At 36.6% G+C, this 112951-nt stretch overlaps 5 protein-coding genes, 3 long non-coding RNA genes and 1 other non-coding gene across 14 annotated transcripts; 4 read left to right on the top strand and 5 right to left on the bottom strand.

The window, feature by feature from the left end:
* Window positions 1-23337: 23337 nt before the first annotated feature.
* Window positions 23338-27807, bottom strand: LOC18422138 (uncharacterized). Its single transcript, XM_006826966.3, has 2 exons — window positions 26281-27807; window positions 23338-24095 (listed from the first exon to the last, which is right to left on the bottom strand). Exons 1-2 carry the CDS (start codon window positions 26675-26677, stop codon window positions 23515-23517), a joined length of 978 nt encoding a protein of 325 aa, XP_006827029.1. The 5' UTR covers window positions 26678-27807; the 3' UTR covers window positions 23338-23514.
* On the top strand, window positions 23524-24901 carry LOC148782603 (uncharacterized). Its single transcript, XR_016054904.1, has 2 exons — window positions 23524-24080; window positions 24561-24901. It is a non-coding gene; the product is annotated as an uncharacterized LOC148782603 (long non-coding RNA).
* Window positions 27808-32199: 4392 nt separating the features above from the next.
* TRNAS-GCU (transfer RNA serine (anticodon GCU)) lies at window positions 32200-32281 on the bottom strand. The gene has a single exon. It is a non-coding gene; the product is annotated as a tRNA-Ser (tRNA).
* Window positions 32282-41082: 8801 nt separating this feature from the next.
* Window positions 41083-43707, bottom strand: LOC110007093 (uncharacterized). Its single transcript, XR_002280640.2, has 2 exons — window positions 43307-43707; window positions 41083-41470 (listed from the first exon to the last, which is right to left on the bottom strand). It is a non-coding gene; the product is annotated as an uncharacterized LOC110007093 (long non-coding RNA).
* Window positions 43708-52167: 8460 nt separating this feature from the next.
* LOC18422153 (putative LL-diaminopimelate aminotransferase, chloroplastic) lies at window positions 52168-66609 on the bottom strand. Of its 2 annotated transcripts, none has more exons than XM_088865785.1 (12): window positions 66089-66609; window positions 65760-65872; window positions 63509-63585; window positions 63227-63294; window positions 62968-63084; window positions 57660-57722; window positions 56066-56170; window positions 55594-55644; window positions 54949-55269; window positions 54184-54390; window positions 53581-53929; window positions 52168-52408 (listed from the first exon to the last, which is right to left on the bottom strand). In XM_088865785.1, exons 4-11 carry the CDS (start codon window positions 63281-63283, stop codon window positions 53636-53638), a joined length of 1215 nt encoding a protein of 404 aa, XP_088721911.1. In that variant the 5' UTR covers window positions 63284-63294; window positions 63509-63585; window positions 65760-65872; window positions 66089-66609; the 3' UTR covers window positions 52168-52408; window positions 53581-53635. The 2 variants fall into 2 exon arrangements, with proteins under 2 accessions (XP_088721911.1, XP_020519505.1); XM_020663846.2 differs by having other exon boundaries at window positions 63512-63585; window positions 66089-66608.
* An 8582-nt stretch (window positions 66610-75191) lies between these two features.
* On the top strand, window positions 75192-90421 carry LOC18422136 (S-adenosyl-L-methionine-dependent methyltransferases superfamily protein). 4 transcript variants are annotated; one of them, XM_020664981.2, is made up of 5 exons: window positions 75192-75308; window positions 77086-77289; window positions 77598-77718; window positions 77853-78876; window positions 89860-90421. In XM_020664981.2, exons 3-5 carry the CDS (start codon window positions 77643-77645, stop codon window positions 89942-89944), a joined length of 1185 nt encoding a protein of 394 aa, XP_020520640.1. In that variant the 5' UTR covers window positions 75192-75308; window positions 77086-77289; window positions 77598-77642; the 3' UTR covers window positions 89945-90421. The 4 variants fall into 4 exon arrangements, with proteins under 4 accessions (XP_020520640.1, XP_011621591.1, XP_088721910.1 ...); XM_011623289.3 differs by lacking the exon at window positions 77086-77289; XM_088865784.1 differs by lacking the exon at window positions 77598-77718.
* Window positions 90422-91944: 1523 nt separating this feature from the next.
* On the top strand, window positions 91945-95138 carry LOC18422133 (pentatricopeptide repeat-containing protein At2g22070). The gene has a single exon (XM_011624637.3). It carries the CDS (start codon window positions 92637-92639, stop codon window positions 95001-95003), a length of 2367 nt encoding a protein of 788 aa, XP_011622939.1. The 5' UTR covers window positions 91945-92636; the 3' UTR covers window positions 95004-95138.
* Window positions 95139-95785: 647 nt separating this feature from the next.
* On the bottom strand, window positions 95786-102423 carry LOC18422135 (electron carrier/ protein disulfide oxidoreductase). 2 transcript variants are annotated; one of them, XM_006826959.4, is made up of 7 exons: window positions 102309-102423; window positions 99381-100549; window positions 98494-98549; window positions 98032-98271; window positions 97455-97746; window positions 96572-96768; window positions 95786-96326 (listed from the first exon to the last, which is right to left on the bottom strand). In XM_006826959.4, exons 2-7 carry the CDS (start codon window positions 100542-100544, stop codon window positions 96173-96175), a joined length of 2103 nt encoding a protein of 700 aa, XP_006827022.1. In that variant the 5' UTR covers window positions 100545-100549; window positions 102309-102423; the 3' UTR covers window positions 95786-96172. The 2 variants fall into 2 exon arrangements, with proteins under 2 accessions (XP_006827022.1, XP_088721908.1); XM_088865782.1 differs by having other exon boundaries at window positions 102385-102423.
* Window positions 102424-106105: 3682 nt separating this feature from the next.
* LOC148782602 (uncharacterized) lies at window positions 106106-109759 on the top strand. Its single transcript, XR_016054902.1, has 2 exons — window positions 106106-106210; window positions 106283-109759. It is a non-coding gene; the product is annotated as an uncharacterized LOC148782602 (long non-coding RNA).
* Window positions 109760-112951: the final 3192 nt, after the last annotated feature.

Genomic DNA, 112951 nt, shown 5'->3' with positions numbered 1-112951 from the left:
TTTGGGTGAGCGTGGCATAAAATGAGGTGAAAATAGTTTAGCAGAAAAAGGAGAAGACTATAAACTCTTTTCTTTAATTGGAAATTAAACTGGGATATTTTCACACTGTGTTAATTTGAAGTCGATGAGATTCAAAATATTCAATTTTTGGCCTGAAATATCCGAAATGCTTCCTTTGGCCACTGGGGTCCAGTGAGCTGTTTTCCCTCTTTTTTTTCTTCACCGTTGTATTTTTGCTACGTGGCAAACATACCCATATTTATTAAGGATCACCATTAGCAAAAATATAATGTTTTAAAAATCGGACCAGTGAGATGGACCGTCTATCGTAAATCCCCACTTGGGTTGGCTGGATGATGATTCGGATGGTCCGGATCGCTGATTCAAAAAAATTAAAAATAAATGACATAAAATAAAAATTACAGGCATCAAATACAACATTTGATAAGCTTAAAGAATAAATGACAAAAAAAAATACGGAGATTTTAAAGGGGGAACATGTCCAGGACCCATACTATATTATAACTGATTTGGTTGTGCTGAATTTTTTGTTTGGATCAGCGATCCAGATCAGGAATCGTGGGGTCCTAAAACACTATATAAAATATAGTGAAACGTATATTTTTCAGGAAAATTATCATTAATATGCCTCTATATTTTTTAAATTAGAAAAATACTTCTATTTTATTATAATTTATGAGCATACCTATTTTCTTCTTTTTTTTCTTTTTTTTTTTTGATATATTTAAAATACCCAGCTTCCACTATAGTGTTAGAAAGCACTATAGGTCTAACAAATCCATGTCCCCCCACTACAAATGAATCGTGGGTCCTAAATATATAAAATATAGTGAAGCTTATATTCTTCATGAAAATTATCATTAATATGCCTCTACATTTTTTAAATTAGAAAAATGCTTCTATTTTATTATAATTTATAAGCATACCTATTTTCTTCTTCTTTTTTTTTTTTTTTTTCAATATATTTAAAATACCCAGCTTCCTCTATAGTGTTAGAAAGCACTATAGGTCTAACAAATCCATGACCCCCCACTACAAATGAACCTGGCACCGTTACAAACCTCACGGCTCCCATTACAGACCTGTTCCTTCTGAACTGCTAAGTATATGTTAGAACTACAGGAACCACAATGCATTCCACTGCATTGCAGTGCTACAGGTTTAACATGTTTGTAGCAAGGCATTTTAGGTGCATAATGGGGACGGGAAAGGGTATAAATTAGGAAACAAAGAGGTATATTTTCTGTAATTTTAAAAATTTAGAAATAGTTATTATTAATAAAATTAGAAATTAATATTCTTCAAAAAAATTTAAGGGAAGATGAATATTGGGAAGAAAAATTTTTCAATTTGATTTGAGATTGGAGTGGAAATTAACGTATGATTTGACTGTAGTGCCTATTGCCTCAAGATCTCTTATCATAATGGCTAGTCTAGCCATTTTGGGCTGAAAACTTCAAATTTTCCCGAGTGTAGCGGTTATGTTAGCTTCTTCCTTTGTTAATTTTGGGCTGTTCAGACTCATGAATCATATAAATTAGATAAAAGGAATCGAAATCGAACCAGCCAAAATTCCAGAGAATTGCAGTAACCTGAGTCTCCCAATTTGTCCATTTTTTTTTTTTCTGTTTCATTCACTATAGATGAGTCCGACTCGTGAATCGTCTTTCTTATCCTGGGTGAGAATTGATCAGGCCTGAACGTATTTTTTTTTTTTTTCACGTAATTCAATGGAGAAGACAGACCCAGCACACAAAAGGCAATTTCCTTACCATGACCATGCAAGTAAATAATGTCTAAGAATGGGGTATAATGCTTGGGTCGTAACTGTTAAACCATTTGTAGTTATAAACACTATTTACATCCATAATGATCCATATAACGTATCAAGTAAATAAAAAAATAGAAAAACCATTTATGGTACCATTCTGAAATGAGTTTATTGCCCATTAGTTATAAAATAAGTTAATTAACATATAGTTAGTAATTATAAAATAAGTTAATTAACATATAGTTAGTAATTATAAAATAAGTTAATTAACATATAGTTATCAGTAATCAGTACCTTTCGCTAGGTTAGTTGGGTATGGCCTTGCAACAGTCCGTACATTAATCGAGAGAAAAAGTCATCCGTCGAATTACCTATTGACCTATAAAAAAAAAAAGGGAAAAGTTTATATAAGGTTACAACCAATGGTTTAAAAAACGGATCGGTGATCCGGATCGGGCTTCCAAAAAATTGATCCGAATCAACGAATCGGCAATTCGGATCGGGAATCGAGTGAATTGGTCAGAATAAAGTTTAAAAAAAATTTGAAAAAATTATTAAAATTCATTATAAATATTGTTTTTTAGGAATTCAATAAAAAATGAGGGTACTCCATTAAGAATTTTCATGTTTTTGAATGAATATGCGAATATTGATATGTTCTTTCACTGCATGAACCGCCATTCAGCATTTAATTTATAGTATTTTGTGCTCATCCTTACACTGTTGCTGTTGGGACTCGATATGTGAATAATATGGCTGGGATAGGGTGGCCTCATAATCATCATCTCTCTCATTTTCTCTCTGAATAATATGGATTAAAAAAAAAAATAACAAATTTTCAAAAAAATCGATCATGGATTAAAAAAAAAAAATCACAAATTTTCAAAAAATTCTATCATGGATTACATAAAATTCGATCATGGATTACATAAAGTTCGATCATGGATTACATAAAATTCGATCATGGATTACAAAAAAAACAAACAAAAAAAACAAAAAATTCAATCGTGGATTACAAAAAAAGAAAAAAACAGTTCGATCATGGATTACAAAAAACTCTATCTTGGGTTACAAAAAAAGCAAAAAACAAAAAATTCAATCATGGATTACAAAAAAAAAAACAAACATTTCGATCATGGATTACAAAAAAAAAAACAAACATTTCGTTCATGTATTACAAAACATTCGATCATGGATTACAAAAAATTCTATCATGGGTTACAAAAGAAAAACAAAAAAACAAAAAAATCGATCATGGATTACAAGAAAAGAAAAAAAACGTTTTCGAGTCCTGAAAATAGTGCATCTTGCAACACATTATCTAGATTGTCCATTTTCAAAATTTTCATATATTTATAGATCTACTTGATTTTAACTATTTTTTAAGTTGAAAAATTTTCTAATTAGGCATGAAAATAGATTTTAAGATACTACTAAGAATTTTTTATAACAAAATTACATTTTATGATAAAATTGTAAGGTGCGCCTTGATTTGATTGTTTAAGGTTGCATTCTTATAAAAACCAGTGCCCATAAAAAAAAACGTTGCGGCTTCTATAAGGTTGCAACCTTAAACAATCCAATTAAGGTGCACCAACAAATTGTATCATAACATGTAATTTTGTTATAAAAAATTCTTAGGATTATCTTAAAATCTATTTTCATATCTAATTAGAAAATTGTAAACTCCGAAAATAGTTAAAATCAATGAGATCTATAAACATATGAAAATCTTGAAAATGGACGGCCTAGATAATGTGTTGCAAGATGCACTATTTTTGAGATTCAAAAAAATTTTGTTTTTTCTATTCATACATCTCGATGTCAAGATGATCAAATGGATTTTCAACATTAAAACAACCTTTTTGATAGATTTTTGAAGCGCATATGTAATTCTACATTTTAAGGTTGCAACCTTATATAAACTTTTCCCTAAAAAAATTAAAAAGGAAAATAACTTAAAAAGAGGATTAATGAGTTACACATAAATCCAGGGAACTAACGGACATGCTATTGGGTTATCACTTTGTAAACGCTAACCCCATGAAAATGACCATTAAGATAGCACCGTCCATGATTAACAAAGCACGATATAATGGCCAAAACGATTTGCTGCTCCCATTGGAGCACATTGTTCATTTGCTCCCTTGGGTTGGGTGAAACCTATAGAAGTATTTTTTGGGCCCAAAGTTTGGGGATGTAACCTCTAGAATCTAACAACCAAACTCAAAGATTTTCCTTTTTTACAAAATTCATCAAAATACACACGAGATATTCACGGTTTAACATTTTACCTATACTTTTGCTAAATTCATCAAAATACACACGAGATATTTACGGTTTAACATTTTACCTATATCTCTTTTACTGTAATTTAAAAATACCCATCAAAATACACATAAACATGAGTTGGAATAGTTGCAAAAGGAAAAATATTAAATTATTAAAACCTCACTCTCAATGTGCCTCAAAAAAATAATATCTCGCGATTGATCAGGAACCATCCAATATTTTGAGGGGGCAGGATTATGGTGTCCAAGAACCCATACTTTTTTTCTTTTTTCTTTTCTTTTTTAACAGTCATTTGGTGATATTTAGATAATTTCCAAAATTTTGGATGTGCCCTCCCAGGTAGTTACTTAAGGAGTTTTGCACATTATATGCTCCCAAGGGAGCATGCTATATACATCTCTGAAATTGTTGTTCAAGCTTGGGGGACTACACAAGCATCAAATCGGTCATTCCGACCTCATAAATCATGAATATAGAAAAAATTAATTTAGAATATCTATAGTATTTTGAAACACATTATGCAAAGTATCAATTTTTATGTTTTTATATCAGATCTACACAAATTTTGGAGCACCCAATTCCAAAATAAAAGGGTGGAATATATTTGTAGGTCTTCGTGGGGCTCTCAAGGTTACAAAAAACATATCGGTGGTGTATAACACACGTTTGAATTTTCGATCTGGTTTAGCAGATAAACGATCTGGTCTATCAAACCGGTCATTAAAAAAAATGAAAAAATAAAAAAAATAGAGCTGGTTTTGACCGTTTCTCTAACATATTTGATCGGTTTTATAAGAAAACCGATTAGAATTGATCATGTCATGGGGGAAACTAGCTGGTTCTCAATATCTCCCAAGAACCGATTAGACCCCTACGATCTCCATTGGCGAACGCCAATTTGCATTTTCTTGCGGTGTTCTTATTTGTGGCTTTACAATTTATCAACATTCGAGAATGCTAATGTAGATCAAGAATGTCAAATTGGGTTTAGTGTGGTTCATGAACTGGCTTTAGTATATATATAGTTTGTCTAGAGTTAACAACCCTTCAAAATACTAAAGTTCAAATTAGAAGGGATTATGATGGGTGCATTTATCAAAATAATCATTATTATTTTTATTAAAATTTTATTTAAATATGTAACTTTACCATTAAGCAAAAACAAATTTGAAATTTTTACAAAAGTACAATGGCATTTTGGAAGTTAGTATCCTGAAACTTTATTCGTAAAATGCTTTGTCTCTTAGTTAAAATTTCAATTTTACCCTTCATGGATATGACAAATATACTATTTGTCTTGTAGTAATATTTAGAAATTTGCCCCATAAAAGTATATTTTTTTAAAAAATAGACAACAAAATTAATAAATCCACCCTCCACAACTCTCTTTATATTTAACCTTTGTAATTTGAGGGGTTGTGAAGTTTAAAATATCCCATATATATATATATATATATATATATATATATATATATATATATATATATATATATATATATATGTGTGTGTGTGTGTGTGTGTATGTGTGTGGATAGGGGTTTATTTAGAGTTAACAACCCCTCAAAATACAAATGTTCAAGCTAGAAGGGGTTGTGATAGGTGTATTTATCAAAACAATAATTATTTTTTTATTAAAAGATTATTTAAATAGGTATATTTACCATTAAGCAATGGTAAATTTGAAATTTTCACAAAAATACAATAGCATTTTGGAAGTCAGTGCTCTGAAACTTTATTTATAGAGTGCTCTTGTCATTTAGTTAAAATTTCAACTTTACCCCTTATAGAGATGACAAAAATACCATTTGTCTTATAGTAATTGTTATAAAATTGCCCCACAAAAGTAATTTGTCTTAAAAAAATATGCTAGAAAATTAATAAATCCATTTTTCACAACTTTCTCTATCTTGAACTTTTGTAATTTGAAGGGTTGTAAAGTTTAGAATATATATATATATATAGAAGATGTTGCGGTACGCCTATTCGTGTACCGCTACAGTAAACACCGAATGGCTTAGATCGAATCTGGCCCATCTGACGATCACAGATGTCCAGTAGTTTTTTATTTTTCATTTTTTTTTCTACAAATTAGAATGATCTGAAATTGGGAGCATGCATTCATCAAAAATAGATGAATCTACAAAAAATATCAAAAACTATTTTACATGAAATAAATTGATCAAAATACTCATTAAAAGTTTTAGAGTTATTTTGGTCAATTTGTTTTACGAATTATTTTTTTTATATTTTTATTCGGTGCACCTTACTAATATATACTCACGCTTCAAATTTCAGATCCTTCCAATTTGTAGAAAAATAAAATAAAATTCAAACACTCTCGGACAACTGTGACCGTCAGATCGGCCCAGATTCGATTTGGACGATTAGGCTTCTACTGCAGCGATACGCACATGGGACTACATGAACTTTTTTCATATATATATATATATATATATATATATATATATATATATATATATATATATATATATATATATGGGAAAATATGATGTTAGCCCATTAGCTAACTGCTATAGTGTAGCCTAATGGCCCATATTGAATTTGGGTCGATCCAATGGTCAAAATTGTATTTCATGTTTGAAATTTAATTATTTTTTTACAAATCCAAATCACTTAAAAAATTTTGAGCATCTATTATTTAAAAATAAGAGAATCTAATAAAAATATATAAAAAATAATTCACAAAAAATAAAGTAACCAAAATATACTTGAAAATTTTAGAGGTATTTTGGTTAATAAAAATAATTTTTAAATATTTTTATTAGACACCTAAAATTTTATGTAATTTATATTTATAATATATATATATTAAATTATATTACGAGTGACCTTCATATCAACTCAAATTCAATCAAGACTATTGAGCTTACACTATATCAGCCAACTAGTGGACTAACCTCATATTCTATTTTTTTAAACCTATCTAACGTTTTATTTAGCCCCTTATAAATTCCTACACCATAAATCTATATTTTAATTTGTATTATTTATTTATTTTACAATATTTATGAGTTACTAATCCAAATTTAATTCAGAACCAAATCATCGATCCAACGATCCGAGACATATCTGGTGTGGTGAAGGATGTGCGCCACCCATCCGTGTTTTAAAACGCCAATTACAAGAAAATAAAATGAAATAAAAAAATAAAGTAGTTAATAAAAGAAGGGTGAAATCCATCATTAAGGTCATGCAAACAATTATTTAATGCATGGGTGGAAGTTGAGATGCATGCATGAAACAATTGGGATGGTGCACGGATATGGTTGCACGTGACATGTGACCATTAGAAGGTGCACTCAACCGGTGTGTCATGTGCGAGGGTTATAGACCTGACACGTGTTTGGGGCCTATTGGTTGATTCCTACCGCACTGGCTTGACTATTTCATAGTGAAGTGAGGCGAGGTGGGCATCAAAATGGGGTGGGTGGGTCTACAAAAGTAAGAGGGAAAAAACATTTAAAAAAAAGAAAAATAAGAGGGAAAAAATATTTATAAAAAAAAAAAAAAAAAAACATGGTGAGAGGGCGAGAGAGGGGAGGGAAGCACATGGCAAGTCGGATGTCAGGATTTCAAATCACTTAGTCCAGCATCTCTCTCTCTCTTGTTGCTTTTCAAGACCTCTCTCCATACTTTCTCTCTCTACTTTTTAAAGCGTGAGGTTTGTATAAGGTTGCCTCCTTATATTGTAGAAGTAAGATACACCTCTAAAATTATTTAGAGATGTAGTTTTGAACGTTGAAAATCTTGTAACTGACTTAAAATTTTATTTTCATCTTTAGTTATAAAATTTAAAATTATAAAAATGATACAGGTCTAGAAGATATAAAAACACTTAAAAATTATAAAAATAGACAGCTCTAGTAACTTTTTACAAAATGTACTATTTTTTGAACTCGAAAATCAATTTTTTCATCATCTCTAGATATCCAGAAGTTGAGATGATCATGATCATTTGGAAGGTACTCCAGTGTCAGAACACGCTCCTATAGGATTTTTAAGATGTACTTTACTTCAATAGTATAAAATTACAACTTTATATCAACTTTTGTTCTTTTAAAACAACCTTAGAGTCCTGGGATTGTTTTTTAAGATTTCTCTTTTTTTGCTCCAGAACGCCCCTGATCTTCTCTCTCTCGTGCTTAAAAAAACTCGACTGGATCTTAAAAAAATTCAAAAGTTTATAAAAAATAATAATTTATTTATAATATATTTTTCATATTTTCTATCATTTTGTCAAATATTGAAAAATGTTTTGGCTATGAATATTTTCTTTTGACAAGAGTACATAGGAATGGAAATTGAGTAAGTGGATTATGAAAACCTAACCGTTGACCCAAGCCCATTTCTTTTTGTATTTTTCCTTTTTTTTATTATTTATAAAATACTCCTATCATAAATTGATTTTTTGATTCACAATTTTTTCAACCTCATATAGATGTATTTTGTTTAATTATATTTTAAATCTTTTTTTTTTCTTTTCAAGATTTTTTGTATTTTTTCTGTTTTTTTTTAACACTTTTTTGGCTTGGCAGCACTTTGACCGACTCGGTCATCCATCTCCGAGTCGTGGTTTTATTCACTACTATTGAGTAGCTTTAAAAAACCTAGCCATGTGTGTCTGCCTGAATGTAAACAAATTGTTGTTTTTGTATTAGCATCTGTCCATTTCATTTGTTTCTATTTTGTCGCTTATCTACCTGTTTGTATATGCTTTTTCTCCGTTTTAGATGATGATAGCTAATAAAATGTTAAAATAAAAGAGATGAAGCGGCGCTGTTGTTCGAAATCTCGACAATAGCTCAATAATGTGACAAATAGTAAGAAAACGATTAAAAAGAAAAGAGCAAAAGTGATGTAGTCGAGAAGACCCTGCTCGATTATCATGCTGTATTTGTCGGGTGTTAGCTTTCAGTAATTTTTCAACTGCATCAAAAAAAAAAAAAAAATTGATACTTACCAAAGTGGTCACGTGTTACAAAATTGATCCTCAAAACTGTTACAATTTCCACATATAATTTCAATGAGGACTATACCAAAAAATAAAATTTGCGAATACAAAAGGCAACTTTACTGTAGACCTTAGCCAAACATGCCAAAAAGTATCCAAATATTTCAACGGGATAGTAGCTAGCACCACTATATTATTTTTGGGTGTAATTTTTATAATACAGAGAGCCTAAACAATCAAAATAAGACACCTTTAAATAGTGTTGAAAGCTGTTGTTTTAGTACTGTAATTCTTTGTGATGATTTGTACATTTATTTTCGTCTCTAATCATAAAATTTAAAGTTTAAACAATAGTATAGATTGAGCCGATCTATGAATGCTTGAAAATCTTGAAAATTGGCGGTCCAGAAAATACATTGTGAGATGGATTATTTCCTATAGTTGAAATTTATTTGAGGATTTTTGGGCATCGAAACCACGTGTTCTAGTGAATTTTTGAGGTGCGCCCTGATGTGATTGTTTAGGGCTTCACACTTATATAAACTTCTTTCATTATTTTTTAGGGATATTATCAAAAGAATAATATACAATGAGACCGTTTACCTTTGGTACAAGGTGGCCACAATTAATATTGAGTTTGGGAGCTTATTAAATCCCCCAAACAACATTTTTCAACTACATACGTGGTTTTTATAGGATCGATTGAATAAAAAAAAAATTGGGCGGAAATTTTATTTGTTGAAGTTCTTTGATTTGTTCATTTGTGGATACTTGGCGATGCACATGAAGACTCTCAAGATGACTTCTCTAATTAGTATTTGAAAAATCGAAATTTAGGATCTCACTCTTAAGATTTGAGAAATAACGATGATTGTATTGTATCTTCTTGAGCTTGACTTTAAAACTCTTTAATCTTCATGGACTTTGAGTTTCTAGTATTTTGTAACTTTAAAATTTGTGATTGCAAGTACGTGCTTATGGTTGCTGATTGTTGAATGTTTTATGAAGCTAGCTTCAAGTTTTTAGTTTTTTTCAGGAGATAGTGGATACATAGTCTCTGACAGTTAATACTATCGGATTTAATGAATAAACTAAATACCTATTATCACTTATATCCCATCCATATTTTTTTTCAATGCGTTAACCTATTTTTTTTTAATGTTTTTTTTATCTATTGACCGCATCACTGTGATGCACCTGCATCCGGACCGCATCGCTTTGATGCACCTGCATCTGGACCGCATCGAGTCGCATCGCCACATCGGCCCGCCAACGCTTTCGGCCGCTTCCCTCATTTTAAAACACTGATCTTGACTATTAGATGTGAAATTGGGTGGCTGCATTTATTCCATTGATCAAGTTCAGATCTTGACTATTAGATGTGAAATTGGGTGGCTGCATTTATTCCATTGATCAAGTTCAGATCTTGACTATTAGATGTGAAATTGGGTGGCTGCATTTATTCCATTGATCAAGTTCAAAGTTCAAAATATATTTTTTCAAACTTTGTGATACGTCTAAGCCATCAGATTTCACATCGGAGGATTATAAGTAATTGTGATCTCTTTGTATCAAAGGTAAATAGTTTGAACTATTTAACATTTTACCCTAGGTCTAGTTTGATAAATTTCAATCAGATTTGATGTGCCATTTGAAGTTTGATTGAAAGATTAATGGCCTATATGAATTTAGATCCAAAAATGTGGGCCAGATTTTAAGATTTTAACTCGTTCAAATCTTCTTTTTACAAACTCCCTTCTTCTTAATATTTTTTTCACAGGTAAATTTCTAATGTGGCTGTCACCTTTCATTGATTTAAAACAAGTAACAATGGAAACCGGTCCCCAACTAGTAACTTTTTCTTCTTCTTCTTTTTTTAACATGACCAAAGAAACAACTAATGATCTTTCTTTGTCCATTCATATCAGCCAGGAATTGGAGTCCACTCTCGTTAAGGAAAATTGTTTCATTCGGGCTGGATTGCATTTTGACTTATGCGGTCCAGAGGTATAAAGCATTCATCTTATTATTATTATTAGAATTATTAGTTTTAATTTTTTAAATTTTATTTACTTTTTCATTTTCATGATCTCAATGTTTGAGATTACATGTCCTTAAAAATAAAGTAAAAAATCCATCTCAAAAATAGATTTTTAAGAAGTGCCTCATTTCTATATTGACTCATGAAAACCGGGGTCCTTTGGTTAATATATTGGAACTCAGATTTCCCCAAGGTGTCCAAACATTAACTAGGCTTCATTCTGTCATATTTTGGATGATTAAGAACCTAGATTTCTATATAAAAAATATACAAAAAGGACTATTTATTTTTGGTATAAAGAGGCATCATTCATTCTTATTCGTCATATTTCAATTTTAATTTTGTAAGAGTGTCATTGACTAGACTCAAAGTTTTTTTTTCTTTTTAAGTTATATACATGCAGAATCAAAATGGGGTGACTAATTCCTAAATCGGACCGGCCAATTCCCTCCGACAGTGTTTTTTAAATCATTGCTTTCAAAAAAGGGTCGCTTGGTGGTGGTTGACCACCCATCTTTGCACCTCTATCTCTCTCTCTCTCAGTCACACACTTTCTCTCTCTAAAATCTACAAAAATAGGAATTGAAGTGTAGAAAGATTTCAATTGCTAATAATTTTATTAGAAATTGTACAAAATCAGGCAATATCCACCAAAAGTGGGCCGATTAATCCACTATAGGCAAATAATTATGACATGAGATTTTCAAGGTATGAATGATTACAATTAAACTTTCAAAAAAGGAAATGATTTCCAATCTTAGCTTTAAAAGCATGAATAATGAAGTACAAAACAAGGTCAACTGTGTTCATTGTAAATCATAGTGTAGACCCGAACTTGGGTATTATGGTAAAAAAAAAAAAAAAAAAAAAAAGGGGGTTAATATTTAACAAATAAAAAAAACAAGAATTTAAGACTGAACTCCAGATCCAGGTGTTTTTGGCAGATGAGATTTTTTAACCTCTCTAATAATTAGCAATGAAAGAACCCTAATTACAAGCAAAGCAAAACGAATGAAACCCATCATAGGGTCGTTGGCTGGTCCCGTTTTGAGGCGCATTAACTACGTAATCGTTCGCAACTAACTTCACTAAAGGTACATGTAGTTTTATATGTAGAAAGGCTAAAGGATTCTATGCTCCTGAGGGAGCATAGAATCTATTTACTCCCTTGGGCTAAATTTAATTTAAGAGCATTGTCACGCCACGTTTTAGGCATGTAACATCTTCAAACTATATCCTATACTCAATTTTTTTTTTTCCAATTTATATTCTTAATTAGGTTTTTAATTTAAGAGTATTTTCACGACGCCAAGTTTTAGGGATATAACATCTTCAAACTATATTCTATACTCAATATTTTATTTTATTTTATCCAAATTACATAAGAAAAATGCCTCGAGTAGAAACTATATAAATTGTTATAGGGCTTATTTGTTACGTGGTCCTAGGGGCGAATGTGGAATGCACATAGCGTATGAACTATAGAGTGAGAGAAAGACAAGCTAAGTGGAAAAAAAAATCTAGTGGTGTATGGAGAGAGGGAGAGAGAGAGAGAGGGCTCATATTTCTACTGGTTTCAGTACTGACAAAATCCCCAACAAAATGTGCTTAAGCACTTCAAAACTTTTTTAATTGAGAGAAACATCACCCGTGCTTTCTATTGGTGAGAATCCTGAGATAAACCCATTAATGGGGGTGGCAATGGGCGGGACGCCCCATCGCTGCTCGGCCCCAAGCAACTAGGGTTTGGGCCGTAAACTTGGTTCGAGGTCCTACGGTGGCAATGGGTTGGGTCGGGTCCGGGTCAGGGTCAGGCTGGAGCTGCACCCGGATTCAGATATGGACATGAAACTGTACTTGGATCTAGACCCAAAAATATAATGGGGGATCTGAAGTAGAACTAAAAAATAATCAAACTATTTATATTTTACATATATTCCATAAATATGTTATATATATATATATATATATATATATATATATATATGTCACACCCCAAGAATTTACAATACTGTTATTCTTGAGATGTGACAGGCAAAACATATATACATCTATTGATAGGACAAATTTACAGTGGCGAGGTCTTACAAAGTAAATAAAGAAAGCGAGCACAACAACAGTATCTTCCAAGGTTGATCTTGACTAGCACTCAAAATGAATCCGCAGTTATCCTGAAAAATGTTTACCATAGTTTGATGAGTTTGGCTACTTAGTAAGTGATCATCATAATCCCAAAAATAATCATGTTTGAAAGATATCAATATTTTCCAAAATGAGATCTATTAACAGAAATGCATCAACAGTTTCACTTTCAATAAATGCATAATTAAGTATAATCCGAGTAATTGAAATGCTTATAACACTTTTAACGGCAGTACATAATTCAAAGGATTTCACAAAATACCCTACTGACGTCCCAAGTAGGTCACCTATATACCCCATCAGCGTCCTGATGGGTCCACTTAATCCCTATCAGCGTCACAGATAGGTCCACTTAATCCCTGCAGGTCCACTTATACCTCACCGGCGTACCGGATGAGTCCACTTAATCCCTACCGGCGTCCCAGATAGGTCCACTTATACCTCACCGGCGAACCGGATGAGTCCACTTTCGTACTTAAATTATTTCTAAATCTCTTTAAACATTCGAAAGCAACAATATCATGTACTCAACATATCACTGAAATCATTAATATGAATTTCACTTAAACCATTAATAACAGTCACTCTCTATAACATTTCAAAAATAACCAATCAAATATTTTGGGCTCAAATTTAGAAAGGTAGCAGTTTGTAAAGGCATTCTAGCATAATTGCCAATTTAATATGTATAGAAAAACTCTTATAGAAATTCAAGAATACGGAATTATCACAATTTATGGGATATCAATCCACAAATAAACATTTCACAACAATACTATAATCAATTGCAAAAATGTCAATTTTTAAATAATAAGGCAGTCATTTGCACATGAATTTTACAATGTCTAAATACTCAAAACAGTAGAAAGAAATATCACAATTTTACTAAAAGCAGAAATATCACATTTATTTCTAACAATAGATAAGAAAAATAAATAAATTTATTTTTCTAATTTACAACATTCAAAATTTCTAACATAGATAAAATATCACAATTTTTATTAAAAAGATTATTTTTCAAGATAATGAGGTCGTGTGCGTATAAAATTTATCGTGCCTAAAATTCATGATAATAAGCAGAAATAATTATTTCATTTTATTTTTAAAAAGAATGGATTATTTTTCGAGACAATGAGGTCACTTACACATAAAACTAATAAAATAAAGATCTTAGACGGAAATATCACTATTTATTAAAAATAGACTAATTTTCGGGAAGACGATGTCACTTACCCACAAATATTTGAGAGAGAACTTCGATAAAATTCGGCTAGAGAGAGAGAGATCTCAAAATTTTCTAGGGTAGGAGTGCTCACCTCCCCTATTTAAATTCTTAGAACGTATTATTATAATATTTTATTACGCTCTACCTCATACCTGAGGTGTCGCGTTAAGCGTCTGCTTTTAACATACGAAAACCGCGTCCGCTAAGGGATGTGGCGAGCAGCAGGCAGCAAGAAGCAAAAGCAACAGGTAAAGGCAAAAGCAAAAGTTTAAACCAAAGTAAAAACTTTTGAAAATAGTGATGGTCCTCAAGGACCATCATACTCAAAACGACCATCACTTATTTAAAAGCATCTTTTCTCCTCTCTTTTTTTTTTTTTTTTTTTGAAATTTTAGGATTGTTACAATCTTTCCCCCTTAAAGAAATTTAGTCCTCTAAATTTGTGTGCCTGATTACTGGAAAAGATAGGGGTATTTTTCTCTGATTTCGTCTTCTCGTTCTCAAGTCGACTCTTCTCTTGAATGGTACTGCCATAATACACGGACCAAAGGAATCTCCTTGTTACGCAACACTTGCACCCTTCTATCCAGTATCAAAATTGGCTGCTCAATGAAGGATAGGTCATTCCTGATCGGTAAAGGTTCATATTTTAAGATATGGGACGGGTCGGGCTGATATTTTCGTAGTGAAGATACATGAAAGACATTATAGACATTTGCCAATTCGGGTAGTAAGGCAAGTCTATAAGAGACACCTCCGATTCTTTTCAGGATTTCAAGTGGTCCGATGTAACGTGGGCTCAACTTTTCTTTCTTGTCGAATCTCATAATACCCTTTATTGGTGAGATTTTTAGGAAAACTCGATCACCTTCCTCAAATTCAAGATCTCTCCTTCGGTTATCGGCATAACTCTTTTGCCGACACTGAGCTGTCTTGAGCCTTTCACGAATTAATGTTATTTTATCTGTGGTTATCTAGACAATTTCGGGCCCCAAAAGCTTTCTTTCACCAACCTCGTCCCAACATATGGGTGACCTGCATTTCCTTCCATACAGGGCTTCATATGGTGCCATCTGAATACTGGCTTGGAAGCTATTATTATAAGCAAACTCAATCAGGGGTAAATGGTTATCCCAGCTTCCTGTAAGGTCAATAACACAGGCCCTCAGCATATCTTCCAAGGTTTGGATGGTCCTCTCCGATTGTCCATCAGTTTGGAGGTGAAAGACAGTACTAAAGGTGAGTCACGTCCCCATGGCTGACTGTAGTCTAGCCCAAAATTTAGAAGTAAACCGAGTATCCCTGTCCGATACAATACTGACAGGAACTCCATGCAACTGCACTATTTCCTTAGTGTACAGCTGAGCCAGTCGATCCAAAGTGTACGTCGTGCGAATCGGTAGAAAGTGGGCAGCTTTGGTTAACCGGTCCACAATGACCCAAATGCTATCATGTTCTGAATTTGTTCTAGGCAAGCCAGAGACAAAATCCATAGAGATGTGCTCCCATTTCCATTCTGGCACCTTAAAGGCTGCAACAACCCAGCGGGCCTTTGATGTTCAGCTTTTACTTGCTGGCATGTTAGGCATTTAGACACAAATAGTGCTACCTCTTTTTTCATATTATTCCACCAAAAGGTTTTCTTCAGGTCCTGATACATTTTAATACTTTCGGGATGTATCGTATAACGAGAATGATGTGCTTCTTCTAAGATAGTTTTCTTTACACTCTCATCATTCGGGACACAAACCCGACTTTTGAATCTTAGCAAATCCTCACTACATATAGAGAATTCATCTCTCTTTCCTTGCTTCACTTCTTCTATAATTGTTATAAGCTGAGGGTCTTTCTTTTGTGCCAATCGAATCTGTTGGATTAATTGGGGTTCCGCCTTAATATTGGTTGGATGCCAATCCACTATTTCCTCTAACAATCGCATTTCTTGGATTATTAGATGAGCTAAGACTCTCGTAGATTTTCTACTTAGAGCGTCGGCCACAACGTTAGCTTTTCCTGAATGATAATGGATTGTACAATCATAATCTTTTAAGAAATCCATCCATCTTATCTGCCGCATATTTAAATCCTTCTGAGAGAAAAGGTATTTCAAACTCTTATGATCCGTGTATATTACGAATTGCTCACCATATAGATAATGCCTCCATATTTTCAAAGCGAATACTATTGCAGCTAGCTCCAAATCATGAATTGGATATTTTTTTCTCATATTCTTTTAACTGTCTGGATGCATATGCCACTACTTTCCCATATTGCATTAATACACAGCCCAAACCTTTATGTGAAGCATCACTATAAATCACAAATCCCCCACTCCCCTCAGGAATAGTTAATATAGGTGTTGAAGTTAATCGAACTTTTAGTTCTTGAAAACTCTGATCACATTCACTTGTCCACTCAAATTTGACATTTTTCTGTGTCAATCGAGTAAATGGGATTGCGATTTGAGAAAATCCTTCTACAAATTTTCTGTAATATCCTGCCAATCCCAAAAAGCTTCGAACTTCAGTCACATTACTTGGTTGTTTCCAATTAACAACGGCTTCAACCTTGGAAGGATCAACTGATAGACCTTCTTTTGATATGACATGTCCCAAAAATGTCACTTGTTCAAGCCAAAATTCACATTTACTAAGTTTGGCATACAATTTCTTTTCTCTTAATATTTGCAATACCATTCTTTTCTCTTAATATTTGCAATACCATTCTTACATGCTGCTCATGTTCCTTCTGATTCTTGGAATAAATTAAAATATCATCGATGAATACCACAATAAATTTATCCAAAAAGGGCCTAAAGATTCGATTCATCAAATCCATAAATGCAACCGGTGCATTAGTTAATACAAAAGGCATAACTAAAAATTCATAATGGCCATACCTTGTTCTGAAAGCTGTCTTGAGTATATCTTCACTTTTAATCTTAAGCTGATGGTATCCAGATCTAAGATCAATTTTTTAAAACACTTGTGATCCTTGTAATTGATCAAATAAATCATCAATTATAGGTAATAGATACTTATTTTTCACTGTCACTTGGTTCAACTGTCTATAATCAATACACAATCTCATAGTCCCATCTCTCTTTTTGATAAACAGTACTGGAGCACCCCAAGGTGACACACTGGGCCTGATAAAACCTTTATCTAATAATTCTTCCAATTGTTGTTTCAGTTCTTTAAGTTCTGCAGGAGCCATTCTGTAAGGTGCCTTAGAAATTGGTGCTACCCCTGGCAATAATTCAATGGAGAATTCAATTTCCCTGTCAGGCGGTAATCCTGGTAATTCTTCAGAAAAAACGTCGGGAAATTCTCGAATAACCGGAGTGGTATCCAAATTTATTTCTTCCTTCCTATCTTTTTTGATATAGGCAAGAAAGCCTTGACACCCTTTTCGAAGGAGGCGATTAGCTCGAATACAAGAGATTAAATATGATGGGGAGTCTTCTTTGACACCATTGAAGTAAAATACTAGTTGATTCGGAATACTAAAGGTAACAATTTTTTTATAACAATCAATCCTTGCATGGTATGCAGAAAGCCAATCCATGCCTAAGATTACATCAAAATCTTGAATTTTCAGGAGTATTAAATCAACCAACAGTTCCTTTTCTTCTATCTTTATTACACATGATTTGTATATTATATTGGTGTTAATTGAATCTCCCATCGGTGTGGCTACCTCTAGAATGTATTCTAATTGTTCTAATTCTACCTTTAAGTGGCATGCAAAGTGTTGTGACACAAATGAATGAGTAGATCCAGGATCAAACAAAACATGAGCTACTTTTTGGAAGATAGTAAGAGTACCTTGGATCACTGATTTTGAGGCCTGAGCGTCTTGCTCGGTAATCGTAAATGCTCTTCACTTCATCTGAGGCTTCAGAGCTATCTCTCCTGCTTTGGAAGCTGTTGTGTCTGTAAGCTAGGACATTGTTTCATCTGGTGTCCCAATTTTCCACATTTAAAACAGGCTCCGGTATTCCAATAACAAGGGCTTGATCCATGATTTTTCCCACATTTTCTACATGGTTCTATTGGGTTTTGAAATGGCGAGGGCCTTGGCTTCTTGTTTGGCCTTTCAAACTGTTGTCGATTAGATGATGTAGGTCTAACATGACTGTTCTGATTTTTCGTCTTTTGGTAATCTTCAAAATCTTTTTCGACAATTTGGGCACGATCCACTATTTCAGCATAAGTTCTTAATTTCAAGACTGATATTCTGCTTCTAATAGCTAGCATGAGACCCCTTTCAAATTTCTTCACCTTTCTTGCCTCATTGTTAATCATATGTGGTGCAAACCTGGCCAATTCAGTAAACTTGGCATCGTACTGTGCTGCTGTCCTATTTCCTTGGATTAATTCTAGAAATTCCATTTCTTTTTGGTCTCGAATAAAATCTGGGAAATATTTTTCATTAAATGCCTCTAGAAATACTTCCCAAGTCAAGGTTTTATTTTCTTTGACCAATACTCCTTTTGCCATTCGCCACCAGTATTGTGCCTCACCTTCTAACATAAAAACTGCCAAGGCCACCTTCCTATCATCAGGACATTCCATAACCTCGAATTTTTTTTCCAATTCCATAATCCATCCCTCGGCTTCCAGTGGGTTTACAGCACCCTTAAAAGAAGGTGGGTTTAATTTCTTAAATTGTTCGATATTGCTCCCACCATTTCCTGTAACTGACTGCTTGGGTGGAATGTTGTTTTCCATCTGATGTTGCATTAGAGCAACCATATTTTCCAAGGCTTTGTGAATTCCTTCCATATTGGCTTCAGCTATTCTGGATCCTGACTTTATCCCGGTCCGTACACACAATAAATGTGATTTTTAAGTACATTCTTTTTAAATTTCCTAAGGATCTTAAACCTATTGCTCTGATACCATAATTGTCACACCCCAAGAATTTACAATACTGTTATTCCTGAGATGTGACAGGCAAAACATATATACATCTATTGATAGGACAAATTTACAGTGGCGAGGTCTTACAAAGTAAATAAAGAAAGCGAGCACAACAACAGTATCTTCCAAGGTTGATCTTGACTAGCACTCAAAATGAATCCGCAGTTATCCTGAAAAATGTTTACCATAGTTTGATGAGTTTGGCTACTCAGTAAGTGATCATCATAATCCCAAAAATAATCATGTTTGAAAGATATCAATATTTTCCAAAATGAGATCTATTAACAGAAATGCATCAACAGTTTCACTTTCAATAAATGCATAATTAAGTATAATCCGAGTAATTGAAATGCTTATAACACTTTTAACGGCAGTACATAATTCAAAGGATTTCACAAAATACCCTACTGGCGTCCCAAGTAGGTCACCTATATACCCCATCAGCGTCCTGATGGGTCCACTTAATCCCTATCGGTGTCCCAGATAGGTCCACTTAATCCCTGCAGGTCCACTTATACCTCACCGGTGTACCGGATGAGTCCATTTAATCCTTACCGGCGTCCCAGATAGGTCCACTTATACCTCACCGGCGAACCGGATGAGTCCACTTGTATACTTAAATTATTTTTAAATCTCTTTAAACATTCGAAAGCAGCAATATCATGTACTCAACATATAACTGAAAACATTAATATGAATTTCACTTAAACCATTAATAACAGTCACTCTCTATAACATTTCAAAAATAACCAATCAAATATTTTGGGCTCAAATTTAGAAATGTAGCAGTTTGTAAAGGCATTCTAGCATAATTGCCAATTTAATATGTATAGAAAAACTCTTATAGAAATTCAAGAATACGGAATTATCACAATTTATGGGATATCAATCCACAAATAAACATTTCACAACAATACTATAATCAATTGCAAAAATGTCAATTTTTAAATAATAAGGCAGTCATTTGCACATGAATTTTACAATGTCTAAATATTCAAAACAGTAGAAAGAAATATCACAATTTTACTAAAAGCAGAAATATCACATTTATTTCTAACAATAGATAAGACAAATAAATAAATTTATTTTTCTAATTTACAACATTCAAAATTTCTAACATAGATAAAATATCACAATTTTTATTAAAAAGATTATTTTTTAAGATAATGAGGTCGTGTGCGCATAAAATTTATCGTGCCTAAAATTCATGATAATAAGCAGAAATAATTATTTCATTTTATTTTTAAAAAGAATGGATTATTTTTCGAGACAATGAGGTCACTTACACATAAAACTAATAAAATAAAGATCTTAGACGGAAATATCACTATTTATTAAAAATAGACTAGATTTCGGGAAGACGATGTCACTGACCCACAAATATTTGAGAGGGAACTTCGATAAAATTTGGCTAGAGAGAGAGAGAGAGATCTCAAAATTTTCTAGGGTAGGAGTGCTCACCTCCCCTATTTAAATTCTTAGAACGTATTATTATAATATTTTATTACGCTCTACCTCATACCTGAGGTGTCGCGTTAAGCGTCTGCTTTTAACATACGAAAACCACGTCCGCTAAAGGACGTGGCGAGCAGCAGGCAGCAAGAAGCAAAAGCAACAGGTAAAGGCAAAAGCAAAAGTTTAAACCAAAGTAAAAACTTTTGAAAATAGTGATGGTCCTCAAGGACCATCATACTCAAACAGACCATCACCTATTTAAAAGCATCTTTTCTCCTTTTTTTTTTTTTTTTTTGAAATTTTAGGATTGTTACAATATATATATTAAATATCATAATAATGGAGTCGGATTTACATAGACCCAAACCCGCACCCGCACCCAAATAGTGTTTGGGTCTAAGTTTTGGACCTGGACATGACCGGCTGGGTCCAAATGTTAGACACATATTATGAATTAGGTCTAGTCAACCTATCGGATCTGGATCCATTGCCACCCCTAGCCTATCCCCCACACAAGGGCCATAGGATCCATTGCCTAACACAATCCTAAGGGACCTTCTCTAGACTAGGCCAAAGGGGCCCTGGCCCAGTTTGGGCACTATATTTTGGATAGGTGGCCTAGCCCAACACTCTTAATGAGTCATTCAAGGCTAAACCAACAATCTAATTGGAGAGCCATCTCATATTTCTCAAATTAGGCACTAAACCCATCACTGTGTCGTAGGCCAGTCCGATTTGAGGCGTATCAAAAACGTAGTCATTCCAAGCTAACCTTCACTCAAGAAAATTTCAGAACTAGATATAGCGACCAGGGCCAGATCCTAGCCGGTCTGGGTAGGGCTTAGAATGGATTGGATTGGATTTGGATCCGTCGGATCCAGATTTGGAATCCAAAAAGTATATATAGGATTTGGATTCAAAAAGCATGAGATTAGGATCTAGATCCGGATCCAGTTGGATCCTGACTGATCGGATCCAAAATAAATTATTTTGGATATTATTTTAATATAAAACAAAAAATACTACGTAATATATATGTATATATAATATACAATATATTAATAACTAAGTTGGATCTGGGGATTCGGATTGGATCCCCCTGTACCCCGATCCAATCCGAATATATTTGGATCCAGATCCTACTTGTCGGATCCAAATCATGGATCTATATTCAGATCTGGATAGGATCCATAATTCAGATCTCGGATCCAAACCAAGTAAATTCTCAGCCCTAGATTGGGGGCTTCTTGGCCAGCCACAGTTTTGAGTTCGGGCCTCCTGTTAAAGTCTGCAGCATGATCTGCTAGGCCCAAAATATTTCGTGTCAGGCCTAGGCTACTACTTGTTTGGCTTGAGCCTATCATGTAATCTTTTAATGTATGTATTTTGTATTTTTCATATTCATATCGGCAGCACACATTTTTTTTAGTCCAATGCCTAGATCAGGCCTTGTTATCATAAATTCAAGCCGGGCTCAATTCAGACTCAAAACCAAAATTTTGGGCCAAGCCTTTTAGCAAGGTCGGGCCAAGGCTGGGCCAACCCGTTAACAATGGCGTTGCATGCATCTGAGCATGTGTTAGAATGCAAGAGGCCCAAAAGTCCAGATTCCGAAGTATGAAAAGGTCAAGAGTTGATTGCTGAATATGATCCGATAAAGACTTTCTACTTATAAGAGATGTGAAGAAAGGAAGTATGTTTCAACGATTTGGAAAGGGATTGTGCAATGTAAGGAGCTCTTTGTGAGACATTCGAGGTGGATGGTGGGCAAAGGCTATAAAAACTATGTTTGATTTCATGAATGATTAGGCAATATAGCTTTCACATTCCAATGCCCCTACCCGTTAACGAGGTGGTATAAGTGAGAATGAAAGCTTCCACGTGGTGATTAGGGTGTTGAGGTGCTACCACCATGACCCAGTTTAATAATAGAAGATTCACAAAACACAATTTGACGGTAGAAGATTCCCTAGAAACTCAGATTAGTTTGGATGCAAATTATAGACTTGGGTAGCCAACGCAAGTGTGCAGGTTTTAATCTTGAGAGCGGCCACTTTGTATATAAGCCAAAAGTTAAAATTGTTTCAAAGCCACCCCACCTGGAACCCTGATTTGATGGGACCAACACCAAGTTACGGCCCTTTACTGTTGAACGTTGCATATTTCTTTAACGAGTGTCTATCAAGATAGGGGTCACACTGTCTATCATTTATTCAGATTCTATGTAATTCTTGTGCTGTTTTGCTTTGTTTTGATAATAAATTCAGTAATTCCCATCTTTATAAAGAGGCGAATGATAGGGCAAACTTTTTAGAAAAAAAAGCAGGGCAGGGTGATTGTTTTTTTATTTCTCCGTTAGCGTTGTAACTATGTTGTTGTTCTTTGGTGATCAATAAAGTTACGTGTACTTGTCAAAATAAATAAATAATAAATTCAGTAATTTTTGTCAAAAAAATAAAATAAAATAATAATAATAAAGCCTGAGAGAGAGGCTTCAAAATTCCAAATTATGAAAATGCCCTTTGAAACCCTATAAAATCAACAAAATGCAACATTCACAACCACCGCATACTGTATTTATTTACAACCCCAATTTCACAAAAAAAAAAAAAAAAAAACGCAAAATGTCATATCCTCACGTGTTCCCACTCTAAAAAAAAAGGAAAAACATTATTGCTCGGTGCTGTTGATCCCTAGAGAGAAGCACAACTGCTTTTCGAACCCGTCACACCTCCCGTGGCCAGAAATCCCATTTCCTGTGACTTCGCCCTCTGGTAAACTGTACTTTCCGGCGACGGGGGCCCCGCTTTTGCTGACGTGGATAAATGCAGAGGCCGCTATGGCCTTGAGGACAAGCAAAAGCCCCGACCTATTAAAGCACCAGAGGCCACCGGAGAATGACGTGTGCTCCCCGGATTCCGACGGATCCCGGCCATCTCCGGCCAAATGGATGCTTCTCCCGGCGCTTTCCACCGCCATGATTACATCGGAGAACGCCTTAGCGCTTGCGAGGGAGCGAGGATCGCCGTTGATTGCGCCGGAAAATGATGACACGGCGGCTGGGGTCGTGTGCAGGTGGGGGCTAATGGCCCCGCGAATTAGTGCTTTCGCGATGAGCTTTGAGACGGCGGAGAGCCTTATCGCCCGTTGGATTTGTTTGGTCGGATCGGGTTCCTCTGTTTGTGTCCGTCCGATTAGGGCCGCTATCTCAGGCCCTGATGTACTCCAAAAGTCAGGTGCCACATCTTTCCCTAAAATGACAAAATGCCCTCGATTAATTAAAATTTTAACTAATTTTTAGGCCGATCTGACTTAGCCGAACAAAAAAGGCTTTGATCCTAGTGATCCTAAGAGAAATTTAACTAAAAAAGTGCATGATATAATATATATATTTTTTAATTGAAACATTTAGAACAATAATGTCATAGTCACTGTAGTTTTTTTTATAAAATGAAACATAAATATAGTTTTTTGTGCATCATAAAATTTAAAAAAGTTTATTTTAAACTTTGAATCTGACCAATAGGACACTGCCCAATTTCATATCCAAAGAGTTGATGACAACCTTGTATTAAAGGCGTATAGTTTACATTATATACTCTTCCTAATTTATATGCCATGCATTGGTGGCATAGACTATACTTTCCTATATTAAGATTATTTTCGCCTCATCAAAGTGATTTGGTAGTCTTTGAAAGTCAAAACTAATGTGCCAGGGCAGGGACAAATGTAACGGAACGCCTATTCATTGCGGCAATGGGAGGGCACCGTAATATCAGGGGCCTAACACGGTAATATCAAGGGGCTATAAGTTCCACAACGTGGCATCTTGAGTTCTGTATTTGTACCTCTTGCATCACACCACAACGTGATTTCTTGAATTAAAAAAAAAATCTAAACCAAAAATGCTTACCAATGCCAATATGACACACCACATCCCTTTTCCCCGTTTGGGTATTGCTCTTATGGTCCAAACTTGGAAGTTTGTTCCAAAACAGCCATATTAACTAATATTAATTTTTAATTTAATTTAGCTATTATATATAGTTTGTCAAAATGTGTATGCATTGGTGTTTGCACTTATTATGTCCCAGAATTTATGGTGCCATTTTCTAAGTATAGAACAAATAATTGTAATAGGACACAAGCATTAACAAATGGTGGGCCCCACTCTCTTGATAACCATCCATTAATGGATTGAACGGTGTAACTCAATCCAATCTACTAGTGTTTCCATTGGTTCATAGTATTTCACTCTTCCTTTTTTTTTTTTCGTTCACTCTTGTGCCTATGGCATCTCTTTCTCTCATATTCCAATTTCACTCTACTGTCCCTTCTCTCATCTCCTTTCCCTATTGTGATTTTGAAAGGATTATATATTATCTATTAGATTAATATGGATATAGAAGAAGGATAGATTCAATATTTTATATTTTATATTTTATAATAAGTATAGGTATAGTCTATGATTTATTTCTACTATTATCATATATATTTATCTATTTAAGACAAATTTGTATATTCTGATCAATAGGATATTCTGATCACTAAGTCTCTTGAGATAAACCTAAGAAACTAGGATTGATTTATCTCAAGTTACTTGGATGCTTGAGCTTGAGTAACAATTTGAATAGCAATGCATATAATGATCATCTATCGTGAGGCCAATATGGTGGCCGACACTCTCGCTAATATAGCCACAACTTTTTTTTATGCCATCATTTGATGCACTAGATGGCCTAATTGTATTTCCCGCCCTTTCCTTCATGACGAAGCATAATTACCCTATTGTAGGGTTGTAAATTTATGAGATGCGTAATTTTCGTCCTTTCCTTCACGACGAAGCATAATTACCCTATTGTAGGGTTGTAAATTTATGAGCTGCGTAATTTTATTTTATTTTTCATGAAAAAATGGTTAAGAGACCATCTCCCCCACTTACCCAAAAATAAAAAAGCATACAATGATCACATGCCCTTAATTATATGATCATGAATATAATTATTGTCCAATCAAGGCATGAACGGTGATGGAGGGAGAGAGAGGAACCCACCGAAACATGAAATGACCCGATTCATGGGCCCATTCTCTCTATCACCATCCTGCCCCCACTCTCTCCATCACCATCTCTCAGTTGATTGGATGACAATGATGCAATAATGTATACGAGTCATGATGTAGTGTTTATATGTACATTAAATTTTTTTTTTACAAGGGCGTCACAAGCATCATTAGAAATTACATTTGGAATTGGGAAATCCATAATGTGTCATTGTTTAGAGTTTAGACACTTTTTTAAATAGTGTGAAACACTTTAATTGAATTTCACAGTTAAAAAAAAATAAAAAGAAAAAAAGAATGTGACCTCTTTGTTAAAAAATAAATAGTTGGTCTCCTAATATACGATCTCGAAATTTTTAGCATAGAAGTCCTTACCCTTAAAGGCTTGAGAAGTGTCGTTGTAGTCACAAAACCTCTTCAATTGAGCCTCCAAGCTTTGAAGCATTTCCTCGGCTAATGAATTTTCAGGCAAATTCAAACCATAAAGAAGCCCCTGCAAAGAGAAGGAGTATTTGCCGAAACCGACCTTTGAGACCTTGACGTCCATGGCTGCTGGCCATTGTTGGTCACCAACCAAGCATGCAACCATGGCAAGAGAAGTCTGGTTTTGCTCAATGAAACGAATGACAAAATCACCAGTGCGAAAGGGGATGGTCTCATGTTGGTTGATTAAGAGAAGTTGGGCCCCTTGTACCCGAAGGAGCTCGGTCTCGGAGCCGGAGGTGATTTCAGGGGGGCTCTCGGCAGTGGACACGCTCGAGTCGTCACCCATTTGTAGAGAGAGAGAGAGAGTAAGAAGAAGCTAAGACCACTGAATTCTATATCCCAAAAAAAAGAAAAGAAGCAAAACTGCACCGCAAAAGTCTGAGACACCAAGTCGAGAAACAGGGGATTTGAAACTCACGGGACCACAAAACAGGGGATTAACACAGAGAAATGTAGGCCTTGAGGTTTGATGGAGACTAGAGAGAGTGTGTGTGGAAATGGGTATTCTGGGTTGATGAGGATCAGATGGAAGGCAGAGTCTAGAGAGAGAAAGAAGGTGGGAAATGGAGATTAGAGAGAGGAGTGGTGAGAGGAAGAGGGGATCGGGTCAAAAATATATGGGGAGAGGGGGGGGTAATTGCGTGTCGGTGGTGGACTAATGGCGTGGTTTGCATGCGACGGGGTAGGTTTCTTAGAGGTGACACTTGGCCCATACAAGGCTCAGACTGCAGTGGCCGCATAGGGGGAGAGAGGCTTCAGGCTAGAGAGAGATATTACGGTTTTAGTGAGAGAGAGAGAGAGAGGTTCAGAGATTTCGGAGAGGATTAACGTGGACGGTAGTGATTGAGGTGGGTGGGGTTAGAGAGAGAAAGTAGAGAGAGAGGGAATGAGAGTTGGCGAGTGTGGAGAGAAAAGTGGAGAGAGTGTGCGGCATGTAGGGTTAGCAGGATCATATGTGGTGTTTGTGGCGTGAGGAGAGAGAGAGAGTAATGAGTGCGCAGATGGAGAGCAGGTTAGAGAGAGAGAGGGAGAATGGAAGAGAGAGCAGGTTAGAGAGAGGGAGTAATGAGCACGCAGAGAGAGAGAGAGAGAAAGAGCAGGTTAGAGAGAGAGAGGGCAGCGCCAAGGCGTGCATCGGAGTGGCGGACTGCAGGGGAGGTGCCTAACATTTGGCGAGCGTGGCAGGTTAGAGAGAGGAGGTCAGAAAGAGAAAGGGTGTAAGAGAGATAAATTATTAAAAAAAATTAAAAAAAAAACCTAAAACTACATTTTCTATAAAATTTACCTCCACCTCAATTCTTTTTGTTATTTTTTATTCAAAATAAATTTTCTATACAAATATCCCCTACAAATAAAAAAATAAAAAAATATCTAAAGCACCCCCTCTTATTTTTACCTTACTCAAGCTTCTCTCCACTGCATCACTAAAATAACGGCTCTGGTATTGTGTAAATGTGGTCCGGTAGTAGGGTTCCAGTATTATGTAAAATACAGTCTAACAATAGAGCTCCGGCACTGATCCTGCAATTGTAGCCTTACTGGTCCTGCAATTGCAAAAGGCAGTCCGACCATTGCAAAGAGTGGTCCAACAAGAGATATTAGTGGATTTCAGGACTCTGGTACTATGCTAAGGATAGTTTGACAATACTCAATTTCGGTTCAATAGCTGTTTCAGAGTGGTCTGATACAATATGATGGTGCGCTATGACAATTTGCTACTGGGTCCAATAATCAACCATTTTGTTTGTATAAAAAGAGCATTTTTGTCTAAAAAAATTGAACTATTTCTTTTAGGGTATTTGCATAGTAAGTTTGTTTTGGTAAAAAAGTGAGAAATTTTTTTTTGATCGGGTTAAATTGCCTAGAAAGCGTAGTATTCCGTTTTTTTTATTTATAATTTTCCATAAATTATTCAAAAAGTTAATGGGCAGTCAGTCAAAAGTGAAACAATTCAAAATAACAATGACCGGCTGCGATAACTTAACTCTCAACGGTTTAGAGAAGAATCTTTTTTGACGTTATAACAAGTTCTTTTTGTACGTTATCAAGCCAATTGGCTCCACATAGGTGACCAAGAGCCAAGTGTAATTAATAGTCTTCATGGTTTACAGTTGGAAGAGTTCCATAAAAAATTGTGGAGCACGTTAGGGCTGGCATTGCCCTAGCCTGGCCTGGCCCTATTCCCCTAAGGGCGTTGAAGCCCCGTCCGTCTGGCCCGCTTCTTTTTTTGTGTATGTTTTTCGGGAAGATAATGTGTTGGTAGATTTTTTTTTTTGTCAATGAGGTACCTTTTTTATGAGAAAGTTGTCTCCGACTTTGTAATTTTTGTTAGCTTTTTTTTAATAAAATATCTAAATTCCTATAATAAAAAAAATTACAGAAAAATAATGCAAAAAAGATAAAAAAAATAGGTATCGGGCTTGGCATGGTCTAGCCCTATCAGTCATATTTCATGGCTCATGCCCTAGTTTTTTAAGGCCGGGCTTGCCACCCAATCCATTGCCACCCCTAAGCACGTATACTATGCGCTCTCGAGGGTATAGTGTACTTGTACTTCCTTGTTCAAATCAATCTATTTGGGAAACATAAAAGGTACAATTAGGAAGTTCTTTTTATGAAAGATAGTGTATGGCTTGAAGAGGTCACATGCCTAAAATTTAGGATCTTAAAATTAATTTTAGATGGAGTTTTACATAAGCTAGTAAATGGACATTGTACTTCGTGGGAGTAGAATATCTTTTGGTGAAATTGAGTGAGAGAGAAGATGGCTAGGGTTTGCAACCGTGTACTATTGACGTAAGGTACACCTCAAAAACCCTTTAGAAGACAATTCTAATATTGAAGAACCCGACTTTAGAGAATCCTCAAATTAATCATTTCGACTTTGAGACGTGTAGATATAAAGAAAAAAAGAATTTCAAATCTAAAAAATAACAAATCTTGTAACAAATTATTTGGACAATTTATTTTCAATTATAGATCTATTCGATTTGAACCATTTTTTAATATTTAAATTTCAAAATTGAGGATAAAATTACGTTTTAAAACCAGGTTTATGGCTAAAAAACTACATCTCTAAGTAAATTTTAAAAGGGAAAGGTTTTTATGCTTCCCCTGCAGCATAGAAGTTCTATCCTCCCCCTACCATCCAACCGTCCAATTTTGATCAAGAAAACCACTCACCGTTTGATCTTAGATCCAACGTCTCAAAGTATTTTAATTTTAGTTTTTTTTATACAAATTATATGAATATGAAATTTAGTATGTGCCATCTTCTCATTGGAGCGCACCTAGAAAAAATATTAAAAATAATTTTTTGATAAATTATAATGACCAAAATACCCCTTAAAACTTTCAAAGGTATTTTGGTCATTTTATTTTATTGGATTATATATATATATATATATATATATATATATTTAGCTAGTGTGAGTTTAATAGAGGAATGGATATCCAAAATTTGGTGTCACAGTAGTTTATAGAAAAAAATTAAAAATAAAATAGTGTAGAGACGTGACATTGTGATTGGAACAATCTTAGCCTTCCATTCAGAATGGACGATTGGATAAAAAGAAAAATAGAACTTCTATGTTATAAGGAAAGCGTATAAAGCTTCCCCATTTTAAAGGTACCCTTAACTTCTAGAGGGCGCCTTATAGGAATGGCCACTTAGCCTCGGTAGTTTGTGTGCCGGCGCCAAAACTCGATGTAAAGGCATAAGGAGTTCTATTCCTACAGTTAATACGTCCAAAAAAAGAAGAAAAAAAACAAGGAGGGCACTTTATGGAAACCTCACCCACAGGTTAAAGGCCATGCAAAAGTGCATTCTCTTTGAGGTAATAAGCACAGCTGTAAATTAGTTCAATGGTTCAAAATGTTAAAGGCCCATCAGAAGTGAACTTGAAATAACAATGAAAAAGCTATATCTTTGTTCAATGCTAAGAGTAGGGGTGGTAATGTGTCCGGTATGGGTCAAGTCCGGTTGGACCTAGGCCCAGACCCGAATGTATTCGGGTCTAGGTTATGGATCCGGACCCAATCCATCGGGCCAAAATGTTGGACCTATAGCCATACATATCGGGTCCCGGGTTTGATCAGGTCCATTGCCACCCTCACTATGAGTTTTTTTATTTTTTTTGGCTCTCTTTACCATCATACACCCAAATCATTGGCAACAAGGTCGCAATCCGTTATTAGATTTTAAGTTGTCTTAATTGTCGTTTAATAGCTAAATATGATTATGAATTCTTACTGTATACGATCCTTAATACACTAAAACAAATAGGGCTTTGAAGTGTTTTATCTTCAATAGTTTACAGGTATAGGTCGAGTCCAACCGAACCCAGACTCAAACCCAAATAGTATTCAAGTCCATATTTTGGACTTGGACCTGACCCGCCAAGTCCAAATATTGGATCTATGCCCAGACCCATTCAAATATATCCAATGGGTCCTAAGTCGGGTCCGAGTTCATTGCCACCCCTAAGTATAGAGCACATGTCTTGACACTCACTAGTGCATAATGTTAAGTAAGAGATAAACAAGATAGAGATCTTATAATTGGAGGGTGTGAGAAAAAAGAGAGCACATAAAAGAGAAACTTATGTACTGTCCATATTGGATTGGAAGGCGTACGAAAAAAGAGCGTATAATAAAAAGAAAATTTATGGACAAAAAAAACGCACAACAAAATTATGCTATCATCAAACGGAATTTATATCATGCAAACCAAAACAAATATACGGTATTTGAAGTCTTGGATTGAAATCTTGGCCAACTATTTGTTATCCCAAAAAAAAAAAACAGGAAGCTCTCTCTCCAAAGCTATCGGAAACCATAGGAATAATTCGCCAGAAAACCTCCATTAATGGCTACCGTCGACTGAAAGTTAGTAGAGAAGCCTCTGTTTCTAGGGTTAGGGCTCATGGTCCCCTCCCCGTTTCTCATAAACTCTGGCGACCTTGTCGGCCACAATTCGGAGAGATTCGCCGGAAAATCATTGATTTCTAGAGTGGAGAGGGGACGAAAGAGGTATACAGACTGTGAGAGAGAGAGAGATAGGGAGGGCTTTAAAGGGACGAGGGGTTTAGGGATACGGGTGATTATTTGGGGGGATTTACTACGAATTGCAGCAAAGGGGACGAGAAAGAAAATTTGGGTTGGAGACGGCGTACCCGAGGTAGCAGAGAGAGGATCAGGGCTTCTCTTCTCTCTTTCTCTCTCTACATCACGAGAAAGTGAATCAATGGGTTTTCACATTCTCTCTCGAACCCCGTTTATCCACCCACGAAAAGCAAACCAGTGAGGTTCCAGAAAGGTCTCTCTCTCCACGAAAAACAAAAATGACAGAGAGGCTCCAACTCTGCCGCTCTCTCTGTCTCTCTACACTAGAAGCAACACAGTGGAGGGTTTGACACTCTTACTACCACCATTGTCCTTTGCCTCTTTCTCTCTCTACTTCTCCAACCCAAATTTTCATTTCCTTTTCAGGGATCCCTCTTTCTCTCTCTATTTCTCCAACCCAATTTTTCCTTCTCGTTTCTCTCTTCTCTACCTGTTTTGGGTTTGATGTTTCAGGCCTGCTTAGCAACGTTTCTCTAATGGGATATGGGTTCTAAGCTTTTTCTCTCTCTTCCAGAGCAGTGAAAGGATGGTTTTTGAAGTCCGAAGGAGAGAGAAAGTAGCTGCGCTTCCCTAGAGAGAGAGAGTACCGTGAAGAGCCTAGAAAAATTGGCATCCCACTTCTCACAAAAATAAACTTTGAAAAAAAAAAAAAAAAGGGTAAAAAATGTAATAATGATACATATGCGTCGCCTGAGAGATTCGAACTCTCGCGGGGAAACCCCATGTACTTAGCAGGCACACGCCTTAACCACTCGGCCAAAGCGACTACTGTGTTCCCTACCGTCCACTAAATTTTAGATATACAATAAATCTCTGAAAAAAAAGACCCACCGCCAAAATTTTTTCACATAGGAACCTTCCGGCTTTCACAAATCTCCACCACTTATCACCGAAAAACCAGTTTCTCGCCTTCCTCAACGGCCGGATAATAATTCCCGGCGAATTCTCCTGTGTTTTTTGGCTTCGATGACCTTTTTTACCCTTCAGAAATTCCCGTGGTCTAATCTCCCTACTCCGAAAAATTTACCCCTTCTTCCCTTCACTTCCTTTCTCGTAATCTTGTCAACTGTACTACTCTAGGTGCATCCAAACCCAAATCTGAATCCCAAAACCCTAATTCCGTTCAATAAAAACCCTAAAGTAAACACTAGAATCAATATGCCTTAGGAATTCCTCAAGAAAAAGCCAAGAAGATCGGTATAAATAAAAGAAAAGTATGTAAAGTGACTATTTACTTTTAATATAAGGTGATCACAACCATTATTGTCCATCAAATTTCAAATCAAATTGCTATAAATTTACACTAAACTCAAAGCTCAACAAAATAATTTTTTGAATTTCATGACACACCCAAGTTGTCCAATTGGACATCTAATGGTCAAGATTAATTGTGAGCTCCTTGTACTAAAGATAAATGATATCATAGTATATGATCCCAATAAACAAATATGCGATCTAATATAGGGTTTTGGGCCTCAAGAGCCAATTGGCCCGGTTTAGTAAAGTTTTTTTTATTTCCTTTGTAAATTTTTATTTTAGTAGTTAATTATTTTTACTAGGAAGATTGGCCAATGCCGCCGATGAAGGGAATTGATCCATCGTGGTTAATTAATCTCCAAGTGGCAATGCTATCATCCTCAAGCATCTCTATAAATTCTAATATTAACTGATTTTATGGCATAGAAATTAGAGAGGATTTATAAAACGTATTTTTAGGTTTTTGCTGCTATAAACAATTTTAAAAATAAAAAACTCATTATAAGAATATTTGACATTTAAAAGTTGCAAATATTATTTACACTAAAAAAATTTAAAATCATAAGAATTTTAAAAATTACAAAGTTATTTAAGTAATGAAAAATTAAATATGGATACTTATTACTTCGTTTTGTAGAAAAATAGTATAATTTTGTATAATATTTAACAATTCAGTTTAATAAATTAGGAAATTTTGCAAGAAACTCGTCATGGCCTATTTTTGAAGGGTGTGATTTTGTATAAAGACGAGGCCCTAAACAATCAAAGTAAGGCGCACCTTCATAGAGTGTCGAAAGATGTTGTTTCAATATTGAAAATATTTGTGGTTGCCTAAAAAAAATATTTTTATCTCTAATTACAAAATTTAACCTTAAAAAATAGTATAGATCGAGCAAATATATGAATACTTTAAAATAGTGAAAATTGATCGTGATCACAACCACTCTTCTCCATCTTAGAAATAGATTTTTAAAAGGGGACTCATTTCTACATAGACTCATAGCAACCGTGTCCTCCTCGGAAAGACACTCAGTTATATGGTTATATTTATGTTAGAGGTTCTAGAAGGTTAAGTTGATGGAAGTAAATGAAATAGGGAAAGTTGGAAGTACGGGGGAATAATTTTCGATTAATGCATATCCAACTATGTTAAAAATATTGATATTCTGTTTTGGGGAGATGATCATGTAATTCAAATGGTGAGAGAGAGGGATATAAGAGCAAATTATGTCCGTTAGATCTTTTTTTTTTTTGGTATTGGTTTTTGTTTTCTTTTTATTTTCCTTTTCAACTCCACTTTTTGCTTTCCTTTTTTTGGTGAAACATTGAGTCTCCCACTATTACAGCCATCCATTACATAACAGGAAGGGATCAGCCCAGTATAAGCAATTTTTCAGTTATGTGTACGTTATTTATGGGGGTGGCAATAACCTGGACCCAAACCCAGGACTGGGTCCAAATATTGGACCTGAATACTTTTCGGGTCCTGATATAGGTCCATGGAGTATTTTTTTATAAATAGTATTTAATATATAATATTTAATTAATATTAAAATAAATATAATTATATAATTATAGTTATAATATTTAAAGGGGGTCATTTGTATAAGGTTGCAACATTAAACAATTTAATTAAGACACACCTCCAAATATTCTCCTAAGATGTAATTTGGGTATAAAAATTCTTAAGATTGCTTGAAAATCTATTTCCAAATTTAATTATAAAATTTTAACCTCCAAAGATATTCAAATCAAGTAGATCTATAAAGCTATGAATATCTTGAAAATGGACAGTTTAGATAATGTGTTGCATTTGCATTATTTTTGGGACTAGAAATCTTTTTCTTTTCTATATTCGTACATCTCGATGTCGAGATGATCAATTAGAGGATTTTTCAACACTAAAGCAACGTTTTCCAATAGATGTTTGAGGTGCAACTTTAATTCTACATTTTAAAGTTGCAACCTTATATAAACTTTTCTCATATTCAAATAAGGGTTATATTAGGATGCTTACATTATAGTGCATTTTATAATTGTACTGAATCAATTTTAGACACTTATATACGATTATTTTGTACATGGAGCATTTTCTTAATAGGGGTATTTTTGGTAATTAAAAAGGGTGTGACATCATCCTTATGGGGGTGTGCCATACAATTATAAAATGCTCTATTGTGTGAGCAACCTAACATAAATATATGTATATATTTCATACAACATTTAAATATTTCAATTTGTTTTTTTGGGGTCGAGTAATCCAGTTTGGTCGGGTATGGGTCCGAGTCTAATTGGGTCCCATCACCGGATCTGGATCTTGACCCGACCCGACCCGATGCCACCCTAGATATTTACCTCTACACCATTAGGTATTCCACTCAAAGGAGGAAATGTACAATATGTTCCCACAAAACACCAAATACGCACTATTTTGCTTTTTCTCGGGAAAGATGAGACGACACGCTAGGTCTTGCTCATGAAAATTGGGAGGACGTGCATGAATGCTTAGTCGCTAGGGTTCTTCTCCTTGGGAAATTCATTTTTGAGTGAAATTAAACATGAAATTTGCACAGTATGCTGCGTGTATCACCAACTAACCCTTTATAGAGGAAAAAACCGTTGGGGGTATAAACTGTTATCCATAGAAGCAAGCGGCAAATTCTTCCCAACCCTCACAAATTGAAGATGGATCATAGAGTTGATAAACATGTATCGTATTGTTTGTGTGCTACATGCATATATATATATATATATATATATATATATATATATATATATATATATATATATATATATATATATATATATAGGAAAAGTTTATATAGAGCCGAGGCTCCAAACAATCAAATTTGAGCCTACCTCAAAAATTTCACTAGAAGAGGTTGTTTTGATGTCCAAATATCATCAAATCGATCATCTCAACATCAAGATGCATGGACATGAGAAAAAAATCAATTTCAAGTTTTGAAAATAGTTTATTTTGTAATGCAATTTTGGACTGTTAATCTTCAAGTTTTCATAGATATGTCGATCTACACTATTTTTAAAGCTTTGAACTTTATCAATGAAGATGAAAATGTATTTTAAAGCTATCACAAAGATTTCCAATATTGAAACCACATTTCTTGATACTATTTGAAAGTAGACTTTAATTTGATTGTTTAGAGCCTAGGCCCTATACAAACTACACCCTAAACAATCAAATTAGAGCCTATCTTCAAATAGTGTGGAGAAATATGGTTTTAATAATGGAATCTTTGTGATAGCCTTAAAATATATTTTTATCTCTTATTATAAAATTTAAAGCTTCAAAAATAGTGCCGACCAGACAAATCTACGAGAACTTGAAAATTTTGAAAATTGAAGGTCCAAAAATACATTACAATATGCACTATTTTCAAAACAGGAAATCTATTTTTTCTCATATCCATGCATCTTGATGTTGAGATGATCAATTTGAGGATATTTGGCAAACAAAATAACCTCTTCTAATAAAATTTTTGAGGTAGGCTTTAATTTGATTGTTTAGAGCTTCAACTCTATATAAACCTTTCTCATATATATTTTGATGATCCAACTGTGTAAATTCATTTGAACTGAACATATTTTCAATGTTACGCCAATTTATATAAGGAAAAGTTTCATGAGGCAGGGATCACTTTATTACAATTGGGGTCCCCGAGGCATAAACCATCCATGTTAAAGATCAAGGTACATAGGTGGTCCATCTAAAAAATTGAAATTCATGATCCAAATATTTTTTTGATAGAATTTTTATTTTTAATCTTCCAAATTTATTTGTTTTTTCATATTCATGATCTCCATATTAGAGATTACGTGTCCTTAAAAATTAGGTCAAAAAATCCATCTCAAAACAAAATTTTTAAGAGGTGACTTTATTTCTACATGAACTCATAAAAACAAGAGAAAATTACAAAACACCCTAAGATGAACTATAAATGCAACTTACCCCACGCAAAGTTTTTCCCACACTTTTTTCTCCCAAACAACCTTTCCTCACAAAAACCCCCCAAGATAAAAAGTTCTAAATTTTTGGATGGAAATGCCCTTCCCATACAAACTAAATGAATTATTGATCCCAAATAGAGTAGTGTCGAAGAGCAGTATACTACTGCCGGAGTGGAATGTCAAGAAGCACTGTTGGAGCGCGGTGCTACATTGCCGAAGCGAACTGCCGAAGTGTGTATTTTCAATACCGGAGCGCATTCTCAGATTGCCGGAGCCGACTGCCAGAGAGTGCAATATCACTGCCGGAGCGATGCGGTTAGACAAAGCACTGCCGGAGCGCACATTGTGATTGTCGAAGCACGCATTAGGACTACCGAAGTGCAGTCCTCCATTGCCGGAGCCCAAGGCCGTGTGAAAAGAAACGAGGGTATTTTTGTTTTATTTTATGTTACTTTTGGGCTGGGGTGATTTTTGCGAGAAATGGTTCTTTGAGGGAAAAAAATCTGAAAAAACATTGGGGTGGGATAAGTTGGGTAGATGGTCCATTTTGAGGTGTATTTTGTAGTTAGAAACAATGTCCTTTATTTAAATCCATTGTTAATTTGAGCCACAACTTGTGTCTTCAATAAACTTTCATATTCCGTAAGATGAACAAATGGTTCATTTTTACACAATTATCCCTAAAAGAAAACCAATAAAAAATAACAAAAGAAGTCATAAACATAAAAGAAACTACAAACAAATACTGTTTGCACTGATCGTTGGGGTCAATTCTCAAAAAATCACTTTTATTTCATCGCACCATCAGAATTATCTTCTCTTGGCGGTTTTCCAGCTGATTCTGATAGAAAACCGGCAGGGTGAACCTTCTTCCCTAGTCGGAAAATTCCATGGCTTTGCTTCCCTTTAATGGAACGTTCACCTTTGCTGCTGTCCTCTGCTTCCATCTTCTTGAGCTTCTCTGCATACAACTTCCTCATCACATATGCTTCAGCTAGACCGCCTGAAATAGAAGCCATGGCTGAAAATTCACTAGAAAATGGTTAAAAAATATGCAAAAATAAAGAAATTTGGGGTCCTATACAAGGTTTGTTTAAGAATTGTTGAGAGGGGGGAGGAGAGATTCAGAAATAGTGAACTTTGAGGAACAGGGTTTGTTTGTGTGAGAATTGCTGAGGGGAGGGGAATTTATAGGAATGTAGTTGACTTGGTGAGCACGCTTTAATTTTACTGTTGCATGTGTCACACATGACGCCTTTTTTGACAAAGGAATGAGTTTTCAAATGCCTTCATGCTTGGGACCATGAATAACTGTTTAGGGGGGGGGAATTTATAGGAATGTAGTTGACTTGACGAGCACGTTTCAAGTTTATTGTTACAGTTAAAATAAAAATAAAAATAGTGTTGAATGTGTCATTCATGACGCCTTTTTTGTAAAAGCAATGAGTTTCATATGCCTTGGGACCATGACATATATTGCTTTTTTTTTCTTGGTAATGAATGTAGGATCACTTTTGGCTCGAGGGTTAGAGTTGCCTATGGCTCATAGCTTTTTATTTTTAATTTTTATTCTATAAATCGTTTTAAATCAAAATTTGGGGCATATATAAATCTGGTAAGGGTGCACATGATAAAAATAAAATAAAATTTGGTGATAAAAATGTACCTGAATATCTCTGAAAATTATAGGAGCATTTTGATCATTTATTTATTTATTTAAATTTTTTTCCAAGCTTGCCCTAATTTTGTGAGGGGACGGCAAAAAAAAATAAAAAAATAAAACAATATTTGACATGACATTGTGGTGTAAACAATTATAACCGTTCGATTCAAATCGAACTACTAAATAATGGACCACATATAACTTATACGTTGTTCGGATCGCATAGAAAGTTCACCCTTTGAAATAATGGTACACGACACTCTTGAACCTCAAAAAAAAAAAATAATGGTACACGACACTTATAAGAGAGATGATAGGAAGGTACGGAGGTTTGAAAGAGTTGGAAGTAAATGAAATTGGGAAAGTTGGAAGTATTGGGGAACTTATTTATTAGGCAAGAGCAGAGCAGGTGATTTTCATCTACACTATTTTTTAAGCTTTAAATTGTATAAATATACAAATATATTTTAAAGCTATCTTAAAGATTTTCAGTATTAAAATCATATTTTTTGACACTACTTGAATGTGCATTTTACTTTGATTGTTTAAAGCCGGCTCTATACAAACTGCACCCTTTTCTAAAATACACCCAGTTTGAACTAACATCTTAGATCATGAACCGACCAGATATTGAAGATCCAAAGTCAAGACTTTTAAAACTTGAGTTCGGAATCATGAACGTCTTAAGTTAAAGATTTTGTTACCACTTCAAGACTTTTAACATGAATTGAGATCTTGAACAATCCGAGGTCAAGAATTCCACTTCCCATTTTGAATGCTTCGGACCTTTAAAGTCCGAAATCAAAGTAATTTGGAAAAAAAAAAAATGAAAAAATAAAAAGGAAGAAAATATGATTATGAACTTGAGACCGTTGCAGGACTGCGTGCATGACCATATCTTCAGAGAGATAATAAGCGAAAATTATGGCCATTTGATCTTTCCCCATTTTTTCCCGTTATTACTTTTTGTTTTCTGTTTATTTTCCTTTTCAACTCCACTATTTGCTTTTCCTTTTTTAGGTGAAACATTGAGGTCTCCCACTATATTAGCCATCTGTTACATAACTGGAAGGGATCAGCCCACCATTTTATGAACCTTGATGCATTCAATTATCTTGACGATATGGGTACGATATTTATAGGGTTGGCAATGGACCCGGACCCGACTTCCGGACCCTACCCACGTCCGAGTATGGGTTCAAGAATTGGACCCGGCGGGTCTGGTCGTGGTCCAAATATTGGACCCAAACATTATTTTCAGGTCCGGGTCCATGTGGACCCAACCTGAATAGTGTTTTTATATAAATAAATATTTTAATATATAATATTTAATTAATATTTAAATAAATATAATTATATAATTTTAGTTATAATATTTAAATAATGGGCACGGTTTGTATAGAGCCTAGGCTCTAAATAATCAAATTGCAGCCTACCTTGAAATAGTATCGAGAAATGTGGTTTCAATACTGAAAATCTTTTTGATAGCTTTAAAATATATTTTCATCTTTGTTTATAAAGTTTAAAGCTTAAAAAATAGTGTAGATCGAGAGACCTATGAAAACTTGAAAATCTTGAAACTTGACGATTCCAAAATACATTATTTCCAAAACTTAAAATCTGTTTTTTCTCATGCCCATGCATCTTGATGTTGAGATAATCAATTTGAGGATATTTGGGCATCAAAGCAACCTCTTCTAGTAAAATTTTTGAAGTAGGCTCTAATTTGATTGTTTAGAGCCTCGGCTCTATATAAACTTTTCCCTTAAATAATATATGTATATATATTTAACATAACTTAAAAATGTTTAAATATACTTTTTTTAGTTTTGGGTCGGGTCTAACTGGTGTTCCTAGATATTTTCTTCTACACTAATAGGTTTTCCGCTCAAAGGAGTAAATGTACAGTATGCCCCACAGAACACACTCAATACGCACCATTTTCCTTTTTTTTTGCCCAGGAAAAGTGATAAGACACGCCAGGACTCGAAAATTGGGATCGTTAGGCTGCTTCTCCGTTGGGAAATTCTTTTCGCGAGAAATTAACAACTAATTTTGAACAGTATGCTACACGTATCGCCAACTGTACCTTTATAGAAGAAAAAACCGTTGGGGTGAAGTAATAAACTGTTATCCATAGAAGCAAGGGAGAAATTATTCCCAACACTCAGAAATTGAAGATGGATCATATGGTCGATAAACATTTAGCATATTGTTTATGTGCTGCATGCATCGTAACATCATTTTGATGCTCGAACTGTGTAAATTAATTTGACATATCATATTTTCAATGTTACATAAAGCATGGCCAATTTATTTTAGGAAAATTGTTTCAGTGCGGCAGGACCGCATTTCTATATTTACGGATCCCGAGGTATTTGGCATCTATCTTAAAGATGGAGGCAAATAGGTGATTTATCTAAAAAAAATTCAAACTAACGGTCCGAATGTTTTTTTAATAAAATTATTATTTTTAATTTTTAAAATTTATTTATTTTTTCATATTCATGATCTCCATGTTAGAGATTACATGTCCTCAAAACTTAGGTCAAAAAATCCATCTCAAAAATAGATTTTTAAGAGGTGGCTCATTTCTACGTGGACTCATAGAAGCCGTATACTTTATTTAAATGTTTGTTAATTTGAGCGACATAAATATGATACAGAATCACAACTTATGTCTTCAATAAACTTTCATATTCCATAAGATAAACAAATGGTCCATTTTTACACAATTGTCGCTTAAAGAAAACCTATAAAAAGAAGAAAAAAAAGATTCATAAACATAAAAGAAAATACAAAAAAATATTGTTTGCGCTTATCGTTGCGGTTCATTCTCAAAAAATCACTTTGATTTCATCTCACCATCAGAATTATCTTCTCTTGGCGGTTTTCCTACTGACTCTGATAAAAAACAGGCAGGGTGAACCTTCTTCCCTAGTCCAAAAATGCCATGACTTTGCTTCCCTTTAATGGAACCTTCATCTTTGCTCTTGTCCTCAGCTTCCATCTTCTTGAGCTTCTCTGCATACATCTTCCTCATCACATATGCTTCAGCTAGACTGCCTGAAATAGAAGCCATGGCTGAAAATTCACTAGAAAATGGCCTATAAAGATGCAAAAACAGAGAAATTTGGGGTCCTATAAAAGGTTTCTTTAAGAATCTTCAGAGGGGAGAGGAAAAGATGCAGAAATAGAGAGCTTTGGGGTCCTGCACAAGGTTTGTTTGTGTGAGAATTGTTGAGTGGGGAGGGGAATTTGTATGAATGAATGTAGTGACTTGGTGAGCACGTTCAATTTTAGTGTCCAATGTGTCATACATGACGCCTTCTTTCAGAAAGTAACGCGTTTTAAAATACCTTCATGCTTGGGAAAATGACATTTATTGCTTTTTTTTATTGGTAATGAATGTATGGGACTTTAGGATTGGACCACTTTTGGCTTGGGGGGTTAGGGTTTATTCATTGAGAACAAAGAAAAATAAATAAATCTATGGGCCTCATTATACCTATTGGAAATGTTCTCGTTGAAAAAAAATCTCTATGTAGGAAAATCATCTAACCAACCCAGTACTTTAAAATTTGGAATAGAGGGTCGAATCAGTCACCCATTAATTTTGAGTCGAACTGACTCGATTAATGACTTGGCTTGGTAGACCAAACCAACTTACTAGAAAAAAAAAAAAAAAAGAAAAAAAAAAAAGAAGAGGGAGGAAGGAAGCACAAGAAATTGTAAACAAAATATACATAGTTAGTTTAGTATATTTAAATAAACTTTAGGAACCAATAAATCATTCCAAAAAAAAAAAAAAGGTTTACAATAAAAGGAGAGTCAAGAATTCCTAATACAATTTTTTAGCCCATTTGGCCGAGTCCCGAGTTTGGGTCAAATCCAAACCCTTGGCTACTTGTGGGTTCCAGTTCAACTCAATCGATTCCAAGAGTCAAACCCAAAAATTTTTGAGACACGAATCCAATTATAGGTTGGATTCAAGGTATTAAATAGCAAAGTACTATATGAGAGGCAGACATGATCCAAATATTTTCGACGATACCTAGGTAGGTTGTTATCCTACTTGATCATTCACTTTACTTAAATTTTTAGGTAAGGAAAAATTATGGATACCTTTTGGAATGTATTTTATAGGCATTCAGCTCTCTAAATACTTTTCATATCACACCCTTAATCCAATTACTGTTTTCTTTTGCTTTACCTCCCTCCCCACTCTACAGGATTAAAAGGTCAATATATTAAAGATTAAACTACCATTTCAAGAGTTGGATGTTTACGAAATGCATTCCAGGTAGTATGTATAATTTTCCCTTTACATAACAAGTAACTGTAGTGCCATTGCAAAGAGAAATCAAAATTTCAAAACCTGCAATCATTTCATCCTTTTTACCTGGGATCTAAGAGTGCCGGTTTCAACCAATAAACAAGGAAAATAACGATGACTTATATGTGAGCAATAGAGTGCGACATGCACACAAGTAGGCACGGAATGTCAAAAGGGCCTAAATCCACCTTTATTAGCTATAAACAGGTGCTCTTGTACTTCCCCGTCTCAAGGGCTTGAACGATAGTATTATATAGCCTTTTAGTATGCACATACATGCTCACCCTTCATTTACATGGCCACGCTATAGTTGCTTTTGGGTAACATGTTTATATAAACCCTATTATGCACTTATTAATTACATGACTTAAGACCTAAACCAACATTACTGCCTACCACAAGGTGTGAAAGTTAAAAGCCTATGCCTTGCCATCAATTTGGCCCCAGTCATGGCTCAATGTGGGAGTCTAATGGTCTAGCGAACCGACTCCATGGATCAATGAGCCCATATGTGCAAATTAAATCATACATGGCCCATTAATATATACTCACTAATGTGCATTTACCTTATCTCACATGACAATTTCGTCATTACACAAGCTCATGTCTAGGCCAATATACCTACTATCATGGCCCGCTGGCTGCTTGTATTTTGGCTACGGGGGAGACTAGCGAGCCTCCCCTGGCGCCTCAGCCAGCCTGCCTTGGACTGAGCTTGCTCCCTGTATTTGCCAAAGGCTATGCCTTGAAGGCTCCAAGCACCTACGTCCAGGCTCTGGACACGCCTCAGGGTCGAGAAATTTAACACAACTCCCATACTTGAGGGAAGTATGGGAGCTTTGGGTCACTGATGGCCAGCGGTGGACAAGGCTCCCTCGAGGTGCACAATCACCTGTAGAGGACGTACAAAGGGATGAGAGGGTGTCTGAGAGCTGGCAAGCACCCGGCTTGAACTTAGACCCACCTTGGGGGCTAATGTCGCAGGACAGCCTTAAAGGAATGCTAAAGACCCGGCAACGTGGAGCTCACGGTGAAACGGCTAGTCGACATGGCATAATGCCCCTGATGTGAAGCCAGGTAATCAGGCATACAAAAGGGAACATTTAGACAGCATGGTATAACGCCCAGAGACAAGACCAGGACGACCTAGCGTAATGCCCCAGGCCGGGCAGCCAGGCACATGACCAAGACAACCTGGCATAATGCCCAATAGGAAGCAAGGCAGTTCGGTGCAAGATCAGGACGACCTAGCATAACGTCCCCCCCAGGCAGCCAGACGCACGACCAGGATGACTCGTCATAATGCCCCGCCGGGCAGTCAAGCGTACGATCAGGATGACCCATCATAACGCCACGCCATGCCAGACAGCCAAGGGCACCGGAATGACCTGTCATAACGCTTCAGCGTAACTGCTCAGGACATGGGCAACTGGTTGCCTACCAGCTGCCCATGACCCAGTCCAGATGGGTGCATGAGCACCACGTGGCTTAGGTTTGAAATGTAAAATAGGGCTATATAAACGCCAAGCCCATACCCTTAAGGGGGTACCTGTGGCAGTATATATAAAACAAGCGTAAAGCTTTAATAAAAGGGTGTGGTTTGTATTGAGCCGAAGCTCTAAACAATCAAATTTGAGCCCACTTCCAAATAGTATTGAGAAATATGGTTTCAATGTTGGAAAGTTTTGTGATAGTCTTAAATTATATTTGCATCTTTAGTTATAAAATTTAAAGCTTAAAAAATAATGTAGATCGATTAGATCTATGAAAAATTGAAAATCTTAAAATTAACGGTAAAAAAATACGTTACAAGATGAACTATTTTCAAAGCTTGAAATTCATTTTTTTCTCATGTCCATGCATCTTGGTGTTGAGATCATCAATTTGATTATATTCGGGCATCAAAATAACCTCTTGTAGTGAATGTTTTGAAGTAGGCTCTAATTTGATTGTTTAGAGCCTAGGCTCTATATAAACTTTTCCCTTAATAAAAACAGGTTGAGGCCCTTGATCCAAACTTGAGTGTGTGCTGGCGTGTGTACTTGTGAGTGCCCCTAGTCCTTAAATCAGTGTGAAGTGGTAGGCCGAACTTGACTTGTAAAACTCAGGCTAAGGGTCAAGGCGGCACGGTGCTAAAAAAAAAAAAAAAAAGACCCGTGACACCTACCCAGGTGCCTGGTCAGCCACATCTTACATACCCATATCACGTGAGGCTATGTTACTGTGAGTGAACCACCCAAGCCTCAGCATCCTTATCAATTTGCACATACCATCTTGCCCTAGGTCTTGTACCAGGGATCTTTGATGCTATCCCACATGTGAATGCACAGGCATGACCGGCCTACATGGATCAGGCTAATCTAGATAAAGAAAACCTTGCTTCCATAATCAACATAAATGAAAATTTGGGTGATCCAAGTTTTTTTTGGCCATATTCAAGTGCAAGATATGGTTGGTAGGTTCTCAATTCCTTGGTGGAATTTTAGATAAGTCCTGCTGTCACAACCGATAGAGACTAAAGCATCAACCACTCCATTTGTTGGGATGCCCCATTGTGAGCTATCTGTGGCATGCAACTGGCTTTTTGGTGAATCAGCCTCTTCATTTTCCATGGCAATTGACTATCGACCAGACAACTAAGTTGTAAGTGCACAAGCAGAATTGCTTCTTGATCCCTAATTCATGAACAATTGTTAGAATTTTTTGAATGTTGTTAGGTGGCTAGGATACAAGTGTTGGGCACTTGTCAAATCATCTTTTAGTGGTACACATTCTCTCGCGGGTGCCGGGCCGCCGCTTTGCAATATTTGCTAAACCTGCACCTAAACGTCTCATAGGAGGAAAGAGGTTGGGTCGTGATTGTAGTACCCCCATACCTAATTATTACGTTGAGGTTTCTAGTCCTGTTAAGACTACCCACTGACACCTTCAAAGAAAAGCTAACTCCTTAATTTATACGAAAAAACGAGTAGGGACTGTCTTTCCCATTGAATTACCTTAAAAAAAAAAAAAAAAAAAAAAAAAAAAAAGTCATATAGAAAAATATATAGTTTTCTTACTAAAAACCCTAATAATGGTTGACAAATTTATTTTTATCTTTTGTATAGATTAGTGGATATGTGAACACTTGAAATAAACAGTCCTGAAAATATATTACAAAAAAAATCCATTTAAAGACCTTGAAATCTTTTTCTTTCTGATCCATAATCCTTAAGGTTGAGATTATCAATTGCCATATTTTTCAGAACAGAGGCCGTATAACTTTATAAAGCTGTTGCCCCATTCTATTTTGTCAAAGAAAGGAAGGGGAAGTTCACCATAGATGTCTTGCTGTGCACATTCTATTTTGTCAAAGAATGGGGAAGTTCACTATATTTATAAAGCTGCCTCCCCATTCTATTTTGTCAAAGAAAGGGGAAGTTCACTATATTTATAAAGCTGCCTCCCCATTCTATTTTGTCAAAGAAAGGGAAAGTTCACTATAGATGTCTTGTTGTGTATGGTATATGATGCGTATGTTCCACTCTTATGTTCCCCATTACTACTTATCTCCACCATTGATGGTGATGGCATGTCCCTGTGGAATAAAACTACACATGTGCATGTTTAGGTTCCGGGCTCTTCAAGAAATGCACCTACTAATGAATTCAAATGCCCCATTGTTTTTAGTGAAAAGTTGCGTAATTATATAACCTCATACTATAGCTTTCTAAGACGTATTGTTTCAAAAGCTGGTTATCTGGATTTGGGAGTCCGTTAAAACAAACCGGTTTTAGAGTATTGGCGGGTCTTCCAATTTTTTTTTTAGTTTAGTTAATGGTTTTTTAGGTTCTATTGAATCTCCATAAATCCCTTTATTAATTAATTATTTACTTTTTTAACATCCCTTCTTGGGTCATCGTTCAAACCAATGGTTTAAAAAACGGATCGGTGACCCGGATCGGGCTTCCAAAAAATCGATCGGGATCGACGAATCGGCGATCCGGATCGGGAATCGGGTGAATCGGTCAGAATAAAGCTTAAAAAAAATTCGAAAAAATTATTAAAATTCATTATAAATATTTTTTTTTAGGAATTCAATAAAAAATGAGGGTACTCCATTAAGAATTTTCATGTTTTTGAATGAATATGCGAATATTGATATGGTCTTTCCCTGCATGAACCGCCATTCAGCATTTAATTTACAGTATTTCGTGCTCATCCCTACACTGTTGCTGTTGGGACTCGATATGTGAATAATATGGCTAGGATAGGGTGGCCTCAGAATCATCATCTCTCTCGTTTTCTCTTTGAATAATATGGATTAAAAAAAAAAAAAAACAAATTTTCAAAAAAATCGATCATGGATTAAAAAAAAAATCACAAATTTTCAAAAAATTCTATTATGGATTACAAAAAAAAATTCGATCATGGATTAAACAAAAAAAATCACAAATTTTCAAAAAATTCAATCATGGATTACATAAAATTCGATCATGGATTACATAAAATTCGATCATGGATTACAAAAAAAAACAAACAAAAAAAACAAACAAAAAAAAACAAAAAATTCAATCGTGGATTACAAAAAAAGAAAAAAATAGTTCGATCATGGATTACAAAAAATTCAATCATGAATTACAAAAAACTCTATCATGGGTTACAAAAAAAGCAAAAAACAAAAAATTCAATCATGGATTACAAAAAAAAAAAAAAACATTTCGATCATGGATTACAAAAAAAAAACAAACATTTCGATCATGTATTACAAAACATTCGATCATGGATTACAAAAAATTCTATCATGGGTTACAAAAAAAAACAAAAAAATCGATCATGGATTACAAGAAAAGAAAACAAACATTTCGATCATGGATTACAAAAAATTCTATTATGGGTTACAAAAAACCAAAAAATTCGATCATGGATTACAAAAAAACAAAAACAATTCGGTCATGGATTACAAAAAAATCGATCAAGTATTACAAAAAAATCTATCATGGATTACAAAAAAAAAAAAAAAAAAACCGTACGGAATCGCCGATTCACTGTTTGGACTCGCCGATTCCGTACAGTGAATCGGCGATTCACTGTACAGAATCGTCCGGTTCTCTCTAGAACCGGACGATTTCCGATTTTTTGGGCGATCCGGTCCCTTTTCACGTTTTTCCGAGTCGAACCGGGCGAGTCCGGTTCGACTCGGCGTTTTTTAAAACGCTGGTTCAAACCAATGACAACGGATCGGTCGGGTCCAGACCCAAAAACTTATTATGGAAACCAACTCGTCAAATCCAATTTTTGGACCCATAACCCAAACTAGATTAGATCTAATTGTCGGATCTTTGATCGGACCCGGGTCCATTGCCACTCCTACACACGGATATGTGGAGTGGACCATCCACCGACCGATCATAAAACCATAGGCCTTCTTTTCATCTTAACATACAAAGACGATGAACGTAATCATTGTTTGTGCACATAATATTGTGTAGCAATGCGGATGCGGTTACTGCTCCCAACCGCTGAACTTCCAATAATTTTGTTGGAAGGTGGTGATTAAAAGGTTACCATCATCACCTTCCATCTCTATCTCTCAATCACCACTGAAAGACAAAATATTTCTCTCTCAATAATATATTATTAAAATATTTTTCCATAAATTTATTTGAAAAAAAAAACTTTTTCATGAATTTCCTCTGTTACGATTAATTAATTTTTTCATAAATTTATTTCCAAAAAAATATTTTTTAATAAATTTCCTACCTCTCAACAAAATACTTTTCCATAAACTTCTTCTCTCGTAATAAGAAATGATGGCAAATTAGATGGCTGAGGTCACAAAGTCCCGGCGGAAGTCTTTTTTTTTTTTTTTTTTAACTTTGAGTTTAAGTAACACATTCTTACCGCTACCCAATTTGAAATCTAAAAGACAAGAATGATTGTGTGACCTCTTTATAAAAAACATAAATGTTCTCTTTTGTAGAAAATCCCATAAAAAGATACTTTCCTATAGATTTCCTCTCTCACAACAAAACACTTTCCACCAATTTCTTCTCTCTCAAACTCACTACGTTAGCTTAGTTTGCACGGAACTATTATGAAATTTCAAAAATAAAAGGAGATTTTACTATTAATTTCCTAATAAGGAAAAAGTTTATATAGACCCTAATAATAAATAAGTAAAAAGGCCGGGTTGTATAGTGCCTAGGTTCTAAACAATCAAATTAGAGTTTATTTTTAAATAGTGTGCCTAGGTTCTAAACAATCAAATTAGAGTTTATTTTTAAATAGTGTTGAGAAATGCAGTTTGGAAATCTTTGTTATAGACTTAGAATATATTTTCATCTTTATATATAAAGTTTAAAGCTTCAAAAATAGTGTAGATCAAACTGATCTATGAAAACTTGAAAATTGACAGTCCAAAAATGTGTTACAAAACACAATATTTTCAAAACCTGAAATCTATTTTTTTTCTTATGCCCGTATATCTTGATGTCGAGATGATCAATTTGAGGATATTTGGGCATCAAAACAACATCTTCTAGTGAAATTTTTGAAGTAGGTTCTAATTTAATGGTTTAGAGCCTGGGCTCTCTATAAACTTTTCCCATAAGGAAATAAAGGATACAGCAACGACTCAAATGAAGAAACTAGCCCCAAAAAAAAACACAAATAAAAACACAACATTGGGGCACCTCAAATGTTTCCACTTCACCAAACCAAAAAATAAAATAAATAAGGCGTGAGAATAGAAGCTTCATTGACCAAAAACTACTATTGCTTCGTCAACCCGACTCCGTTTTCTTCTCTAAGTAGTTTTCCGTCCAAATCATTCGCCGGAAGACCGGAATGGCGGACCTTCTTACTTCGCTGGAAAATCCCATGGCCGGATTTCGCGCTGGAAAATGGACCCCTTCTCTTTTCTTCTCCTGTTTCCATACTCTTTAGCTTCTCTGAGTACAACTTCCTCATAACGTAGGCTTCAGCCATATTGCCTGAAATCGAAGCCATAGCCAGAGATTTGCCCGAAACAGCAGGAAATTTTGCCGGAATACGGCTAAAGAAAGGGAAAAAAGAGAAATTTCTGGTATTTGAGAACCGTCGAAGAGAAGCCGAACATGGAGATGATTTAGAGAAAATGGATGAATATATGGTATCTGAGAACTGTTAAAGCGAAGCAGAAAAAGATAAATTTTGCCAACTGGTTTTAGGGTTTTAGATGAGTGAGAATTTAAAGAGTTTTCGTGACTTGGAGGCCAAGTGTTCTCATATTTAACGGCGAATATTTCACCATTAGCAGCTCTTTCCCGTAAACGAATAAAGTGGGACAATAAATGGGCTCAACATTTACAAGAGGGATTGGCGTCGCGGCCCACTTGCCCACCCCTACCCCTCCCATGCGGTCTAGGCGTAGCAATGGGTCGGTTCGGGTCTCGTTGGACCGGATCTGATCGGATCCGACCTAAAAATTCATATCTCTGTATATTTCATTAGTACCAAAAGACTATTACATTAGTACCCAAAAAATATTACCAATATCCAACCAGCTGGGTCCAACTTTTGGACCCGAATGGGGTCTACTCCCTGGTCCCCGATAGCGTCTGGGTCCATTGCCACCCTTACTCCCAGCCTCTTGTCCGTAGCTATGGAAAATTACCAAATTACCCTTAATATTTTGGTGACGGAATGCCTTTGGGTTCACAAGGGAGAGTGCTACAGTGGTAAAAAAAAAAACCAAAGTAAGGAAAAAAAACATTTGAATTTATCGTTTTACGGGAAGTATTTGAATGCATCAGTATTGATTGGATGGTGGATGTTCACAAGGGAGAGTGCTACAGTGTGCTCCATAGCAAGCATTGTCACTAGTTACTCGTAACCATAGCTTTCCTGTTTTTTGTTGGACACTTATTAGTAATTAGAATACGAAACATACGAACATCATAACAGTGAACAACAATGACCATGCGGTTTATCGCCATCTGATCAATGGGTTAAACAGTGATGGATGGAGAGTGGTAATGTAAAACTAAATTTAATGGGACCACTCCCGCCCACCGTGGTCCCACCCAATGAAGGGACCATGATATCTCATTGCTGAGGACAGGATAACCTCTCTTTTTCATTATTTATGTTTTTTTTTTTTTTTTTTTTTAAAGGATCCATATGGTCATGAAAACTGTGTGCAACTAGTGGTTATCACCCTCCCATTAATGGTTGGATGGATGGAGGGAGTGGATCCCATCCTACAGTTTAAAGTGATGAGTTTGTATGGGCCTACTCTCTCCAGCACCATGCAAGCAATTAATTGGACGGTGATAAACCTATATGTCATTTTTGCCCATGACCATTTGAATCATATTATGCTCCGTCTTTCATTGAAGGCCATAAATAATTTCCCATTAAAATTTTTCCTTACAAGCATTATATCCGTGCTATTCCCAAGGTAGCAACGTAGGCAGGTAGAAAATATTGGGGGCATACTTTCATTAGTTGCAACCTTGACAAGGAATTGACATACTTCTCAGTCAGTGCATCATCCACTTATTGCCGATATTGATAGCACCCAAGGTTTTAAAAAGCAAATAAGTGACCCCGATCGTGCATCTGGATTTCCGATCCAATTCAACAGACCAGCAATCTTGATCAATCATCTAACAGTGTTTACAAATCGAACCAAAACGGTTAACCGGACATGGAGCCGCATGCGGTTTAACCAACTAACCAGTAAACCGGTTGATTCAACCGTTCTAACCGGGCAAGTCTCAAGGCAATCAAAATATTGTTGCAAAAATAAAAAACAAAAGATAAAAAAACAATCTACTAAAATATGAAAAGCATATAAAGAATGATTAAAATAAAACACATTCAAATGAAATTGAAAATTAATGAAAAAATGGATTTTAAGTTTTAAAGGTGCCTGAGGGTATTTTTAAAATTTTCAGAAAAAGATAGAAAAATATAAAAGTGAGTATTAATGACCATAACAATTTCTAATATTTACCATAATATAAAGAATATTAAAAAATATATTACAAATCAAATTCCTTATTTTTCAGATTTTATATACATTTTTTGAATTATTTTTTTTAAATACCGGTCGATCATCAAAATCGCCCTAAACTAAAACCGGCCAATGGCCGGTTCCGATCTAACCAGACGGTTACTGGTTATATCCCCCAATTTTCTAACATGCTGATGTAGTCTACCAAACTAGACATTAAAAACCTGAAACAAAGATTTTAACAAAAAAAAGTGGTGCCAGTTCTAATTGGTTCTTTGCCAAAATCAACCATGTCATAGGGGGGAATGGCCGATTCCCGATATTTGGTGATGACTGGTTCATCCCTAATGATTCCCGCTACAAATTGGCCAATTCCAATTCAGACTGACATTTTTTTTTAGACCTAGATATCACCCCATCAAATTTACAAGTACCAACATGGGAGAATTTTAAAGTTCAAGAGTTTATGTCTCGATAATTAGAAAATATAAACCACTGCCATTGATGTATCTGCAATCCAAATAACATTGGACAAGCCAAATTAAGGTCTATAAAAAAAAAGACAAATAACATCACTTTAATAGAAAGCACAAAGACACAGCATGGATGAAAAAACAGGGTTAATGGAAACAAGTTGACAGTTGCAAGTAGCTTTTCCAAGTGTCAACAGCATGCAAGTGACTCCCACCTGAGACCAAAGTAATCAAATAAGGATCTCATAGAATAGAAGTACAAGAAAGATTACTTATGAATTTCCCTGCTTTGAAAACAAGTTACACAAGGAAGTACCCTACCAGACAAATGTACTCTGATCAGTTAAATGTATATTTATCATATTTGTCCAATAATTTTATTCTCAGTTAAATCTAAAAGTGAATAAATTTTTGAGCCCATAGCAACACATGCTGCACGTTATCTATTATTTGGTAGTCCACTCTGAGCATTGAAAATGGTTAGCATTTACCGAATACAGCAGCTTGTATCTTTGACAACCATAAACCACACATTAGCAGCTGTCATTTAGCTTGCTAGCACACACAAGCATAAGTTGAGGTGCATACGCACGGCATTCAATACTTTCAGTTCCACTATTATGTCTATCCATGTGTGCCTGCATATCTGTCTGTGGAGGTGTGCGGTGTTTCTTATCTTTCAACTTAAAACATCATTAGAGGTCCCCTTCAAAATCCACCATTTCGATGTATTGGGGAACCTAAAACTATTCTAAACTCCTGCAAATCCACTTCCACCCTAGAAATATGGATCAAAGTACCTAATACAGCAGCAAATTTGACTAATCTAAAGCAATTGAAATGAATGGTCGATATCATATGTTGAGATGACATTCAAGATGGAGCATCTTAAGGGCTACAAATCCTTCCTTTATTTTCGGTTAGGATCTTGATCTTGGATCTTAAGAGGATGAATTTGCAGATTTTTGGATCCTCAATCATCCAAAATATGGAGAAATGAGGGTCGTTGTTTGTTGTTCAGATAAAGAACGAAACCATTACTGAATTGAGGGTTTTTTGGAATTTTCTGGAGCAGGCAGTCTAAGTGTGTTTGCAGGTGCCTTGCTCACGACTTAATCTTTATGTGCTTAAACGTGACACTTATGTAGGTCATGTTGTAAGATATACGTCCGAACATGCTAAGCATCAAAGCTTGCCCACATGAATAAACTTACACCATAAAATTCAATAGAACTCCAAATCATGTTTTGAATTATTATAAATGACAACCTAAACCTAGAGGAAGCTCACAATCAGAAATTACTTCATGGTAATCATGCTTTAAAGGTGTGCATGTTACAAAAAAAAAAAAAGCTTCAAAGTTGATTGGTGTCCCCCAGAAGTTTACCTTGGTCAATTTCACGGTGAAATATATGCCCTGATATTTCAATCTAGAATATGTCCTAGCTGTAAAGATTCTTCAACCTCCAAGAAGCTTCTATGATGTCTTCTCTCCGAGCGAATGAACTGAACCTTATATACCCTTGCCCACAAGGGCCAAATCCACTACCTGGAATCGTCACAATGTGTGCTTTCTCAAGAATCTCAGTGAATACATCCCAGGATCTCTTCCCAGGAAAATGCACCCAAACATAAGGTGCGTTCTTCCCTCCATATGCCTTAAAACCAAGAGAGGTGAATATCTCAATAATCAATCTTGCATTCTCCTTGTAGAAATCAATGATAGTTTGTATAGACTGTAAATGCATAGACAAGGGAAAAGGGGAAAACTCATCAGCACAAATGCTCGCATGTGAAATGACCTGAAATTTGATATTGTCACATGTATGACAGAAAATATATTGAAGACTACTAATACTTCACTTATTTAAATATATATACTGACAAATCACACTAGTTTCTATGCTCAATCCAAAGCAGTTGTTGTAAGAATGTATTGTGTATATTTTTTACAGTGTGAGAAATTATGAAACAGAAATCCAGAACTAACCTTCAAGCCTTCTGGGGAAAGGCATGCAAGCCCTCCAGCCTGAGAGATATTGGAAGTACCATTGGAGCATGTACAAACAAGGCGATCAAAGTCTTTTATTACAGGGAAACCATTTGAATATAATAACTCACTGGGAACTACAGTCCACCCAAGACGAACCCCGGTGAACCCAGCAAATTTCGAAAATGACGAAATTTCAATCGCAACCTGCATAATGCAAGAGGTCTTAGAAACAGGTTACAACCAAATGTCTGCCCAAACATACGACACACTAGAAAATTGTGTAAATATCTGAACCACCCTTTGATATGCACCACCCCAAAGTTCTAAGCCTATAATTACTTAAGAGCATGAGGAGATTGAGCACCAATATTCGAAGTTGAAACTGCCATAGTGGCAATGAAAACTCCAAATGCCTGTTACCACTAGGAGCTTAACATCGTCCAACATAAAACAAACTAAAACACCTAATCACCCAAATAACAAACACTGCTAGTAGCTTCGCTTCTACGCTACAGGACATTTACAGGAAAGGTTCTACTCAATAAATCTCACAAGCACAGACCATCTATAGTTACAGTGAATGATGGTGGAAGGTATTACTGTCCCGCCTCTGTTTTACAAAGATATAGATAAGAAGTATTACACTTTGATACATTAAGGGAAAAAATATTTATTTAAAATGCCTCCATCCATAGAATATAATGATTTGGGAGATATTTTCCTTCCTGATACCAGAGGCAATGAGCATAAAATCATATCTACCTCTTTTGCTCCAGGGATTTCAAAGATTGATCGCGGGCAATCATCTGAGATATAAGCAGCATAAGCCGCATCATACACTATTATAGATCCATTTTTTCTTGAAAACTCTACCAGTTGAGCCAGCTGTTCTCTTGTTGCAGTGGAACCAGTTGGGTTGTTTGGAGAGCAGAAAAATATTATATCCGTGCGTGAGGCCGTTGACAAGTCAGGGAAAAAATCATTATCGGCAAAACATTTCATGTACTCAATATTCCCATATTTCCCCTCGGACTCTTGGAATACATTAGTCTGACCAACAACAACGCCTGTATCCACATAGGCCTGTGATTATGAAAAACAAATAAACCACTATTAGAAACATTTATTGTTTCACTGTTAAAATTAGTCAATGACTTAATAAAACAACAAAAAATAATAAATTAAGAAGACATGATCTATTCATGAATATGCTATACTCAAATAATTGCAAGCTTTCACAAGGAAACACATAATTGCCAAAATCTCCCTCTTCACATTTTGAGAAATTATATCCCAATTAATTTCCAAAAAAAGAAATTATCCCAATGTTAACACAACTAAAAGAATGTCTTTTTCGTTATCCTATTTAACCCAAACCAAGAAATCCCAAAACTGCCTACACCTCACCGGATAGGATGGATCTTGCACAGCTATGCTGACACTGGATCCCAAAAGGAGCTGTCAATGAAAGGGGTAAAATAGTCAAGAGAGACTACCAAAAAAGTTCTCAGGAGAAAGGATTAGCAATGCTACAATTATTTAAGAAAGAACAAAAAAATATTTGACTACCTAAAACTCCACATTACTAAAGACATGAAGTTAGCAAACTGGATTAAAATGCACAAAAACCTCACAATTAACAAAAAATATGAGACAACTTCCACATTATATATATAATAATTATTTTTCTTTGCCCTGAATTCCTCAAGCTAGTTGGCAACTCAGGTCCCAAAACAAGCATTTCTTACATGGTTAATCCAGATAATCCAATGCTGGTTATATTCAAATCCAGTTACTGCTCAACGCAATTTTGATCTAACACATTGTAACCAATATCCAGCTGAAAACAAGAAGTTGGTGAAGTCGAATCTTTATGTACCTGGAGACGTGAAATATCAGTTTGAGACCCATCTGAGATGAAAACCTCAGAGCTTTTAATGCCTAAATCCCCGTAGAAAGTATTTGCAATAGCATCCTTCAGAGCCTTTCAACAGAGAAAAATTTAAGAATCATCTTTCACAAAGGGAAAATAACAAATTGTGTTCCAGCCAAACCACAAAGTGAATCAAACCCAAGGTATGCTAGACATTAGAATGAAAAAAGAAAGATACTATGTTAGACCAGCATCGAAATTTTAATAGCATATGAGCCATGAAGATTTTGCAGCAGACGAAACTGAAGGTATTAGTCGTTCAGTTAATTTGGTGTGTAAGGGAGTGATGAAAAAGGGCATATGAAATAGAGAAAGAAAAGCATTTGTACCAGGCGTCAACCTCCTTATACTATAAAAGTAAAGCGCACATCAGAAACCCATTGGAAAAGGTTGTTCAGACACAAGAAAAGACTTTAATTGATCATCTCAACCTAGAGATGTATGGACATAAAAAAATAAATTTCAAGTCCTAAAAATAATGCATCTTGTAACACATTATATGGACCGTCCAATTTCAAGATTTTCAAGTGTCCATAGACCTGCTCGATCTGTATTTCTTTTTGGAGCTTTAAGTTTCATAATTAGACAGGGAAATAGATTTCAGGTCATCATACGGGTTTCTGGAACTGGAACAACATCTTCCAATAGGATTTGGAGTGTTGCCTTACATCGATTGTTTAAAATTGATGCCTTAAATAAATTGCACCCAATAAAAAATAGGTAGATAGATTCGTCGAAAAGTTTTCAAGACCATTACAATGAGGTGAGCACCCTCAAGTTTCAAAATACTCCTTAAATCTTAACTCCAATGCCAACCCCTCTAGGCTCTAACAGAGCACTCAGGCTCCAATACCCATAACCAATATCTTGCTTTAGGTTCACCCTCTGGCCCAAAACAACCCCTAATCATCAACTGATTAACTTCAGGCTGTCAGCCTCTACAAGTGAGTGATATCAGAAAATGTGTCATTGTCATCTAAAGATGGGGAATAGTAAAACTCCTCCAGGAAAATATTAACCCTCAAACATCCCCAAGCCGATCACCTTATCAATAGGCTTACTCAATACTCAAGAGGCTAGAAAGGGAAAGAGAGATTACGCCCGTCTAAAACCTCTCAAACTCTACTAAAAGAGCCCAAGTGGAGCCATTAGCCATTGCCTAAAAGGAGATTTATCAATTTGTCAAGAGATTAGTAAAATTTCTTAACAACTGTGCATCAATAACCATAGCAACTTATCACAACACAAGCGCAGACTTCATAGCCAGAAACGAAAGACCCCTTTTGTAGCCCATTTTGCACTATGAAGTATGAATTGCAACAAAGTACAAATACTAGCACATAATAAAAGAACACGAAGTCACGAACTTAGATCATTCATGCATATGCAAGACCAATAGTGAAGCATTTATAATAACAATCACCATCAGTTCAGCAGTCATTGCTGTAGTGCTATAACGAACTGAGTTTCTATGACAAGAAAGTCTGCCAAAAAGACCCAGAATAAACAACTGAGGCAAAACATATTGATAGTTTGATACCTTCTCCCCTTGCTCCGGTCCATAGCCACTATAACCCTCGATTGTTGACAGAGCATCAGCCCGCTGCAAAACATCAAATCACATATTTTCTCATTCAGAAGCATCCATAAGGAATATTTGAAATGCCTGAATAGATAATTCTCAGTTGGCCATAAAAATTTGTAAAACATACAACATACATTGTAGGAACATCATAACATCGTTAATCAATAAATGGTTCCTCTCGTACATAGTTAAAGATGTTCACATTTACAGTATTGAAACTCATGTCCTCAAGGTCTTAAATTTGGTTGCCATATTACAAGATGTAAGACTGAAACTACATGGCCAAGTAAACATATAAAGAAAAAACAAGAGGAATCCCAGTTATCTTTACTCTCAACTAGTACGTTATGGAAAGTAATCCAGGCAGTCATGCCTAGAAAAACTTTGTATTCTTCTGAAGGAAAATTTCACTGTAGTAGTAGATTTGGTGAGGGCTGCCACCGGGTCAGGCCAGGCCCAGAATTCTTTGGCCTGGTCAGGGAATTAGATATCGGGCTCTAGCCTGGTCAAACCCGGAAATATTTCCTTAAGCCCAGCCTGGCCCGCTATCGCCCCGGAAATAGCATTTGGGCAACCTGGGCCAGGCCAAATATAGGCCAAGCCCTTTTTTTTAAAGGCTGATGACCTTAAACTTTCCCTTAACCCATCCCATGCCGGGGTAAAAGGGTTGGGTTGTGTTAGGTAGGCAACCAATGTAAATTTTTGCCAAAACTTATCATGAATTATGAACCTATATCGCGGACTAGGATTCATGTAGCCAACCCCAATTAATTGGGAAATTCTATGATGATGATGATCTCCTCAGAAAAAAAAAAAAAAAACCTTTTTTTATAAAAAAATTATACTTAAGTATTTTTTTCAAACCCTAATAAAATCTAATAATAAAAAAATTAAAAAAAAATCTAAAAGGGCATTGAGGAAGTGAAGGAGGCACGTGGCTACCTAACTACCACAAGCCCATCTCTCTCCTTCTCTCTCTCTCTCTATCTAAAATGGAATTGGGGAGGGTGATGGAGGCACATGGCCACCCAACCATCACATGTTCACCCATCCCCCCAAAAACTGCCCATCTCTCTTTCACACTCTCCACTTCCCTAAAAATCACCCATCTCTCTTTCTCACTCTCCGCTTCCCCAAAAATCGCCCATCTCTCTCTCTCTCTCTCTCAATAGCACTATCTTTGGGCTTTCCAAGCTTATTTTGCCCGAACTGACCTGAACCTTGCTTGGAGCCCGATAACGGCCACAAAATGACTAAAAATCGGCCCGAAGCCAGCCCAGCCCGGACCATTGGCACCCCTACATTTGGTGGACTTTTCAAAAAAAGGAACAATGATCACACAATCCACTTTATTTCTCAATAGAGCCTAAGTTTCAAAAGAAGCAACATGTTGTGATCCAGGTAGAATAAGCACGTATCTTTATAGTTGTAGCCAATCAACTGGCCCATCTTCCAAGCATGCATAAAAGTCGGGCAATAAAATTGAACATTACACAACAATCATTGTTAACAAACCAACAAATGGATGCGAGATGAGCAAAAGGTACCAGAATAAGAAATGTCGGTTAGGAGACAAAAGGGACATTACTAAGAGAAAAGGTAGGATCCAGAGAAGCTAGTTTATTTACAACTAAATGAGACATTAATGAATGGAATACGAAAGGAGAGGTCTAAAATCCAAATGTTTCTATTCACTACAATGAGTTATTCAACCAGATGAAGGACGAGTAATAACACTTGAGAGGGAGGCGTGTTAGAGATATCAAACAAGCTAAACACGCCATGCAATGTTAAAGAGACATGGAAGAGTGGCATAGATGCAAGTGGATGTTAGGGTGAAACTAAAACTACATAAAGAAACAGAATAAATCTTATAATAGAATTTGAGAACAACGGCACATAATCGATTTTGACATTCGATTGTAGATTCCTAGGCTTTCCACAATATGTGCAGAAAAGCCTAAGATGGATGGGACAACAATGAGCACTAAGAAAATCTCCTGAGGTGCTACAAGAGGTAGTGTTGCATGAATACCAACACGAGTGTTGGTGTCAATTAGGGTCACAAGTGCCTAATACATCGGCCTAAAAAGCCAGTATGGCTAGACACATCTGTACAATTTTTTTATGGATAAAATGTATTTTTTTATAGTACATAATATACTTTTCCCTTTATATCACCAAGTATATAGATGACAAGGCCGTAGATCTCATAGCAGCAATGTTCGAAAAGGTGTAGGCGGCCGCCTAAGCGGTTTGGGTTCTGGGCAGCCTAGGCGGGCGCCCAAACCTAAAGGCGGCATGTGTTGTCTATTTTTTTAAAGTTGGATCTCCCACACCTCCACCCATTTTATTGTATATATTAAATAATAATAATAACTATGAATTAATACTATTTTTGGTTTACCAATAAATTCATAATTATTATCACATGCAAAAATATCTTTGATAAATTAATAATTATGAATTAATACAATTTTATGGTGTAAGCAAAAATCATTTTCAATAAATTAATAATTACAGATTAATGCTATTTTTTGGTTTACCAATAAATTAATAATTATTATTACAGGCAAAACGACAAGTTAAAACGTGTAATCCTTCTATATGTCAATTAAAACTGAGTTAATAATATCTTTTGGTTTACTAATAAATTAATATTTACAAATTAATACTATTTTTTAGTTTATCAATAATTTAATAATTACTATGACATGCAAAAAAAAAAATTTGATAAATTAATAACTACAAATTAATACTAATTTTTTGGTTTACCAATAAATTAATAATTACTATCACATGCAAAAGTATTTTCAATAAATTAATAATTACAAATTAATACTTTTTTTGGTTTACTAATAAATTAATGATTACTGTTATATGCAAAATGACAAGTGGCATAAAAGGCCCTTCCATAAATTAATTAAACCTTAATTAATTCTATTTTTTGGTTTATCAATAAATTAATAATTACAAATTAATACTAATTTTGGCACAGGTCAAGGTGGCGCATAGCAAAAGCCGCCTAGGACAGGCCATCTAGTCCAAAAACTACGCATTTTTCAAAAAATGCTGCCTAGGCAGCTGGGTGGCCAAATTTCCGTTCATTGCATAGCAGTGAGCTTACCTTAAGGCTGTAGGAGTTCAAATATTTTCATTAGCATGTTTTTATAATTAGTCAAGTATTGGGGTTGTGTCATCAATTGTCAATATCTATTGACACACGAGATGTGCCTCTTCAAAACAAACCCGCACCAATGATCTGAACCAGTGGTTTAAAAAACGGATCGGTGGCCCAGATCGGGCACCCCAAAAACCCATCCGGATAGGTGGATCGACGATCAGGATCAGGAATCGGCCGAATCGATCAAATTAAGCTGTAAACAAAATATAAAAAATTTATTATAAATTATTATAAATGTTGTTTTTTAGGAATCCAATAAGAAATTGGGGTACTATATTATTAATTTTCATTTTTTTCATCAATATGTGAATATTGAAATATTTTTTCTCTGTATGAACTTATTTTAACTATTAAATTACATCACACAAAATAAAAATCATAGAACTATCATGGATGAAGTATATAATCATACATCGACTACAATAAAGAATGATTTTTTTATAAGAACATTTTAGTTTTTTTGACAAAAACCTTTTATTTTTTTACAAGAAATGTTTGTCGTATTACATTTTTTTTTGTTTTTAGCAAGAACCTTTTTTTTGACAAAAAATACTTGTTGTATTAATTTTTTTTATAAGAACTTTTTTTTTTGACAATAACTTTTTATTACTTCTTATTTTTTTGACAAAAAACTTTTATTTTTTTGACAAAGAAAAGAAATTTGGCAAGAAAAATAATTGATAAGAACCTTTCATTTTTTTTTATAAGAAAATTTTTATTTTATTGATAAGAAAAAAATTTGACAAAAAGCAAAATTTATAAAAAAAAACCTTTCATTTTTTTGAAAACAAAAAAATTTGACAAAAAGCAAAATTGATAAAAAAAACCTTTCATTTTTTTCTTATGACAAAAATACTTGTTGTATTATTATTTTTTGATAAGATTTTTTTTTTTTTGACAATTACTTTTTATTTTTTTGACAAAATTTTTTTTTTTGACTAAAAAAAGAAATTTGATAAGAAAAATAATTGATAAGAACCTTTCATTTTCTTTTTATAAGAAAATTTTTATTTTATTGATAAGAAAAAAATTTGACAAAATGCGAAATTGATAAAAAAAATCTTTCATTTTTTTTATAATAAAAAAATTTGACAAAAAGCAATATTGATAAAAAAACCTTTCATTTTTTTTATAAGAAAAAAATTTGACCTCAAAAAAATAAAATTGACAAGAAAAATAGTTGATAAAAAAACCCTCTTTCGTCCCAAGGAGAATGGAACCCACGCCGCAGAAAGAAAGTTATAACCAGTAAGCCACATGCTACTTAGTAGTATTAAAAGCGCAAACAAAATATATAATATATTAATGTTTCAAGTTAATACCTTCACATTATCCCACATTGAAGAGGTAGAAGGAAGTTGTAGTGAATAAATACCTTTTTGTAGTTAACGAAGATAACGCATGCAAAGTGAGGAGAGTCACGTGAAGAGGTGTGCGGACCTTAAGGTACATGTACTTTTTAAAATTTACAAAAATGGCCATTAAAAAAATTTACAAAAATGCCCATTGAAGAATCGGCAGGCCATGACGTCATGAATCAAAGAATCGGGAGGCCATGACGTCATGAATAGAAGAATCGGGAGAATCATGACGTCACATGGCTATTTACGGCATGGAATCGCCGGTTCTTCTCTAGAACCGGACGATTTCCGGTATTTCACTGGAACCGGATCGGGTCTGCCGGTTCCCAAGTCGAGTCCGATTCGACTCGCTGACTTTTGAATCACTGATCTGAACAATAAGCGGAGGTGACTGATGAAGGAGTGGAAAGATGAAATTTGGCAGCGACCTATAAAGAACATTGACTAATCAGATTTCACCCCAAACCGTGTCAAAAATCATGAGGAAGACAGATACACAAATCCATATGGTTATCTTCTTCTACAGATCTCAAGAGAGCCAAGACTTTCAAGTATCATTTAAGAAATGTTGCTGTAAATACCATCAAAATATTACGCAGTCCATCTTCGAATATTCATACAGATAATAAAGCAAAGTTTAGTACATATTCCCATCAAAATTAGAAGAAAAAAAACTAACCAAGTTGATCAAATCATAGATGGACAAAGTCATACATACCTCTACCATACTCGAGGTAATACTCTTTGGAATAGGCATTGTGGTGTCACCAATCCCGAGGTTTATCAACTTCGTATCAGGGAACTTCTGAAGGTGTGCAGATTGCCTTCGGCTAATCTAATTAACATTCCATCAAATATTAGAGGCATCTCGCTTCAGCAATTCAAAATCACAACTAGGCTTAGAGTTTGCAAAAAAATAAGGACCAATCTCCATGAAGTGATTGGCAACTGAAAAAGTAAATTAAAATAATACTAACATTTGTCAGGAAATAGTCATCTTTCAGCTTTTCCATATTTACATTACGACGAACCATTGTCTTATAAGCTGCAAAGCAAAGGCCAATTGCTAATCATGTGAGTTTGCACCAATGACAGACACAAGTAATCTAAACCACACAAGGAAAAGTACTCCAAAAACTGCTCATTCATAGAGTGCTTTATAATGCTAAGGTACCTAAACAACAATAATACATATCAAAATGGTGGAATGAGAGAAAAAGGAGGGGAACAGCAGAGAATATAGAGACATAAAGCACAACTACCAGATTCGTTATTAGGTTCTGCAATGCAGTTGAACACCCTTCCTCTCCCTGGAGCAGCCAAGAAATTTGAGGTGCTGAAATGATTGTAAGCAAGGTATCAATAGGTTGAAATGATTGAATACAGTGATCCTTCATCTTAATTAAGTTACTAGCACAAGCATGAACAGAATTACAAACTTTGGACGAAAGAAACTTATCAAATAATGTGATGAACAATGGAAGGCATATATATGAAAACAAAAATAAATAAATAAAGGAAACATGTTAAAGGAATTTGAGTAATGAAGTTCTATCATTACACATTAAGGCTCCATATGGACATATTATATCAAAGCAATAGTTCCCCTTATCTTTACAGGCTATCCTCAAAACTGTAGGTCACACAGTCATAATCATATAAAAGAAGCTTCTTCTTTTTTTTCTTTTTGGGTCAATCTTACAGGTCTTTCAGCAGCATTTAGGGAAAAAAAAAAAAAAAAAAGTTGGTTTAAAGACAAATAGGTTCCGCTGTGAGCAGACCAGGCACGGACCTATAACTCTTAAATGGGTGAGAGAAACAGCATTATTTATACACATTCCGGTCATATTCAGACCAAACAATGGTGCTGAAAAGTAAAAGCCACATTGTTTGAATGGCATAATAATGGAATTTGAGAATTCATTGGGCATTTATTCATCTAAACATTTGGGATGTTTGCCTATAAATAGAAAGCCTAAAGGAAAAGAGATCAAACAACCTTAAAAAGGATCAAAATCAAATAACCCTATTATGGATCCAAAAGGATACACCAAAAAGTAATTGAAGACTCAAAGGAATTAACTTTTTCAAAATTTAAAATATATTGGCCATGAAAACTACAGGATATTGCATTGGACTAGAACATTGCAGATGTGCTCATAACACTAAAATTCAAAGTTACTCGAAAAATAGACATGGATCACAATCCAAAATACGTTTAGATTCAAATTCCATTCCATCTCAGCCAGGTACCTAGATTGAGTGGCATTGTGTAGAGAGACAACAGGGCAGGACATGCCAATGTATTTTGATACAATCATCAGAGGCATCTTGGACTGAAATATCTCCTCACTAAATCAAGAACCCAATTGAACACAACTAATTCAGCTAACTATGATACCAAGGAAACCTTCTTAAGTAGATGCAAGAGACACCACCCTTTCGTAAGCCCCGTGACAGATTAGTAACATGCCATTACGCAAGCGTGAAAGGGACAAAACACAGGTGGACGGCTTGGATTCCTTCTAAAGAACAGGCATTAGTCTAAAGAAATCTCATAATTTCGACGAAACTCAAAGCGGGGCCACAGCTTGGTTTTCGGCAGGTAAATGGAGCAAACCGAGAAGAAATTAAGGGACGATTCAAAACATGTGGCTGCTTTAGCAATTTCAAGGCAAAAACAAAATTGAATGCAATTTCTGAAGAGGAGCATTCACACTTTGAACATGAATACCAAATCCTAGATATATAAATATGTACAAATAATAATAATTTAGTAAATTTCCAACTAATTTCCATATTCTACAACCAAATCCATAGAATTCAAGGTAACTATTCAAATTTTCCATGAAGCATAATAGTTAACTAAGGAAAATGCCATGCAACTGTCTATCTAGCCACTTTGAACACAAACCCAATTTATTGAATTTCAGAAATATTAAGGCTTATGTGAATCTTATGTGTTTTTTCATTTAACCTGCTCCTGATTCACATTTTTCTCATTCTATTTTAAATCTATCCAGTAGCAAGCCACTTAGCTAAGGCCCAAAAACCAAGAACAAAAATGACATATCTGGAGTGATTATAAAGAGTCCATAGTCCAGCACACTACCTAAATTCGCTTATATATCTAGCACAACTAGTAAATGCTTGATAAACAAAGAACAACCGACAGTTAAATTTACACTATAGGAAATCATATAGAAAGGAGCGTTACCCATTCCTCAATAAATGTATCCTTTGTTTAATAAATTATGAATATGAAATCAACTTGGTAATGACCTTTTTTTTTTTTTGAGTAATTCAGTGGGGAAGACAGGCCCCTAATTGGCAATGCCCATGGCTATGTAATGTGATTATATGGTTCAGGAAATTACATCAAAACTATCCATATCCTCCAATGGTCAAATAATTATAGATAAATATGCGGATTTGGGAAAACAAATACACCAACTCACCCCACTCATCATAAAAGTAGCTATTGTTCTGAAAATGAAAGGTTCATGTTACCATTATATATGAGCCATGGAAAATTGAGATTAGATTGCATCTCTGGTAAATTGCGAGCCAGTATCCTCGCACGTTCCAGGAAATCCAGTGCACCAACCATGCGTCACTAAAATCTAAATCATCAAAACAAGAGGAGCCCACATTGCACGTGTTAACAAGAATTAAAGTAGAAACAAATGAAATAAATTCTTCTCTCCCGAAGACTTCAATGCTAAAAGTTCAAAACCCTCTCTCTCTCTCTCTCTCTCTCTCTCTCTCTCTCTCTCTCTCTCTCTCGGCAGGAGCTAGTTATAAGAGAAATAGACCGCGAATAGAGAGAGAGTACTTGCCATTGAAAAAATAGGGTTTCAGAAAAAGTTAGCCGAGAATCCAGAGAGAGAAAGTGGACTCGACTCTTGCTCATTTGTGAAAGAGACTTAGAAGAAGCTGCAGAACCCAAATTGAACTAGAATTACAGTAAACCACTGACGCCAGTGTTTGAAAGAGACTCAGGAGACAAAACCCTAGCTTGTGTCGGGCTCCAACGTTGACAATGGTGCTTGAACTCTACGCAATTCAGAATAAAAGTTTCTCTGCAATCAAACGTCGTTTCAGGGCTCTCTCTCTCTCCCTCTTTCTCTCTCTAGGATTTGGCATCTCCCTCTCTCTCTAGGATTTGGTAGTTCTTCCTCTTCTGACTTTCCATTTCTGGGACTTCCTTTCTCTCTCTGGGATTCGGTGGGCTCCCTTTCTCTCTCTAGGATTTGGTGAGCTCTCTTTCTCTCTCTACAACTTCGAACCTCTCTCTCTCATTCTTTCTGCGCTTTTTCCTGCCGTCGAAAGCGCGCGTGGTATTGAGAATTCAAAATTAAGACTGATTTTCTTTGGCCCGTGTTAAAGGAGAAAAATAGTTGATTCAATTTTGCGCGAACTTTCGGTGGATTTCGCCAAGTTTCGGAACAGGCGTTGACATTCGATCCGGCTGCGCTAATAAAACATGACGAATGTCCGGAATCGGGATCGCTCGGTCCAAAATCCTAAATGGACTTTAGGGGCACGTTTTTTTTGACTTTTTGAGTCAATATCTTTTGGAAATATTTTCCAGTGAAAAATGTTTTTTATATTTTTGTTGGGCAATTATTATACTTTAATTTTCGTCTAATTGGAAAAAAAACTCTTAACTTTCATAATCCTCATCCAAATTTTTTTTTTTCAAATTTTTACCAAAATAGCCTTTACGGTAATCGTATTACCGTAATGACTACTACATTAAGGTACTTTAAGTACCGTAATGACGAGACTAAACATTACGATATTTTAAGTACTGTAGTCACATTAAACACTACAGTATTTTAAGTACTGTAATGATCAGACTAAGTGTTACGGTACTTTAAATATCATAATGCTCAAATTTCTTATAGTTTTCGAATAGTATTTCAGGATTTACGACCTTTTAAGTACTGTAATGACGAGACAAAGCATTACGGTACTTTAAATACCATAATGCTCAAATTTTTAGGCATTTCGATATTCTAAAGACCATAAGCATATTGTAATGCTCAAAATTCAAATTGGTTGAAATTCGACAAAGTACTCTTGAAACTTGCTAAAAAAAAAAAAAACAAGGAAATATTTATTACCTCAAATGAGAAGTTGATGAGGTGTGGCAAATGATGGAGAAATAGACGCAGTGAGCATTACAGTATTTAAAGTACCATAATGCTTAATTTGATCATTACAGTATTTAAAGTATTGTAATATGGTAATCATTCCGGTAATACAACTACCGTGTAAGTTATTTTGATAAAAAAAATACCAAAATTGAGGAAAAAAAGTGTGGACGAAGTTTATTAAAGTTGATAGTTTTTTTCCAATTAGGTAAAATTTGAGGTATATTTATGATAATTTTCCTACTTTGTTTGGTGCGCAAGGTATATGATAAAGGGATTGTTTATATGTAAATAAAATGGATTGTCTATAAGAGAAAAGCACATTAAAAGTGAAAGTAAATTGAGAATATTGATTTAACTAAATTTTCATAAAAAAATTTCTCTTTGTATGTTCCATTAAAAAAAGCATAAAGTTTATATATAGTCGAGGTTCTAAACAATCAAATATAGAGACCACCTCAAAAATTTCACTAGAAGAGGTTGTTTTGATGCTCAAATATTCTCTAATTGATCATTTCGACATCAAGAGTTGCATGGACATGAGGAAAAAAAAATGGATTTCAAGTTTTGGAAATAGTGCATCTTGTAACGTATTTTTTGACCGTCGATTTTCAAGTTTTCATAGATTTGCTCAATCTTCACTATTTTTTAAGCTTTAAATTTTATAATTACAGATAAGAATATATTTCAAGGCTTTCACAAAGATTTCATGTATTGAAACTACGTTTCTCGATACTATTTGAAGATGCGCTTTGCTTTGATTGTTTAGAGCCTTGGCTCTATACAAACCGCACCTTTTATCTTTTGTACATGGATGTCACAATCAATCTCATTCATTAAATGTCAAATTAGAAGGCTTGGGGTGAGTCACGCATCAATTTTGAAATTTAAGGGACATCAATTATTGTGACCTCATGTACAAAAGATAAATGGTATCTTTGTAGACAATCCCGTAAATAAATCCCATGGTAAAAGATTTTTAAAAAGTTACATAAGGTTAAGGCCCTAAAAAATCAAATTAAGGCACGCCCCATAAATTCACGGGAAGAAGTTGTTTTGATGCCAAAAAAACCTCAAATCTGATCATCTTGACTTTGAGATATATTGACATAAAAAAAATGGACTTTAAGACTTAGAAACAGTGCATCTTGTAATGTATTATCTAGACCGTTGATTTTTAAGATTTTCAAGTGTTTATAAATCCGCTTGATGTACAATTTTTTTAAAGCTTAAAATTTTTACAATTAGAGATGAAAATAATTTTTTAAGCATTATAAATATTTTCGGTTTTCAAACGATATTTTTTTTTTATTAACTTCGATTTACGGAAACCCTAAATTTCCAAAGTTTTTAATGTTGGAGTATGTAATAGGGTTTATATCAATGGGTTTTAGCTGCACCATTAAGAGCAACTTTAACATATAATTTATTGGTTGGAATCTTACTTTAGAAACTACCACAAAAGTTATGTCTTTTTTTTTATCATTTTTGGAAACTTCCATCTTTTTATGACGAATTGATGTAATTTTATGTTGGATATGGAGATGTGACCCATGACACAGTCACGTTGAGATGAAAGCTCCCTTTTGCAAATAATCTTATGATTTTGGCTCTTTCAAAGAGGTTTCCTCATAAAAAATGAAATTGCGATGCTCATCGATAGCAAAAAATATTCACTAGAAGTGAAATTGTGCCAATTCTTGCTGGATTTTGAAACAAGCATATGCCATAGCTTTTGAATCCTAGGATAATATTTTTGAATCCTTGAAAGCCAAGAATAAGACTTAAGTAATGATTTAGCTCTTAAGTGTTATCAGGATTGGACCACCAAACCGGTGAGGGAGTCCAACTACTGGTTAAACCAGATGGACAATATTTTAGAAAAAATAGAAAAAAAAAATTATAGCTTAAAAAAATATAATGTATTAACAAAAAAAAAGTTTATATTAAGGGTGAGGCCCTAAACAATTAAATTTAGGTGCATCTAAAAAATTCACTATAAGCGGTTGTTTTGATTTTTTATGCTTAAAAATCATCAAGTCGATCATCTTGACCTCAAAGATGCATGGATATTAATAAAAAAAAGATTTCAAGTGTTGGAAATAGTGTATTTTTTTAATGTATTTTATAGACAGTCAACTTTCAAGATTTTCAAGAGTTCATCGATATGCTCGAGCTATACTATTTTTTAAGCTGTCAATTTTATAATTAGAGATGAAAATAAAATTTCAAGTTGTCACAAAGATTTTTAGTATTGAAACAACATCGTTTGACACTATTTGAAGGTGCGCCTTATTTTGATTAATTAGGACCTCATCCTTATATAAACTACACCTATTAAAAAAAAATCCCAACTCCATTTAGTTGATCAAACCAGTCAAAACTGGCTGGTATGACTAGCCAAAATTGATCAAACATATATTTTGACTGTTTTTATCTTAGATCACAATAGGCAACGCACATATTGGCAATTTGACTAGTCAGACAACCGGGTAGCTCTAGTCTTGATAACTATGGTTGGGTGTTCTAAGGTTAGCAACACGAGAGGTTAGACGTAGCTCTTTTTTTATTTTTTTTTAGTAAACATGATGATTTCATTAAGATAATGAAGGGTTACAGAAATAAGAGAAAAAAAAAAAGGTAACAAAAAACACCAAGGTGCTAGAGCTACCGCTAACTGGAAGTCAATGGGCAGTAGCCCTCTTAGCTAGCAAATCAGCATCAGAGCGACAGTCATGGTGCACATGAAGGAATTTATCCATCACAACACTAAGCCTCCAAGGTATGAGAATTGGATTGAGGCACCACCTAATAATGTTTGTGGAATCCCCTTCAATATCAATTTTGCGGTGCGTCTGATCAAGTCCAAACACACCCATCTTCAAGGCCCAGAGCTCAGCTTCATTAATCTTGCACGAGTGAGCCTACCATAATAGGACCAGATCATGTGACCATTATGATCCCAAAGCAGGCCCCAAAACCAGAGGTTAGCATTGGCTCATGCCTAGGTTCGATCTCTCGTGGCCCTTGGGCCCAAATTATGTGACTTATACCTAGTTTTCCACCATTGTCAGCCCTAATGAAATATCTCTTAGCAGCAGCGAGAATGGTCAACTCCCTGATAATTATAAGAACAACATGAAATGGTCCAATGTATGCGCATTTTGTAATTAGCTCAGAGCTCAAACTTTTGAAATAAGAGCACAAGGTACCAAAACACACCTAAAACTCAAACTTTTCCAAAAATGAAATAAGAACACAAGGTACCAGAACACACAAAACTCAAACTTTTCAAAAAATGATAAGAGTCAACATTTCAACAAATAAATCTAAGGTACAAGATGCCCCTGCTGTCTTCAAGGTATCAAATACTATTGACTTGGATTTCATGAGATGCAATTAAATCATGGAAAAGTATAGAAAAAGCCCAATTACTTTTATTATAAAGAGGTCACAATCACTTTTGTCATCAAATTTCAAGTCGAGTGGTTGTGGGCTGGTTATTGCCCTGATCCAAAGTTCTAATTTTTTTTTTTCTCAAACTTCATGATACACTCCAAACCATCCAATTTGACATCTAATAGCTAAAAATAGTTATGACTTCCTAGTTTGAAACGTAAATGGTCCAATCATCACAATGAGTATACTTTTAGGATGCTCGTATTAACTTTTAGAGAACATTGCCACTGAATAGATTTGCCATCCATGCGGGTTAAGGTTTGAGTCGATTCGGACTCGAAAGGATCCAATTTCATGGAAAATTTTCATAGAAAATGTAGTTTCCCAATTAAGACAATTCGGTAAGTAGTCGAGGCCAATGGGTTTGTCAAATTAAAGTTTCCTTGTGCATAATCAATTTCAAACTGAACCACTATCAGAGAAAGAGAAGAAGGTTTTAAAGAGAGGGATAGGTTGGAGAGAGAGAGAGAGAGTTTTCTCTTAGGAAGAGGGGAAGATTTATTGAGTTTCAAATTTTCAGCCAGTTTCATTTGAGATCAAAATGGTAGGCAAACTACCTAATTAATTTTAATGTAGTTTGTGAAAATTTAGCACATGATCTCCCATTCAATTAGAAAAGAGTGTAGATTCAATTTTTTTTTCAACCATACACTATCTATATTTACAACTGTTTACGAGACTCCAGACCTAAAGGTTGATGGGCTAATATTTAGCCCTTTTATGGGAAAAGTTTTCATTAGGTGCCAAGTTTATACAGTAGAAATAAGGTGCACGTCAAAGATTTATCCAACATCTAAAACCCTGCAATTGATAGTCTTATTAGGTGCCAAGTTTATACGGTAGAAATAAGGTGCACGTCAAAGATTTATCCAACATCTAAAACCCTACAATTGATAGTCTCGGTTACGAGTTGTATGGATAAAAAAAAAGGATTTCAAGTCTTAAACATAATGCATCTTATAAGACATTATCTAAATGTTGTGGTTTCTATAAGGTTGTAACCTTAAACAATCCTACTAAGGCGCACCTCCAAATTTTATAATAACATGTAATTTTGGTTAAAAAATCTGTAGGATTATCTCAAAATCTATTTTTATATCTAATTATAAAATTTTAAACTCCAAAAATAGTTAAAATCAAGTAGATCTATAAACATATGAAATATTGAAAATTGACGGTCCAGATAATGTATTGCAAGATGCACTATTTATGGGACTCAAAATATTTATTTATTTATTTATATTCATACATTTTAATGTTGAGATGATCAATTAGAAGTTTTTTCAACATTAAAACAACTTTTTCCAATGGATTTTTGAGGTGTATTTATAATTCTACATTTTAAAGTTACAACTTTATATAAACTTTCTCCATATCTAAATAACAAATTTTTAAAATTTTCAAAGAGTTTATAGATGCACTCAATTTACACTGCTTTTGGAGTTTTATATTTCATAGGGGTGAAAACGGACATGATGCATGTAATGCAATTTAATACTATATAAAGATATGATTTTCATGAGACCTAAGACTCGTATATAGATATCCATCTCCTATTCACGATCCATTTTTTGATGGATTTTGGACTTAATTTTTTAGGTGTTTATAATCTCTAACATGAAGATCATAAATGTGACAAAAAAAATTAAAATTAAAAATAATAGTTTTTTGATATAAAATGTTAAATCGTTGATTTCACCATATTTTTGGAGATACCACAATTACACACCTGATGCCTAGTGGGCTATAAATGTAGTTTATTTGTCATCCCCTGACGCATAAGCTACTTTGTTGTACTATAATTATCAATATTTGATTATGTTTGCCAAAATTGCCAATACAAATTTACAAAATTTTGAAAATCTATAAACTACCAAAATTGTTTTTGCTCACCATTTCTTGCAATGGCGTCGAAGCATGATCTTCAAAGATGCAGAAAAACTCAACATCTTCATTGCCAATCAAGATCTTTCATCTCGTCCAACAATAAAGATAGGTGCCATGGCACTCCGTGCTCCCATTACACCACTTAATAACGGTGCCATGGCACTCTGTGCTCCCATTACACCACTTAATAACATTGATAGAGTCACCCTCAACCACGAGACGGCCTTCAAACTCTAATAGTTGCTTGAGGCCTTGTAGAGAAGATCTAGCCTCAGCCTCATTCCCTGCACATTCGTAACATACACTCAGAGTATATGAATATCATCGCCGCCATGATAAATTGAGGGGTGGCAACGGGTGTTGGACTCAGACCCGATTGATTGGACGTTACCAAAAAATAAAATATTTAAATAATTTAAATGTGACGTTGAATATATACATATATTATTTAAACATTATAACTAAAAATATATAGTTATATTTATTTAAATATTATACATTAAATATTATTTATATAATGACACTATCCGGACCTATACCCAAATCCATATTGGGTCTGGACTCGAGCCCGGTCCATTGCCACCCCTAGATAAGTTCCCTACCTTGAGATGTTATTTGCCACTTTCTCCACTCATCACTACAACTGTTTCAAGTTCTAGATGGTTTTTTCCATGAGGAAAGCCCATTGTAAAGGTGGAACTAGCATATTTCCCCAAAATTATAAAAGAAATGCATTGCAGTGCGAAGAGTATAATTCTCTACTACGTTTTCTGTGCAACCAAATGCGATCTTATTACTCTTTTTCTTCGCAATGCTCGGAAGTTAGCAAGTTTCCCTTTGAAACACAATTTTTTCAAAAAAATCTCAAATTTTTTAAAATCGGTTAAGAACTCCAAGTTTTTCAAAAGATCTTCAAAAAATTAATTTTTTTTAACGGAACCGATATAAATCCGTATCTTATACTTTATCAGAAAAAAACTTTTCAAAAAAACTTCCTCCCTATATCTTTATTCTTCATTTATTTAATATATTTGAATTTTTGTTTAAGAGAAAAACACATTAAAAGTGAAAGTAAATAAAGAATCTTGATTTAACTAAATTTTCATAAAAAAATTATCTTATATATTCCCCTAAAAAAAGGTGTAATATATTATTCAAAAGATAGTCTATCAAAATAATTATATATCTTAAAATAATAGTTAGATGAAGAGTACCTTAATGAAAAATATTTTTATCCTCTAAACACAAAGCATCATTATAAAGAGTAATAGAAGGATTTAATGAAAACTACAAATTTAGGCAATGAGCTTTGAATATTTAGATTTATTTAAACACTTTGTTGCCTTTTATTTTTTTTTGCGTACAAAAGTTTGATTGATTTCACCTTTTGTTTTTTTTCTAATTTACTAGTGCATATAGCATAACATTGTGGATAAACAACTATTTTACATTTTTGGTTTTTTGTGTTTAGTTAATTGCAATCATATGCTAAAGGTTATTTTCGTTTTTATCTTTCTTCCAACAATAATCATATACCTTGCATTCCGTTCTTGTTGTTTTCTAAGGTAGTTCTTGTGTTTGGTATTGTTTTTGGGAAAAACATCCTCGTACTTTTTATTTTTGGTTTTATCGACATAAAAATTCAAAATATATCTCCTAACCCTTTGACTAAATTTACCCACTTTTAATTATTTTTTCAGCCCTAACAAATATAAAAAATACATGCTCATTCTAAACCCTTCATCTCTCTACGTGATATATTCCCCTTAAATTTCTTTCTAATATTCACTCTCTTTGTTCTTTAATAGGGGAGAGAGAAAGTGAGAGACAAGGGGAGAGAGAGTGGGAAACTAGGTAGAGAGAGATTTAAGAGAAAATCACCTAAAGAAAGAAAAAAGATCGTATTTAGAATGGATATGTCTTTCTTATATTTGTTTGAGATAAAAAAATATATTTAAAAGAAATAAAGTTAGTTTAGGAAGTTAAAATATATAAAACTTAGAATTTTTATGAAACCTTGAATCTATTGATATATAAAACTTAAAAATAGAGGTTATAGAGATATTTTCTTTTGTTTTTGTTGTTATTGATTGTATGCTCTCAATAAATCTATCATATGTTTTGTGTCGTGACAATATAGTAAGCATAATGTTTGTATTTATTGAAAATTTAGAAAAAAAACTTATCAAAGTATGACTGTTATAACACTAAGTTATAAAAACTAAGTAACAACATAAAATTTATAGTTTAATTATTTTAATGTATCCATGCAATAACCGGAACTTATAATCTTAAATTTTGTTAATGTTATATACCTTATTTTTTCACTCTACTTTTTTTAGCCAAATCCGAAATATTCCCTTGACTAATTTTCGGGGCTCTGTATTTTTTACCCGAATTTTCGCCTCTTTTTAAAGCGAAACTTTTTTATTGACCTGAGGAAAATATGGGGAGCATTTCAGTCCTTGAGTGCATTTTGCAAGGCTAGGGTTTTCTGCAACTTCCATCAAATTTACTCAAAATGGGTCCTCCAGAGGATCTTCCACTCATCGAGGTGAACTTCATCTATAAACTGTAATATGCAATGTGTCTCTCTCTGCTTCTTCCCTTATTCTTTGAACTTTAACATGCCCTTTCTCTCTCTCTTACTATATGAACTTAAAATATGTAATCTCTCTCCTGCATATGTGATTAAGTTGTCGGCAATTCGATTTTTTAAACCTCATTCCATTTAAGAATTGCACAACCAGCAAAAATAAGCATTTTTTTTTTGGGTGTTTTTGACTCCATATGCAATAGATGGCATACACATGTTTGGTCTATAGTAATTGGCTAGCTTGTTGTATCAAAGCTTGAAAGTTTTGACCTCTGTTATTGGCAACATAGTTATTAGGGCACATATTTTGTGAGTTTTTGAGCAGTGGGAAGTGCATTTAGCTGTTAGCCTCTGTTACACAAGGGGATTCTGTCAATTCAGTTTATACAACTAGGCCTGCAAGAATTTGTCATGAGAAATTGTGAATACGTCCTTTTAGTAACACGAAGTGTTAGAATATGTGGTTTAATAATTGTCCATTATCGGGATTGGTTTGTGTGGTGAGATTGGCAGTCATTAAAGAGATTCTACAACCGCTTGTATTTGGGCATGGGATAATTTTATTTGGTATTGGGTGAATCTGTTCTATTTGGTTGCTTAATGTTTATAGGAAACCCTATAGACAACCACTGGTACACCAATTTAATCATGGTTCAGTGGTAAGAAAACAGCTTCAACTTTTAATTAATTGAGTTGTGCCGTAGGCACATCTTTAAAGCCTTGATAAGGGAAAACCATGAAAATTATGGGTAATATTCATGTCCAGGTTCTAGATAGAGTTTCCTACTTGGTCTACAATTTTGTTTGGTTTCTCAGAGATTGAGGTGACATGGAATTTTTAAGTTTAAGTTTACTTGCTAGTAATGAACGAACAAGTAGTTCTCTTAAGTTTCAAATTGACCTGTGTTCTGTAGAGCTCTAATGTCATGTCTCAACCATGGGTCATCTTTAGCTTGAACCTATTGTGGGTCATAATTGTAAAAGAAATGACATAGGTGAATCCACAAAAATGTTGTTATGGGTTCAGTGTAACTCCATGCCTATACTCTTGACTATTGTTTGGTTCTTCATAGGTTGACAGAGAAGGTTAAAGCTATGAATATAGGAAACAAAACATATCATTCATATTATGCATTAAATTGGGACCCAATTTCCAGAGAAGAAGTACTGCAAGGTCACCAAATTTGACAGAGTAGTGGACACACTAACTGATTTGATGAGGGAGGTCTTGAAGTTGTCAATTGTTAGAACTCTAACCCATTTCACCATGGACACCAGTCTGGTATCTATCTAGATCCTAGATTAGTAGATAGAGCAATCCTAGTTGTTGTGATGTTCAAATGACATGGATCTTCTTTCACTGGTGATTGGGCTTAATTGTGGAAAATTGAGAACTCATTCTTGAACAATCTGTTGTTTAGTGGATTTTGTGGCCGTGTAGAGTGGGGGAGGACCTAGACTGGTCTACTTGGTTTTTTGCAAACTAGAAAGCGCCCATTTATAATGATGAATGGTATTTGATGTTAGCTCAATTGATAATGGCAACTTGTCACATTGTGGTGTATTTTTATTGATAAGATGCATTGATTAATACTCTATTATTGAACATTATGAGTGGCTTTACATCTTCTAGACTTGCAAAACAAACTCTTATACCATTTAACACTATCAACAATCGATAAACCAAAACCTTTGATGTGTGGCATGAGGCCCTACTTCTGTGAAATCCATGCAGGTTTAAATGCAGCAGCAATCAGGAATGTGATATTAGAGTTATATTACCCCTCACGTGCAGCCTGCTACAGTTTTGGTATTGAGAAAGTATACTGTTATAGTATAGACAAACAGTCTGGGGAAAACATGGGGCATCGCCATCCAATTAGATGATGGACAGCGATGTAGAGAGTGGAACCCACTGTTGGGGCCATCTCCTGTTCTGGTAGGTCCAGTTCTCTCTCCACCACCATCTATTGATTGATTGGAGAGTGATGACCCAATGGACTATGGTTTTCTGTTGTCCAATGGATTCTATTTATTTGGAATTTCTAAATGAGAACTGGTTACATATCATGTTATAAAATTGGAAGTTTCTCCTTAATTCACAACCTCCCTCTTATGTATTTCTTTACTTTATTTCCTGTCAATGACAACCTTTATCTTACTGACTTTTTACCAAAAAACTAATGACTATATTGATGCCTTGATCCACATCTCTAGTGACTGCAATTATTATTATTATTTTTCCAGGAGTCACTCTACCATGCAGTACAAAGGTGAAATCTATGAAAACAAATGGTTTGCAAGATTCTAAAATCTGCTTTTATGAAGGGAGCATCAAAAGTTGCCATTATTCAGCAGCCTCACCATTGTAGTGCTTCTTTTTGCTTGATTTAGAATTCCCATGATAACTTTGCACTGTCCACTTGATGCTAAAGACATTATCCATATGCACCATGTCTTTTTCTTTGGATGTGACTGAGTGCAACCATGGATTGCTTTCAGGTATCATCTCACCTGTAAGACCCACCTTAGGAGATGGTTTTGGATTTTCTTCTGCTCAGGCTATTGTAGAACCACTCACTAAGCTGACAAGGTTTTTACACAAGGACCCTGTATGTTCCTCTAGCATTGCTTCCACTCCAGACATAGAGAAAAAATATGTTCATCGTGTTTATGATGCCATTGCTCCACATTTTAGCTCCACCCGGTTTGCAAAGTGGCCAAAAGTTGCAGAGTTTTTAAATTCATTAACCCCAAGTTCTGTGGTCTTAGACTCAGGGTGTGGAAATGGGAAATACTTGGGTTTCAATCGTGATTGCCTTTTCATAGGCTGCGATATAAGCGCTCCACTAATCAACATTTGTGCAGAGAGGGGTCATGAGGTTATGGTTGCAGATGCTGTTAATCTTCCTTATAGAAGTGGCTTTTTTGATGCAGCCATTTCTATTGCTGTATTGCACCATCTTAGCACTGAAGAAAGGAGGAAAAGGGCTATTTCTGAACTAATAAAATCTGTTCACAAGGGAGGTCAGGTGCTAATTACAGTTTGGGCTGTAGAACAAGAGGATAAGTCATTGCTTAATAAGTGGACTCCTCTTACTGATAAGTATTCTGAAGGCTGGGTTGGGCCAAACTCTCCAAAGGTTCGTAGTTCCTCAAGTACCATCTTAGAGAGCATTCCAGAAACAGAGGATAATTGTCCTAATGATCTTTATAAAATTAGAGAGACAACAACAGAAACACATTGTAAAGACTCTGAAGAGGAAAGGTTGAAGGAGCAAACGAGCAGGGATGATGGTGTTCCGTTACCATTGGAAGACACCATCATGATTTCTAAAAATAGAAGTACTACTAGTACTAGCCAACAAGAGTATTTTGTACCTTGGCATTTACCTTATCATCGGGCTGAAATTAGTGGCACATCTGCAGCTGCACTTGCAAATGGACTGGCAAAGAAGGACGATAAAAAGGGAGCTGTTGTATACAATCGGTATTATCACGTGTTTGTTGAAGGCGAGCTTGAGAGGTAAACTCTTATCAATATTTTGGATGAGTTCCATAAATCATATGATTCAGTTTCAGCTGGCTGTTTATTGTTTTACCACTTCTCACTAACTGGCTGTGTTTTCCAGATGGCTATATCCTTTCGTGCTCTATGCATTTGATGTAAAACCTGCTTAGCATGTTTTTTTTGATAATGTTAACCATGAATTGATAGTGGGAAAAGAAGAGTACAAAAGACCTTGGCGATCCACAGAAAAGGGTGATCAAGGGGAAATAAAATAAGAGGCCAGAACACGTCCTTTTTTAGGAGGTTACAACAGAGTATAGGTCGGTCCGAAGAACAAAAAAGAACAACCCAAAAAAAGTAAAAACCAAAAATCAGTTGTCCGCCATCATAGCTGCTTATTTGGCGAGCGTATTAGCTTCCTGGTTTCCTTCTCTCCAAGTATGCATCCACACGACGGACATATTCCTGCAAAGGTGATGAATCTTGTCAAACACTTACGCGAGGAACCAGGGAGGGATGAATCTTTGCGCCCAAGAGATGGTGTTCTTGGAGTCACCTTCCACCACTAAGGAGTGTAAGTGGAAGGTTGAATGAGTTTTAGGCCTTCCAAAAGTGCGAGGGCTTCGGCTTCCATAGAGTTGGTATGGCCTATGTGTTTGGAAACAGTGGCCAGTGTAGTACCAAGGTGGTCTCTGAGAATGGCTCCTACACCTGATGGGCCCGGGTTTCTGATGGAACAGCCATTGAAATTCAGTTTGAGCTCTCCTGCATTGGGGGGGCTTCCACCTCGTGGTCCTGGACAGACGCATTCTGTTAACTTGGAGGACATTGCTCCAATTGTGAGTGAAAGCTGATGCTGGAATTCGGTTTGAGCTCTCCTGCATTTGAAGCTGATAATGGATGTTACCTCAGGCGGTAATACCCATTGAACGTTGAAGAGCTTGAGGATTGCCCCCTACAGATTGAAGGGAAAGGGACAATGCAACAAAAGGTGATTGTTTGTTTCCTCAGCTGATAGGCACAAGACAATGATTGGGTCAGAATGCCCCTCTCTGCAATTGATCTACTGTGAAGACTCTCTGGGAGAGAACCAACCACAAAGATCTGAATTTTGGGGGGGGGGCGAAGGAGTCCCAGGCTTGAGCGGCTAAGGCCACAGGTGCCATAGGAACAGTGGGGGGACAGAGAAAGGCTGCGATAGAAAGAAGACACCGATAAGAGGCCAAAGGGTGCGGGTGTCCAGATCATGCGATCAGAACCAGTTGGTAGAAGGAAGCAAGCGTGTAGATATGCCGCTAAGGTCGTGAAGCTCTCAAACTTTGAATCATTAAGAGCTTGAATGCTGGGTTTCACGAGCGACAGGAGCCAGTCGAAAGCATTTCATCTGCAATAGTGGCTCCTTGATCTCAGGTCAGAGAGAAAAGGTCTGGGGACCTATCCCTGAGAGGGGCGTGGCCTAACCAAAGGTCTTGCCAGAAACATAATGTGATTCCCTGATCTCCGGTGTAATATGATTCGTGACTTAAAGGCGTGGAAAATTGAGCAGATCGACCTCCAAATACCTGAGGATCTTTGGTTGGTCCTACAGTTTGGTAACCACGGTGTGCTAGGAAGATGATACTTGTGCTCAAGAATATCTATCCATAGCTGATTCCTCTAGTTCGTCATGCGCCAACACCACTTACCAAAGAGGGCTAAATTTTGGGTTTTGAGGTTTTTGATCCCTAATCCTCCCCTTTGCCTCAATTGGCAAAGTTTGTCCCACGCAAGCAAGTGGAATATGTTGCTGGCCCCGTCACCTGACCAGAAAAACCTTTTCATTAACTGTTCGATCCTGGAGCTAACTGCCATATGCATGCGAAATAAAGACATTTGGTAGGTCGGGATGTTAAGTAAAGTGACCTTGATGAGAGTTACCGTCCCTCCCGGGGAAAGGAAATAACGATTCCATCCTGCTAGTTTGCGATCCACTTTATCTATGATATGAGACCACAATCGCAATTTCGGTTTGCCTAAACAGAGGGGCAGACCTAGGTATTTGGATGGCAAAGCTTCGGCCTCGCAACCCCAACTTTCAGCAAAGGTGGATAGGGTTGTTGAATCGACATTTACGCCCATCATCTTGGTTTTGTCGAAATTGACTTTGAAGCCGGTTGCGTAATCGAAGCACCGGAGAAACAAAAATAGGTTGTGAACCTCTTTTGTGGTAGCATCGCAGAATACGAAAGTATCGTCTGCGTACTGGAGGTGGGATACGGTTGGGGCTCGAATACCCATCGAGAAGCCATGCAATCGTTCAGCCAAATACATTATGGACATGGACGTGCTGAAAACCTCCGCCGTGATGGCAAAAAGGAAGGGGAGAGGGGATCCCCCTGTCTGAGGCCTCTAGTAGATGGGAAGTATCCTTTTGGTGAGCCATTAATGATGATAGAGAAATATGGATGAGAGTAACACGCTCTCATCCATCCTCTCCATCTGGAGCCGAATCCCATCCTGGACTGAGATTCTTCTAGGATATCCGAGTTTACGTGGTCGTAGGCCTTCTCCCAGTCTAGCTTTATGACAATTCTAGGGGCTTTGGTCAAATGTCTTGAATGAATACATTCATGGGCCACTAGGGCCCCATCTAGGATTTGACGATCCTTGATGGAAGCACTTTGGGTAGTTGAAATGACTAAGGGAAGGACTTCTTTAAGGCGTCGGCGAGGACTTTGGCTAGTATTTTGTACGTGGAGTTCACCAAGCTAATGGGATGGAAGTCCTTCAGTTGGGTTACCCCTTCTACTTTGGGAATGACAGTGATGAAGGTGGCATTTATAGTCTTATTAATGATACCCCTTGAGTAGAATTCGTCAAATAGTTTGAGGAAGTCCTCTCTGAAAGATCCCCAAAAAACTTTGAACGGAGCAATAGGGTAGCCATCAGGTCCAAGGGCCTTATTAGAATCTAGGTCAGAGATGGCAGCTAGGATTTCAGGTTCAGAGAAAGGTCTCTCTAACCAATTTTGTTTTGTCTTGGGGTAGAACTAGGAACTCAATGTCCCCCATAGGAGGTCGAGGAGTTGGGGGGGCATAGAAGAGGTTATGGAAATAGCCAAGGATGGCTTGTTCAATATCGGGAGGTTGGTCCAGAAGGTTGCCATCTACAAAAGGTGTGTGATTGAATTGTCTCTGCGCCTGCAATTGGTTGTCTTATGGAAGAATCCAGTGTTGAGGTCCTTTGCCTTAAGCCACTTAATCCTGGATCTCTGATACCAAAAGATTTCCTCTTACTTTAAGATGGCTTGATATTGGAGCTTTAGATAATATCTGAGAGTGGATTCCTAAACCGAGAGGGATCTGGATTCTTCTAGCGAGTCAAGAGTTTGTATGGCTTGTAGAGAGGCAGATTTTTGAGGTCCTAAAAACCGCAGTAGTCTCCTACGTCAGGATTTTAAGTGAGGCTTAAATAATTGCAGTTTTCATTATAGTTTGAAGCCAGCCCAGCCATCTATCAAATTCGATAGAGTGGACCACCATTCAGGAAATAGGTTGAACATCGACTGTTCTTCTAACCAAGCCAGTTCAAATCTGAAGGGTTTGGGTCCAGACTCTACCGGCTTGGAGTCCAGAAGTATGGGACAGTGGTCGGAGGTAGGTTTGGGGAGTGCCAAAGAGTGGGTCCCAGGAAAATTTGAGTCCCAGTCTATAGAGATTAGGAATCAATCAAGCTTTGAGAGGGTGGGGTGAAGAGTGGCTGGACCAGGTGAACTAGGCTCCTTGACATGGGAGGTCAAGCAAGTTGTTGAAGGCGATGAAGTCAGAGAAAGCTAACATAGCCGGGGTGATTCTGGTTGAGGTGTTTCTCTCATGGGACCACCTTGTAACGTTGAAATCGCCCTCTATGCACCAGATGGGATTGGGTAGAGTGGCAACCTGTTTGAGTTCTTCCCACAGAAGAAGGCGGTCATTGTCCGAGTTGGGTTCATAGACCGTAGTAAATTTCCAGGGTAGGCAATCAGGGATCCTAGAAAGCTGGATGGTAACAGATAATTTGGAAGCTTGGTGGGATGATAAGGAGTGTTCTGTGAGGTCCCAAATGACCCATATTCCTCTCGATGCCCCTTCAGCTGGGAATGCGACCCATTGACAGTGTCTGCACCCCAAAACTTGTCTCATCTGAATCAAAGTAGTCTCAGGGGGTTTCGTCTTTGTGAGAGCCAGGATGGTGGGTTTAAGCCTAAAACAATGGTCCCTGACTGCCTGCTTTTTGTGTGGCAATCCAAGCCCTTTGATATTCCAAGAGAGTATCAGCATTGAGGTGAGGAGGTCAGTGGAGAGTTCCTGCGGGACCGCCTAACCAAAAGACTAGTGGGGTGATCTTTAGGCAGGATAGAGGAGAGGGAGAGATTGGATGAAGAAAGTCTATCTGGTCCAGATTGTGGGAAGCCTATCACTCTCAGGATGTCCCGGATTTGTCCTTGGCCCTCGTCGACACCATTGACAAAGTTGGAGTCCACTGAGGGGGGGGAGAGAGGATCTCCCATGGTGTCCACTGAAAGGGACGATCCTGATCCATGGAGGACGGGACAGGGGAAGGTAGTGCCGGGAGTACCGGAAAGTGGAGCCCGTCTTCTTTGGTGGGTCCGAAAATTCCTGCAGATAGACTGAAAAGGTCCTCGGTTGAGGTGGAAGCTGTTTTATCTAAAGAGAGCGGTGGGATTAACAGTTGGTCTGAAATGAGGTTAGGGGAGTAGAAGATGGGGTGGGGGGATTAGCGGAAGTGGGGTTAAGACGAGGAGAAAGAGAGGGCAGAGGCTCTAAGGGTGGGTCTGTTCCAAGGTTGGAAATGGGGGAAAGAGTGGTAGGTTGAGGGTCAGGTTGAGGGCCATGAGGAACAGGTGCCAGAAAGAAATTGTGTTGAAGAGTGTTGGGGTGGGGAAAGGCTAGGTTACTTGGGGGCTTGGGTTGGTAAGGGGAAAAGGTGGTTGAGAAATTAAGCAGAAGTAGATTAGCAAAAGGTTCAAAGAAGGTTGGGGGGGACAGGTATAGGTGATGGACGAATGAGGTTAGGGATAAAGATGGGTATGGGGGGAGGATGAACACATGGGACAGAAATGATGAGGGGGTTGTCACTAAGAGGATCAACAGGGAGCCCCACTAGGACAGGTGGGAGCAGGATGCAGGGTAACAAGTTGGGGTCCATGGATTCAGAGGTGTTTTCCTCCCTCGTTGGGTGCTGAGCTTTCGAGATGAGTAGGTTGTTCTTATACAATTCGCCTGGTTGAACTGGGTCCAGAACGACCGAGGGAGAGTGGTCTAGTTGTTGTGGTTCTTCTTCCCCGTCTGAACCTCAGTCGATGAGAAGGGGAGAAGTAGGTGGTGAGAGTGCAGGTCCCTGAAGAAAAGGGGATAGGTAGGGAGCCATAGGCTTGACCAGGTGAGGCAAAGAGTGGACCGTTGAAACCTCCCCAGGATAATGCGGAGGCAATGATGGCGGAGCCACTGTGGATAGGCGGTGTGCAAGAGGTGACGTCGGGGTGGAGGGCATAGGAGATGGTGATGGCAGGTCGGGAAAAGGTAGGTGGAGCGTCTCTGGTAGGGAGTCGAAACAAATGGGTGTCCGATGAGACGATGGTGGAAGGGGAGAGTTAAGGGTGGGGACTGCCTCGGGATGTGGTTCAAGGGGGTTGGTGTCAGGAAAGGGGGGCGACGACACACAAGTGTCGACAGAGGGCGTCAGTGGGGGGGAGGCGAGGAGGCATGTGTACAACCGAAGGTACTTGAACAGTTTGCGCAGATGAGTCATCAGTTTTAGGCGGCGAGAAGTCAGGAAAGGGTGGGAGATATGACGGAGCTGGGTCAGTGACAGCTCGGCCCGAAGGCCCAAGGGGTTGCTGAGTGGCGAGGTGGCGGTCACAGTTAACGCTGAGGGTGTGAGATGCTGTAGGGGTGGAGAGGGGAAGGGGAGGAGGGGTTGGTGGTGGTGGTTGGGGTGGTCGAGGAGGAGGTGGTGGCAGAGGAGGGCTTAGAAGAGGTGGGTAGGGTGGCAGGGGTGGAGGCAGAGACTGTTTGGGTAAAGAAGGTTGGGAAGGAATTGCAAGGTGACCTTTCTGATGGCCTCTGAAATGCTGGGGTTTGTGGATGCTGCTTGTTTTACTTCTTCTAGAGACCAGGGTCCATTGGTTGGAAGCCTATGCCGGTTGAGTTGGAGTCTCTCCATGAGGAAAGACCCTCAACGACTGCTCCGTCGGAGAAACGAAGCGAGGCGAGGCGAGGCGAGAGAAGCCATCGACCAAGAAATGAGAATACGGAAATAATTTCCGGCCACTTCCAACCAGAGGAAAGGTGGGATGAACTGGGGGTCGAGGACATCTACAGAGTAGAAGACCCAAGCGGGAGGGTCTCCATCGATTTCCAAGGAACCGTTACCGATGGCTTTGAAGGTATCTTGGCACCAGGAGTGTAGGGTAATACCAGAGGCCATACTCCAAGTTTTTTGCCGACGGAAGGCTCCCAAATCTTCAATCCATTGTGCGAGGTGAAGGGAAGCTCCCTTGAAGGAGCTCAGGGAGGGGCGATCAAGGATGGACACCGCCACTGCGATGGATGGAAAAGAGAACAAGTATGACCCACCTGCACTTGAGCTGAGGTTCCTTCCAATGATCCTTAGCCCATCTTTCTACACCTTTGTGGTCATTGCCCTGGGGGTGGAGGACGCCGACCAGAGAGGATTTGTACAGGTTAGCGAGGTTAGGACCAAAAGAGGCGGGGAGGGAGATGAGGGGTGGAGGGGCCTTCATGTCGGTTCTCCTCATTGCTTTAGGGTTTCGCCCTGCTTAGCATGGGACATGCATTTTTAAACTCCCTGCATAGCATGTTTAGGGAGTTTAAAAATGCACGTCCCATGTACTATTATTTTTTCACCTTGTTTCTATGCACTTAATGTGCTCAGAATATTGGTATTTTTTCGCCTTGTTTCTATGAAGACGGGGTGAAAGGTTTTTTTTTTTTGGGGTTAGCGGGGTATATACCTCTCCACAAGCTCCCTTATCACCAGTTTTTCATGGTTCTAAGTGGATTGAAGTGGAAAAAATAAAAAATTGACTTTTTTTTATTTTGAAGATTTTGACAAATTTGTGGATTCTTTAGGTGAAAGTCCTAGCTTATTTTGTGCTATGTCTTGAAAGATTTGTGTGGGGTTATATCTTTTATTTTTCTCAATTGAGCGGTAGTCACATTTTTTATTTTTTATGTCATGAACTTTTGGTCTTTGGATGTTATGTACTTTTGGCATCTTGGGTTATCGCTTTATGCTACAGTGTGGTTAGTTGCTGGATGCTATTTTATTTTGTAAGTTTTTGGTTGGTAACTTGGTATAATACATATATGTTTGTGTTTAGTGACGGAACATATCTTTGTTGCTCTTCATTCGGTTATTAGAGACTCAGACAACGAATATATTAAAGAATAAAGATCACTACTTAATCGAAATTCCTATTATAACACAAATGGCATATTCATGTCATTCTTTGATTCCTATATATATATATATATGTTAAATTTGTTGAGGTCATCGGAAGTGATGTGCCTGCATTGTACAGCACGCATTGAATTGCATAGCACGTCGGACCCCCCTAGCGCATTGAGTTCACATCCTGAATTTGATGACATTCTTTCTTTGAATCTTTCTTTGACATTGTGCATAGGAGAACCTAAAATTCTTGTTTTAAGAATGTGGCTTCATGCCGCCTTTGCAGCTACATAATGTACAATGCGCCCCAAGACGCATTGCATAAGTGCACATCCCAACAAATATGTGGGCGCATGGCGTGCTCACACTCGTGGGCAAAAATAGTGCCCACAAGTGTGGATAGTTTGGTCATTCCCCCCCACCCCACCCCCCCCCTTGCATTTTGGGGGGTACTAAACCCCTCCGAAATAAGAAAAACAGCCCCATTCGTGGCTGTTTTTGGATCAAAAGAAGAGAAATTTTGGGTGGAAATTTTCTTTGCGCAAAATTGTCGGATTGCTTTCTTTGTTGGTTGGGTTGTCAATGGGGATTAGCTTGGGTGTTGTTTTGAAGAAGTTTGAGTATATATTCGCATTCATATGCTATAGATGCACGTGCACTTGACTTGTCTGATTGAGATTTAAGATTGAGAGTTGAGAGTTGATTAGATTATCTTTTGATTGCGATTGTCTTCTATGTTTTGTCTTGACTATTGAACTCTTCATAGACTTTAGTGGTTGTATGTTTCTTTGCTTTAGAGTTTGTAACTTTAAAGTTTGCAATTGCAATTGCATTTATGTTTATTGGATGTTTATGAATTATGACAATATGATATCTTCTATAAAGTTAGTTTCAAGTTTCTACTTTCTACTTTCTAATGTCTTCTATCAGCGGATGTAGAGCCTCCGACAGTGATAATATTGGAGTTAATGAATAAATTAAATATGTTTTTCTTCAATATTATCACTTGTTGGAGATTCTGAATTCCCTGATAGAAGACATTAGAAGGTAGAAACTTGAAACTAATTTTGTAGTAGACATCATATTATCACAATTCATAAGCATCCAATAACCATAATTGCAATTGCAAACTGTAAAATTACAAACTTTAAAGCAAAGAAACATACAACCATTAAAAGTCTATGGAGAGTTCAATAGTCAAGACAAAACATAGAAGATGATAGAAATCAAAAGATAATCTAATCAGCTCTCAAATCTCAAATTTCATTTTCAAATCTCAATCGGAAATCATCTAGGGAGTCTCCATGTCCATGTGGATGTGCATGTGCATGGAACTCACAATTATTAATGACTAAATTCAATGTCTAGGCTCAAAAAGGGGCAAGGGGTATGTCCAAAAAGACAGTTGGAAGTAGTGAGAAAAGATATAGGAATTTATGGCCTCACTGAGGGTATGACCTTTGATAAAGCATGACGGACCAGGATTCGTGTTAGCCGACACCAAATGGTTGGGAAAAGGTTGAATGAAAATCTTACCATACCAAGTTAGCCTAGCAGTGGTAGCAAGGTCAAATGGCTGGGTTTTGTGCTTTTGCTTTGCTAATGGTAGCCAGGTCTTGTCAAAGCCCAAAAGAGGGCTTTTTGCAACGTCTAGTTGTTTAGGGTTTGCTTTATTTGCCTCTCACATCCATGCGCTCTCCAATCGAACCTTCCTTGTCTTCCCCATCCTGGATTCCGAAGGAGTTGTGTTCTTTTTTTGTCAGACCTTTGATGACTTCGTAGCATGAATAAATTAAATACATACTATCGTATGAATCACATCCATATTTTTTTCCAAGCATTAACTTCTTTTTTGAATTTTTTTTGGAATTTTTATATTTATTGACCTCATCACCGCATTGAGGTGAGCGTTTGCATCGGGACCGCATCGATCTGCATTTTAAAACACTACTTCAAATATCATAAATCGTTTTTTAGAAGTACTGGTCACAATCTGCACTATTGGTGTTGGTATTGATGAGTGTCAACGTTTCTGTATTATTGGGGCCGAAGGAATGCCTATTGTATTCAAGTCATAGTAAATACAAATGCATACCAATTCTGTAAAAGAAACTTTTATTCCCCTAATATGAAAATATGCAAAATCAATTACTCCCGGTATGCTTTTTGCATGTGAGACGTCGAAGTGAACTATGTGGCAAGCCATTATGTACAACTGCTCGTTACCCTTTTGTTGCTAGAGATTGGGGCTTTTGATTCTAAATCAGTTCAGGATTTGCAAACTTTTTCCCCACTAAAATGGTTGAGGATCTACGTTCTTGTTCGGTTTTGGGCCTGTGAAACTTAAAGAGTATAGTCTTTCTAGTTTTGAGTTTCTTGAAGCAGAATCTCGCAAGTTATGTGTTTCTCAGCATTGGTGTGGAGTTCAATGAAGGTGAAAACCACTGAGGTGATTACTGGATGGGGTATTGGCTGGGATTATTCTTGTATGAGCAAACCTCTATTGCTAAATATAGTAACTAACAATACGGATAATACAAAGTGACCTTTTACAATGGTGGTAGTGAATCTACCAGAGATAGCATGGAAAGGACTACAAAATTAGCCCGACTGCCTTCTCTATGGATATGAAAAAATTAGTATTTAAGAGACTGAAATCTATAGAATCTTCTTGACGATAATCACCCTTCTCCACCAGTGGGCAGCAGCTTTACGTGCCGAACTTATTGCGTCCAATGAGCATCCCTGATGGTACACACGGTAGCCCTATACAACTTGCACACCTGTGGGCTATTGTTGTTTATATTACAGGACGTTACTAGCAGTATGTACTTACATTGGCCTAAATGGTGTCTTGTACTGTATTTTATTCCGAGGAGATGTACGATTACTCACATTGCTTTGTATATAAACTGTTTCCATGGGATGTTGGGTTCTATTCTCTACATTCGAATCCACATCTATCCCTGCTGTCCATATATGAGCATTACAGTGTCTATTTATGTAGCTATCTGAAGGAAATGAGAAAAAGGGGGCTGTGTTTACTTGTAATTTTTTTTTTAATGATTATAATTTACAAGGCCAGCCATGTTTAAAATCAGGCAAACCCGATCAGAAATGTTCTCTTATGGTTCAAATTGCTTAATCTTGAATACCTCAAGAAGGTTCTTTCCTAGGAAAACCAGTTGAATTGGATCATGCATAAATTTGGCAATTTACTCAGTACTCTGGTACTGTTCATCTCTTACAAGGCTGGAACTCCTTAAATAGGATTAGTAAGGGTCAGATTAGTAGAACATTATGGTTGAACTGCACTGCAAAATATAAGCACATTCTCGTCTTTTCCTTTTTGGGAAATAATTTAGATAGAATGTTCGAAATGTTTACTAAATAAACTTGATATTTCTTTCAGTTGTCTTCTATTGCTTGTATTTAGTGCTTGTCTCTTGAACTTTTAAGAAAAGAGAGTATCGGGTTCTTCCGGTTACAGTAGTATAGAAATGTATCTGACAACTACTTTCTGTTTTTATGCTGGTTCTACAGGCTGGTATCAGGTTTCAACAATGCTGTTGTTCGCGATCGTTTCTATGACAAGTCCAATTGGTGTATAATTCTTGAGAAGACATGATTTACTTAATCGAGAAACAAAATTTGGAGCTTGGTTTGAGCAATTGCTCTTGCTCTCTCGTGCATGGTTGCATATGCATGCTCATGTACGTGAGACGTGTGCGTATTTTATGTAGCGGCAGTTTACCAGCAAAAGAGGGCATTTGAGGACAGTTTTGCCAAAGTGTGTGGGAAAGATTGTAAAGGATGAATATTATGATTAGAGATGAGGAAGACATGCAGGATGCCTGTGATTTGCAACGAATGAAATACACTTGTCTGAACTGTCCATTATGAATAGCATATGGATGAGATAAATGTCCATTTTTGTTTTTAATGAGTGAGGTTTGTATAAGGTGCCCACTTTATACTATGTTAGAAAGGGCCACCTCTAAATTTTACTAGAAGATGTAGTTTTGGTTGAGAAACTTTACAGTGGTTTGAAACTCTATGTTCGAACTCTAATTATGAAATTTATGTTCGAACTCTAATTATGAAATTTAAATTCTAAAAATGATGCAGATCAAACATATTTATAAACACTTGAAATTTTTGAAAATAGACGATCCAGATAACTTGTTATAAAATACATTGTTTTTAAGATTTGAAATTCTTTTATATATATATATATGTATATATATAAATCTCGATGGAGAGTTGATCAATCGGAAGGTTTTCGGTTTGCTAACTTTGAAATGCTCTTTTTACTGGATTTTTGAAGTGCACTTTATTTTTATAGTGTAAGGGTGAAACTTGCAACCTATATAAACTTTTTTCTTTTTATTTGTCATGGTGAAGAAAGGTTGTTTGCAAACTACAGTGCCTCATGGGCTTAGCATGTGGAACAATTGGCCTTGATGTCATTACTTAGAGCTCCATCCATCTGCCATAACATATGTAAGAGCCAAAATGGACCTATCAATAACAAAATTGTAAATTTCAAATAAGTAGTTTTATTTTGAAAGATGGTGGATCAGGATTCGTGTAGTTAACTTCAAATAGTTTGAAAAAAAACTGTATGATGAGCAGCATTTTGAAGAAGCCCCTTTCCCGCCAGTAAAAAGGTCTTTCAGAAGGGATTGAAATCCAACAATAAAGAATTGGTACATTCTTCTCTTTGAAATTCGATGTGCAAAACCACGAAGAACAAGTAACGAGGCCTATTTGAAAGCTGTAAGTTCTCCCTAATGTTTCAAGGAAAAAGCATTTGTTGAGTTGCACCACGAGGGATTTAGGATTGGTATTATGACATATATATACCAAATCATTGTAAATTCGTTTTTGCTTCATATCTATAAATTTGGAGCTCCAAAAAGAGGGCAAATCTCATGACCTTTGAAGAATTAAATTGAAAGATCTAAAAATAAATGCAAGATAGTCTATTTTTAAGGCTTAAACTTTATTTTTGCTCCATATTCATGATCACAATAGTCTAGATGATAGACATGCAAATCTTTGGATTCAAAATATGTTTAGAAGATGGATTTTGGGAGGCAGATTCTTTATAGGGTGAGGTTAGCAAAGGCACCTTCCATAGTAAGGCGCACCTCTAAAAATTTGCTCGAAATATAGTTCCCCAGTCAAAACTTTATGATGGCTTAAAAATTATTTCCATTCATAATATGAAATTTTAAATTTAAAAAATATAGATCAAGAAATATAAACACTTGAAAATCTTGAATGTTATATGACTCTCGAAATCCTTTTTTTTCTTCATATACATACATATATGATCAATTGATGAGTTCCCCAACAAAGAAGCACTCCCATCTAGAGGATTTTTGAGGTATGACTTACTTCAATGGTATAAGATTACCACCTTATACAAACGTCTTCCTTCTTTGTAACATGTGCATCCCAAACACCCCTAGACCTTACTTCAGTGCATTCCCAGATGCACCTAAACCCTACCCTAATTCACTCCGGACGCACCTAAACGCTAATCTCAAAGAGCATTCTCTAGATCACTGTGATTTTCTTCCCTCTTTATTAGGAACATTTTTTGGATGGTGCTTTATAGTGAACTTTTTAAAGGGTGTTTGCACGTACAAAGGTAAGACGTTTGCAAGTTTAGACCATACTCAGTCACATATACACCCCACCTGATAAGACTCCTTAATTTCCATTTCTATGCTGGGCGTTCCTACACGCCCCTACCCTCCCCATCTCTACCTCCCAATAAGACCTCCTTTCTCGAAAAACTTTAGGGTATTTTAATTCTTAATAGGAAGTGAAGCATGAAGTGATTTACTCGTCAGCCGCATCTTTTTTTAACTAATTGAAATTAGCTACACAGAATCAAAGATCGTACTCTCAGTGAGATTATCTTATAGTTTAAAACCATTTAATAAAAGTATCATCGTCAAATATCTTTTTCCAACTAATCAAGATCACTTACTCAAGGTTCGCCCTTTTCCTCCATTAAAGACCGTATGGCCATCTTATAGCTTGAAACCATTTAATAAGAGTGGCCAAAACTCAGGACACACAAGGCATTTGGTGCCAACAAGATCTGTCATGTTTTTCTCTGACCTTTGGTGGTATGGGAAATTGCTGGAAGTATCACTTCCTTCTCAATACATGATCATCTGATCCACATGCACCCATCAACCTACCGTGAAATACCCCAAGAACCCCTTCTTTTTGCAAATGACTATATTGCCCCTCATTACAGTGAACCATGTCATTGAAACTGAGAATTGCAGAGGGGCAAAATGGTCAATTCCAACCCGTTCTCCCCCCTTGTCGACCATTATGCCTCTCTCCTCCACTCTTGCCTTAGAACCAGAAACCCCACCTCCCCCAAATCCATCCATGCCCACATAACAAAGCATGGCCTCCATGCAAGCGCGTTTCTCACTAACCTACTCATCAATCTTTACTCAAAATGTGGTTCTCTCTCTTCATCACAAAAGCTGTTTGATGAAATGCTTCAAAAGAACACCTCTTCTTGGAACACTATCATCTCAGCCTATGCCAAGGCTGGAGACTTTGATAGCGCCCACCACCTCTTTAACAAGATCCCAGAGTGGGATTCAGTCTCATGGACCTCTCTCATAGTGGGCCATAACAAGTGGGGTCACCATAAAGAGGCTCTAAGGTTCTTCCGCGATATGATTGGGGCCCATGTGGGCCCCACTCACTTCACATTAACAGGAGCAATAAGCGCATGTGCTTCGATGTGTGAGCTCAAACCGGGTCGAGTGGTGCACTCGATTGCGGTGAGGCTCGGGCTCGGTGCATTTGTTGAGGTGGCCAATTCTCTGGTTAATATGTATGCTAAATGTGGTCGGCTTGATATGGCTCGAGCTGTGTTTGCGCGCATGAGCCTGAGGTCCGTGTCAACTTGGAATGCATACATTGCGGCTTTAGTGCAGTTAGGCCGGCTCGATGAGGCGCGAGCCTTGTTTGAGTCCATGCCTGAGCGTAATGAAATCTCATGGAATACTATTATTGCAGGGCTTAACCAGCATGGGTTTGACGATGAGGCACTTGGTCATTTTGTAAGCATGCAAGAAGAGGGGTTCGTGCCTGATGGATTCACGATGGCTAGCGTATTAAGCTCGTGTGCGAGCCTGGGTGCAGTGCTTGAGGGAAGGGCAGTGCATGGTCGCATGGTCCGGAGTGGTGCATTCAAAAGTTTTGATGGTCCGGTAGGCAATGCGCTTGTCGCCATGTATGCCAAGTCGGGGAGCATAGATATGGCCCAGAGTGTGGTTCGTGAAATGGGTGCTCATGTAGACGACATAGCAATCACAGCATTGTTTGATGGGTTCGTAAAGTACGGTGACCTCGAGATGGCACATGAGCTCTTCAAATCAATGGAAAGCCCCGATGTGGTGGCATGGACGGCGATGATCGTTGGCTACACACAACAAGGAGCTGATGAGGAGTCCCTAAACCTCTTCAAAGAAATGCTATCTCATGGCACCGAACCCAATCGATACACATTTGCAAGTGTACTTAGTCTGTGTGGTACTCTCTCTGCATTGGATTACGGGAAACAAATACACGCACGAGTGTTACGCAAAAGTGAGGAGGAGGTTGAGACTGAGGTCGAGAAAGCATCTGTTTCGAACTCACTTGTGGCCATGTATGCTCGGTGTGGTGATGTTGGGGCAGCAAAGCGTGTGTTTGAGCACGCATGTGGGCGTGACGGTGTCACATGGACCTCCATGATCAGTGCTCTTGCACAACATGGGAAGGGTCTCGAGGCCTTGCGTTTATTCAATGAGATGTTAGCCTTAGGCATCGCACCCGATGGGGTTACATACCTTGGGGTTCTGATGGCATGCAACCATAGTGGCCTCGTGGTTGAGGGGCTACGTCATTTCACCGCCATGGCTTGCGCATGCCATGTAGAGCCTGAGGCCAGCCACTGTGCATGTGTAGTTGACATGTTGGCTCGTGCTGGGCTTCTTCGAGAGGCTGAAGGGTTCATAATTCGCATGCCATATGAACCTGATGTTGTGGTTTGGGGTGCCATGTTGGCTTCTTGTAAGACCTATGGCGACACTGCAAGAGCCAAGTGGGCTTCTGATAAATTGTTAGGCATTGAGCCAGGCCATGCAGGGGCCTACTCGGCCTTGGCAAACCTATACTCTTCGCGTGGGCTTTGGCAAGAGGCATCTGGAATTCGAAAAGTGATGAAGGAGAGAGGGGTTCGTAAAGGGCTTGGGTGTAGTTGGCTTCGAATCAAGGGCGACATTCATGTGTTTGGGGCCGAGGATTTGAACCATCCTATGAAAGAGGCCATATATGAGAGGCTTGAGAGGTTATTAGAGGAGATTAGGGAGGTGGGATATGTGCCTGATTTGAGCTCTGTATTGCATGATGTGGAGGAGGAGGCTAAGGAGAGGATGGTGGGGTATCACAGTGAGAAATTGGCAATTGCTTTCGCATTGATCAGTACGCCAGAGGGATCCACAATCCGGGTTATGAAGAACTTGAGGGTGTGTAATGACTGTCATGGTGCAATTAAGTTGATGGCCAAGGTGGTGGGCAGAGTGATTGTTGTGAGGGATTCTAACAGGTTCCATCACTTTGAGGGTGGACATTGTTCTTGTGGTGATTATTGGTGAAGTGAGGAAAGTAGTTCTGGTTTTATAATTTTTGTTAAGCTTTCCTTTTTTATTATATTGAAGATTAAAAACGATGCCAAGATTTTTTGAAAATAAATTTAAGAGATTGCCTTGAGGAGAGCACCCAAGAATAAATATTTGCAATCAAAGAGAACTAGAGATTTTTCTTTTATTGTCGGATGTTAGTTGTTTATTATTTATCATAAAATCCAATGCCATCTTTCTTGTGCTAAAAAAAAACCATTTCTATGTGCCTGATGCTCTTTGGTTTATTCTTGAATCTTAGGCTTTATCAAGTCTTCTAAAACTGATCAGTTGTGTTCTTAGTGTCTAGTGGGGAAATATGGGAAATTTAGAATCTAAGATCCATATCAATTTTAAGCTAACCCAATTAATTAAAAAAAGACTGAGATCCATATCAATTTAACTGTCTTCAGAAATACTAGTAAATATTGTCCTCAAAGTCTCAATTTATATTTACTGTCATTCTCTCATACAACCAACAAAGAAGATTATTCAACGCACCACATCAATTTGAGTAGATTAAAGCTTTTGGGGAGATAGAGAGAGAGAGAGAGGGAGCATAATTTCATATAGCATATTCTCATGGGAGCAGTTTAGTCCCTCGGCAAAAGACCTACTTAGGAGGATTTCTCGATTTAAAATTTTTAAGTTCAACTTTAGAATCATCAAATGAGCATTAGAAAAAGAAGTATTCTGAGTTATTTCTTCAATCTGACTAACTGTGCAAATTTGGACAGTCTCTATTTCCCAAGCCATTATTTTTCTTCATGCAGAAACAGTTTATTCTTTTCTTTGTTAATTTTTAGGTTGCTCGCTCAATTGAGGAGGTTACATCGCAAAAATTACAGGTCCTCAAGAAAAAGATATTTCAAAAACATATGTAGAATCATGGGGAAAAAAAATGTAAAATTACATAGAAAAAAAAAAAATGTCACAAAGTGTATTCATGGTAGTATGGCATCTTACCAATATTATCATTTCTCTATTAAATTGTCACCCAAAAAAAGAAAAGGGTCTTGCAACTCTATATTCAGTTGTGCGGCCATCTTCGACATGCTAAGAAGCCTATCTTTTCCTCAAAGCACCCACTGGTCAGTGTGATAGATGGGCATCTCAGAGAGAGAGAGAGAGAAGAGAGAGAGAGATTAGCAGTTCAAACCCCAGTCATAAGGCTGATACACGACCTTCAACTGGCCGCCAGCAAGCAACTCCAGCAGCTCCTCCGACTTCGATGTTTCTAAGTAATTTGCAGCGTGCTTGATCACCTCTGTCTCAATCTTGCCAAAGTCTACACTATACCTGCAAGAATGCGCTAAATATAAAATCACCAACCTAAATACATTGAGAGAAGACAACAAATTAACAACCAAAACCTAATAAAGAAATTTAATTCGGGACAAAATAAAAAAAACAAGTCAGAGATCTCTCTCTCTCTCTCTGGGACACACAAACAGAGCAGAGTAACTGTTTAACAAATCCCAAATCAGTTTGTGGAAACTCCCCCTCCCCCCTCTCTCTCTTCTTTTTTGAGTTTTAAGGCTCACCAACTGAGAATTTTTGAAACGAACACTGTTTTGGCTTCGGCATTGAGGACAAGACCGCCATTCCGGATAAAGTTGCGGGCAGCCTCCATGAGCTCCTGATCAATGTCACCAGGTGAGTAGCACTGTAAAGCAGGGCCAGACCGGGTTCCACAAACCAGTGCAAAATGAACCAGGGGTTCTGGGTATGGCAAAGCCACCTGAAAAAACACAAGTTTAAAGAAATCAAACGTATGCACTAGCAATATATTTGAAGATAAAAAGTGAGAGCAAAATGATGAAAATCATGCAATGAGCTTTCTTTCTTTCAAATGGAATAAGCATTATAATGGTTGCATTTCTTGGTGACCTGGGACAACTGGGCCTCTGGGCCACAATTTTCGAATTTCGATAAAGTGATTGTTCAGGAGATTTTCAAAGTCTGTTGTTTCATAGGAAGCTTAAGAAGGGGAAAAACCTAAGAACTAGAAATTAGAAGAAAGAAGAAACAAAATTTCCCCATGTTTATTAAATTTAAGCTTCCATGGAAATAGACCTCAGAAGATATTACAGGTAGGGGTACAAATTGCCATTATCTGTCACCATATCGAAAGGTACTCTCTGTGCCACCATTGGTAACTTAGCACCATATGGTGCGATACTTTTTTGGCATATTTTAAAGTGATTTTTCTCATGCAAATTGAAGGAAAGAATCAGAACTTTGAACTGCTAGAAACATTATACAATGGGAAGAAGAAGACAAGTAACCATGATTTTCTTTTCTTTTTTTTTCCTTTTTTTGAAATTTACAAGTAAAAATGATTTTCAAATCTAAGTTTCTATGAACTCATCTTTTCATAGAACTAGTACTATGTCACTAAAGATATGTGCTAATTCCAAGCCTTACCTGGGATCTTGGGTCCTTCAGGCCAAATGGTTTCATGAGATTATAAGGGGGGCGCTGGTTCCCACGCAATATGCCATTTTGTATGGCAGACAGAGAGTAGGCACTGCCTCCAACGACATACTTGAAGTCTCCAAGGAGCTTACGCCTTTCTAGAGCTCCAGCTGGGTAACCCCACCATAGGATAGCATGGATGGCCATCATATTGTACAAGTTGATGAAGAACGCAAGCTTTTCTTCCCTAGATATATCTAAAAGTTCCACCCTTGGAAGCTCCTCAGTTATTCTCAAGTACCTAAAGTGCAGAACGATGAAAAAGTTATAGGCCATGGTAATAGGTTTTATGTTTGTGCGATTAGCTTTTCACTAATTTAAAATTAACAGTTTCTACTTTTAAACACCTTTTAGTCAGGACTCAGAAAGTAGTATAGAATTCTAAGCTCATATAAATGATAGGAGGGAAATGATGCATAACACAGTTTCCTGTTAAATTAGGAGTTTGCAATATCAAAATATCCATCATGAATCTCATATGATTGATACTTTTACTTCATAATAAACTGAGAGAGATGAGACAAACCTGGCAAATTCCTCAGAGCATCGTATTGCTCTGTAGTCAACATGCCTTCCATCCTCAGAAACATAGGCCTCAAAGATTCCAAAAGATAGGAACCTCAACCTTGATGCAATTTCATTTAGAGGCTTAGGCTTCACATCATTTCCGTGACCTGCTTTTGGGAGGTTGTAGCATTGTGCCATGACAATCGGATCATGCTCCAAGAAACGGTAGAAGTGGTTACCATCTTCGAAGATGTTCTCACTATAAAAGGATTCAGTTCAAGTTAGGGTAGGCAAAAGATCATAAACCATTCTCAAAAAAAAAAAAAAAAGATCATAAACCAAAACAGAACAAAATGGCAAGGCAATTACGCATGGAATGCATTTAAAAGAGAAAAAATATAGCATGTAATAAGTGCATAGGTTTCAAGTTACTCAGGGCAAAAACATATGGCATGCAATGAGCTTAAGAGTGGAGAGTTACTCTAAAATATGGCGGAAGAAGTGTTTGCTCACAAGCTTCCTTCCAAATTCCACTGCCTGTAAGACAAAATCACCAAAGATATGTGATGACTTCCGCAAGTTGGTGGTATTCTCGGAGCTTTAAAGATTCAAAACAAAATAACCTAGAAGCTCAAATTATGAAGGGAAAATGCTTTTCAGTGAGCGTCACAAGAAGACAAGAACCTCAAATCTCTGACCAGAAGCACCATAAAAACATGCAATTCCTAGACAATGTATCAACTGAATTATTGGCGCCACAGAGTATATGAGAAAACTCACAAAGCCCAGAAAATTACTGGTAAAACATCCCTGAGCAGAGCACAGGGAAAATATATCTGTGATGACGCACTAGAATGAGGTTTTGTAGAGGAACACAAGGTCTGACACTGGTGGACTCTGATGATTTCTACATTCCTTTCTGTTAATCGAACTATGAAATTTGAACATTTAAACAAGAAAAGAGCTACAAGTTCCAACCATTATTGGTTACAATCGGAAAAAGTACGTCCCAAGTCTTAAAACAAGTAGACTCATACATGTTTAGAAATGGGTGAAACTTATTGACTCGCCTGGCTCACAGGCAACACAATATCAGAAGCCATATATATGCAAGGGCAAGTGTGTGTGTGTGCAATGTGCATGCATGCACACAGAACAAATTTCATAGAACAAACTAGGAAAGTGCCAAGGGAACATCTTATAGATTAGAAAAGGCAGAAGAATTTTAGCTGGAATCACCAAAGGGAAATCCAAGGATAATTTTCCCACTCATGGCTATAACAACCTATACATTTGGATTAAAAATACAAAACCAATTAAAAATTGTTGTGACTTACATCAAACCAATAAAAAATTGTTGCGACTTACATCTTCTCGTTCCAAGTACTGATCCTCAGACAGGAAATCAACAGCCTCTGACCCCAAAAAACAGTTGCTAAACCTGCGCATCTTGTAGAACCGGTCCTTCACAACAATAATCTCTTTCATTTTTCTCACAATAATGGCAAACTCATCAACCATACCACTGCTCGAGACATCATCCTCGCCAGGAAATGGAGGCATAGCAGCAGCTAGAGATGGCTCCATGTTAAGCACATTGTTAATCGTCTCATCAAGCTTTCCACTCTCATCCATACCCGTTAGTTCCTTTAAACTCCCAATTAGCAGATCATTAAAGAAAATCTTAGGTACAGAAGAAGAACCGGTGTTCTTCTCCAACTCCAATTTCCTACTTGGGAAGATATCGATGTTGATCTCTACAGACCTGAGGCCCTTCTGGCGCAGGAAAGACCTCATCTCCCGACAATCAGGGCATCGAAGCCTTGTATACAATATTACTCTGCCTTTCATTGCTGACTCTTGCATTTCACCGTCTTGGTACCCATCCTCCCCTTGCTCAGTGTGCACTTGGGTATTTGAATCTCTTGAACCTCTAATTAGGCTTAATGGGTTCCAACCAGCTTTCTGATACAACTCTTTTGGTTTAGTTCCAGGGCTACCATCCTCCGCATTTTTGTAGTCACTCCTCTCTTCACTTTCAGCAAGACTTTGCTCATTGTCATCTCTTTTGCCAGAAAGACGGCGAAGGACTGTAGAAACAGCAACAGCACCCTTCTCTTTGACATAGTTTTTTAGGGCTGTTGCCTTTTCAGGCCAAACATAGCTTTGCACTTCTGAATCAGAATCTAAGGCTTGGCTTGATAAACCTTTAGTCGCTTCCAATTCTGGATTCTCAGTTCCATCGAAAACAGGTTCAGCTACCTTCTCCTCAGGGAAACCTTCCTCTGAATTTGGTTTTGATTCTTCAGGGGATTCGGATTCTAACGCCTTTGCTTCATGGGTTTGGCGACCCAAAGACTCCCCTTTATCACCATGTGAAGCTGAGTTCTCTTTGGTGACATTCAGAGAGTTGAAGTCTTGGATTATTTCCTCACTGTTGCTAGCTTTAGGATCAGTTATCTGATCTGGTTGTTTTTCAGCTGGACTTGAATGACTTGCTCGAGTTTCAGGATTAGAATCTTCAGTTTCCATAATGCCTGCAAAGATGTCAAACCAATAAACTTATCTAGATGGCATTGTCTCCCAAAATCCCCAAAAACCATTTATCCTTAACATCAGGGCACATAAATGACTAAGTCAACAGAGTCTCATACAACAACCCAGAATAAAGATCCTGCAAAGGTAGCATGACACTGAACTTGGAATAATCAAGAAGTCTTTAGAGAGAAAAAAAAATACAAAATTCAATAGCACTGAGCTCAATTACAGAAATTCCCCCAAAGTTTTGGTAAACCCCAACAGAAAATACAGAACGGAATGTAAGACTGAAGTGAATTGAGCTTAGTAACACGAAAACAGTAAAGGTTCTGAAATTCTTTGTCTTGACATTTTACAAATTCTTTTGACATTCTAAATACAACACTTAGCTTTAGTAATTGTTCGAATGCATGAATGCAAGAAAGCTTAAGCCTCCAAGAAAACGATAGAAGCATCATCAGAGCTATTTGATTGCATGCAAGAAAAAAAATAGAAAACCAGAATAACATCAATATTATATCTAATTTATGCCCAGGAAAACAACAATAGAAAGCAATCTGCAAGCACTTATGCTAGATGTTCATGTTGTCAGGAAAAACACAGAAAAATATCTGAAATCAAGGTGGTCCAAAAAGTTTCTTATAGATAAAACGAAACTGCTAAAATATCGCATCAAGGGCAGGAAAAGGAATGCCTAAACAAGCAGTGTTAGCTTCTTACAAGCTCCATATCTTCCCCTTGAAGGTGCCTGATACTCCAAGGCAACTTCTAAATTTAATATGGCTAGATTAGTAACTTTGACTACAAAACTCAACAAGGTAAAAGGTCTTTCAAAACAGAGATCATCAAATACATTTCATGGGATATGCATCAGATGCAGGAAACGAGATCCAAGAAAGTACTCAACGGGAACACAGCTTACAAAGTGCTACTGAAAATGTGAAAATGCATAAGATGAAGCAGAATATATGCAAAAGCTCTGCAGAAGTAGATGCATATGCCAAAAAACTAGATAACAGCGGAAACGAAAGCTAAAAACTATAAAATGTGGAAGAAAAGACAGAAATTAACAATTGTATTAAATAACAGGGAAAAATAAAAAAAGGTACAAACATACAACCTCAACATCACAAATGTAGAAACAAAGAAAAGGAACCTTAAATAGAAAATTATTCAGAAACTTAGAGAAACAAAGCAAAAAATATGACTACCAAATAACTGAAAAGAGAACAGAAACTCTTCAGATGCAAAGAATTGTCACGGTGAGCCAAAGAAAAGCCCTACACCAAATGTAGCAGAAAGTATGCATGGAATCTCACACAATGAAGCAATAAAATGTAAAAACTACTACTTGTAGAAAAAAAGGGCTAGATATTCAAATGACTAGCCAAAAATACAGTAAAAGGTCATGCAGATATTCACCAAATGTATTGATAAACCTCAAAACAAGAAACCAATTAAATCTCGCCAGATGCAATACCAAAGAGAGAATGCAGCAAAAAACGAGTCCAAATTCATCAAAAGTAGCAAACTTTTGCCAAAACGCAGCATATAATATGCAGAAACTTACCAAAAATAGCAGAGTTAATGAAAACAACGCAAAATTAAAGCAAGAAAAGAGGTGCAACATCTCAGAAAAATATGTAAAAAGCCATAAAAGACTACAGTGAGCAGATCACTGTGGACTAGAGGGTACAAAGATTAACAACAAGCAGCTGAAAAAATACATGAAATTGAGGAGGATCTGCTCAAACTTACATGAATTGATCGCACCTCAATCAAGAAAACGAAACCCTAACCCTAACTGAGTACTGATTCAGAGGACGAGGAGGACCTGGTAAGCGGGAAATCAGAGGCGAATGCCATCAAGTCTAAAAATACAAGCTCCATTTGCCACGCTTTTATATTTAGACACTTCCTTGAGCGTCCAAAATGCCCTCGTGTTTTCAAAACTTCCCAAATATGACCTGCACTGGGAGATTTACTAAAATGGCCTTGGACTCTTTCGTTGGACGAAATTGTCCTCTTCATCACCCTTTGCATCAAGTCAATTTCCTTGCTTGATGATAAAGACAATTTAAAGGACTTGTTTTGGTATTGGCCACTATAATTAAACAATATAAATTGGATATGAAAATTGAGACGAGATTTTTTATGTGATGTGTATGGACAATACAATACCGATCGTAGTGCTTAAATAATAATACATGCTTGATTTTCTAGTGCGATTTGTGTCAACTAGTTATATTATATAGTTCTCTGGGCTTAAATAATAGAAAATAGTTTGCATAAGGTGGCAACCTTAAAATGTGAATTAAAAGTGCACCTAAAAAATCAATCATAAAAGTTTTTTTGGATGTTGAAAAATCCTCTAATTGATCATCTCGAGATCGAGATGTATGAATATGAAAAGAAAAAAAAGATTTCAAATCCGCAAAATAGTATATCTTGCAACATATTATTTGGACCTTACATTTCCAATATTTTCATGTGTTCATAGATCTACTTGATTTGAACCATTTTTAAAATTTAAAACTTATTAGATATTAAAATAGATTCTCAAAACATCTTAAGAATTTTTTATGTCAAAATTACATTTTTGATAAAATTTAGAGGTGTGCTTTAATTGGATTTGTTTATGGTTGCAACCTTATACAAACCATATTCTAAATAATAACATATGCAACCTTAATCCAAATTTTATTAAAAGGCGGCCGATTAGTACCTCATGTACAAAAATAAATAATAAAAAACTCCAATAAATTAAAATTTGGGAGGGTTCTCACTCTTGACCTATGTTTCCCTCCCAAAGTTTTCTACCATGCTACAGCCCTTGCTACACTAAATTGGTACCAAATCATACTCAAAGAGCCCATGGTCATTATATATTTATGCATTTGATATCGCTTTTTCATGTACAAAAGGGTGAGTAACTTGAAAGAGGTCAGGTGGGATCCGAATCTTGAATCTTAACCAATGGCCCCTTAAGTCATTGTACCAGGTCAAAAGCCATGGCCTCAAAAATAGTAGGTTATTTTGGTTTGAATTTTCGTTACACTTTCCTAAGTACAAAATTTTAAATCCTGAGGGACCACTGAGTCCAGGTATAACTCCAAAATTCTCATTAATATGATGTGTGCACACAATTTTCTTTTAGAATGTTAGCCTATAACTTTCATTATCCAACAAAACTGATGTGCTTTATATAATATTTTCTAAAGACTACACAAAAAAAAAGAATATATAAAGACATCATAGGAAATATCTATAATGACTATAGGAAAAGGAAGAGTACATAAAGAGACTTTTTATTTTTGGTACAAGGAGGTCACAATCACTATTGTTTTCTAGATTTTGAATTGGATGATTGTAAGAGTGTCATTAACAAGATTCAAAGTAAAAATAAAATAAAATATTGAACTTCGTGAGACACTTTAAGCCATCCGATTTGACATCTAATGGCTATGAGAATTGTAATCTACTTGTGACAAAGATAAATAGTCTCATATTATACGATCCCATTTAAAATTTGATAAGGACCTTATATTGGTGTAATAAGCAGCAAATATCCCCTCCTCTATGCATTTTCTGATAAATGTAATTCACATATACTAAAAACCTTTGGAGATATCTTTAATTTCATCAATAATGGGTAAGAGATTCCATGGGCTTACTTGGTCCCCTCTGATCCACTAGATAACAATGCATATGATTGTGACACGCAAAATATTTAGATAGAGTTGTAGCCCTATCAAAATAAATAAAACTTCAGCTCAAAACTCAACAAAAATTGCAATTCTAGCACAATAAAACCTTTAAATTGATCATCTTGAATTGATCGTATAGGTCTTGATTGTGATGGTTGTAAAAAAAATGATTTAAAGCATTAAAAATTAGTGTATATTGTAACTCATTATCTAGATGATTCATTTTGCCTTAAAAATAGTGTTAACTGATCTACAATATCCGTATTATTTATTGAGCTTCAAAGTCTATAATTAGTATTCAAAATTGATATTGGAGCCTTATTAAAGATATCCAATGTCCAAAGTACTTTTTCGATGAGGATTCGATTCAAGGCTATAAAGCCTGGGCCTTATAAAAACTACATCCTTTTGATAAAAAGTGAATGAGGGTGGCGTTTATGTTCGTACAATTTAGGTATAGTATAGGTATATGCTATGTGACGATACACGACTAGGACATCCACCGTCCATTCTTGATGATGGAAAGGGGATACTATAATCTCCTCAGATATATGACATCCACCTATGCTGCATTAATATACTTCTAAATTATTTCCTCGATTGTTACTATTCTTCATGTTTTCTTTATATTTAATCCAACAAGTAAATATCTATTTTTGATAGGATCCTTCCCCTACGAGAAGCCAAGTCCATATTCGAAAGCCCAATACCCCACACTAATTAAATGGTCAATTACACATGTTCATATGAACAGGAAAAAGTTTAGATAAGGTTGCAATCTAATAGAAATAATAATCGGCGCGTCAAAAATTCAATATAGAAAGAGTGTTTCTAAGTTGGAAAACCTCCAAATTGATCATCTCGACCTCCACATGCATAGACATAAAAAAAAATTCAAATCCTAAAAATATTACATCTTGTATCAAGTTATCTGGACTGTCTATTTTTTAATATTTTCAAATATCTATAGATCTGCTTGATTTATACTATTTTAAAATTTTAAGATTCATAATCAGGCAAACATAAATTTTTCAGTCCATCATAAGGTTTTTCCAGCAAATTTTAGATTGAGTGCAGTTGGCATATGGATGCATCCGTAGCTGTAGAGGTAAGGGGCGCCTTAAAATTTTATCATGTTATATAATTTTGATGTAAAATGTTCTTAGGATTATCTCGAAATCTATTTTTATATCTAATTATAAAATTTTAAATTTAAAAAATGGTTAAAATCAAATAGATCTATAAACATATGAAAATCTTGAAAATGGACGGTGTAGATAATATGTTGTAAAATGCACTATTTATGAGATTTAAAATCTTTTTATTTTTCATGGTTATACATCTCGATGTCGAGATGATCAATCACAGGGTTTTTTAACATTAAAACTACCTTTTCCGATGGATTTTTGAAGTGCATCCGTAGTTCTACATTATATCCATTTAGATTATAGATAGGCGTCTTATACGAACCACACCCATTTCATGAGAACATGCATGCCCAGCATGGGCAAATTCGTCATTTGACATTCAAAATAGTTGTACGTGATCAAGGTCAATATTGTAATTAATACATGAGGGCTTTTCTGCATTAAGCTCTAATTTTGTCGGGCTGGTCGATATCTGCGCAGCACGGGTCGTGCGAGGGGCGCGTGGGGTGTCACGCTCACTTGAATGTCTCGTGGGGAAGAGGCCTTTCCGCTATTTTGGTGGTGCCCCTAATTTGGAGGGCCTCTTTCTAAATTTAGCAGTTATTGAAATTTTTTTGAACGAGCTCTTTGTCCTTGTCCTTGTGCATGTACATATAGTGCCTTGTTCTGCCACTTTTTGGCGTAAATCCGTGATAATTTTTTGGTTGCTTTAGCGAGTGTCATGTGTAGGGGTCCCATCGGATCGGATCGGGTCGGGTTTGGGTCCGACAATGATATGGGACCTGGAATTGACCTCCTTTAAATGGTAAATTATAAAATTGTTCATCATTAATACAAGAACGTATAAAAATTTATTAGCTGTCAAATGTGAAATTAGATGGATTGGAAAAAACAATTCGGCATGGGGCTCGGTCATCAACACACTTTCAATTATTGGATTTTACGGCTAAAAGTAATTGGGACTTTCTTATTTCAAAGGTAAACATTTTTATTGTATATTTTTTCTTATTTATTTATTTTTTGGTTTTGGATTTAATCCAAGAAAGCAAACCTGGGTATTCTGATCTCCCGTGATATTTTTTTTTTGTTAACGTTATCCCTCCCTCTCTCCCCCTCTATTGGATGCATGTGACTTAAGTAGGAATTTGAAAGTTTAGGACCTCTGATCGTTGGTGGCATGTAAAAAGTTTAGTAGGACGTTGAAAGCTTTGGATTTCTTATCAGTTCCTCGTAACAAAAATTATCATTTTCCACTAATCCCAATTAGATTATAGCTATTACTTCGATCATTATAGGAGGTTTACTTGGATAAACCAAATTAAGCATCAATAGTTAGGACCCACATAACTTTACTCATTACATTACTTTAAGCTTCAATTCTAGTTGCAATTATATTTTATATGTATCCGAACCACTGTTTGCAATATCAACTGGTTCATATCGGAACTGGCCGGTTAGATCGGAATCGAGTGCTGGCCAACTGGTTTTGGTTCGATTATGGTTTTGACCGAATTTGGTGATTATGCCGAGTATTTAGAAAAAAAAATTTTAATGTTTGTAATTCATTTTTTAATGTTTTTTTTTTTTTATCATTTTAGCAAAGATTGCGTAGTGCTTTGGCCATGAATACTTATTTTTTCATTTTCCCATCTTTTTTGTAAAATTTCAGAAATACCCCTTGGTACAATCGATATTTTAAAATCCATTTTTTCGCTATTTTTTCAACTTCATTTTGATGTGTTTTGTTTAATCATGCTTTAAATATACTTTCCATATATATTTTTAGAATTTTTCTGCATTCTTTTGATTTTTTTTAACATTTTTTTGACAGGGCAGGACTTGCCCAATTGAGCTGAACGGTTTATCAATTACTCAGAACCAGCCCTTGCCTAGTTTCCGAGGCCGGCTCGATTTTTTGAACACTGATCCCAACAATAATTTTGTAGAATGATACAAAGAAATCTCATTAAAGTTAGTCAGTAGTTCTTTGAATGTAGAGAAATATTTTTGCAAACCTTTTCAACAGAACAGATTTTAGCTAAATTGTTATACCATATTTCAAAAGGGTGCGGTTTGTATAGTGCCTAGGCTCTAAACCATCAAATTAGAGCCTACCTTCAAATAGTGGAAATCTTTGTGAGAGCCTTAAAATATATTTTTATATATTTATAGTTTCAATACTGGAAATCTTTGTGTTAGCTTTAAAATATATTTTTATATTTATTTATAAAGTTTAAAGCTTAAAAAATAGTGCAAATCAACCGATCTATAAAAACTTGAAAATATTGAAAATTAACACTCCAAAAATACGTTAAAAATACACTATTTTAAAACTTGAAATCCATTTTTTTCTCATGCCCATATATCTTGATGGTGAGATGATGAATTTAAAGATATTTAGGCATCAAAACAACCTCTTCTAGTGAAATTTTTGAGGTAGGCTCAAATTTGATCTATATAGACTTTTCCCATTTCAAAACTGTACACTTTTAAAAGGAAAATTGTTTCATGCGGGTTGGACCGCATTTCTACATACGCGGTCCAAAAAAATGTAAAGCATCCATCTTAAATATGGACACAAGTAGGTGTTCTATCTAAAAACAATAGAAACTAACAGTCCAAATGTTTTCTTACTAGAATTATTATTTTTAGTTTTAAAAATTTATTTATTCATTCGTATTCATGATCTCCATGTTAGAGATTACATGTCCTTAAAAATTAAGTCTTAAAATTCATCTCAAAACTAGATTTATTAAGCGACCAACATTTCTACATATGCGGGCTTGGCTGCATAGAAACCAGGTCCTTCTTAAAATATTGTGATTTTTACGCGATCAATCTTTCACAGGCACAGAAAACATTTACTGAAAAGAGACTTAATTGCGATTCACAATTCCCCATAAAGAGAGGAAGAAGAACACCACAACAACAAATTCTTGCAGGTAAACGAAGTTTCACATGAGTCGCTAGTTTCGAAAACTAGAATGACCTAAAATTTTGAAAAATACAAATCTGAATGAGTTAAGCCCCTCAAAACATACTTAAAATACTTGAAGCAAAGAATTCTCCCCTTTTTTTTTTTGAGGATTTAAAAAAAAAAAAATCTAAATATGTTACAATTTCACTAGGAACTATAAACCTTAGCTTGGTTTCAACTTTCAAGCTTCAACAAAGGGAAGAACTCAGATCGTCATGAGGATCATCAATGTCCAACCAATGTAGGACTGATGAAGAGAACGGGGAGACCAAACTTACCTATAGGGCTTGTTTGACAAAGGCTGTTGTAAATAGATCAGGGCAGTAACTGGCGCTCCAGGGGGACCCTAGAGCTTCAGTTTCTGTGCTCATGATGGAGAATGGCACACTAGGGTGGTAAGACCCTTGTTATTGCCCTTCAATGAAATGGGTGGGCTTGTGCTTTCCGCGCAAACAAACACCAGTACGGAATAAAGAGGAGTGGGTAGAGATATGCTGGTCATGCCTATTCCCTGAACGCCATCCCTCAAGATTATAGTATATCATAGTTTCCCCTGCATATGGTTTTGGTTTATTTGTTCTCGCCATCATTAAGTGACACTCTATTCTATTTACTGGAAACCAGTTACCCTCCCATAAAAAAATCTATGGGAGCTAATATTTCCAAATCAAGTGTGAAAATGTAAAGCTAATGAAGAAAAAGCCACACAGAATTTGACTTACCCAAGAAAAAAGCCACTCAGAATTCTCATATTAGAATCATTGGCCACAGGAACTGACGTACGAAAATCGAATGGTGAGCATTAAACTCTAGATCCTTACGGATCTAAAATAATCATAATTCTGCTATATTTTGTTTCCAATGAATGCAGCAGGTCCCAAGATGGACAATTTGTTTTACAACCAGGCGTTATGGATTCTGACAGGTAATGAGACTTTGCACTTGGTGAAGCAACCTCTTCGCATCATTCTTGGGCATAATTGCCCTAACACTAATGCCAAGGCTATAATCCTAGCTTATTAACCCAAAATAATCATGTTATGGCAAAGTCAAGCTATATCATGAATTTCTTGTTTTCTCAAATGTCAAAACTACAGAAGAATCACGGTGACAAATTGTAAAAGCAACACTAGAAAAGGTCACCATAATGACTAAATACCGACACCATCAAAAAAAGATCTTAGAGAGTCTCCAAAATTAGCCTGCAAAGAATGGCTGGTAAAACAATTTATGATATGCTCCCTGTAAAATTATGGCCTAATGAAAAAACATTGTTACAATGTCCATCATCCCTATCCCTGCTTCATCCGCTGCCAATCTGGCCGAGCAGTACAAGACCCCCCTGATTCGCGTTTTCCACCCCAACGCAACGACTGTAATGGCATCGAGAGATGAGCGAAGGAAGCCTGGAAGGTACCTGGTATAAAGTGCTGACCAGTGATTCAAAAAGCGGATCGCCCAGCGCCTAGGTTAGGCGGTCCAAAAGGCCTAGGCGAATCGCCAAGGCCTAGGTGGCCAATCTGGGCGACAGTCCCCGGGCGGTTGCCTAGGAGGGCGCCTCGCCTTGAGGCGGAATTTTTTTTTTTGTATTGATTTATTTTTAAATATAAAGGGTTAGAAGGATGTTTTTAAATTCATTTGAAACCTAAACTTGATTGGAGCCCATTTTAGACAGAGAAAGCTTCCAAAAAAACTAGTTTTTGGTAATTTCTTGAGGATCAAAGGGATTCTCAAAGTTGACAAAAATTGATCAAAACATCACCCGTTGATATTAGATTTAAGTTTTGATGTTTTATAAATCTATTGGGGGGTTTTTTAAGCAGATTTTGAGTCCTTAGAAACATCTTTGAGGTGGAAGTTTGAAGATTGAGCAATCAAACTCAAAGTAAGTGCCCTAAATACCGAATTTTTAAATTTTATACTGTATATCCTTTTTTTATTCAAATGGGCATCCTTTTTGGATTTGACTAGGCCGCCCCAAGTTCTGGGCGCCCACCTAGGCGCTGGGCGGCCTGGACCCCTTAGGCCGCCTAGGACCCGCCTAGCGCTTTTTAAAACACTGGTGTCGACCCCTCTCGAATGGGTCTTTTCTGTTTTCCCTCTCCTTAGCTGCCTCAGCAAACTCGGCTCTTAATAGCTCTACCTCGTTTTCATTCAAGGGTGCCTCTATGCTTCTCTCCAAATGGTCCGTTGACATCAGAACTTTCCGCTGTCAGAAAGTTTGGGTCACGGCCTCAAATATCCCTCTTCACTCATGGTGTCTTGACACCTTCAAATCCATTGGCAATGCCTGCGGCTCCTTTGTCGTTGTTCACTGAAAATCCATGGAAAGCCTGCTCCTGGGATCACTACATCTAATTGTAGACATCCTAGACCCTCAGAGTATCCCTACTGTCCTCTTCCCAAAGGTGGCTAAAAAATTTTATAGGATTTACTTATCCTGGTTTGCAGCTTCTCCTCCATCGCCTCGCTTTGTCTCTCAGCCTGCTCATGGACAGGGAGTCTCCTCTTTTAACCGCTCTCCTTCCTTCTCCCCTGAGGTCCAGAACCAGTGGACCCTCGTGTCACGGAAAGACAGCACTGCAAATTCCATAAGTTTCAACCACCCCCTAGAGGCCGCCATCATTATCCTGAACCTCCCTTCCATCCCCCTTGCCTCTCCGTCTCACCCTCCTCCCCCTCAGCCTTCTGACCGTCTTCATCAGATACCACCCCCTCCACCACCTCCACCTCCACCTCCGCTTTCGCCTCTGCCTTCGCCTCCGCCTCCTTAGATCTTGGCTCCCCAGGCCACCCTTGCAGGTGCCTTTGGAATGGCGTCTGTGGCCGTTGACTGCAGTGCCACGTGCCTCACGCAGATGGAAGCAGGTCGGGTACGTCCCACCAACCCGCCGCCATGTCAACTTTCTAAAACTGACAACGGCCTGATTGCCGCCACCTTTTGCCCTGTCCACGTCGCTCACCGTACTACCTCGAGAGCACATGTCCTCATCTTCGTGTGCTTGATAGGCCCCACACCCTCTCCATCAATGCAGGCCACCTGTACGACATCTCCCACTAAGAGCTCCACACACCTACCCCCTGCCCCCCATCTTGAGAAGGTTTCACCTCTAACCTCCCATCACCCTACATTCATTCCATTCGGCTCCATGCCGCAATCCCTTCATCTTCCTCTCCCTGGGGGGATATCCCCATCTTACACATTCTCCATCGTCACCACCGCCCTCAATGCCTACCATCCTGTCACCTCTACATCCTCATCATTCCCCCCTGCAACCTCTTCATGCATGTCCGCTCCTCTTCCTCTGGTATCTCTATCATCACCGTTGGATCAGCAGGATGCCTCAACCCCTACCTCCGATATACCCCTCTTACCTCCTCTCATTGACCTTCACTCTGAGTTGGAAGCAGACCAAGGCACCTTTCAAACTTCCTCACTGGAGTCTACTGCAACTGAAGTTCCGACAGCCGAAAACTCACCAGTAATCCGGTTCTTCCCCCTGTGCTCATAGGCATCCCGGCTCACCCCCTCAGTGGTGCACCCATCATCTTCGCTGTACTAGTAGCCTCTCTACCCCCTTTCCAAACTACCTTGCCCAGTTTACTCCCCCTACTTTTATCTCTCTACCCCAACCCTATCCCGGCCCCTTTGCTGCTCTTCTTTCCCCTTCTTTCTCGACTTCGTACCTTCCCCAAGGACACACCCATACCCACCATCTTCCCATCTCTGCCACCCCCATCTGCTTTCTTGACTGTCCTTGGTTCCACCCCTTCACCGTCACCCCTCGCTTCCCCTCCGGTCATTCTAGCATCTCCAACTCCCCCTATTTGCCTTATTTCACCACCACCAGATAGCATTAAGGAAGCTTTGGTCCCTGACCCAACCCCTTTTTCACCCAATCTATCTCCCACATCTCAGGGAAACTTTGCCACCTTGTCTGCTGAACTTCAATCTTGCTTCCTTTCCCCCTCGGGTCAAGATCGAATTATTTGGTCTCCGTCTCCGACGGGAACCTTCTACATCTCCTCTTTCTATCACAGTCTCTCTCTCTCCCACCAACTTTCCCTCTAGCTCCGAACCTTGTTGCAGCCAAAGCTTGGACTTCCTTCGCCCCACCCAAAATCAAAATCTTCATGTGGTTGGCCCTCTCCCAAGAAGTCCTCACTGTTGATCAGTTGCAAAGAAAAGGGATCCCGATTCCTAATCGATGCATCATGTGCCTCGAAGCCGAAGAGACCAATGACCATCGACTACTGCATTATCCATTTACCTTTAACATTTGGAACTCCATGCTCAAATTATTTAATGTGCAATGGGAGCTACCAGAAGAGGTGACTTCCATCCAACCTTACCCTAGGCACAGGGCTGGAATTCTCCTTTGGAAATCTATGGTAGCAGCCGCTTTGTGGACCATCTGGCTCAAACACAACAACAGAATTTTCAGGGGGGAATTCTCAACGTGCTACAAAGTTTTCAATAATCTCAAATCCATAGCAATTTTTTGGGCGAGCAATTATCAGTGTTTCAAAGGAGTTGTTGCCTCGATTTTCAGCCAAGACTGGGCAAAT

This window comes from Amborella trichopoda, chromosome 4 (genome assembly GCF_054954075.1).
Source record: "Amborella trichopoda isolate Santa Cruz 75 chromosome 4, AtrichopodaSantaCruz75HAP2 v2.0, whole genome shotgun sequence".
Classification (NCBI taxonomy): domain Eukaryota; kingdom Viridiplantae; phylum Streptophyta; class Magnoliopsida; order Amborellales; family Amborellaceae; genus Amborella; species Amborella trichopoda.
Note: the sequence above shows the minus strand (reverse complement) of the source record. Positions and strands in the feature narration are given on the sequence as shown.

What these genes read in the sequence shown, in the direction of transcription:
- LOC18422138 (XM_006826966.3), bottom strand. Translation starts at nt 26,677, where the DNA reads ATGGGTGACGACTCGAGCGTGTCCACTGCCGAGAGCCCCCCTGAAATC. An exon ending in CACTTCTCAAGCCTTTAAGG is followed by an intron (nt 24,096 to 26,280) that starts GTAAGGACTTCT and finishes TTGTCATTTTAG; the next exon opens with GGAAAGATGTGGCACCTGAC.
- LOC18422153 (XM_088865785.1), bottom strand. Translation starts at nt 63,283, where the DNA reads ATGGTTCGTCGTAATGTAAATATGGAAAAGCTGAAAGATGACTATTTC. An exon ending in GACCGGAGCAAGGGGAGAAG is followed by an intron (nt 56,171 to 57,659) that starts GTATCAAACTAT and finishes CTCTGTTGAAAG; the next exon opens with GCTCTGAAGGATGCTATTGC. An exon ending in TTTCCCCAGAAGGCTTGAAG is followed by an intron (nt 53,930 to 54,183) that starts GTTAGTTCTGGA and finishes ATGCATTTACAG; the next exon opens with TCTATACAAACTATCATTGA.
- LOC18422136 (XM_011623289.3), top strand. Translation starts at nt 77,643, where the DNA reads ATGGTTTGCAAGATTCTAAAATCTGCTTTTATGAAGGGAGCATCAAAA. An exon ending in TATTCAGCAGCCTCACCATT is followed by an intron (nt 77,719 to 77,852) that starts GTAGTGCTTCTT and finishes GATTGCTTTCAG; the next exon opens with GTATCATCTCACCTGTAAGA. An exon ending in GTTGAAGGCGAGCTTGAGAG is followed by an intron (nt 78,877 to 89,859) that starts GTAAACTCTTAT and finishes CTGGTTCTACAG; the next exon opens with GCTGGTATCAGGTTTCAACA.
- LOC18422133 (XM_011624637.3), top strand. Translation starts at nt 92,637, where the DNA reads ATGGTCAATTCCAACCCGTTCTCCCCCCTTGTCGACCATTATGCCTCT.
- LOC18422135 (XM_006826959.4), bottom strand. Translation starts at nt 100,544, where the DNA reads ATGGAAACTGAAGATTCTAATCCTGAAACTCGAGCAAGTCATTCAAGT. An exon ending in AGTACTTGGAACGAGAAGAT is followed by an intron (nt 98,550 to 99,380) that starts GTAAGTCGCAAC and finishes TTTGTCTTACAG; the next exon opens with GCAGTGGAATTTGGAAGGAA. An exon ending in TGAAGGACCCAAGATCCCAG is followed by an intron (nt 96,769 to 97,454) that starts GTAAGGCTTGGA and finishes GTGTTTTTTCAG; the next exon opens with GTGGCTTTGCCATACCCAGA.